The sequence below is a fragment of the Carcharodon carcharias genome, chromosome 2, assembly GCF_017639515.1.
Source record: "Carcharodon carcharias isolate sCarCar2 chromosome 2, sCarCar2.pri, whole genome shotgun sequence".
In the NCBI taxonomy this organism is placed as follows: domain Eukaryota; kingdom Metazoa; phylum Chordata; class Chondrichthyes; order Lamniformes; family Lamnidae; genus Carcharodon; species Carcharodon carcharias.
The window spans coordinates 164,476,601-164,580,682 of NC_054468.1; the positions used below are offsets into that span (position 1 = coordinate 164,476,601).

Genomic DNA, 104,082 nt, shown 5'->3' on the forward strand with positions numbered 1-104,082 from the left:
CCCCCCTAAACCTCTTGCCCCTCACCTTGAACTTATGTCCTCTCGTGACTCACCCTTCAACTAAGGGGAACAGCTGCTCCCTATCCACCCTGTCCATGCCCCTCATAATCTTGTACACCTCGATCAGGTCACCCCTCAGTCTTCTCTGCTCCACCGAAAACAACCCAAGTCTATCCAACCTCTCTTCATAATTTAAATATTTCATTCCAGGCAACATCTTGATGAATCTCCTCTGCACCCCTTCCAGTGCAATCACATCCTTCCTATAATGTGGCAACCAGAACTGCACACACTACTCCAGCTGTGGCCTCACCAGTGTTCCATATAACTCCAACATGACCTCCCTACTTTTGTGATCTATGCCTCGATTGATAAAGGCAAGTGTCCCATATGCCTTTTTCACCACCCCACTAACATGCCCCTCCGCCTTCAGAGATCTATGGACACACGCGCCAAGGTCCCTTTGTTCCTCAGAACTTCCTAGTGTCATGCCATTCATTGAATACTTCATTATCAAATTACTCCTTCCAAAGTGTATCACCTCTCACTTTTCAGGGTTAAATTCCATCTGCCACTTATCTGCCCATTTGACCATCCCATCTATATCTTTCCATGGCCCAAGACACTCAACCTCACTGTTAACCACCCGGCCAAGCTTTGTGTCATCCGCAAACTTACTAATCCTATCCCCCACATTATCTTCTATGTCATTTCTATAAATGGCGAATAATAGGGGACCCAGCACAGATCCCTGTGGTATGCCAGTGGACATTGGCTTCCAGTCACTAAAGCAGCCTTCTGTCATCACCCTCTGTCTCCTACAACTAAGCCAATTTTGAATCCACCTTATCAAATTACCCTGTATCCCATGTGCACGCCTTCTTTGTAAGTCTCCCATGTGGGACCTTGTCAAAGGCTTTGCTGAAATCCATATAAAGTACATCAACTACACTACCCTCATCTACACACCCGGTCACCTCCTGAAAAAATTCAATCAAGTTTGTTACGCATGACCTCCCTCTGACAAAGCCATGCTGACTATCCCTGATCAAACCACCCAATAGGACACAGGGACAAATCTGAACACACACATCATCCAATAGAACACAGGGACATATCCGAACAGACATATCATCCAATAGGACACAGGGACACATCTGAACAGACACATCATCCAATAGGACACAGGGACACATCCGAACAGACACATCATCCAATAGGACACAAGGACACATGAGAACAGACACATCATCTAATTGGTAAAGAAATGACCAGGAACACTAACCAATGGAATATAGAGATAGATCTGAACACAGCAACACTAACCAATGGGATATAGAGATAGATCTGAACACCGAGACACTAACCAATGGGATATAGAGATAGATCTGAACACAGCGATACTAATCAATGGGATATAGAGATAGATCTGAACACAGCGACACTAACTTGCAGAAAGTAAGATCCGAGTCGTTTCACGTGTGTGAGCAATCACTTCCGGATCTAAGCGGTAGTTGAGGAAATGTGAGTTCTGTGATGGGTCGATATTTTAAAATTTTACTTGTTTTGAGGATAAAGTAAATTGGACCGAATACCGTCTCATTTAGAAATATATTATAGTTTTCTTTAAGTGTTTACCTTACGTAAGTAAACTTCCAGTGCTATAGTAGAATCATTACAAAATATGTGTGCTTATGTCAGTATGTAGAAAAATCCGACTTCAGTTATGTGCAAGAGGACATAATCTTGTTGTTGGTGTAATCCAATAGTTTAATATTTTAATATTCTTTGTAGTTGAAATAGACATTCTGAATACGTTACATGATAAACCAAAGTGCGTTTCGTTGTTCTTTTACTGTAGAAAATAGTATACCTTGTGTTAAGTTTTCTTTATATTGGCATACATGTTTTTCTGTTTGTCCAGCCTGCCAATCGTAAGGAACTTGAGTCACCCTTGAGATCAGAACATTATTAAATAGGCTCTTGGAGAATATCACAATTTACATTGATTACCTGAAATTCTATTTGTAATTGAGGCACTTCAAAAACACCAGTTATAATGATGAGGTAACAGGATCTTGAGGCACCAACTTACTATGGTCAGTGGCAAGGGGAGGTGACAGTGAGTGTCCTTAGCATCAAGTGTGACATCAAGAAGCCCCAGCAAAACCGAAGTCAGTGGGAGTCAGGGGGGGAAATGCACCAGTGGTTAGAGCCGTACATAGCACAAAGGAAAGTGTTTGTGGCTGTTGGAGGCCAATCATATCAGTTCCTGGACACCACTGCAGGAGTTCCTCAAGGTAGAGTCCTAGGTGCCATCAGCTGCTTCATCAAGGAACTTACTTCTATCGTAAAGATAGAAGTGGGAATGTTCACTGATGATTGCACAAAGTTCAGTACCAGTCACAACTCCTCAGATAGTGAAGCAATCCATCACCTTATGCAGCAAGATCTGGATAACATTCACGCTTGGACTGATAAATGGCAAGCAACATTTGAGCCATGCAAGTGCCAGCTATTATGACACAGCCGATGGTAAAGGCTAAGCTGCTCAAATCCCAGAGGGAAACTTGAAACAACTGTCATAATCTATTTTTGCAATTTGTATGTTTCGAGATGCAGGCTTTGAATTCAGTAGTGTAGGCGGGATTCAACCTCCTTGTCCGAGACCCTGGGTTGATCTGGCTTTCGCGTGGGGCAGCTGCCCTCTTAACTACAGCTCAGACCAGGACTCAGGTCAGGACAAACAACTCAGGATGTCTGTTGTTTGGATTCTCGAACAAGACGGTTTATTCAAGCCTGTTACCGGCATATGCAGGGAGAGCCCTCTGAGTCCGTCCAGAGGAACTCTGCCGTAATTACAAAGTCTTGTTACTTATATACTTTTTCTTATCACAATACATTTGAGTACATTTGAATATATCCACTGGTAACCGACACACAGGTATCATGTTAAAACTATCCTATTGAGTACATAAACATGCGATTCTGCTAACCAATTATTCTAAAGGGTGTATACATAATTATATTATCCAATCAAAATTAAAACACATACGCAAAGACGTTGGTTCTCACAACTCAAGACTGCTTGTGTTTCATTAGAGCCCCCTATGTCATTGTATGTCCTCCCATATCTAAGCTAATCCATCTGCCCCATCCCTATCTGAGAGGAGTACACCTAATCTAATTTGTGTCTTCCAGTCTGACTCTCAAGGCTATGCAATGTTCATCTGGTAATCTTCAACTCTTAATATGTTTAGCAACCATGTCTGCCTGGAGATTTTAGCGTTTTTCAGTAAATTCTTAGTGTTCTCTTTTAGCATTTTTAATTTTCCCCTAACAGTAGTAATAAGACCACTGAGTCTCAAGGGGTATTTTATAAAACTAAATTAACGCTTATTAATGCAAGAAAAATTGTAAGCACATAAATACATCTACAATATTACTACGATGATAACTATAAAAATCCCCTAATGAATCTGACTCTCAGTTACACCCCCCGTTAAGGCAACAGTAAGACTTATAGATTTAAAAAGACCCCTTGCAAAGCGCATTTGACCATACAATTTCAAAATGAGGTTCCTTGCAATTTGGTTCCTTTACAGACACAGTTGTAGGCTTACAGGCTGGTTAGTTATTAAATGTCTCTGCCTTACACACACACACCTTTCTGTTTATAGCTAGCTTTTTCTTTGAATGTAAATTTCCCATTATTATGTGGTTTTTAACGTCACATCTAACAATAACATTTTCATCCCACTAATTTTATTAGTAATATAAACATATTGCTTGGCGCCTCCCAGCTGGGTGCAAGATTTTACTCCCACTCATGAATGCTTTATTCAACAAATGCAAATGTACCCCCTTGACCCCTATGTTTCTAAACTTCCCCGTGTTTATCTAATTACCATTTCAAAGCTACTTCTTTCTATACATCAGAGCACCCAGACTAGCTGCTTTAATCCAATTAGGATGCACAAACATAGACCCCACTAAACTCTACTTTAAAAAATAATTTCCAATAATATAGACATTAATCTCTTCATGACATCTCCCTCATCAAAAAGTGAACCAACATAATTCTAAAAGACAGCTTTTTTTTTATTAACCCACCTAGCACTATCTCCTGTACTTATTACATTATCAGATACATGCATTAACATAATATATATACAAATCCTTGGTATTGACAGAAATCATTCCAGTTCAGTGTCCAGGTTTTAAAATGTCCAATTTTCTCTTTAAGCTTCAAACTCTTGATAACGCATCTGCAAACAGATTCTCTCGTCCAGCAGCATGTATTATCTGTAAATTAAATAGTTGGAGTAATAAACTTCATCTAAATAGCCTTGCACTTCTGACTTGAAATTTGTCCAGAAACTTCAAAGGATTGTGATCTGTGTAAACAATTGTTTTTGCTGAATTGTTTGCCTCATAGATGTCAAAATGCTGCAACGCTAACACCAAACCCAACAATTCCTTTTCAATCATTGAATATCTTCTCTGTTGTGCATTCAACTTCTGTGAAAAATATCCTATTGGTTTTTCAATTCCAGTGTCATCCTCTTGCAACAGTACGGCCCCAATGCCTGTACCGCTTGCATCAATGGCCAACTTAAATTGCTTGGCATAATTGGGTACTGCCAAAACTGGTGTCGTAGTTAATACAATTTTCAAATTGTCAAATGCTTTCTGACACTCCTATGTCCATTGAAACTTTTTGTTTATTTTTTTGGTAGTTCAGTCAGTGGAGCAACCACGCTGCTAGAATTTGGTACAAATTTTCTGTAAAACCCACTCACGCCCGGAGATCTCAAAACTTCTCGTTTTGTTGTAGGCACTGGGAGATCCACAATGGCCTTGACTTTCACATCTCTTGGAGCACCCTTACCATGTTCAATGGTATGGCCTAGATACGTAACTTGTGCTTTTGCAAATTTACTTTTAGTCAAGCTCATTACCAAATTACCTTCCTGTAATCGAGCAAATAATCTTTCCAAATGCTGAAAATGCTCCTCCCAGGTCTGACTAAAAAACTAATAAGTCATCAATAGAAACAGCGCAATTGCTTAGACCTGCAATTACTTTGTATGTAGGTCTTTGAAATGTCGCAGGTGCATTCTTCATACCAAATAGCATGACTTTAAACTGATATAGTCCATTTGGCGTCACAAAAGCTGATATCTCCTTTGCTCTCTCCGCTAACAGTACTTGCCAATATCCTCTTAGCAAGTCAATTTGTGTGATAAACTTTGATTGTCCCACTTTCTCAATACAATCCTCCAACCGTGGTATAGGATATGAACCTGCTTTTGTCACCGCATTCGCCTTTCAATAGTCCACGTACAGTCTTTATGTTCCATCCGGTTTTGGTACGAGTACAACAGATGAACTCCAGTTACTGCAACTAGACTCAATGATATCTTTCTGCACTTGTGATAACTTTGTGGGATTTAAACTATAAGGATGTTGCCTTATCGAAGATGAAACTGTTAAAACATATCATGTATAGTTAAACCTGTCCTTCCCAACTTATTCCCACAAATAGGTTTATGTGACAGCAATAGCTTTCCCAAATCCCTTTGATACTTGTCTGGAAGGTAACTCAATATTACATTTAAGTTTTCAAGTACCCCTCATTATCCAATTTGATTAGAGGAAAATCAATTTCAGAGTCCTGCCCTTCTACCTCTTTCTCATCATTCACCATCACTAATACCTCTTTTTGTTCCTCTTTCCTGTCAAAGTACCTTTTTAGCAAATTTACATGACACACCCTCTGCTTCTTTCTTCTATTTGGAGCATTTATGAAATAATTTTCTTCACTCAATTTCTTTTCAATCCTGGAAGGTCCACTAAACCATGCCTTTAATGGGTAATTCAGTACTGGCTACAGAACTAGAACTTTCTCTCCAGCAATAAAACTGCCAGCTTTAGCTTTCTTATCTGCCTTCATTTTCATCACTTGCTGTGATATCTTTAAATGTTTGCTAGCCAACTCACATGCTCTGTTCAATCTCTTGCTGAAATTTGATTCATGATCCAGGAGAGTAGTTTCTGAATTTTGACCCACTAATTTCTCAAAAAGCAATTTCAGTGATCCCTTTACCTCATGATCATAAACTAGTTCAAAAGGGCTAAAACCAGTCGAAGCATTAGGAGCGTCTCTAATAGCAAATAACAAGAATGGAATTCCTCTATCCCAATCCTGTGGATAACCCTGACAGTATGCTGTCATCATAGTTTTTAAAGTTTGGTGCCATCTTTTTAAAGCTTCTTGTGACTCTGGATGATTAGCTGTTGACTTAAATTGTTTTATCCCCAACCTGTTCCTTACTTCCTTAAACAGCTGTGACATAAAATTTGACCCCTGATCTGATTTGTATTTCTTTAGGTAAACCATATCTTGTAAAAAAGTTAGTTAACCTTTCTAGAATCTTCTTAGTTGTAATATTTCTTAAAGGTATTGCTTCAGGAAAGACACATCCATTATTGTCATTAAGTACTGATTTCCACTTTTAGTCTTGGGGAAGAGTCCTACATAATCATGGCCCTGGTAAAAGGTTCTTCAAATGCTGGTATTGGGATTAAAGATGCTGGCTTAATCACTGCTTGTGGTTTCCCTGTCAGCTGACATGTGTAACATGGTCTACAGAATTTGACTACATCCCTGTGCAAACCTGGCCAATAAAAATGTTTCTGTACTTTTGCCTGTGTCTTTCTAATTCCTAAATGTCACCCCACCCGCCACCCATAGAATTTCATGAGCAATCCCCAAAATCTCATTTCTATACTCTAATGGGATAACAATCTGATGTAGCTCCCTCCAGCTTTCGTTTACTGAGACACGGTCCGGCCTCCATTTTATCATTAAAATATCACCCTTGAGGTAATAACATTCTGGTATATATTTTGCTTCTGTTTCCGAGTAAGCTTTCCGATATAACTGTTTTAATTGCAAATCCTTTTTCTGCAATTCAATTAACTGCAGTGAGTTAAACACTTCAGCTGAATGGTCCTCCCCTAGGCTCTCTTACTGAACAATGTTATCAAACACAGTACCAGCTAATTGGATTTTAGTACCTTCCTCCTACTTTTGAACTGCCTGTCCTTCTTTACAAAAACAAAAACAAAAATACCTGGAAAAACTCAGCAGGTCTGGCAGCATCTGCGGAGAGGAGCACAGTTAACATTTCGAATCTGAATGACCCTTCAACAGAACTAAGTAAAAATAGAAGAGAGGTGAAATATAAGCTGGTTTAAGGTGGGGTGGGACAAGTAGAGCTGGAAAGAGGGCCAATGATAGGTGGAGATAACCAAAAGATATCACAGACACCTTCTTTTCCTTGTTTCAACGTGTGTACCTGTGATCGCATTATCACACAACCTGGAAACAATCCAGGATGCACCTCTTGTAACACCTCTGTTAAAAACACTTCAACAGGATGCTCAACTACCATAGACATCACCCACATTTGTGATCCAGCTATATCATTACCCAGAATAAATTGAACCACCGCAATAGGCAATTTTTCCACTACTCCAACAATAACTTCACCTTTACTGTCTTTAAATTTATCATCCATAAGGAATAGGTTTAGCGTCTTCATGAACCTCACTTATTATGACCTGTTCCGGCAATATTCGCTCTGAACAACAAATATCACTATCCCACAACATTAAGGATTGACTAGCCCCTGTGTATCCTAAACTTTTAATATGTTTAACTATTCCATCCTGTACACATGGAAAGACTTTCCCTTCACACACAAAATCATTAAACATTTCTGCAACCTGCTCCTCAGAATTCTCTTGGATAAACTGTGAACACATTCCCACTTCTTTACCTATCACTGATTCTTCCTGTTTTACCTGTACACAAACCACTGGTTTCTCATGTGCCTGAAACTCAGAACATACTGTACTTTTACTTCCAGAACTTTTCTGCACCCCAATAATTCCAACAGATTTTCCCTGCAATTTCCAACACACTGACCTAATACAATAAAAACACCTCAACTTTTGAATGTCACTTCTACCCTTTAGTTTTATTCTGAGAAAAAACTTCCTGGGAATCTCCAGCTATTCCCTTCCTTGACTATCTACCTTTTGGATTTGAAAAGGTGATGAAAAAAAGTTTAGTTCTATGCACTAACTCATAATCATCAGCTCTCTCTGCTGCTTGCCTTACAATTTGAACCCTCTGTTCCTCCGCATGAGCTCTCACTACCGAAGGAATTGAATCTTTAAATTCTTCCCAAAGAATGACTTCCCTAAGAGCTGCATATGTTGCTGTATTTTTAATGCCCATTTCCACTGTTCAAAATTACTTTGTTTTACTCTCTCAAACTCAATGTAAGTTTGCACAGGCTGTTTTCTCATTTTTCTAAATTTCTGTCTATATGCTTCAGGAACCAATGCATATGCACTCAGAATAGCCTTTTTCACCATATAATTCGTCGATACTTCAGATAGTGAAGCAGAAATCTCATGCACTCTATCCACCAACTTAGACTGTAACAATAATGTCCAGTTTTCCTGTGGCCATTTTATTTGTTTCGTTATCTTCTCAAATGAAATAAAGAATGCTTCAATATCTTTTTCCTCAAACTTTGGAAGAGCTTCTACAAATTTAAACAGCTCCCCAGTGAGTTCTACTCTGGAGATAAGTCCTTCTTCACCTGGCATCTTTTTCTCTTGCCTCCTTCTCTGTCATCACAATTTCTAACTCCTTTTCCTGTTTTCTTTCTTTTTCCTGTCTTTCTGCCTATTCCCTTTTGAATGCCCTGTCTCTTTCCTTTTTTTTCAGTTCAATCGTTTTAATTTGCAACTGAATTTGAGCTCATTCCAATGCACCACCCCTTGGAGAACTCTGTCTCTCAGGTATTCCTACAATTTCAAATGCTGTGCTATCACTTCAATCGTGCCTGGTTTCCTAGCCCCCGTCGGTAACTCCAATTGTAATTTATCCGCCAACTCTGTTAACTTACTCTTGGATACATTTTGTAACCCAGAGTTAAAACTTCTAATTCCAAAAATGATTTAGCCATGGATACAGCCATTTTTGTACTCTCACTGCAAAAATACCTCACACCTGCTCCTGAACTCAAAGTGCTTCTCATATTATTAGCCTTAAGATTCCCTAATTCCAAAAAAATGAAGGAATTACAAATATATCCTGCCAAAAGCCCCCAATGGTTAAGGCTGAGCTGCTCAAATCCCAGAAAGAAACTTGAAAGAACTGTCATAATCCATTTTTGCAATTTGTATATTTCAAGATGCAGGCTTTGAATTCAGTTAGTAACAAGACCACCGAGTCTCAAGGTAAAACTAAATTAACATTTATTAATACAAGAAAAATTTTAAGCACATACATATGTCTACAAAATTACCACTATAATAACTGCAAAAATCCCCTAATTAGTCCGACACTCAGTTACACCCCCGTTAAGGCAACAGTAAAACTCATAGATTTAAAAAGACCCCAGGCAAAGCACATTTGACCTTATGAATTCAAAATGAGGTTCCTTGCAATTTGGTTCCTTTGCTGACACAGTGTAGGCTTACAGGCTGTTTAGATCTTAAATGCATCTGCCTTACACACACAAACTCCTTTCTGCTTATACCTAGCTTTTCCTTTGAATGTAAATTTCCCATTGTATTACTAGGTATTTAACGTCACATCTTCTAACAATAACATTTTCACCCCACTAATTTTATTAGTAATATAAACACATTGTTTGGTGTCTCCCAGCTGGGTGCAAGAGTTCCACTCTTGGCAGAATTTCCTGGATGGTTGGGGGGGTGGGGGCATGTGGGCGGGCATGGAATAGATCACTGCTCGCAATTGTCTGCGCCGCCATTTTACAAGGGCAGGCCAATTAAGACCCGCCCAACGTGCTTCACGACTCCCATGCATAGTGAGAGTGGGCTGGCAGCAACGGGCACACTCAGCCCACTGGGTCCAATGGCGATCCGGCAGCCTGTGTAAAGGAAGGCTGGCAGCCTTGGAAAGGCTGCTCGCAATGACTGGACGAAGGGTTCTGCAGAGGGGCAATGGAGGTTATTTAAATCTGGAGGGTAGGCCAACGGGCCAGGCCAGTCCGGAGGGTAGGCCATTGGGGCAGGCCAGGCCGGAGGGTAGGGCGGGGGGCCAGTGTGCCCCTCGTTTTTCCGATGACTGCCTTGCTGCCCTCCTTGAGAAGATGGAGGAGGCCCCCCCACATGACGAGATGTGCCTGGGAGGAGATGGCAGAGGTGGTGAGCTCCCGCGACGTGGTGCGGCACACCTGGACCCAATGTTGCAAGCATTTCAATGACTTGTTGCGCTCTGGAAGGGTGAGGACAATGTTGGCATTGGTCACTTAACCCAGCAGGTCGGCTTTCCCCCCTGCTGCCCCCCACCCCCACAAGTTTGAGCGTAGTGACTGCACTGAATCATTGATGGCATGTATCCTTCGCTGGGTGGGCCAGCAGATATTGCCCATGCCGAGGTCAGCCTGAGAGGGTGGTGAAGAGCTGGGTTCTGTGCCTGCAGCATGTGGTACGCTGAGAGTCACATGACTGGTTTGGGGGTAACCTGGAGGAGCTGCACCTCGGCGCTGTGCTGGAACTGCAGGACGTGTCCAAGTCAGGGCAATGACATGCTGGGAGGGGAGCTTCAAGTGGCGTGGCAACGAACCATCTGCTGCCCTCTGCGCTCCAAGTGCTTGCGCCTCCTTGTTATGAAAGGATATATAGTGTGGTGCCTAACGTGATGTAGGTAGCATGTGGTCAAGTTGGGGGGCTGGGGAACAGATTGCAAAAGTAAAACAGGAAAGGTGGCCAAAGCATGGCTTACAAGGGAAATTAGAGATAGTATTAGATACAAGGAAGAGGCAAACAAATTGGCCAGAAAAAACAACAGACCTGAGGATTGGGAGCAGTTTAGAATTCAGCAAAGAAGGACCAAGAGATTGATTAAGAAGGGGAAAATAGAGTATGAGAGTAAGCTTGCGGGTAACATAAAAACTGACTGTAAAAGTTTCTATAGGTATGTGAAGAGAAAATAATTGGTGAAGACAAATGTATGTCCCCTACAGTCAGGAACAGGGGAATTTATAATGGGGAACGAAGAAATGGCTGACCAACTAAATACATACTTTGGTTCTGTCTTCACAAAGGAGGACACTAAAAACATACCAGAAATGTTGGGGAACACAGGGTTTAGTGAGAAGGAGGAACTGAAAGAAATCAGTATTTGTAGGGAAATGGTGTTGGGGAAATTGATGGGATTGAAGGCCGATAAATCCCCAGGGCCTGATAATCTGCATTCCAGAGTACTTAAGGAAGTGACCCTAGAAATAGTGGATGCCTTGGTGGTCATCTTCCAAGATTCTATAGACTCTGGAACAGTTCCTACAGATTGGAGGGTAGCTATTGTAACCCCATTATTTAAAAAGGGAGGCAGAGAGAAAACAGGGAATTATAGACCAGTCAGTTTGACGTCGATAGTGGGGAAAATTCTAGAGTCCATTATAAAACATTTAATAGCTGAGCACGGAAAACAGTGGCAGAATTGGACAGAGTCAGCATGGATTTATGAAAGGGAAATCATGCTTGACAAATCTACTGGAATTTTTCGAGGATGTAACTAGTAGAGTTGATGAGGGGGAGCCAGAGGATGTGGTTTATTTGGACTTTCAGAAGGCTTTCAACAAAGTCAAACAGAAGAGATTGGTGTGTAAAATTAAAGTGCATGGGGTTGGGGGTAATGTATTGAGATGGATAGAAAACTGGTTGGCAGACAGGAAACAAAGAGTAGGAATAAACCGGTCTCTTTCCGAATGGAAGGCAGTAACTAGTGGGGATCGGTGCTGGGACCCCAGTTATTCACAATATATATTAATGATTTAGATGAGGGAATTAAATGTAATATCTCCAAATTTGCAGATGAGACAAAGCTGGGTGGGAGGGTGAGCTGTGAGGAGGATGCAGAGATGCTTCAGTGTGATTTGGACAAGCTGATTAAGTGGGCAAATGCATGGCAGATGCAGTATAATGTGGATAAATGTGAGGTTATCCATTTTGGTAGCAAAAACAGGAAGGCAGATTATTATCTGAATGGCAATAAATTGAGAGAGGGCAATGTGCAACAAGACCTGGTGTGCTTGTACACCAGTCACTGAAGGTAAGCATGCAGGTGCAGCAGGTGGTAAAGAAGGCAAGTGGTATGTTGGCCTAGATAGCCAGAGGATTCGAGTACAGGAACAGGGATAACTTGCTGTAATTGTACAGGGCCTTGGTGAGACCACACCTGGAATATTGTGTGCAGTTTTGGTCTCCTTATCTGAGGAAGGATGTACTTGCTATAGAGGGAGTGCAGTGAAGGTTTACCCTGGGATGGCAGGACTGACATATGAGGAGAGATTGAGTCAGTTAAGATTTTATTCGCTGGAGTTCAGAAGAATGAGGGGGGAATCTCATAGAAACCTATAAAATTCTAACAGGACTATACAGGGTAGATGCAGGAAGGATGTTTCCAATAGTGGGGGAGTCCAGAACCAGGGGTCACAGTCTGAGGATATGGGGTAGACCATTTAGGACTGAGATGAGGAGGAATTTCTTCACCCAGAGGGTGGTGAGCCTGTAGAATTCGTTACCACAGAAAGTAGTTGCGACCAAAACATTTTACGTTTTCAAGAAGGAGTTAGATATAGCTCTTGGGGTGAAAGGGATCAAAGCGTATGGGGAGAAAGCAGGAGCAGGCTATTGAGTTGGATGATCAGCCATTATCATAATGAATGGCAGAGCAGGCTTGAAGGTTTGAACGGCCTACTCCTGTTCCTAGTTTCTATGTTTCTATGTTAGGCCTAGCACCTTTGTGTGAGTGTTTGGCAGTAGTTGGGTGAGGAGGCACTGGTGCTCTGATATGTTCCATTCTGGTTGGGGTGGGCAGCGCGTGAAGAGAGTCCATGTACAAATCAATGCTCTTCTCTCATTTTCAGGAGAAGAATGCTTATAACGCTGCAGAGCATGTGAGGAATGGTGGCGGCCAGGTGCAGTTAGCCATTCTCAGCCTGTTTGTGCAGGAGGCCCTGGATTTGGAGAGGTGCCATGCGCCCAGGTCCACTGGTGCCAGTGAGGCTGGGGTGCCGCAGGCAGGTATATTTGCCCAGCAGTGAGGTCACCATTGTTCTCCCAACAGCCATGGCAGTGCTGAATGTTCAGTGATTGAAATTTGCAACATGACTTGACCGTCTCTTATGGAAGGATGAGCGCATAATGATCCGGGGGCCAGGGATGCACATTGACGTTTTCTCCACTTTAACTGATCCAATGTCCTTGTTCTTCCTTTCAGCATCAGCGGAGCAGGGCTGGAGGAGGAGCAGCAAAGGCTCCCTCTCACACCTGAGGGCCCTGAAGTCTCACCAGCGTCACACCATCCCTGTCAGGCAGGCACCAGCGCAGATACTAGCACCTCAGTGGGAGTTAGAACATTGGCTATTGTCCTGGGGCACAGGGGTGAGGGCACTTCACAGTCACTGGAGCAGCTGGCAGAGACAGAGAGTGCCCATGGCACCAGCAGTCAGAGGACTGCAGGGCACCAGGAACATGCTCAGTCAGTGCCTAATGATCTGCCTCTGGAGTCGTCCGCAACGCAGCAGGGGCATGAAATGTGGCCAGGTGTGCCGGAGCATCTAGGGGAGATACATGAGGCTATGCTTGGCTTGGTCTCCGTGGTGGAGGAGTCTATGCGGACGATCGCCGAAGCAATGAGCCCCATGTCCGAGTGCCATGCATCCTCCATGGAGAGAGTGGCGACTCTTGTGGAGTGGATCCTCCAGGAGACCCGTCAGGGCTTCCTTGGGATGCGCTCTGATCAGCAAGCCCTCACATCAGCATTGACCTCAGCTGGTCAGTGCTAGTGTGGAAAATGGTCTGGGCACCAAGTTTCCCAGCTCGGTGCCCATCCATCCACGGTGAGCAAGGAGGTCCGAAGTGACCTCACGTCGATGCAGCAGCTGCCTGTCGTCTCTGCGGGCACCTGTCAGGGTGCTCTGGACGAGGGCGGCAGCTCCTCCGCCCCTCTCCCAGTGACCGTAGCATCCGGTGAGGCTGCGACAAGTGAGGAGGTGCCAGCTGTGGAACTGGCAGCTCCCTCCCAGGTGGGGCCAGCACAGGCTCCACGAGCCAGAGGACGACTGCCAAGGTCATCGAGGCCAACAGGACAGCAGAGTGAGCAGGCTGTCTCAGATGTCACTCCCAGTGATGGGGCAGCATCAAAATGTAGCACCTGGAAACGTAAACATAAAGCACTTTAGGCACACCATGGGTTTATCACTGGTGCTTTTGTGTTGGCCCGAGATGAGGTCTTTATGATTTTCTTTGAATTGAAACAGTTGTCATTTTGTTTCCTATAGTTTCTTTGCCTTTGGTATTTAATTCAGACATGTGACCGTGGCTGAGGGTGCCTCTTTTCTTCTGCATGTGTATGGTTTCCAAAAATGTTAGGAGTGCTTTGTCGGACATTCAGCTTTATTAACAAGGCCCTTAGTGACTGTTCCTAACCTGGCAGATTGTATACTTAGGTGTCGAATATCGAGCCTACAGCCCAGGCTTTTCCTGGAGGTCCATCTGTGGTGTGCTAGCTGAAGGTTAGTTGGATTAAAGCCTCCTGGGTGTCCCTGCCTCCCTGGAGTATGCCCGGGTCAGAGACTACCCCCTCAGCATTTCCCTGTGCGTGCTCATCCTCGGACTCACTGCTGGACTCATCATGTGCAGCCGCAGCCACTGCGTTGACATCTTCATCGTCCACTGTGTTCCCCCTTCCCAGTGCAAGATTGTGCAGAGCGCAGCATGCAACCACTATCACTGAGACACGATCTGGGGGGTACTGGAGTGCGCCCCCTGAGCAGTCCAGGCATCGGAAGCGCATCTTGAGAAGACCAATGGTTCTCTCCACCACAGCCCTTGTAGAGGCATGGTTCCTATTGTAACGCTGCTCAGCTTCTGTTCTTCGGTGGTGGAGAGGCATCATGAGCCACCTTCTGAGGGGATAGCTCTTGTCACCCAGCAGCCATCCATCCAGCTGGGCTGGAGCACTGAAGAGCCCCAACACCTGGGAGTGTCTGAGGATGTAGGCATCGTGGGAGCTGCCTGGGTACCTTGCACAGACTTTTCGAATCTGCATCCTGTGATCACACACTATCTGTATGTTCATGGAGTGGAAGCCCTTCCTGTTGACAAAGGCACTGGGCTCACCTGCTGGCACCTTGATGGCCACATGTGTACAGTCTATTGCACCCTGGACACGGGGGAAGCCGGCAATGGCCGTGAAGCCTCTGATTCACTGTGTCTGGCTTGCCTGGTCCCAACAGAAGTGGATGAATGTCAGTGGACGCCTAAGCAGAGCATCTGTAACCAGCTTGACACAAGTGTGGACAGCTGATTGGGAGACACTGCAAAGATCACCCACCGACCCCGGAAGGAGCCAGAGGCATAGACGTTGAGGGCAGCTGTGACCTTCAGAGCCACTGGCATGGGGTGTCCACCTACACAGTTCGCAGAGATCTCAGGCCAAATCATCTGACAGATGTAGTTGACCGTCTCCCTTGAGAGACGGAGCCTCCTTCAACACTGCACCTCAGACATATTGAGGTAGCTGCTTCGCTGCCTGTATACATTGGCAGCAGGAAAGTGGTGTCTTCTGCTACCCCTTCAGCCTTGGACTACCTCTTGGCCCTGCACCCCTTTTGCCTGCGCCTGTCCTCCCAAAGGTGGTTCCCCTGTAGGCTGAATGTGCACTCCTGGTCTCCTCCCCCTTCTAGCTCTCCCTCCTCAGAGAAAGTGCCTCCAGTGGACAGTTCAGCTCCCATTCTCTGGCTCAGGGAGGCTTCCAGAAACCTGCAGGCCCTAAAAAGATTCCTAACTACAGAGTGCTGACCTGAGGGTTAAGAGTCCAGACAAAGCTGTTGGTATGCACTTTGAAGTATTGCAGATCACACAGGCAAGTTTCAAAAACTTTGAAAAATCAATATTTGAGAGAGTACACTCGCCACCCCAGTGACCCTCTTATCCCGCCCATGAATGAGTTTTATACAAATAATGTCCTGCCTACCTGTCTGCCGACCCCAAGATTGCATAGGCACCGAAAAATCTGCGTCAATTGGTGAGTCAAGGGCCTTAAGTGGCCAGTTAATTAATGGCGGGCGCGCAGCAGATATCATCACGCGCCCACCCAACAAAATATCGCAATGGCACGCGGTGATGTCAGGACGCTCACCCGATTTCACTGCATATCATTTTATGCGTGGACATGCGGAGTCCGCCCCCGCATGCCAATGGGAAAATTCTGCCTTTGAATGCTTTATTCAACAAATGGAAATGTACCCCCTTGACACCATATTTCTAAACTTCCCCATGTTTATCTAATTATCATTTCAAACCTACTCCTTTCGATACATCAAAGCACCCAGACTAGCTGGCTTTAATCCAATTAAGATACACACACACACACACAGACACAGACAGCACTAAACTCTATTTTAAAAAATAATTTCCAATTATATTATGGACATTAATCTCTTCATGACACCAGGCAATGACCACTTCCAACAAGAGAGATCTAACCATCTCTCCTTGACATTCTGAGGCGAGTAACTTGGCTCCTGACTCCCCAAAGTCTGTCCACTATTTACAAGGCACAAGTCAGGAGTGTGATGGAATATTCTCCACTGCTTGGCAGCAGTGTGTACAATATACAAGATGCACTTCAGCAACCCATCAAAGCTCCTTCGACAGCACCTTCCAAACCTGCAACCTCTACCACCTAGATTAACATGGGGAACAGTGACATGGGAACACCTCGACCTGCGAGTTCCCCTCCAAGCTACACGCTATCTTAACTTGGAACTATATCACCGTTCCTTCACTGTTGTGTCAAAATCTTGGAACTCCCTCCCCAGCAGCGCTGTGGGTGTACCTACACCTGATTGCAGTAGTTCAGTAGAAAGCAGCTCACCACCACCTTCCCAAGGGCAGTTTGGGATGGGAAACAAACCTGGCCTTGCCAGTGACCCTACATCCAATGAAAGAATAAAAAATAGATATGGGTCTTTACCTATCAATATAGCAACTTTCTGAAATGAATGGAAAGAATGTATAGAAGTTAGCTACTTGTCAACAGCGTGTGAGGAACCTTAAACTGGTTCTAGGGCAAGGGTATAGGTTGGTACAGTAGAATGGTCCCTGGGTTCAAATTCAGGCCAGACTCTCAAGATCAAAATAATCTTCATTCTCCTTGGACTTCACGCAGTGGGTTATTTGGATATGTAATATGCCACCACAAACAGGGATGGAAGCAGAATCCATCATAGCTTTTAAACGTGAAAGGGGAAAAACTTAGAGGGTGCATAGGAAAAGGTTGGGAGAATTGGAATGAAATGAACAGTCCTTTGAGTTAGAATAAATGCAAAGTGCTAAATTATCTTCCTTTTATGATTTAGAAAATTCAAATGATTCTATGCTTGCTGGAAGTGACAAACATTCATACGCAGGGACCAATTCCTTGCAAACAAAGGCAATATGTTTAAGCCTTGCACCTTTTTTGAATTACCCACGCACTTGGGGAGTCTATAGTTTCCCGTTGCTTTCTCCATGGTGATGTTTCGACCAGTCGGAGTCAACTTGCAAACCAATTATCACCCTTTTCTTCTGTAGTATAAATTATTGTGATCATTTGAAATTTGCCATTCTTGCATTTGCCCTGCAAAACAAAAAGCTTCGGCAACATGTCTCTCTTTTCAGCAGGATTCTGAGTGTCATGTGATATAACTTTGGGCAATTTCATTATAGTTTCTTGTAGGCATGTGAACTCACAGCAAGATTTGAATAATTTGACACAGATTGCCATAATTCAGTAGAACAGGTGGTGTAGGAAAGGAAAACAAACATCCCATTCCCCAACGTTATAGCACAAAAAAAGTAACTGAAAAAACAGGTGGTTAAGTCAAACAAAAACTTATAAACTGTTTCATGTTTATTTTAATGTTTTTGATGGAACATTATTGTTTTTGAAGAACATTCAAAAATAATTTAAATGAAAAGCCTTGTGAGCATTAATAAAACTATTGCTTCTGCCTCTTTGTTGAATAGGATCAGAAGTCATGTTTCCATTGAAAGAGAAGGACAGGAGAGTGGTCCAGGTGCTTCTCAGTGCAGGGTGCTGTCCTCGATGTATACTAAGATTCTGCTGTGTTGGGAACCAGGCTACATACAGACTTTCACGCAAGGTTTTTGAAATGTTACACTTTTATTTGCAAGTTCAACAACATGGGTGGTAAAACTCGTCTTTTAAAAAGAATACATAATGTTTGGACACATGGAAAATACTAATTTTATAATCCTTATCCTTGTAATCAAATCTCCCCATAGGTCCAACTCATTCTACCTTTGACCTCTGCAGTCCTTTCTTCCCACCTGTACCCTCTGCATTTCTATCTCTGGTTTACTGTCCATCACTCTGTCCCAGCATTGGCGGCAGCACTTTCATTCATCTTGCCTTAACATTTCTATCTTTCTTCAATTCTGATGAAAGGTCACTCGAACTGAAAGGTCAACTCTGCTTCCCTCCACAGATGCTGCCTGACCTGTTGGGTTTTTCTAGCATTTTTTGTTTATTTATTTCAGATTTCCAGCACCTGCAGTATTTTGCTTTCACATTAACAGCCTGGAAGTCCTTCCCTAAAACTCTTGGGCCAGGATTTTACTTATGGCGGGCGGGAGCTGATCGCCGCCCATGATTGGCTGTGCGCCGCCATTTTACGCGGATGGGCCAATTAAGGCCCGCCCAACATAATGCATGGCCTATAGCATTCGCTACCTGTGCAGGAGTGGGGGAGGAGGGAGAGTCGGGACCTGCACTCTTCGTGCATGCGCACGAAAGAGCACAGCATTCTCTCTGAGACACGGAGCTGCCTTGGGGAGATTGAATAGATTATAAAACATTTTAATAAATTAAGTAAAAATTTATTTAAACATGCTCTGTCTTGTGATAGTGTCACGTGAGTTGGGACATGTCTGTAAAGTTGGGAAAATTTTTAAACTTATTTTATAAAAGCTTCAGGAAACCTCATCCTGCCCGTGGATGAGTTTTCCTGAAATACGCGAAGGCCGGTCGGGCTCTTCGCCTGCCAGCCAGTTTAAGGTTGGATGGGCAGCATTCTAAAGTATTTTAATTAATCCCTTTATGGCCTTAATAGGCCCTTAACATTTCGGCAGATATGCAGCCGACACCGGCCTGCCGAACGAAATATTGTGATGACGTCGGGACGCATGCCCAACGTCATCACGCGCCATTTTAGGCATCAGTGTGCCGGACCCGCCCCCGCATGCCGACTGGAAGACTCAGCCCTTTATCTCTGTACATCCTACCCTACCTCCAAAATCTTCTTGAATAACTTAGCCCTTCAGCTTCAATTTTGGCCTCCATCTCCTCCTCCGACCCTGGTAGACACCCAACTTTGAAGTACAGTGGGATATTTTGCTATGTCAAAGATGGTATTTAAATTCAAATTGCTTTTTCAAACTATTTTAATAATTTTGTGGTAAATCTGTAAACCGTGTTACGAATACTAATCATAAGCCAGCAGATAAATTCTTAACTACTTTCTCTCAATAGCCTATATGTATCAGAATTTTCAGCGTTTTCTGCTTTTATTATAATCTATTTGCTTAAGAACTTTGACAGACTGTTTTCCAAGTTCCAGACACATTATTTAGGAACAACTTCTAATTACAAGAATCCTTTGTTCACTCATCTTGAGCATTGACTGAATTTCCCAGAATTTAAAAAGAAGGATTTTCCAGATGTGCATATTGCTGGCAAAGCCTGTATTTAATGCCCATCCTTGGTTGGCAGGGGAAGATGATGTGCCTGCTTGCTGATTCCAACCTCACGTCAACTCTTAAATGACTTCAGAAATTATTAGAAAGTCAGTTGATTGTATCAACTTCACTAAGGCTCAACACCAATTTTTCCGGTTAGCGAGGATTGAGCAATAAACACTGGCCTTGCTAGCAATGTTTGCATTCTGAGAATGAATAATTGCAAAATGCAATCCACAAACACTAGTGACAACACTAGAATCCCATGTTGTAGAAACAGAATGGGACTTGATGAATCACTAGTAGCCCTGCTCACTGGTTATCCTAATTACATTTTAATCATTCTTGCTGATCTTTCCTGCATCTCCACCAATGCTCCTGTAGGTGACATGGCAGCCAAAATTGTACTTAGTAGTTCAAGTGTGGTCTGCACTAAAGTGCCTTGATTATGTGCTGAAGTTAACAGTGGAACATGAGACCACAATCTTCTGACTCGGGAATTAAAGTTCTATCACTGAGCCAAGTTAAAACCTGTTAAAACAATGAGTAATAGTCGGAAGAGAGTGTGTGTGTCCGACTTAGACCCAGTCTCTGGGAGCTCACTGTGAGAGTGGATGAGAGTGCATCCCTCTCCCCTGCACCACACTCTTCCCCCGCGCCCCCATTCTCTCCCCACTCCCCCCTCTTCTCTCCCTGCCCCCCCTTCTCTCCCTGCCCCTCCTTCTCTCCCTGCCCCCCCTTCTCTCCCTGCCCCCCCTTCTCTCCCTGCCCCCCCTTCTCTCCCTGCCCCCCCTTCTCTCCCTGCCCCCCCTTCTCTCCCTGCCCCCCCTTCTCTCCCTGCCCCCCTTCTCTCCCTGCCCTCCCTTCTCTCCCTGCCCTCCCTTCTCTCCCTGCCCCCCCCTTCTCTCCCTGCCCCCCCTTCTCTCCCTGCCCCCCCCTTCTCTCCCTGCCCCCCCCTTCTCTCCCTGCCCCCCCCTTCTCTCCCTGCCCCCCCCTTCTCTCCCTGCCCCCCCCTTCTCTCCCTGCCCCCCCTTCTCTCCCTGCCCCCCCCTTCTCTCCCTGCCCCCCGCTTCTCTCCCTGCCCCCCGCTTCTCTCCCTGCCCCCCGCTTCTCTCCCTGCCGCACGCAAGTTCCCCTCCAAGCCACACACCATCCTAATTGGAAATATATCGCCATTCCTTCAATATTGCTGAGTCAAAATCCTGGAACGCCCTCCCTAACAGCACTGTGGGTGTATCTACACCACATGGACTGCTGAGGTTCAAGAAGGCAGCTCATCACCACCTTCTCAAGGGCAATTAGGGATGAGTAATACATACTGGCCTAGCCAGCAATGCCCACATCCCATGAACGAGTAAGAAAAAATGCAAACTATAGGCTGGATTCAATTTAGGTGATGGGGTCTCACCCACCAGCTGGAGAGTCAGCAGGACTGCTGCATTGTCTCTTTTAATTTTCAATAAATTGCTTATTACATACAGGACAAGTAACCTTTTCATCTTTCGCACAGGAGTAGGCTATTCAACCCCTCAAGCCTGCCCCGCCATTCAATAAGAACATGGCTGATCTGCCCCAGGCCTCAATTCCTTTTATGTGCCAGCTCCTCATAGCCCTCAACTCCCCAATATTTCAAAAATCTATCTACCTCTTCTTTAAATACTTTCAGTGATCCAGTCTCCACAACCAGACATTCACTACCTTCTGAGAGAAGAAATTCCTTCCCATCTCAGTTTTAAATGACTGTCCCCTTATTCTGTAACTATGTCCCCTCATTCGAGATTCCCCACTAGTGGAAACATCTTCTCAACATCTACCCTGTCAAGCCCCCTCAGAATCTTGTACGTTTCAATAAAATCACCCCTCATTCTTCTAAACTCTAATGAATAAAGGTCTAACCTGTTTAGCCATTCTTGATAAGTCAACCCCTCCATCCCAGGAATCAGCCAACTGATTTCTTTTGAACTGCCTCCAATGCCAGTTTATCCTTTCTTAAATACGGGAACCAAAACTGTACACAGTACTTCAGGTGCAGCCTCACCAACACCCTGTACAGTTGTAACAAGCCTTCCCTATTTTTAAACTCTAACCCCCTAGCAATACAGGCCAAAATTCCATTTGCCTTCTTAATTACTTGCTGCACCTGCATGCTAACCTATTGTGTTTCATGCAAAAGAACACCCAGATCTCTCTGTGCTGCACTATTTTGGAGTCTCTCTCCATTTAAATAATAGTCTGCCTTTTGAGTCTTCCTACCAAAGTGCATGACCTCACTTTCTACACTAAATTCCATCTGCCAAGTTTTTGCCCACTCACTAAACCTGTCTATAACCCCTTGCAGATTCCTGATGTTCTCATCACAACATGCCTTCCCACCAATTTTTGTATCATCAGCGTTTGTGGGTACATTACACTCTGCCCCCTCCTCCAAGTCATTACTGTAGGTAGTAAATAATTGAGGTCCTAGGACTGAACTAGTGGCATTCCACTAGTTTAAGTCTTGAAGTCTTAAGTCTAAATTCTAAAACAGCAACTTTCTATATTGGCTTTGAAGAGAATCAGGTTTAAATTAAATAAGCGGCAGAGTTTGTCTGTATAATTAACTGTTTAAACGTTGTGCATTTTGAGAAGCCACTTTGTTGAGGAACCTGTGCCATTTGTGTGTTCACAGAGCCCACTATGAAGTCATGAGCTGCTTCTTTTGCAGTCAGTATTTTCTTTTAAACTGCAGCGTTTCAACCTGAAAATGACCCATTAATCCCAACTCTCTGTCTTTTGTGTGTTAACCAATCCTCAATCCATGCTAATACATTGCCCCCAATACCGTGAGCTTCTATCTTCTGCAATAACTTTTTGTGTGGCACCTTATCGAATGCCTTCTGGAAATCCAAATACACTACATCTACCGGTTCCCCTTTATCAACTCTGCTTGTTATATCCTCAAAGAACTCTTAGCAAATTTGTCAAACATGATTTCCCTTTCGCCCCAAAAACATGTTGACTCTGTTTGATGGCATTAAGCTTTTCTAAATGTCCTGCTATTTCTTTTTGGCCCACATTTTGGCCCATTCACTTAACCTGTCCATATCCATTTGTAAATTTCTTATTTCTTCATTGCAACTTATTTTCCCACCTATTTTGGTGTCATCTGCAATTTAGCTATAGTACCTTCTATCTCTGAATCCAAGTCATTAATATAGATTGTAAATAGTTGGGGCCCAAGGACCGAGCCCTGTAGCACCCCACTAGTTACAGCTTGACATCCAGAAAAAGACCCATTTATCCTGATTCTCTGCTTTCAGTCGGTTAGCCAATCCTCTATCCAAGCTAATATATTACCCCTAACTCCGTGTGATCTTATCTTGTGTATTAATCTTTTGTGCGGCACCTTATCAAAGGCCTTCTGGAAGTCCAGATATACTACATCTACAGGATCCCCATTATCCACTTTCCTTGTCACATCTTCAAAGAACTCTAGCAAATTAGTCAAACACGATTTACTCTTCATAGAACCATGCTGACTCTGATGGATTGCAGTAATTTTCTTCTTGCTGACACTTCAAAACTGGAATCTTCATCTCTGCTTCTTTCACAATTTCATCAAAATATTAGTTTACTCTCTTATTTTCCAATTATTTTCCAAATGTGTTCATCCTTTCATTCAACTCAGCAACTATTCTGGTCTTGGAGGTATCTATCTCAACCAGTCGACCTTCAGTTGTTTTATGGGTTTCATTGACTTGTTTCAGTAGACTATTAAGTTCCTCAACTGCTCTGGTGAGCTCAGTTGCCTTTATTTACATAGGCATTCAGTTCATTTGGGGATCTTTCTTTCGTGGTTGCTGACTGCTCCTTCGACTCTTTCAGTTTACTCATTAAATCTGTAATCTGTTTCTCAAAATTTTCTTTTAAAGTCTAGATCTGCTGTTCCTTGGTGCACATCTCATCCTCTTTGTTCTCCAGATTGCATCAGAGATCGAGAATTTCATTGCTCTTTTCACGACTAAGTTCCAGCAGTTCATTAGTCTTGGGTTTTAATTCTGCTTTCAACCAACTGTCTTGATTCATCAGTAATTCTTTTCCCTGTTCAAGGTGTTTTTCACAATAATTAATAGAGACTTCTGCTACGTGAACTCCATCAAGTCTTAATTGAAGATCTACCTTGTTGAATTTGCTTCTACAAATTTATCATTCAGACATTTCAGGTCCTCATTCAAGTGTTCTACTTCCTGTGACTGATGCTCAAGTGTTCTCATTTTTCATTATCTAATTCAACTTTTGTGCAAGAAAATTGGTTCTGTACATTGATTTTTCCTTTACTGGTACAGTCTTTCCCAAAGACTCATTAGGCTTCCCTATTACTGGCACTGATTTAACTTTCAGCTTCCAACAAATTGCTTTTTACATGCCCTTTCTTTTGGCAATAAAAGCATACTGGTTTCTTTGCACCAGGAGAGAGGGATGCATTTTTATTGACTGGAACCTCTTCTGCCTTTTCCCTAAAGCCAGAATCTTTTCTATTTCTCCATTTTCCCTGTGGGTTTACACATGGAGATCTACTGCCTGCTAGCTCTGTATGTGATATCATATCCATCTACTAGAATTGTCACTTCCCTTGTTTTAGAAATCTTGCTTTCTTCCAAGTGTGGCCTAATCTGTTGAGATGCTGTTTTGAAACTCTTCCATTATTATTATCTCTCTCACATTCTCAAAAGTCTGTTCTAAATACATTGATCGAAAGCATCTGTCGGAATCACCTATCAAACAACATCTCTTTGCCCCTAGCAAATTCTACAAATGTTTCATTTGGTCTACTCTTTAAAGTTCGAAGTTTTAATTGGTACACTTTGGGGACAAGCTCATAAACATTAAGTTTTGCAGTCTTAACTGTCTCATAATTTGAGAATTGTTCCTCTGGAAGACCAGAATAAACATTCATTGCTTTCCCACCAGGACGCTTTGCAACATCTTGAGCTCATGCCTCCTTTGGCTACTCTAGCTTTGTAGCCACTTTTTCAAATGAGATGAAATATCTCTCAACTCCGTCCTCAGGCACCAGGTGAAGATTCTTTGTTAAACGAAAGCTCGCAGTGAGATTCGACTCATCTTCTGAATCATTAGCCCCTTTTTAACTCGTGACTTAAGCTTTTTTCTTTGAAACTTATCTCTTTCCTCCCTTGCTAGCTTCTCTCTCTGAAGTTCAAGTTCAAACCTTTGCATTTCTTTTTCTTTTTAAATTGCATGCTGCTTCATTTACAACTCAATTCTAGCCACTTCAAGCTGCACTCTACCTGTGTCAGATTTTTCTTCTTCCAATCTCAGATGCTGTGCTATTACCTCAAATGCATTTGCTTTTTTAGCTGCTACTTTTAACTCTAACTTCAGCTTTTCTGCTAATGCAATTAACCTAACCTTAGTAAATTGTTGCAAGTCACTCAGATAAGTCTTCCCCCCACCCGCCCTAGAAAAGTCATAGCAATTGACAAAGCCATCATGCTTTTCAATAAGTATAATAAAATTCACCTTGAGATCCTGTTAGCCCTGACTTTAGCAAGTCCAAGCACCAATATCCATCTGTGGATTTGAAACCTTGCAAAGTGCCCCTAATTTTATTTTGATCTGGTTAGGGGTCAGTAACTTTTTCATTATAGTAGAGGAAATTTGAAATCCCAGGTATTTACTAAAAGAACAAAGCCTCAAGATGCCACAGTTTTAAACAAACAAGAGTTTTTATCATAAAGGAGTCAACAAAGCAACAGTCAATACTAACTATCCTATACTGTAACATCTAGAATTAACATGAGTCAAACATGAATTAACAGGCAAATGGTGGTCGAACACAAACTGCACACCAAATGGCAGACACAACCCAGATAGATCCCATGAATTTTCTCAGCAACTAACCACACGTCAGTGATCATTGTGAGTCACAAAAATCCTTCAACCTCTGTCTTCTTAATGAGGGATTTCAGCTGCTCTCCTTCGAGGATTTAGCCTCTGATTTCTTTCCAACAGCCACTCCCACTCAGACTGCCTCAATGACTCCACAGCTCCCAGTTGCTCAATCTCTTTTCCTGAGACTGCTTCTCTCTGAGTTTACAAGGCTTCACCCCAGCATCTAATCACTGGCACGATCCCAACACTCTAGGTGCGCTAAGCAGACACCTCTGCTCACAGACATTTCTTTGCCCCAACTTCTAGCTTCACAAAGCAGACACTTCCTGAGCTTCACTAAGCTGATGACTACTTCTCACGGGCTTCCTCCCATGTTGCAGCTTCCAGCTGCACTGAGCCAACCCTCTTCTTCTGCTCCCAATGAACTGTTCACATGGGTTCAATTTCACTCTCAAAATCACCTGTGTAACTTTCCAGGTTTTGTGGTCACTCTTTTTGCACCTTCTCCAAGCAGCTGTCAAAGGAAGTCTGGAAACAGAGCATGTGCACCCATCACCCTGCCACGCTCTGCACTTGTGCTGGAGCCCCGAAAACATACAGAAAAAACCCAACAATATAGATTCCCTCACACCATCCACAGGCCTTCCCACTATGGACTTGATCAGGGTAGAGGCAGGAAGGCGGCAGCCACCAGCCACCCTCCTGCCTGATTAACTGCCCCTGCTGCCAAATTCACCACAGGAGAGGGTATTAAATTCTGACCAATGCTTCTCCTTTTGCTTGGCCTTGCCCACGTAATATTATTCCATCAGCTCAGTGTCTTGCGCCGTAGTATGAAATTGAATTCAAATATAAAACAGGTCAGTCCTGTGTAAAATTCTACAATATGGTGTTACTGTGAACAATTTAACATTTTTCATGCTCCTACAAATTTTACACACTTTGACTATGTTTATTGGGAATACTTCATCTTCACTATAACATTTTCCAACGATACTAAGCATTCCAGTAATCAAATTTGTAATATTGTCCATTGTGAATCTGAAGAGGAGCAGTGTCTGCTTTTCCAAGCACTACAAACAGAAACTTTGTGTGTTTCAGGAACTGTTCACCGAGCTCCACATGTTCTTGAATGATGATAAAAGTAAACCTGAAGCAGTGGAATATAATCAACCACCTTGTAAGAAAATCCGATTGCAGGATTCTGAGAAGAATGATGATGATACAGGTCACAATGGAGCAGCCAAATTACTGTCGAGTGAATGTGTGCTTCCTGATGGCTGGGTTCAAACTTGCACTGTGTGTCTAGGTATTCTACAAGACCTATGTGAAAGAGATTTTGTCAAAAAGGTAAAATGTTTGATGCTTTACCTACAGCTCTGTTAAATAAATTAAGTCATGACCTGTTATAAATCTTTTCAGATGTAAGATGCTGATAATTACAGTTGAGGTTTTGCATGGTAAGTTAAGTCATAAATTATACTAATTAGCAAGGAATGTTAATATTTCAGAAAGCCAAGATCATGCATTAATTCAGTGTCTTATTTGTTTTTGTCTAATTTTCTGTCATTAGTGGTCTTATTACATTTGATCATTGGATGATAAATGATTTTTGATTATTTTTGTTAAAATATACCAATTAATATTATGCCCTGGTTACTTAGCTAAATACTACTTTAGATTCACAGCATAGGCACTTGTGGGTATGCAGCAGATCTTAGATTTTTTTCAGATTTTAAAGTGATTAATTATTGTTTTTCTTCCTGAATAATTAGAGCTATAAGTAAAAAAAAAATGTCTTAACACTGGCTGAATTAGATTAGATATCAAGGACATTAATTGCACCCTGGAAACTTGTACCAATCATTTATTCAGTGACGTATAGACTATAATGGATAATTCTGTTCACATGTGCCAGTGGCAAGCTCAAATGGTATGTTCATTAACAAATTGTAGGGTGGGCACATTTATTAATGTTGAAAAGGAAAGCCATGTTCTATTTTACATGTCTTGAGCGGAAGAGGATTGGTTGATTGGGTTATTGGAGTGCTATTTAACTCAGCTTTCTCTGCTGCCTATAAGTATTCTAAATCTCTCAGTCTCCAGGATGGAAGTATCTTGATTGATGAAGCTGTGAGGAAGGCTGGTGTGAAAGGTAGAAAATACACACTGGGATTGAGGCAGAGCAGAATGAGCATTATTTCTTATTTAGCTGGACACTGGGTTCCAAAAGTGGAAATGCTCTGTCCTCTTCACTTGATGAGCACAAAATTCACCACCAAACATAATTGTCCAGTTTAAGAAGGTTTGCAATTCTAATCTTAAGCTTGTAGCTGAACTTAACCAAGATACACAGACTATAATGTATTCATTCCATGCTCATTGATACTAGAAGAGTCTTACCAAGGTTAGTACAGATAAGAAAGTACTGGGCACCACAGACCCCAGGTACAGGATTGGGCCCCTGTAGTCTGTAATGATTAGAACCCCTGAAACTTTTCCATGCAATCCAGAAGCTTCCAGGTTGAATTTTTCAAGCCCCTTCGTCAGTCAAATTCAGTCATTGTATCCACCTCGCCGGTACTGCTTTGAAAGAGAGACTAAGTGGGAGAGACTCCTCACTGAAGCTGTTAAGAAATATTCAGCTCCTGAATGGATTTCCATAATATAAATCCAGTTTCCTTTGACAATGTTAATCCACCAACATTTGATCTGATGTTAATTGTTTTCTAGGCTTCAAAAGTCACTTTTGTTGGATTTTTTGAAAGTCATATTGATCGACAATGTACCTTCGGATTAAATTTTAGCAGAAACTTCTTATTTTTCTTTTTCTTCAGCTTCCTTTACCTAAATGCAAGATAGTATTATCATTAGTATTAGTAATGTTTCTCTCTTTTTGAATGTGAGGCCTATTCATTTAAGTGCACAGGAACTTTAAATGTTTTTGTGTGGTTACCCATTTGTGGTAAGTTAAAGGAGCTGACTTGTGCTTGGCCTGAATAGGAACTTACACTTGCTGCATGGCTGAACCACTTAGAGGGAACATTGGTCATGTGTTTATATGTTCCAGTATTTTAAAATCAAATCTACACTTGGTTACAATCAGTATTTAATCAAAATGACAGCCATTGCCACTGCCCAAATCCCTTAAATTCATTGTATTTGTTGTGTATTTCTGATAAAAATATTAATTTTCTCTGATGCAGCAGTGTAGCTTGGCACAGGTATTGTGGCATGCTTAAGACGCACAATTGTGATGTGGTCATCAATCCATTTGGGGAAACATTTTATACCTGACGGCCATTATTGAATGGCGGAGCAGACTCGATGGGCCGAATGACCTAATTTCTGCTCCTATGCCTTATGGTCTTATGGTCTCCTTTGTGTAATTGGCTATCACGTATATTATTTGTGAAACAAAAACTGTCCAGAAACTAGCTATGACATTGGGAATAGCTTGAACTTCAATGATGAAATATTTTTGTTTAAAGGCAACATCATTTTCTCCACCAAGCAAAACAAATTACTGTTAAGTGCCTGACTTATGTGCCAGCCTTCAGGAGATAATCAATCAACCTTGTCTACATCTTGTTAAGGTGTAACCCATCCTTTGTGTACAGGTCTCGCCTGCCCCAGAACCAATCCCAATGCCTCAGAAATCTAAAGCCCTCACTCCTACTACATTTCTCCAGCCATGTGTTGAACTGGTCAGTCTCCTTATTCTTATGCTCACTGGGGAGAATTTTCCTCATGTCGGGTGAGGCGTGCAGGAACGGGCGCAGGCAGTCGTGGACCTGATCGCCGGTGGCAATTCGGACTACACCACAATTCTACGTGGGCTCCCGTGGTTGGAGGTGGATTGGCAATTGCCACCGGGTTGAATGGCGACCTGGCAGCCTGTTTAAAGGCCAAGCTGCAGCCGCTCCAAGGCTGCTGTACATGGCCAGAGGTTGGGGCCAAGGCACATCGAGGCTGGCCATGCAGGAGGGTAGGACGGGTGGTCACTGTGCGCCCAGGTTTTCAGATTAGTGCCTTGCTGCCTTCCTCGAGGCGGTGTCAGCACGGCGGGAGGTGCTTGTCCCCCAGGACGGGAGGAGGCGGCCACCCCACTTGACCAAGCGTGCATGGGAGGAGGTAGTGGAGGTTATGAGCTCCCACGACGTGGTGCGGTGCACACGGACCCAGTACCACAAGCGCTTCAACAACCTGCTGCGCACGGGAAGGGTGAGTAGCATGTTGGCATCATTCACTTCACCCATCATATAAACTTCTCCCCCGCTGCCCCCCCCCAAACGTCTGAGTGGCCTGAATGCATTGAGTCATTGATGGCATGTGTCCTTAGCTGGGTAGGCCAGCAGATATTCCTTATATGTTCGTTAGCCTGAGAGGGAGGTGTTGAGATGGGTTCTGCACCCACAGTATGTGGTGGACTGGCACGCACATGACTGTGGTGGGGGCAACCTGGAGGATCTGCACCCAGGCGCACTGCTCGAACTCCAGGACATGTCGAAGTCAGGGTAATGACATGGTGGGAGTGGATGTTTAAGGTGACGTGGCACAGATGGATGTGCTGCCCTCTGCGCTCCACGTCATTGTGCCTCCTTGCAACGGCAGGTACAACTGTGTGTTCCTAACTGTGATGAAGGCAGCATGTGGCCAAGAGGTGAGGGAGGACACACCTGGTATATTTGTGTGAGTGCTGGCCAGCAGCAGGGGAAGGATGCACTGAACCCCTGCAATGGGCAACTGGGCTTGGGGTGGGCCAGCCACCAGGAGATTCACGGTACAAGTATCACTTATCAATGCTATTTTTTCATTTCCAGGAGAAGAATTCTCATAACAACGCCAAGCGGCTGAAGACTGGCCGTGAGCCAGGCCAGATTTTGCTGCTTAGCCATTTTGAACAGGAGGCCCTCGACCTGGAGAGGTGGCGCACACCCAGATCCACTGGAGCCGGAGAGGTTGGGGTTCCACAGGCAGATATGTATGGCCAGCACTCACACCAGCAGTAGTCTCCCAACATCCATGCCATTGCTGATTGTTCAGTAAGTGGCGATACCAACATGGTTTGCCCAGTGCGTGTGGAATGATGAGTGCTTGATGAACCGGGGGACAGGCATGTACATTGACATTGCCCGCAGGCTAACTGATCGAATGCCCTTACTCTTCCTTTCAGCATCATCAACGCACGGCCAGGAGCAGGAGAAGCAGGGGCCCCCTCTGACACCTGAGGGCCATGAAGTTTCACCATTAGAAGCATCACACCTTTTCTGCCAGGCAGGTACCAACGCAGATACTGGCACCTCAGTGGGCATCATATCTTCAGCTAGTGTTCCGAGTCACAGCGGTGGGGGCACTTCACAGTCACTGGAGCAGCTGGCGGAGACAGAGAATGTCGATGGCGCCTGCAGTCAGAGGACTGAAGGGGCCTAGGCACATGCTCAGTCTGACGCTGATGATGAGCCTCTGGAGTCTTCAACGATACAGCCAACTGATGAGATGTGACTGGGTGTGTGGGACCATCTGGTAGAGATACATGAGGCTGTGCTTGGCTTGGTGTCAGTAGTGGAGGAGTCTACACCCACCGTAGCCGATGCATTGAGCATCATGGCTGAGTGCCGAGCTTCCTCCATGGAGAGAGTGGTGACTCTCATGGAGAGGCAGCTCCAGGGGCAGGATCACGGGTTCCTGGGTTTGAGCTCAGACCTGCAATCCCTCACAAGGCCATTGACCTCATGTGGTCAGTGCCCATGTGGGCGGTGGTTTGGGCACCAGATATCTCACCTCGATGCCCATCCATCTACAGTGAGCAGGGAGGCCGAATGGATCTCACGTCGGCGGAGCAGCTGCCTCTCGTCTCTGCTGGTGCCTCTCAGGATGCTTCAGATGAGGCCAGCAGCTCTTCCGCCCCTCTGCCAGTGACTGCGGCACCCAATGAGGCTGCGACGACTGGAGAAATGCCAGCTGCGAAGCTGGCAGCTCCCTCCCAGGCGGGGCCAGCATAGGCTCGATGGGTCAGAGGACGTCCGCCAAGGTCATCGAGGCTAACAGGACATCTGAGAGAGCAGGCTGTCTCAGGTGCCAGTGCCAGCGAGGGGGTACCACAAAGACATAGCACCAGCAAACGTAAAATGAAGGCACCTTAGGCACACCCTGGGTTCATCACTTGTGGGGTTTTTTGTTGGCCCCCCCTATGAGTTCCTTCTGATTGTGTGTGAAGTGCAACACCATTTTATTTCTGTTATGTCAAGAGTATTTTGTTACAGTATTAAATTTATGTCATCTAGGATGGCTGGGGGTGCCTCTTTTCTTGGGCAGGTGCATGGATTCCTGAGATTTGATGAGTGATTTGTGCGTAATTTACATTTATTGACTGGGCCCATTGTCAATGCTCTTATCCAGACAGATTTTGCACTAAGGTCTCCAGGTTGGAGGCAACAGGCCAGGCTTTTGTTGGAGATCCATATGTGCTGTGCTAGCTAAAGGTTCTTTGGATTAGGATGTCCCAGGTGTCCCTGCCTCCCTGGAGTATGCCCGGGTTAGCATCTACCCCCTCAGTGTTTCCCTCTGCGTGCTCATCCTCGGACTCACAGCTGGACTCATCGTGTGCAGCCGCAGCCACTCCATCGACGACATCTTCGTCCACTGTGTCCCCCTTTGCAGCGCAAGATTGTAGAGAGCGCAGCATGCAACCACTATCTGCGACACTCGATCTGGGGGGTACTGGAATGCGCCCCCAGAACGGTCCAGGCATCTGAAGCACAAGAGTGTTCTCTCCACCACAGCCTTTGTGGAGGCGTGGCTCCTATTGTACTGCTGCTCAGCCTCTGTTCTTGGATAACGGAGAGGCATCATGAGCCACCTTCTGAGGGGATAGCCCTTGTCACCCAGCAGTCATCCATCCAGCCGGGCTGGAGCACTGAAGAGCATCGGCACCTGGGAGTGTCTGAGGGTGTAGGCATCATGGGAGCTGCCTGGGTACCTTGCACAGACTTGTAGAATCAGCATCCTGTGATCACACACTATCTGCACGTTCATGGAGTGGAAGCTCTTCCTCTTGACAAAGGCACCGGGCTCACCTGCTGGTGCCTTGATGGCCACGTGTGCAGTCTGTAGCACACGGGGGAAGCCAGCAAAGGCTGCGAAGCCTTTGGCTTGCAGTGTCAGACTTGCCTGGTCCTAACGGTAGTGGATGAAGGTCAATGCACACCTGAACAGGGCGTCTGTAACCTGCTTGACACAAATGTGGACAGCAGATTGGGAGACACTGCAAAGATCACCCAACAACCCCTGGAAAGAGCTGCAGGTGTAGAAGTTGAGGGCAGCTGTGACCTTTAGAGCCACTGGCATGGGGTGTCCATTCACACAGTTAGCAGGGATCTCTGGACTAAACACCTGACAGATACTGGTGACTGTCTCCCTTGAGAGACGGAGCCTCCTTCGGCACTGCACCTCAGACACATTGACGTAGCTGCTTAGCCGTCTGCATACCCTGGTAGCAGGATAGTGGCGTCTTCTGCGGCCCCTTCCACCTTGGACTACCCCTTGGCCCTGCACTCCTTGTACCTGCACCTGTCCCCCCCCAAAGGTGGCTCCCCTGCAGGCTGAATGTGCACTCCTGGCCTCCTCCCCCTTCTAGCCCTCCCTTCCTCCTCAGGTGAGGCGCCTCCGGTGGAGAAATCACCTCCCACTCCTAGGCTCAAGGAGGCTTCCTGAAACCCACAGGCCCCAAAACAAATGCTCACTGAAAAGTGCTGACCTGAAGATTATGAGTCCACTCCAAGCAGCTGCTATGTGTTTGCAACTTTTCCACCTCACACAGGCAAGTTTCACTGACTTCTGAGCAGTAACCATTAAATGTCTGGATTCGCAAACCCACTGAGCCCTCTCCTCCCGCCCGTGGATGACCTTCATGCAAATTTCTGATACCCACCTGCCCTTGAGATGAGCCGAAGATCCCACGGGCGCCTTAAAATCCAGGTCAGTTGGAGCCTTAAGTGGCCCGTTAATTAATGTCAGTCACGCAACGGATATGGTCACGCGCCCGCCCACTGAAATATCGTGAAGGCGCACAGTGACGTTGGGATGCGCGCCCGATATCACCGCACGTCATTTTACATGTCAGCGTGCGGGTCCCGCCCCCACACACCAACGGAAAGATTTTGCCCACTAGCACATGGCACTGGGAGTAATCCTGAGATAACTGCTCTTGAGATCCTGCTTTTTAATTCCCTTCCTAACTCCCTAAAACCTGCTTTTGTGATCTCATCCCTTTTCCTACCTATATCATTTATCCCAGTATGGACCACAACCTCAGGCTGTTCACCATCCCTCCCTGCCCTGCAGCTGCTCTGTGACATTCTTAGCACCAGGAAGGCAACATACCATCTTGGAGAAACACCTGTCTGCTCCCCTAAATATGGAACCCCCTACCACTATAGCACTTTCACCCTTCCTCCTCCCCTCCTATGCACCTAAGCCATCTGTGGCTCTTGCTACAGTCATCTCAGGAACCATCTTGCTCACCGGTATCCAAAATGGAAAAGAGCAAGCTAGCCCTAGGGATTCCTGCATCACCTGCCTGTTTCTCTTAGATACTCTGGCAGTCATCCACTCCCTCTCTACCTGAGTACTTCTTAGCTGTGGTATGACCACTTCTCTAAACATGCTGTCAATGTAATCCTCACCTTGCTGATGCATCGCAGTAACTCCAGCTGCCACTCGAGCTTTGCAACTCAGAACTCAAGTTTCTGCAGCTGGTTACACTTCCTACAGATGTAGTCATCGAGGATGCATGACTCCCCACATCCTGCAGAATGCATGTTCTACATGGCCGAGCTTCACTGACATACCTTAAGCTTTATATAAAGTGTTTACTACGGTATGGTATAATATCTCACCTGTCACTCACCAGTCCTCTTCTCTGTGCTGAGTCTGGAAAGGCCTATACTTAGCAACTATTCAACTTATGGGATTCCTGTGACGTCACTTTTAGATTTTATCTGTAAACTCCCAGCTCACTCTCCCTACTGCTTTATGCGCGCTCTCTCTCTCTCCAGACCCCTGCTGCTTTATGGGCTCTCTAATGTTGTTTACTTTCTTAATTAATTTAAAATAATTCCTGTGTATACCACACCTCTTTTGCCCATTCACCGAATCCCCACATGAAGCTAATTCGCTACTCACTTGGTCTCCGTCTCACTCAGGTGTAGTCGTCTGTCTTCTCACGTGTCCCTTACTGATCAATCCTTGACCTCACACCATTCTTTACCAATAATACTGCCCTTTGATAGCTCTCTTCGCAAGCCTCCGCTTACTTTTGACATTTGACTGTGCCTCTCCACTAGCTCCCCTGACTGGTCCTACCATGGATAACTTTCTCCACTCAACACTGAGAAGACCAAAGGTATTGTCTTCTGCTCTACCACAAACTCTCCTCCGGTACTACTGATTCCCCCCACCCCCAAACCTAGTTCTTCCTTGCCAAAGCTTTTGGCAGAGGTGGCACCCTTTTGACCTTGAGTTCAGTTTCATACCCGAAATTCTTTCCATCTCAGAAAGTTTACATAGTTCCATTGCTGCAACATTGCCCGCTACTGCCTCACTTTCCCATCACATGGTATCTATGTAATGTGGTGCACAGCTATAAAGAAAAACTTCAGGATACTGAAAATCAAGCCTAAGTATGTATATATGCTTCCAGGATGATTAGCCTTCCCTGTATCTAATTTGTAGAAAACATAATTATTTGTATTTTTTTCTAATCTGGCCTCACAATATCTGATGACTTAATTTGACTTAGTGTTATCTTAACACTATTTTTGTAACTGATTATGTCAACGTTGCTCCTTTTGACTTGGCATCGGCTCCCAGGGACCTCCATCTGCATAACTGATAGCAACAAATAAAATAAATTAACCATGTTTTATGAATCATTACATATGTTGGTTGGGTAGACCATATTGGTAAATTACACTTATAAAAATGTGTATAACAAGTGGTTACCAATGGAGATGATAATTCTGTAGTGAAATTACATTTTGAGTATACATGACCTTAATGAAGTTGGCAAAATAGGTGCAGTCAAACATTGAAGGAATTTATTGATGGAAAAAAAGTCACTGTACTTGACAGTTATTGTTGTTCTAAATATGTATTTTGCTGTGAATGGAAAATTTTTGTTTGTTTTCAGGTGTGTGGTGAAGTGGACTCTGCTGGTTATCATTTTAGCAGTCTTGTATTTTCAGTTTCACTGCCACCACAGCTCTTAGTCAGAGAGGTGAGTTTTCCAAAATTTCTTTTTTAAACATGCTTTTTTGCTGCATAAAATGTATGCTTAAATCGTTTTTGCTTCTCCTTGATAATTGTCTTGACTGGAAATTTGCTTGTCAACCAGCGTTGCCTGATATAAAGGCAGCAGGATGGTATTAGTGATGAACTCTATCCACTGGAAAGTGATGCTCTTTGCACCTCCTGTCAGCTGTTCAGTTCAAATAAGGAGAAAAAGAAACACGGTCTGAATTAGTTCATTCTCTTTCCTTCAACCCATCACACAACTCTCTACAATCCTGGACCAGAACTGATTGAATCTGTTCAGATCCCTGTTCGGATACCTTGGATGCAAACTCTTTTCTGAGTAGAAGTGGAACATTAAGCCACTTGCACTACTGAACGTGTCTGTTTAGTTGTTTGCTAAATGCACGATTAGTTGTTTGGATAATTAACAGAGTATATGGTCTTCAGTGTTTTTGGTCAGTTTGTTTTTCTATGTGATTTGTGAAAGGGCTATTTATGTTAGAAATCACATTGCAGAAAGAAAGCATTTTGCTTTGGAGCTGGTACATGAGCTGTGCCTTCTGTAACCCCATTACCCTTCTCTTTTCCAGGTTTCTTCTTTTAAATGTTCTTTCTTTGAAACACTGACCCAATTCCAATTCATTTTTAAATGAAAAAAAAACCCAGTAACTGCTTGTGGCAAAGCATTCCATATGCTAATAATGCTGCCTGGGAAAAAGCTCTCCTAACTTTCCATCTTCATTCTTCTAGGTTTTGTCTTGTATTTGTGCTCCTTGGTCACTGATTTTTGTCAACAAGGGGAAACCATCTTTTACTGTTTACCCTTTCAAAACCTTTCATAATTTTGAAAACCTCTTGAATTCTCCTAACATTCTCTGTTCCAGTGAAGAACCCTGCAGGTTTTTTTTTGTCTTTACTACATTGCTATTACTGGTGTCATTTTATGAAACTTCATTAAATTCTGTCCAAGGCTGTAATATCTTTTTTCTCACTGGGAGCTTGGAAATGCACTCAAAATTTGAACTATGATTCAAAAGGAAATTGGATGGGCAATTGAAGGAAATAAACCTGCTAGGCTACCAGGATTGAGCAGGAGGTTGGAACTAACTAAATTGTTCTGTGGAAAGCTAGCATATACTTGATGAGCTGAATAGCCCTTTTCTGTGCCATAAATAACTATGGCTCTATGCTCTATCTAATCAATGTCTTGTACAAATTCTACTTTGCTGACCTGCTTTTGTAAACAGGCATCTACCCAACAATGTGGGAAATTCCCCAGGTATGTCCTGCCCACAAAAAGAAGGGCAAATCCAATCCAGCCAGTTACCACCCCATCAGTATACTCTTAATCATAGGATTACATAGAAGTACATGGGATATATGGTACAGAAAGAGGCCATTCAGCCCAACCTGTCTCCTCCCATTGTAACCATTTATTCCCTTCTCCCTCAAATGCTTATCTACTTTCAGTTAAGCAAATTGATGAAGGTATTGTCAGCAGTACTACCAAGAGGCATTTCCTCATCATAGCTTGCTCACTGATGCTCAGATTGAGTTCTGTCAGGATCATGTGGCTCCACACCTCCTTATAGCCTTGGTCCAAACGTGGACAAAGAGCTGAATATCAGAGGTGAGGTGAGAGTTACTGCCCATGACATCAAGGCAGCATTTCACTGAATGTGGCATCAAGGAGCCCTGGTAAAATTGAAGTCAGTGAAATAAGAGGGAAACTCTCCACAGGTTGGAGTCATACCTAGCACAAAGGAAGATAATTGTGGCTGTTAGAGGCCATTCATCTCAGCCTCAGGACATCTGGGCAGTAGTTTCTCATGGTAGGGGCCTAGGCCACACTATCTTCATCTGCTTCACCTGCCTTCCCTCCATGATAAAGTTAGAAGTGGAGATGTTCACTGATGATTACACAGTGTTCAGTTCCATTCACAACTCATCAGATAATGAGGCAATCTGTGCCTGCACGCAGCAAGAACTGGATAACATCCAGCTTGGGCCACTAAGTGGCAAGTACCATTCGTGCCAGGCAATGACCTTCTCCAACAAGAGTGAACCTAATCACCTCCTCTTGACATTCAATGACATTACCATCATTGAAACCCCCACTGTCAACTGTCATCCTGACATTGTCCAGCCACATAAATATTGTGCTGACAGGTATGGATCAGAGGCTGGGAATTCTGCAGCAAATAACACTTGACTCCCCAAAGCTGTCCACCGTCTACAAGGCATAAGTGGGAATGTGTTGAAATACTCTCCACTTGCCCGGATGAGCGTAATTTCCACAACATTCAAGAAACTTGACACCATCTAAGGCAAAGCATCCCACTTGATCGACACACCATCCATCACCTGAAACCTTCATTTTTTCCACCACCGATGGATGCACAGTAGCCGCAGTATGTGCCATCTACAAGATACACTGCAGCAACTCACCAAGGCTCCTTCAACAGCATCTTTCAAACTTGCAAACTCTATTGCCTAGAAGGACAAGAGCAGCAGATACATGGGAACACCACCACTTGCAGTTCCCCTTCAAGTGCCACACCATTCTGACTTGGAAATATATCACTGTTCCTTCACTATCACTTAGTCAAAATCCTGAAACTGCCAGTCTAACAGCACTGTGGGTGTACCTGCACCATGTGGACTGCAGCACATCAAGGTCACTCACTACTACCTTCTCAAGGGCAATTAATGGGCAACAAATGCCGAGCTTATCAACGAGTTCCACCTGAATGAATAAAAAGCAAACTCAATCCCCAGTGTATAAAATCCAGATTTTCAATTTGCATTTCAAGGCTGCTTCTACCTACACTTTTCTCTTTTTTAAAAAAAAATCTATATATCAACATCCTAGAATTCTTGCTTATCCACTGTTATGAAACATGCAGGATATGTTTGTTTGTGCTGTTCTCTTTTGCAAAATCTACAGCTTCATATATATTTACATTGAACTGCATCTGTGATTGCCTGTCCAGTCCACTAGCCTATGTCCTTGACTGTCTGTGATTAGATTATGTCTTTATACGGTTTCACTGATTTTTATCTCTCATTATGTAGAAGTTTACCCAGAGTGCCATATAATTTCTTGGTTTGTCCCCTCCTTAAATATTTGAACAACAGGTGGCGCACTAAACTAGATTTACTAAATGACTTAGCATTTTTCTCACGACTTTCCACTCCCAGCTGTTAATTAATTTTTATTTCTACTAAAATAAGTATAAATAAATCAAAAAGTAGGACAAATTAAAACCATGACTTTGTGAACAATCTGACCTAATTGCTATGTATTCAGGGTTTTGTAAATAGTGTTGATGATAACTGCCAGTTTTGATTTCTGTGAATCTTATTCCCCACCAATCCCCAGAGTGAGGCATGACCACACATGGGACTGTAACACTTTACTACATCAGCATCAAGCAACACTTAGGTCAAATGCCAAGTAAAGACACTTGGGCTATACTTTAGCAATTTGCTTTAACCTCTACCTCAAAAAATTGACCCCTGTACACTGGTGTAAATTTTCTGTTTCTTGTACCAGCCATCCTTGTTATCTAAGTGAGACAATCAGTTTAATGCCAAATAATTAAGGAGAGTTCTGTGCTGTCACCCATATCCATTATGGGGTATGTCATAAGTACTATCAGATAGGCCACAGTTCATTGTTAATTCTATATTTGCATTCCTTCATAAGGACAAAATTCACCCTGATTTTGCAAATCCAAAACCTTAGTAAGGAACAAATGGGTTTAAAGCTCCACGGTGGTTCAGCCAAAATATTCCCTTTTTTTGATCTGGAACTAAGTTATAAAGATTAAGTTGAAGTCCTTTGTATGACTTTCTCTCCATTGATTTAAAACCCTACTTCCTCTCAGGAGAAGCAGCATCGTGGGTTAAAGATTGATCTTTCACCTCCTGATCTGAAGCCAATTTAAATTGCTGGAATAAGTCTCTTTTTTTTTTGTTTTCCTACAATGAATAAATTTATCCCTGTCAATAGAATTCCTGCTATTTGTTTTCCAGTAGCAGGATATGTTAGTATTGGCTAAGATGGAGCCAGAATATGGCCAGACCCCCTAGCTTACAACTGCACCATCAACTTGGGTCTCTACCTGAACCTTTTTTGGTACAACATTGCTGACATGGTATTCAATGAGGGATGGTATGCCTGCTGGAAATGCAGTATCAAATTTACTTTATCTCTTAACACCAGCCCCAAGTAGGATCCTAAGCTGATGTGGCACCTTATCGAATGCCTTCTGGAAATCCAAATACATTACACCTACCGGTTCCCCTTTATCAACTCTGCTTGTTATATCCTCAAAGGACTCTAGCAAATTTATCAAACATGATTTCCCTTTCACAAAACCATGTTGCCTCTGTTTGATTACGTTAAGCTTTCCTGCTATTTCTTCCTTAATAATGGACTTTAGCATTTTCTCAATGACAGATGTTAGATGCATTTTGTCTCCCTCCCTTCTTAAACAGTGGCGTCACACTAGCGGTTTTCCAATCTGCTCGGACCGTGCCAGAATCCAGTGAGTTCTGGAATATTTCAACTAGTGCCTCCGCTATCTCTGCAGCCACTCCCTTTAAAACCCTTGGATGCAAGCCATCTGGTCCTGGCGACTTGTCTGCCTTTAGTACTATTAGTTTGTCAAATACTTTCCCCCTTGTGATAGAGACTGTTGCAAGAGCTTTCCTCTCATTAGCTCCTTCCTTATCTGATAACTTTGGGATATTTATAGTGTCCTCCACTGTGAAGACCAATGCAAAGTATTGGTTTAAATTATCTGCCATTTCCCTGTTCCCCATTATCAATTCTCCAGTCGCATCCTCCAAGGGTCCCATGCTTTTTTTAAAAAGCTCACTTTAGTCACTCTTTTTATATACCTATAGAAGCTCATGCTGTTTGTTTTTATATTTCTTGCCAATTTACTTTCATAATCAATTTTCTCCCTTTTTATTAGCTTTTTAGTCATCCGCTGTGGTTCCTAAAACATTCCCAGTCCTCCAGCCTACCACTAGTATTTTGCCGCTTTGTATGCCTTAGTTTTTGATTGGATACTCTACTTGACCACCTTTGTTAACCACGGGTGGTTCATCCTTCTCATTGAGTCCTTCTTTTCGACTGGGATAAATCTTTGCCGAGCATTATGAAATGAAATATCTACTTGAATGTCTGCCACTGCTCATCCACTGACCTTCCCCTTAGTCTATTTTCTCATCTTGACTGGTTGTCTTTTTTGTTTTTGTCCATTCAAGTTAGATTGAGCTTTTTAAAAACAGGTATCTAAGGTGATTTGGTGGCATGTAGGCCAACACACTTTTTTCAACTCTGGGTTCTGGGTTTGAATGTAGCACAATACTAATGGGATGAAGCTTTGCTCTCTCTACCAAGATCCTAAATGAAATGACATTTAAGTAGTCTCAACCAGTTCCTAAATCCTTAGCACAAAACTGTCTAGAATTTAGGACAGGCTTACTGTCCCACTTAGACCACAAGGGATAGCTGGAGTGGAAAATAGAACCAGTCGTCCTATTGAATCACTGTAGTGAATCTTTTGAGGAGGAAATGGAGAAAGTCAACAATGGTAATGCAGTAGATGTAATTTAGCTGGATTTTTGAACGGCCTTCGATAGGGTGTCCTTAATAGAGTAATGAATAAGGTTAAGTTAGGGGACAAGTGGCATAATGGATTGCTAGCTGGCTTCAAGACAGAAAGCGGACAGTGGGAATAAAGGGTAGTGATTCAGAGTGACAGAAGGTGGAAAGTGATGTTCCACAAGGATCAATACTAGGACCACTACATTCACAATTTACATTCACGATTTGGAGTGTAAAAATACAATTTCTAAATTTGCAGACGACACAATATTGGGGAGGATAGTCAATACTGAGGAGGACTGCAACAAATTAATAACAGTAGGACATTAATAAACCTGCACAATGGGCAAATAATGGACAAATGGGGTTCAACGCAGATAAATGTGAGATAGTACATTTTGGTAGGAAGAATAGGGAAGTCACTTATTACTTGGAAGGTGCAAGCCTAGGTTGGGTAGAGTAACAAAGGATACAAATACATCAATCACTAAAAGTTGTGTCACAGTTTAGCAAGGTCATATTAAAAAAAACAAGAACTAGGCTTTATTTCTAGAGGGATAGAATTGAAAAGTAGGGCATTTATGCTAAACCTGTATTGAACCTTGGTTTAGACCACTCTTAAAGTTCTGAGGACAGTTCTGGTCACCGAAAAGAATATAGAAGCACTGGAGAGAACAGAGAAGCTTTACAAGGATGATACCAGAAATGTGTTGGTATACACATCAGGAAAGGATTGACAGGCTGCATCTCTTTTCTCTTGAAAAAAGAAGGCTGAGGAGTGACCTAATAGAGATCTTTAAGATCATGAAAGGTTTTGATAGAGTAAATACAGAGAGAATGTTTTTTCTTGTGGGGAAGAGCAAAACTAGAGGCCATCAATTTAAGATGGTCAACAAGAATCCAGTAGAGACTTCAGAAGAAACTTCTACCCAAAGAGTGGTAAGAATTTGGAACTGGCTACCACAGGGAGTGGTTGAAGCGAATAGTATAGATGCTATTAAGGGGAGGCTAGACAAGCATTTGAGGGAGAAGGGAATAGATGGTTACGATGGTAGATTTAGATGAGGCAAGATGGGAGGAGGCTCAAGTGGAGCACAAACATCAGCACAGACTGGTTGGGCCTAATGGCCTGTTTCTATGCCGTATATCGATGTAATCCTATGTAAACATATTGCACAAGGGCAGGGGTTCTGAACCAGGGGTCTGTGGAGCCATATTGTTCCGTGAGAGGATTTCAAGGGATCTGCCAAAAGTAACTGGAGAATGGTCTATTGTCATGTCAGTTTTTTCTTTTTACACAATCAGAATCTGGGCCGGAATAAGTGGCGGCCGTGATTTATTGTTGGTCACAAAATGCATCAATTAAGACTGAATCAGACATCGCGGGTCACTTGTGTCTGCATAGGTTTAGGTCGTGCGGGAGAGAAAATACAAAAGAGAAAATAAGCAAGTTAGAGGTTTGGCTGCAACATGTGGAGGGAGATATCAGAGAAAGGGAGGGGTTAGGGCAAGGAGATAAGACACTGAGTCTGAGAATTGGTGCCGGAGACTGTGACTTAAAGATTTGTGTCAACTCAATTGGCAAAGTTCTCTATATGCCCATGTTTTCTTCATGTTTTTCATTTTTCTTTAATTTCACCTTGTGTGTGTGATTTTACTCTCCTTCCTTCACATTCCTCCACCCCCACCACTACATCGCTGTTGAGTTACCATCTGCTGTACCATTAGACATGCAAATGCTTGGTTAAGGTACAAAGAATTTTCAGTTTGGAAGGATAAGTATGAGTGCTTTCTGGTCATTCAGTGTGTGGAGCCTAAGAAGGAGAAAGATTGGAGGATAGCTATCAAGTTATAAGTAAAACATAAGTAATAAATATATATGTTCAATTAGATAACCAGTTTTAATACAGAAAAAGTACAATGAGGTAAACTGTTGGAGTAGAAGAGAAAGAACTTTGCTGTATAGCTGATATTTGATCTGAAGGTTTTGATGCTGACATTAAGTGCTGAAAATGGAAAAGTGTTGCAGATCCCATCACTGATCAAAATTCTTCTCCCAGTCCTATGAAAATTCTGGTTAAAACATTTTCCTCATGTTCGTAAAAATAGATAGCATTAATAAGTAAGGGATTTCAGTGTGAAAAAAATGAGAATTATAGATAGAAATGTAAATATTCCAGAAAATTGAACAATACTGCTGCCGTGAAGAGTGAAAACAGATTCCTAAAGTCCTTGTCAACTGGTTTGGGATGCCTGTTGGCATATATCAAATGTGTGGTGTTCACTTCCTCTCTTATTACATATTTTCTTGAATGGGCTGCACCTTCTGAAGACTGTGACTTGTATCTCTTGTGATGTACGTAGACACTCAATCACAGGTATCAGGAAATGTTACCTCATTTTAATTGTTTACACTTGTTTTCTTCCTTTCATCTTTGGATCTGGCCACCCACCTAATAGCATGCCACGTGGTTGCTGGTAAAGCAGGAAGTAGGGTAAGTAATCATTGCAGGGAATTTTTCTTTGTGCTTGTTTTGCAATAAATAAAGTCAGCATCTGAAACTGCTTTCATTTTCAAAGAAACTATTCTTTGAAATTACATAGCATTTTAAAAATTGACTAAAACTTTTCTGAAATCGAAAATCTTTTCTTATTTAAGAAACTTAATTTTTCATTGTATATTTAACATTTTTGTCAATTTCATCTTTAATATACGATATAATCACTTTCCGCTCCAACCCTGCACCTTCCAATCTCTAGTTCATGTAAACTGTTAAGATTGAAATTTGACAGACAACTAATTTTTCTCATTTCAGATGTTGCTTTTACGTAGTCACATGGAACAGGAAGGCATAACCATTATTTAATCCTTGGTATCTCTGGAGAAAATTAAAACTTTCATAACTGGTCAAAAATGTTAGTTTTTTGGGGCAATATGTTTCGCAAATTCCAAGGTTTATTCATGGTTTGTAATGTGTAGTTAGCCTTTTTGAAGAGTTCAAGCACTCTTGGTGTAAAGTCGATCTTGTTAAAAAGAAAGGACTTGAGAACCATGTTAAGTCAGTGTAAAAATCCAGTGTCGAGATTCTGAATGTTTTAATGGGCCAGGCTCCTTCTCAAATCATAGCTTAACATAAGTAAAGGATGGCTACTGCTCAAAGTACATGAATTGGAACAATTCTGTCGAAGGGTCATGAGGACTCGAAACGTCGACTCTTTTCTTCTCTGCCGATGCTGCCAGACCTGCTGAGTTTTTCCAGGTAATTCTGTTTTTGTTCTTATTTAAAAGTTCAATTCTGTTACAAGTCTTACTGAATCCCTTCGCCTGACTCAGTAGGATGCTTTATGATCCATTGGCACCATTACAGAAGTTTTGCTCCATATTAGTTGATAGAAAGCAGACTTTGTGGGTGAGATTGGTAGCTCCACATGTGCTTTGTTTTGTGTCAATGATCTGCTTGAGAATTGATGGGACTCAATTGATTTTAAGTCCTGGGAATAGACTTTAACTACAAGGTGGCTTAAACAAGTAAATAAGTGGAAAAGCAGGAAACTGAGTCGGTACTCTGAAGAAGGCTTTGGATGTCAAACTGAGAGCACCGTGTGAATCATTCACAGTGTCTGAAAAGAGGTTCATTGATTCATATGTGGAACTCCAGTCAGTTTGCTATATTTTTCAAACTAATGAGGAAAATGGCAATTGTTATTATACAGAAATTTTATCATATAACTTATGTTTTCTTCTTCATTTTGTAAGCAGCTGAACAGTTTGGATGATGCAAGTTATAATATGTGTTTTTTTTTTACTCCATGCAGTTCGTTTGTGATGCATGCTTGAATTGTTGAGTGGCATTGAGCCATGATATATTGAGAGTTACAGTCCCAACTTATTAGTTGCATTTTTTAATTGAACCACTAGGTGTCACTCCATTTGGACTGGTAAAATGAACAGATTCATTAACATTCTTTCTTAAAGAAAGCACTATATAGACAAAAACAAAGGCCTAAACCACACAAAGACCTTTGCTCGTCAGATGGAAATAAATTTTCTGTAATTTCTATCAATCACTCTATGGACAGTTAAGGACCTAACCAAGCAAAGAAATCCTTTACTAGTTTGTTGTGGTTTCTAACTTTAGCTGGGAGATCATAGGAATCTTGGATACCATCTCATCTCTGGCTTCTGCTTTGCAGCTTTTTTTGTTTTGGATTTCCAGCATCCGCAGTTTTTTGTTTTTATCTGTGTGTTTAATTGACTGCCACTGCTCTTCAAGAAATGCCTTCCTTGAAGAAGTTTTGTTCGTCTCTGCGACAAGATTTCCGTATCTCTCTTTTGCCTTGCTCACCTTCATTGCTTTCCATTTCTCTCCTGGGGTTTGACAAGTTGTTTACTAAAACCCGCTTTCACAGCCATATCTCCTTTCTCAGTGACTGTCTCCGTCTCCGACTTACTCCACGTGGATTTCAACTGAAATTCCACCCCTCATGTTTCAAACCCACCCAGGATTACAGGTACCTCCAGGACATAAAACGTTTCTCGGACTGCTGTTCCCGTCACATTCTGAGATCCACACTCAGTGCCATGCGCCGCCATATGAACACACTCGACCTCTCCCTCCAGCAGCACCGCCGTACCCTTTTTCAAAGCTGCGTGTGCCCCCAGTTTCATTTTATTCTTTGTCTCATCCGACGCCTCAAAAAGAAACTTTTTCTCTTTCTCTCAAGTGCTAAGGAATGCAAGCTCCAACAACTCATCGACACCAACACCCACCTAGGACCCTCCACCCCTGCCTGTCCCTCCGTCCCCACCCCATCTTCCAATCCCAGCCCCAGCCGTGTATTCACTATACCCCCTGACCTTCCCCTCTCTGATGCTGAACACTCAGTGCTCAGCAAAGGACTTAGTTTCATACCCTTACGCCCTCACCTCAATGAAATTCGGGCTCGGCATGATGCTGAACTCTTCTTCCGCCGTCTTTGCCTCCGGGCTCACTTCTTTGGGCAGGAGTCCTCTCCCCGTTCAACGGATCCTTTCACCCACCTCCAATATTCTCCCTGCACCTGGACCCCTCCCTCTGGATTCTTACCTTCTCTTGATCTTTTCATTGAGAACTGTCGGCACGACATCAGTCATCTCAATTTCTCTGCTCCTCTCACCCATTCTAACCTGTATCTCTCTGAACTTACTGCACTCCATTCTCTCAGGTCCAACCCTGACATTGTCATCAAACCCGCTGACAAGGGTGGTGCTGTTGTTGTCTGGCGCACTGACCTCTACCTCGCAGAGGCTGAGCGTCAACTCGCAGACACTTCCTCCTACCTCTCCCTGGACCATGACCCCACCACTGAACATCAAGCCATTGTTTCCAGGACTGTTACTGACCTCATCTCCTCTGGGGATCTTCCTTCCACAGCTTCCAACCTGATAGTCGCCCAACCTCGGACGGCCCGCTTCTATCTCCTACCCAAAATCCACAAACAGAACTGTCCCGGTAGACCAATCATGTCAGCTTGCTCCTTCCCCACAGAACTCATTTCTCGTTATCTTGACTCTCTTCTCTCTCCCCTTGTCCAGTCCCTTCCCATCTACATCCGTGATTCCTCTGACACCTTAAATCACATCAACAATTTCCAGTTACCTGGCCCCAACCGCTTCCTCTTCACCCTGGACGTCCAATCCCTCTACACCTCCATCCCCCACCAGGATGGTCTGAGGGCCCTTAGCTTCTTCCTCGAACAGAGGCCCGAACAATCCCCATCCACCACTACTCTCCTCCGTCTGGCTGAACTTGTTCTCACACTGAACAATTTCTCCTTCAACTCCTCTCACTTCCTCCAAATGAAAGGTGTGGCTATGGGTACCCGCATGGGCCCCAGCTATGCCTGTCTCTTTATGGGGTATGTGGAACATTCCTTGTTCCAGTCCTACTCCGGCCCCCTTCCACAACTCTTTCTCCGGTACATCGATGATTACTTCGGTGCTGCTTCATGCTCTCGTCGGGACTTGGAAAAATTTATTAATTTTGCTTCCAATCTCCACCCCTCCATCATTTTCACGTGGTCCATCTCTAACACTTCCCTTCCCTTCCTTGACCTCTCTGTCTCAATCTCTGGTGATAGACTGTCCACCAATATCCATTACAAGCCTACCGACTCCCACAGCTACCTCGACTACAGCTCCTCACACCCTGCTTCCTGTAAGGACTCCATCCCATTCTCTCAGTTCCTTCGCCTCCGTCGCATCTGTTCCGATGATGCTACCTTCAAAAACAGTTCCTCTGACATGTCCTCCTTCTTCCTTAACCGAGGTTTTCCACCCACGGTCGTTGACAGGGCCCTCAACCGTGTCCGGCCCATCTCCCGCGCATCCGCCCTTATGCCTTCTCCTCCCTCCGAGAAACATGATAGGGTCCCCCTTGTCCTCACTTATCACCCCTCCAGCCTCCACATTCAAAGGATCATCCTCTGCCATTTCCGCCAACTCCAGCATGATGCCACCACCAAACACATCTTCCCTTCACCCCCCCTGTTGGCATTCCGTAGGGATCGCACCCTCCGGGACACCCTGGTCCACTCCTCCATCACCCCCTACTCCTCAACCCCCACCTATGGCACCACTCCATGCCCATGCAAAAGATGTAACACCTGCCCCTTCACTTGCTCTCTCCTCACCGTCCAAGGGCCCAAACACTCCTTTCAAGTGAAGCAGCATTTCACTTGCATTTCCCCCAACTTAGTCTACTGCATTCGTTGCTCCCAATGTGGTCTCCTCTACATTGGAGAGACCAAACGTAAACTGGGCGACCGCTTTGCAGAACACTTGCGGTCTGTCCGCAAGAATGACCCAAACCTCCCTGTCGCTTGCCATTTTAACACTCCACCCTGCTCTGTTGCCCACATGTCTGCCCTTGGCTTGCTGCATTGTTCCAGTGAAGCCCAACGCAAACTGGAGGAACAACGTCTCATCTTCCGACTAGGCACTTTACAGCCTTCCGGACTGAATATTGAATTCAACAACTTTAGGTCTTGAGTTCCCTCCTCCGTCCCCACCCCCTTTCTGTTTCTTTCCCCTTCCTTTTGTTTTTTCCAATAAATTATATAGATTTTTCTTTTCCCACCTATTTCCATTATTTTTAGATATATTTTTAAATCTTTTTTGCTCCCCCCACCCCCACTAGAGCTATACCTTGAGTGCCCTACCATCCATTCTTAATTAGCACATTCGCTTAGATAATATCACCAACTTCAACACCTATGTGTTCTTTTGTTTCTGTTGTCTGTGACATCTTTTGATGATCTGCTTCTATCACTGCTTGCTTGTCCCTACAACCACACCACCCCCCTCCACTTCTCTCCCCCAACTACCCCCCGCCCCCACACACACACACACACACCTTAAACCAGCTTATATTTCATCCCTTCCTTGGATTCACCTAGTTCTGTTGAAGCGTCATGAGGACTTGAAACATCAACTCTTTTCTTCTCCGCCGATGCTGCCAGACCTGCTGAGTTTTTCCTGGTAATTCTGTTTCTGTTTTGGATTTCCAGCATCCGCAGTTTTTTTGTTTTTATCTTTGATTTCTCTTAGTAGGTGCGGCTCTGAGTGTTGCCCTGACTTTTGCTCCTCCATCTCAAAATGAACTATTCTGCTGCTGCATGGATGCTAGCATAGATCAGTAATTGTGAAATTATCCAGTGAGGGCAAGTGTGTTATGATATGAATCAGTACTGAGATTCAAATGTAATCTCTAATGGAATGTTCACAGCTTCAATTTTATTACTTTCTTAAGCTGAGTAAATATTATTGGAAAGAAGTAATTTTTTTTGATCCAATGAACTATAGCAAAACATTTCACTGAGCAGTTATGTGGAAGGTTTAAAGAATGTGAGAAAGGCATATTGGAAGAGGAAGGTTGCAGAAGACATTTTAAAAATTCTTTCTCATTTCATTATGTGAGTGCTGCTGATGAGGCCAGTATTTGTGGTCCATCCCTAATTGCCCTTGAGATGGTGGCAGTGAGCTGCCTACTTGAACTGCTGCAGTCCACATGGTGCAGGTGCACCCACAGTGCTGTTATGAAGGGAGTTCTAGGATTTTGACCCAGCGACAGTGAAGGAATGACAATATATTTCCAAGTCAGGATATTGCTGCTTCATGCTCTCGTCGGGACTTGGAAAAATTTATTAATTTTGCTTCCAATCTCCACCCCTCCATCATTTTCACGTGGTCCATCTCTGACACTTCCCTTCCCTTCCTTGACCTCTCTGTCTCAATCTCTGGTGATAGACTGTCCACCAATATCCAGTACAAACCCACCGACTCCCACAGCTACCTCGACTACAGCTCCTCACACCCTGCTTCCTGTAAGGACTCCATCCCATTCTCTCAGTTCCTTCGCCTCCGTCGCATCTGTTCCGATGATGCTACCTTCAAAAACAGTTCCTCTGACATGTCCTCCTTCTTCCTTAACCGAGGTTTTCCACCCACGGTCGTTGACAGGGCCCTCAACCGTGTCCAGCCCATCTCCCGCGCATCCGCCCTCACGCCTTCTCCTCCCTCTGAGAAACATGATAGGGTCCCCCTTGTCCTCACTTATCACCCCACCAGCCTCCGCATTCAAAGGATCATCCTCTGCCATTTCCGCCATCTCCAGCATGATGCTACCACCAAACACATCTTCCCTTCACCCCCCCCCGTTGGCATTCCGTAGGGATTGTTCCCTCCGGGACACCCTGGTCCACTCCTCCATCACCCCCTACTCCTCAACCCCCTCCTGTGGCACCACCCCATGCCCACGCAAAAGATGCAACACCTGCCCCTTCACTTCCTCTCTCCTCACCGTCCAAGGGCCCAAACACTCCATTCAAGTGAAGCAGCATTTCACTTGCATATCCCCCAACTTAGTCTACTGCATTCGTTGCTCCTAATGTGGTCTCCTCTACATTGGAGAGACCAAACGTAAACTGGGCGACCGCTTTGCAGGACACCTGCGGTCTGTCCGCAAGAATGACCCAAACCTCCCTGTCGCTTGCCATTTTAACACTCCACCCTGCTCTGTTGCCCACATGTCTGTCCTTGGCTTGCTGCATTGTTCCAGTGAAGCCCAACACAAACTGGAGGAACAACACCCCATCTTCCGACTAGGCACCTTACAGCCTTCCGGACTGAATATTGAATTCAACAACTTTAGGTCTTGAGTTCCCTCCTCCATCTCCACCCCCTTTCTGTTCCCCCTTCCTTTTGTTTTTTTCCAATAAATTATGTAGATTTTTCTTTTCCCACCTATTTCCATTATTTTTAAATATTTTTACATCTTTTATGCTCCCCCCACCCCCACTAGAGCTATACCTTGAGTGCCCTACCATCCATTCTTAATTAGCACATTCGTTTAGATAATATCACCAACTTTTAACACCTATGTGTTCTTTTGTTCTGTTGTTTGTGAAATCTTTTGATGATCTGCTTCTATCACTGCTTGTTTGTCCCTACAACCACATCAACCCCCTCCACTTCTCTCTCTTCCCCCCACCCCCCCAACCACACACCTTAAACCGGCTTATATTTCACCTCTTTTTTGGACTCACTCAAGTTCTGTCGAAGGGTCATGAGGACTCGAAACGTCAACTCTTTTCTTCTCCACCGATGCTGCCAGACCTGCTGAGTTTTTCCAGGTAATTCTGTTTTTATTTTGGATTTCCAGCATCCGCAGTTTTTTTGTTTTTATTTTTTGTTTTTATCAGGATATTGTGTGCTTGGAGGGGCACTTGCAGGTGGTAGTGTTTCCATGCATCTGCCACCCTTGGTCCTTCGAAGTGGTAGAGGTCACTTGTCTGGAAGGTGCTGTCGAAATAGCCTTGGTGAGTTGCTGCAGTGCATTTTGTAGATGGTATACACTGTGCGTCAGTGGTGGAGGGAGTGAATTTTGCAGGTGGTGGATGGGCTACCAATCAACCGGGCTGCTTTGTCCTAGATGGTGTTGAGCTTCTTGAGTGTTGTTGGAGCTGCACTTATCCAGGCATATAGATGGCGGACAGGCTTTGGGGAGTCAGGAGGTGAATTACTCGCTGCAGGATCCCTAGCTTCTGACCTGCCCTTGTAGCCACAATATTTATATGGCTGGCTCAGTTCAGTTTCTGGTCAGTGGTAACCCCCAGGATGTTGACAGTGGGGGATTGTGGTGGTAATACCATTGAATGTCTAGGGCGGGATGGTTAGATTCTCTCTTGCCGAAGATGGTAATTGCCTGGCAGGTGTGCGGCGTGAATGTTGCTTACCACTTATCAGCCCAATCCTGAATGTTGTCCAGGTCATGCTGCATGCTGACACGGACTGTTTCAGTATCTTGAGGAGTTGCCAAAGAAATATGTTTTGAGGTTGCATGTGCAGGAATGGAAAGGGGTAATAAGATGGAGAGGGAAGGGAAAAGGAGACCGCCCATAGTCTGTGGCCCTGGAGAAGATAAAGTATGTAACAGATGAGCAAAGATTGGAAATCATTTCCCAAATGATGCAACTTTTCTAAATAGTGACCTTGTGAGATGGTATTTGAATATTTTAATTTGAGAGTAACATGACTAGCAGTGTAGTCAGAGCAAAGATTTGCAAATGGATCTGGATTTAATGAGTCATAGTTCAGTATTTCTTTTTATAAGCTTAAAAATGAAGAAGTAAAACTTCAAACTGTCTTTCTGGCTCTAGCTGCTGTTTTCAAACTAATGATTAACATGAAAATGGCTGCTGTCACTGTTAGGACTGATAATGTGAGTAGAAATAGTTTTGATTATTTTTCATTTGCAAAGGCTTAATTTACATAAGGTTTTAATAACATTCAAAATCAGCAGTGTGTGATGCAGAAATTCACAAATAAAATGGGATCCTTTGGACCAGCATACTGAAAAAAAGCCTCATTTGGCATTGTACATAAATGTGGGGAAGGGACAGGTGAGGGAGGTTGAGCAAATAGCCTTGAATAAAATGTTTTGTTATGCAATACAAAAAGCTAAATCTTAATTTGAATTCAGATTTGTTATTTGGGCAACAAAGGGTAATGTTCTGCAGTTCTACACAAAATACACTAGACATTCACTACTTCCACTAAAATGGGGGTTCCTAGATAGCTCCATAACAACTTGGATCTCTCACTAGACTTGTAGGTAAGATTTTATTTTGTGTATTTAATTCCTCAAGCTAATTTTTAGTGATATAATTTCCTCCATTTTATAATTCAGGTTAAGTGCAGATAAATGGCCCGCTCCCTCAAGATACCTGTGTTCCTTCACTTTGTCTCCTTCTCTCTCTCCCTTTCTTCACTCTTGCCCTCTCTCTCTGTCTACTCCCTCTGTCTCTGTCCTACCTCTCCTGGCACTCATCCTTGCCCTCCCCCATTCCTTCGCAATTACCTCACCTTTGCATTATAAACCCTGTTCCTTGTTTAAACCCAGATTAGACAAGATTGGCAGCTTAGCATACAGCCATTGCTCCAGTTACAGTATGGAGTAGCATGATGGATACATCAATATGTTACACTACCTGTACGGTTAGATTTTGTGGAAAATATGACTGATAGTGTAACAAATTTATAAAATTTAACACCTGAAATTCCTAGCTGCAAATACTGACTAGTCTTTCTCTTGTTTACAGCTCTTACACTGATGCTGAAATGAAGTTCAGTGTTTTAGTTAAACAGTTGGAATATCAAGAGTAGCTTTATTAATAGAAAAGCCCATGAAAATGAAGGACATACTAGAAACAAAAATTTAACTAACCCATATTTTTTCTATTTTTCCTTCTCTCTGTATATTTTTTGTTAAAGCATTTATTTCCCTTGTATCTAATTTAACCCTTCCTAAGTACTCTCTCCTTCAAATTATATATGTATTGTTGAAAAAAAGCGACATGTCAAAGTTTTTCGTCTTGCATTCATCAGGACATCTGGCAAGAATACCAATATAAGGGGAAAATAACAATTTATACTGTATGTGAAGAGAGTGCTGATTGGTAGAGGCAATGTCATGAAGAATGCATCAGTGATGGTGACTGACAGTTAACTGCCAAGCATTGTTTGAAACTTAAACAAGGCAGCTTGACTCTGATTGGCCAAAGCATTGCCTTGAAGAATGAGTCAGCGAATGGCTGTCACTTATTTTGTCACTGTCACTGAAATAGGCGCAATGTGTGTACATGGTCTTTCTGTCTGCAAAGAACAGGGTCCTATGTACTAATATATGTAGCTTCCAGTACATGCAAACGTGCCACACTGCCAGCCCGACTGACAATCTTAAATTGGTTGTCAGCGTAATTCTTAACAAACTGAGGATTATTTAGCAAATGTTGCCCAGTTGTGGAATCACATCTGATGTTGGACACTGTGTTTTGAGTTTTGCAAACACGAGCTGGTTGGGTATGGTCAGTATCCTTCCCGTTGTTTGATATGATCCACCAGTCTTTTGGATGTACGGCTACATAGCTAGCATCACACTGGCACTGAAATTCATATACCACAATACTCATTTGTGTGAAAGGCAAAACGCCTTTTCGGCTTGACAACAGCATCCTGTTAGTGGCAAATATCACTTGTATATCACTGCATAGTAGCAGCGTAAAACAGCTAGCTTCACCTGTTCCTCAAATTTATGAGATATCTTGCCCTTCGAGGGTAGTCTGAGGTAGGCTGGGCACTTTTCAGGGCCGAAAGGGACGGCCTTAGGCCTGTTCGTGAGTTTGTTAAAGTGAGACACATTCCCACGATCGAGCGAGCATTTATGTGAGATGAGATTGAACAGATTGGTAATAGGGTTACTAACTTATGCCGTGCCCTACACTGTGCTCGATCTGAGGTGCGCAAATTTCTTTCGTTTTTTTGATTTGATCTGCTTATGCCGCTATGTTGCTTCGATAGCTGATCGCTTCATAAATTGTACCCGTTTGAAACATATCTGCATCATAAACTCACTTAAGCAGAAGCGGTTTGGCAATGCAGTTAATGATGCCACTAAACATGTAACAAATCTCCCTGACCATGCACTGTCAGAAAGCGAGGAGTTTCTTCTTGCACATGGTTTCAATTTTGGTGTGCCTTCATCCCAAATCAAACGTGAAGAGGTATTTGCTGAGTTCAAACTTCTCTGCTCCCAACTATCCCACCACAAACCAACGTCCACTGAAGACGCTGAATCCTTGAAGGTGCGCCTAGCTTATATCTTGCATATTGCAATATTCTGAACGAACGTTTGACTTTCACATTCAACACAAATCTCTTACAATGTTGCGAGGCCTTAAGACCAACCCGGACATACACATTAGTAAACCTGTCAAAGGGTCGGAATAGTCATCCTTAACAAGTGTGACTATATCAACAAAATGCACGCCATTCTTAATGACGGGTCCAAATTCGTATCCATTGGACCTGCTGCTCAACATGGCCGGACAGCCTTGCTCGAAAGTAAGCTTTAAAAAAAAGCTTGCTGGACTTGTGTAAGATTGAGGAGCTACCATATGATATATATATGACAGGGTTCGTCCTCACGGGTTGCTACGTCTGCCTATGTATAGGCTGCCCAAGACAGTACAAAAGTGATGTATCTTTATGCCCTATCTTATCTATGATTGGTTCTGCACACCATGAATTAGCAAAATGGTTGGGTGAATTGTTACAACCAGTTTCGACCATGCTTTCCACATACACGGTGAAGGTAGTCTTCACATTTGCGAAGACCATACAGGACTTCCGTATTGGTAGCAACGCTGTGTCCATGTGCCCATTTGACATTGCTAGCCCACTCATCAATTTTCCACTTAAGGAAGTCATAGATATTTGCGTTGCAGCACTATATCATGATGATCTAGACCCACCACCATTGCGTGAATCAGTATCCATTGAACTTATGAGCTCAGCAACTCATGCAGTTGAGTTCAGTTTCAATGACATGGTGTATGCCCAAGTAGATGGCGTTGCCATGGATCCCCTCAAGGCCCAGCCCTCGCAAACATCTTTACTGGGTTCCATGAGAAACATGTCTTTGATGGAATGACACCTAACCTCCTACTCCTTGCATATTTCTGATGTGTGGATGATACATCTGCTATATTTAAATCTGCAGCTGCATGTAATAATTTCCTTACACGACTTAATGGGCCCCATCCTGTATTCAAATTCACCAATGAAATGGAGCAGTCAAATGAACTCCCCTTCCTTGATGTGCTAGTTGGGAAATTTGACCGGGGATTCTCTACCACGATCTACCACAAGCCAACCTTCAATGGTCAATATACGCATTGGGATTCTTACAGTTGCACATGCTATTAGATTGGTCTTATTGGCAACCTTGTAAATAGGACCCAAGCCATTTGCTCACCATGCAAGCTTGACGCTAAAATAGGGCGCATCAAAGACATCCTGCGGGATAATGGCTACCCTGATCAGATCATTTCACACTGTATTACATGCATTATTACCCTGGAAGGGTAAGGTATCTCAAAAATCTGAAGAACAGGTGAAGCTAGCTGTTTCACGCTGCTACTATGCAGTAGAGACCTAAATGGTATTTGCCAATAACAGGATGCTGCTGTCAAGCCAAAAGGACATTTTGCCTATCGCACAAATAAGTAATGTGGTTTATGAATCTTAGTGCCAGTGTGTTGCTAGTTATGTAGGCCTTACGTTCCAAAGACTGGCAGAGAATCAAAAAGCATGTCTCTTCTGCTGTTCATAACGGGCAAGGTACAGACCGTACCCAACTAGCCTGTGCTTACAAAACTCAAAACACAATGTCCAACATTAGATGTGATTCAGCGATTAGACAATATTTGCAAAATAACCCTCAGTGTGATAACCAATTTAAGATTGTCAGTCAGGCAGTTAACTGTCAGCCACCATCGCTGGCGCATTCTTCAAGGCAACACCTTTACCAATCAGCATCCACTTGCTAACTAATCAGCACTTTCTTCACATACAGTATAAATTGTTGTTTCCCATTATATTGGTATTCTTTCGAAGTGTCCTGATGAATGCAAGACGAAAAGCTTTGACATGTCTTTTTTTTCAACAATACTCAAGTTCTGTACTGCCAAATGACTAAATGATATAAGATTAAAATGCTTTGTGTTGCCTTGTTTATTCCTGATTGCTGCAGTCCATTTGGAGTTGGGAACAAATTTAGCAGAACTGGTTTTTCATTTCAAATGTCTTTTTGATCATTTTAAAACTTACAAATGATAATTTTATGAAACCATGAATGCAACCAAGTCACTTTTTTATTGAATTTAGAAGCGGGTTGCCACAGAAGCCTGGCAGTACCTGGACCATTCTGCTATCGCAAATTGAAGTAATGTGTGACACGTGTAAAATTTCAATACCTTTAAATCTTGTCCTTCTTCTTGAGTAAACATGTACAGTGAATAAATCCAACCCCTTTACCACTATTCCAAGAAAATAAATTTCAGCTATGAGTTGGGACTTTTTGAAGGAAATGGAGAAACAAGCTGACTTAAAAAAAGAAGCAAGGAATTACAAGGCAGTGAATCATCAAGTGAGAAAATGTGGAAGGAGTAAAGTCAATTAGGTTATTAGGCCCATTTGTTTTGGTATTTCTGTACTGGTACTCATCCAGTTTTGATTACATCTTACACCAATTTGTTGTACTTTACTAAATCTGCTCTCTTACCCTACCAGTTGAATTATAGAGCCACAAAAATACTGGATCAATGATCCTGCTGCTAGAGTTAAGGGGCCAGATGTAGTAATGTGAAGAATGCTGGGTTGCCAGAATCTGAACGAAACAGGTGCCAGTGTTAAAATGCAGTTCTACAGTTTATATTCAGTTCTATTGCAAACTGCACCCAAAGCATTTAGACTTTTCAGAAAACCTCTGACAAGGTTTCTCCAAGATTTTCCTTTCAAATCTTGCATCATGTAATAAATGTTCATTACTGGTTATCCTCCTTGCTATGACATTTCAAAAGACACTTTTATCTTTATAATCCTCAATTCTGTTTCTAACCAGATACGCATCTAACTTTGTTTAAAATTAATTAGTTGTCACAGTGTTAACTTCTTTACCGAGGTGTCTGTCACCTATCTTTTTTTTGGAAGATGTAAAGGAGAAGGGAATTTGTACTTGTCTATGTTATCTATTTTCACTCAACATTTTAAAGTATTCCCTCTTCACCTTTTGTCCAATGAAAACAAATATCATAGTAAGAGCAAAGCTTTCCTAGTTTTCTGCCTGAGCTCTGTGATCACAGCCTTTTATTTTCTTTTAGGTATCTATATTTTGTGAACGTTAAATCAAAATGTTAATTTGAGCATTTATGTTGGTTGCATTTCTGGTTTATAGAATGAAACGTGGAAAGAGTTTATGGAAATGATTTTTTTTAAGTAATACTTTGTAGTTTGGAATGCACTTAGAACTCTTTATGTGTTTGACAGTGCTATATTATTTCATATGCATTGCCTTCATTGTGATTCTTGAGATGAGACTATTATAAAACATCATCACTTGCCAAAATGTTTGGATAATTGCGGACTGCTCTTGTGGTTTATATACAGAATTTTGAGTATATTACTTTTGTAACACAATCCCAGCCTTAGGTTTTCTCAGTAATTTGAAATCTTAGGTGTTGATATTTCTGGGATGAAATTATGCATTGGCTTCTCTTTGGTCTTGGGGCGTAATTTTAAAACCAGGCTGACTTTGTACTATGTAACTGGGTGACCCATGGCAATCTAATTGTTGCTTCAGGTTTGATCACAAGTTCCTGTCTTAGAGCATTTGTACAGCTTCCTTTACTGATCGCGTTTAACGTTGCCGTTCTTACTGCAGCTAAAACCAAACTCTCATACTATTCTGGTCATTCCAAGGTTACTGCATAAAATTGAGCACTAATTAAACTTAAGACTTGGATGACATATTCAAGTAACATACTCTGTGTTTGACAGACAACAAGGAAGCTTTTTAACAAAGGATGATGTTTTACAACTTAAAGAGGTCTACAAGTGGATAACCCATCCTCTGCTTTCTGAGGAACTGAGTGTACCTGTGGATGGAAAGGTAGAGTATTTGTCTTCAGAATTTCAAGATGAACTTTGGCAATGTTTATTTTTATTACAATTATGGTTTCAAAGTTGAATATGTTAGAATGTGAAAATGTAGTGCAATGCATTTTGAAGTTAGATTTATAGAATAATTGTACTTTAACTATTGGATGCTAAATTGATTGCTTTTCTAAGGAAAAAATCTCATTCACTCATGAGAACATTTGAGAATTATCCATATTTTGAAGGGAAAAAGGTATAGAAAACCTATGACTATTTTAAATTCTATTCTTTTAAATTAAAAGTAAACTGATTTTGTTTTATCTTTGAAAGTATGTGGTTTCCAATGTTTAGTTACTTTTCTGAAATGGTCAATCAAAAGCTTTGCCTGGACTATAAAGATATTAATTTTTTACTGGAGGATAAACTGCCTTTGTTTCAATACTAGAGCTTATTTGAAGTAAGTGTGGTCTTCGAGCACCCTGAAACAGTTGAGGATTGCCACTTTCTGTAAGTTGTCCTATTTATCATTTCCCTGCTTGTTGTTGAATGCTAACATATTTTTATAATTTGTTTATATAATGACCCACTTAATGCCAGTGGCAAATTATCACTTGAAAAATTTATGTGAGAATAAATTATGCTCCCTTGCATTGTGAGTACTGTATCAAGTTTCTGGAGTGCTTGAAAGGACTTTTGACTTTCACTTTTTTGTTGTATCAGGTTTTGTTTATGAAAAATAAAATCTTTTAAGATATACAGTTAAGGATGTGTTTTCAGCCTAACATCTCAGATGAGTTTTTACAGTCTCAACCCAGATGCAAGTAGTCAAATCATTCATGTAAATTACGAACAAGAGTGGTCCCAGCATGACTTATGGAACGCTGCTTTCTGACTTCCTGCAATTTGAACAACTACCTTTTACTCTTTGCTTTCAGATTGTCCCCTGACTCCACAAGCCCTAACCTTTGTCATGAACCTACTGTGTGGTATCTTATCAAAGGCATTTTGAAAACCAAAGTATATGGCTTCTACATTACCCTTGTCTACTCTTTCCGTTATCTCTTTAAAGAGTGCTATTAGAATCCATGCTAATTATTTTTTGTTCTAATTTCTGACTTTAGGTGCACGCTTCTTTTTGTATACATTCTAGTATTTTCCCTATCACTGATGTTAAGCTGATTAATTCACAATTCCCAGCCTTTGTTCTATCTCACTTTTGTATTTGGAATCAACATTAGCTGTCCATCAGTCCTCTGGCACTATTCCTCTTCTATAGAACCTATGTACATAAAAAATAGTGCCTCTGCTATCTGCTCCCTAGGCCAGGATTTTCTGTGCCTGCCAGCGTCGGGCATGTTCGGTGGCATGAGCAGACAATATGGTGAGAAGGCCAAAAATCAGTTTCACGATGCCGTGAAACCAGATTGCGATCATCCGCTCCACCTACTGATGGCGGGCTGCGTTCCTCACCATCGGACATCAGGAATCTCATTGTAATCCATCAACATATCACTATAAAGCCAGTCCGCCGGAATCATCGCCCCAGCTGGATCACCTAACCACGTTGGCGGGAAAACATGCCGACATGTTTCACAACAGCATACATAATGTGTGCACTTCGTGGGCTGCACTAAGCTTGGGACTTCAAGGTTCATTTGCCTTCCTTGCTTCGATCAGCACTCGCAGTCATCAGTGCCAGGCTTCATAGACAGCACCACATCACTTTTTAGGGGGGCTCATGGATAGGTCTCTACCTACCAGACCAGCCATATGTGGGTGGCTTTTCAACGGCTGCAGGGCTAAGACTTGAAGGGAAGGGGGAGAAGTGGCCTCAGGAAAGGGAACAGGCTGCAGGACGAGGGCTGTACTGGGGAAGGAGGGTATCCCAGGGTGTGTGTGGGGTCACATGTTGATCTGTGAAAGTAGCCTCAAGATGGTGAGGGCTGAGGAGACAGTCTCCAGAGGAGATGAGGCCAGATGGACATGTGAAGGTATGTGTGTGAGAATGGGTGGTGATGTCCCTTGAGGTGGCAGTGAGTGAGATGCCAGTGAATGTGTGATGGGCTTGAGTGTGAGAGTTTAAAGTAATGAGATGGTTGCCATACCCTGGCTGAATGGATAAGATCATTCATTCTCTATGTGCATTGGATGGCCAACCACTTCTGTGCATCATTGGCACTGATCACCACTGCCATTGCCTACCAAGCCTACCGAGTGCTAATGTTGCTGCCACTCCTACAGCCAGAGCGGGGATAGAGGACATCACAGCAGGCCTTCCCCGCATCCAAAAGGCACTGGAGGGCTGCAGTATTCTTGCCTTTCGGTGCTACGTCTTCTTTGCTGCAGTCCTGGGCTGGAAGCACTAAGCACAGCTGCACTTTAAATGTGGTCCCTAGCGTGATGAAGAGGCGAAGTGACGGCATGGGAGGCAAATCGGAACCTGCCCGCCATCAAAATGGTGTTTTCTGGGAAAGCATAATTAACGTGGCGGGTTTGGAACAATATGGTGTGAAAACCCACCATAGCGGCCAACACCCACCCGCTACTACACTCAGTGCAAATCTGGGACATTTCCGCCCCTGGTCGTCTTGTGCATGTATAAGTGCATACAATTTGGACATGGGGTTTTATGCTCTTTTAGTTTTGCTATTTTATCAATTATCTTTCTCCTTTTCTAACCCAGTGGGATTAATATTCTAAGTTCATCCTATAGTGAAACATTTTTTTAAATCTTCTTTAGTTAAAAAAATCTTGGTGATTTAGTGGGCGGAATCTTGTGCTGGCAATAGAGGTCTTGGAGACTCCAGCTTCATATCTTTCCAGGAACGCCAACCAATAACATCTGTCCATCGGGTAGTTGACAGGCCATGGGTGGGCCATTCCATGGGATCAGGATCAGGACTTTAATTTTCTTTTTCATATTTATGTGTCTATGCAATATTTTATTATTTTATTTAATACTCCTTGATAATTTGATTTTATAATTTCTCTTTGCCTGCATGATGGTGCCCCTTTTAACTTCTCCCCTAAGTATTCGTATTTCTTTTTGACCTCCCCTCTCTTAGTTTCAAAATACTTTTTGTACCCTGCATTTCTTTTTATTTTGGTTCTGTTTTCCCTTTAGCTCTTTATTCATTCATGTTTTCACATAATTAGCTTGTGTTTCTTTTGAAGTCTATTGAATGCCGTTTTAAAGATTTCCCACAGTTGTTCGGTCTGTTTATCAAGATTTTCTCCCAGTTCACTTCTTTAGTTCCATAGTCATTCCCTCATAATTTGCTCTTTGCCAATCTATTACCTTATTCTTTGTCCTATTTATGTCACTCTCAATCCTAATCTTAAACCAGAATAACCTTTTAAAATTAGTACTAGGCAGATTGCAGTGGACTTTTAAAATACTGCGCCCTGTGGAGCATAACCAAAGGTAGAGAATCACACTGCTCTGTCCTGTGATCCTGCAAGGGACATTGGAGACATTACTGCTATAAGAACTAACTATCAATTTTCTCCCCATCGGGGAGGTTGTAAAGGCGCACAGCCAATCGGCACCCCAATCGGCTGGGTGCCACCATTTTACGTGGGTGGGCTAATTAAGGCCTGCCCAGCGTGACGTGCACCCAGAAGCGCTGAGTGCTCCCTGTGCGGGCGGGGGGGGGGGAGGGGGGGGGGTTGCCTGAGTCAGGGAGTGCGCTCTTTCACGCATGCGGGTGAAAGACCGCACAAAGGTGCCTCAGGGAGATTACTTTCACTTATAAAACATTGAATACTGTCACATGATCTGGGACATGTCCATTAATTTTATTAAAAATTTGAAAACATTTTAAAAATGTTCATGAAACTTCATCCCGCCCGTGGATAAGGTGCCACGAAAACTGCGAAGGCCACCTGGGCTCTTTGCCTGCTCGTCAACCTTAAGGTTGGACAAGCAGCTCAGCTAACTGCTTTATTGGCTTTTTAAATGCCTTTAATAGGTCTTTGACAGTTCGGCGGGCGCGCAGCCAACTCCGGTGCACGCCCGCTGAACTGAAAATCTAAATGACGTGCGGTGATGTTGGGATGCACGCCCAACATCACTGGATATCATTTTACACCTTGGCAAGTGGGCCCGCTCCCGCTCACAGAGCCGAAGATTCTACCCCATGAGTTTCTTCATGATATAACCAAAGGGGCCGCTTACCTGTTACACCTTTCTTGGGTGCAGTCATATTCCAATGATACTTAGTGTCCAGTTGCAAATGGCATGCCTCTTTAATTCCACTTGCACTTGCATTTCCCCCAACTTAGTCTACTGCATTCGTTGCTCCCAATGTGGTCTCCTCTACATTGGAGAGACCAAACGTAAACTGGGCGACCGCTTTGCAGAACACCTGCGGTCTGTCCGCGAGAATGACCCAAACCTCCCTGTCGCTTGCCATTTTAACACTCCACCCTGCTCTCTTGCCCACATGTCTGTCCTTGGCTTGCTGCATTGTTCCAGTGAAGCCCAACGCAAACTGGAGGAACAATACCTCATCTTCCGACTAGGCACTTTACAGCCATCTGGACTGAATATTAAATTCAACAACTTTAGGTCGTGAGCTCCCTCCCCCACCCCACCCCCTTTCTGTTTCCCCCTTCCTTTTCTTTTTTTTCAATAAATTATATAGATTTTCCTTTTCCCACCTATTTCCATTATAAAAAGAGAAAAAGAAAAAAAAAATATTTATTTATTTATTTATTTTTTTACATCTTTTATGCTCTCCCCACCCCCACTAGAGCTATACCTTGAGTGCCCTACCATCCATTCTTAATTAGCACATTCGTTTAGGTAATATCACCAACTTTAACTTTAACACCTATGTGTTCTTTTGGTTTTTGTTGTTGACATCTTTTGATGATCTGCTTCTATCACTGCTTGTTTGTCCCTACAACCACACCCCCACTCCACCTCTCTCTCTCTCCGCCCCCCACACACGCACCTTAAACCAGCTTATATTTCAACTCTTTCTTGGACTCGAACTCAAGTTCTGTCGAAGGGTCATGAGGACTCGAAACGTCAACCCTTTTCTTCTCCGCCGATGCTGCCAAACCTGCTGAGTTTTTCCAGGTAATTCTGTTTTTGTTTTTGTTTTGGATTTCCAGCATCCGCAGTTTTTTTGTTTTTATGCCTCTTTAATATGTGGAAAACAAGTTAATGAACTTTGTCAGTTGGCGACGTGACTCAGGGCTAATTACCAGCAGCAATTTCTATAATATGCAAAGTCATCCTCTACAAAATGCAAAAATAGGAGCTTGTGTATCTCAGAGATTAATCACACATTGCCGCTTTTACCTTGTGGCTTAAGTTTTGAGGACTGGTTTTGTTTTGTTCACTGCAAATGCCCCTAACTACTCTAACAACAAGTGATCCACGAAGCTTTTTACCTTTCATGTCACACTATGATTTGCTGTTAGATGTGCCAAGCTGATCTTGAGGGAGAGAAATACCCTAAATGAAGCACACTACTTAATATTAGTCATTTTGTTAGTGAATAATTTCTTCTGTCTTTTGAGCTTTGAATGCCTGGTCACACCAGCTTCAGAACCTTGGCACTTTTTGTTAGGTGCAATAATGATGCCTTTGCTGAAGTAAAAGCAAGATGTTTGGGGATCAGTATGGCACTCTTTGTACAATGCTGCAGCTTCTCATGACTATATGTTGTCCACTCTGAACTGAAAGTTATACAGACTAACTTACAGTGGTGGATTGAGCTGCTCTTGCAAGATTGAGAAATGGCCACACAACTCAGATACTGTGATTTTGTTAGATTTCCTTTAATCTTAGTATTTATTACTGACCTAGCTCCTCAATATGTTACCACTTCTTTAGATCAACAAATGCTCCCTATAAGCAGCATGTGTGCGCAACTGGCCAGCAACCCAGATGGTACCGTGCAGACCACTCACGAGTTGTCCCTTTTAAGATACTGCATGTGCATGGCCATGCAAAAAAATTTAAAGATACTGCACATTCAAATGAACAGTCCGTATGTGACTAAAAAATTTAGAGGGGACATTGGCATTGACGAGCTGCAACAATTATTGTTGATAAAAGCAAAAAAACTGCGGATGCTGGAAATCGAAAACAAAAACAAAAATACCTGGAAAAACTCAGCAGGTCTTGCAGCATCTGTGGAAGGGAGCACAGTTAACGTTTCGAGTCTGTGTGACTCGTCAGCAGAACTAAGGAAAAATAGAAAAGGGGTGAAATGTAAGCTGGTTTAAGGGGGGGGTGGTTGGAACAAGAGAGCTGGATAGAGGGCCAGTGATAGGTGGGGATAACCAAATTATTGTGTGTGTAAGCACATATTTGTAACTCTAGATAAAACTCTAAACACTTCCCTAAATATCCTCTATGCTGTAATTAACTCTGTGGGTGAGGAAACAATCCATGGTACTTCTCCAGGCCATATAATGACTTACAACACAGGTTCAAAAATCCCATGCTAACCTGAAACTTGAATCACTCGTGGTAGAGAAAATAAAACTGGAAAATCAATGTATACTATTTTCTATCAATAAGAATTCTGCTGACCTTGATCTTTTGAGATTGTGTGATTAGAAGGTCAGTGTTTTGAGTATATTGCTACCTCATGGATTTTAAAGGAAAAATTATAAACTTAAGCTTTAAAGCTGTGATTTTGTTAGAATTTTCTTAATTGTGGTATTTGTTATTAATCTAGGGCTACTGTATGTCGAGACTGCTTTAGACCAACAAAAAACAAGCAGGTATTGTTTAAAGCCATTTTTGATGGTTGGCCTAAATGAATTCAACATTTTTTTTTCAGTTTTATTTTTATTTAGTTGCATCCTAATGGTTTAAACAGTGAAAATACTGGCCTCAAATACTATTGGTATTTGACGCTGATTCACTGCTTCTGGATGCTGTCTTAAAAAAATTTCATTTGGGAGTAATGTTTCAGTTCTGATAAAGGGGAATACATCTGATAGTCATTCTATCTTCCATTAGTTCATTGGGAAGGCACATTGTAATGATTGTGGAGGTATTTGTGGCCTTGGCTGCCCTGCTTGCTCTTCTGAAGAAAGGAAAACTGCAAATGCAGATAATTTTATGGGTTGCTTGGATGATGGCTGTTAATCAGAAGGATTTGCTATTCAATAAGACAAACTAAAACAGAATCGAGCATTATTCTTGGAATATTTATGCACACCCTACTTTGGAATTCAGAAGTTTTTTCTAAGTGATTGTCATTTTGTTTGGCATATATGAAGCCTGTGTTCCAATGAGCATTTTTACTGTGTTAGTCACGGTAGCAAATCTTGATAATTTGAGAGATAAATAGAAAAGGTATGAATGTGGGATATCTGATATAACACAAAAGAGCTAGAAATGTAAATTAATCCAACCTGCATATGAAAGAAAAAGGAAGAGTTGTTTCAGCTGGGATCCCATCCTTCGAAGTTGCAAGAGGCTATAGGTTAAGAAGATGGCTGAATATGTAAGAGGAAAGTTATCCTGAACTGAATTTGTTTTGATCTGTAGTTGGCTTGAAGCTACTGTATTATTTGAGCTTCTGACCAACTTTAGTCAATTTATTAGCCACGTGCAGCTTGTATTGTCGAAGTTTTCTGGAAATTGCAGTTATCTAGGATGAACAACAACCTAGGCTTTTAGAAGCATCTTAAAGGAGGAGTGCAAAGTGGGTAGGTGAGGAGCTTTAGGAAGGGAACTCCAGAGTTTGGGTCCAGGCAGTTGAAGGCATGGCTGCCATTGTTGGAGTGATTAGAAATGGGGATGCAGAAGATGCCAGAACTGGAGGAGTGCAGAGATCTTGGAGGCTTGTGGGGTTGGAGGAGGTAACAGAGATTCCTTCGACAGCACCTTCCAAACCTGTGACCTCCAGCACCAGGAAGGACAAGGGCAGCAGATGCATGGGAACACCACCACCTGCAAGTTCCCCTTCAAGCTGCACACCTTCCTGACTTGGAAATATATTGCCGTTCTTTCACTGTTGCTGGGTCAAAGTCCTGGAGCTCCCTTCCTAACATGCACTATATGTAGACCTACACCACATGGACTGCAGCAGTTCAAGAAGATGGCTCACCACCACCTTCTCAAGGGCAATTAGGGATGGGCAACAAATGCCGGCCTAGCCAGCGATGCCCATATACCATGAAAGAATTTGAAAAAAAAGATAGGGAGGGCAAGGTCATGGAAGAGTTTGCAAAAAAGGATAGGAATCTTAAAATCAAGATGTTGCCAAATAGGGAGCCAATTTCGGTCAGCAAGCACAGGGGATGGGTGAACGGGATTTGTTGCAAGTTAGGATATGGGCAGCAGAGTTTGAACGAGCTCAAGTTTATGGAAGGTGGAAAATGGGAGGCCAGTCAGGGGAGCATTGGAATAGTCAAATCTAGAAGTAACAAAGGCATGGATGAGGGTTTCAGCAGCAGATGAGCTGTGACAGGGAAGGAGCTGGGTGACGTTATGGAGGTGGAAATAGGCAGTTTTGATGATATAGAAGTATGAGAAACTACTCCAGGAAGATTCATTTTAGATTGGAGTAGCAGCTGAGAAACAGAAGGGGACATTCTGCATTCTATGGGTGCAGGAAGGGTTGCCAGATTGCACATTATAACTAGTGATCATCCATAACTAGAGATCATTTGGGAGGTGAGAGACCATCTTGGGGCTCAAGAAATGGCAATGTAGGAAATTTCTGTGGTTATAAATTTTTTAAGAGGTTGAGAGAGAAGAGGAAAGGAGAGCGAGTTGAAAAGACAAGGAAGGGAAGGAGGGTGGATATTAAAATGTACCTAACCCCATCTTAGCCTATTGAGCTTTCCCCTCTATATTTGTGAATTGTACACTGTTAAATAGAAAATTAGTTGGTGTTATAGTACACACGTGCTTACTGTATAGGAACTGTACTGCCTGTGGGAACACTGTCTCCCTGGAAGCTGTGGTGAAATCTCCTGTGATGCAGCCTGTCAGAACTGCCGCAGTGATTCTCTGAAAATTCCAACAAAGTATTTCTCTGGATTACAGAGACCAAATGTGAATTCAACTTGATTGTTAAGTTGTTGGCAATGTTGTGCTTTAAAGTGAATGTGTGATGTAATTCACCTCGCCACATCCTGTATATATACCTACAGTTCTGAGAACCAATTATAACGGATGTTTCTCTTTTCAGTCAGTATTCACTAGAATGGCAGTGGTGAAAGCTTTGGAGAAGATAAAAGATGATGACTTCCTTCAGTGAGCGCACAGTAGTATTTTTCCCTCAAATTTATTTTACATATTTCTTAGTAAATGGACAGTTTCTATGCAGAATTGAGATAGAGGTAAATTTGTGATGTGCATTGGTAATAAACGAATATTTTGAGGAAAACCCCAGAGACAAGGAAAAGCACATATACAAATGCAAAAGAATTGAATGATGTAGAACTGTAATTGATGAAAAAAAATTGGAATATAAGATCAATGGAGTAGGTATGGGGCTTGAATATAATGAAGGACCAGATGTCAAAATAAAGTGAACATGAAATCTAAAATCATCAGAATTTCAAAATGGACTTCTATAGGGTTGCGATCCACCTTCTATTCTACACCTAATGGACTGTTGGTAATGGTTGTCAAATTGTTTATCTGACTGATTTGTCTGACGTCTAGTCTTGGATGAATGGAAGTTCCCTCCAGAGAAACATTAGTACTGTCAAAGCCATTGGGCTGGATTTTCTGGCCCCCTCCCACTGCTGGGATCATCCGGTCCCGCTGAAAGTCAATAGAGTTTTGGCTGGGCTGCTGCATGTACCGGGGGGGAGGTGCTGCCACAATGGGGCCGGAAAACCCAGCCATTGTCTTTGGAACATAGTAAAATCTCAGTTTCCTTATCCTTGATTAATTGTATTACTCTCCTTGGCAGCTGAACAAGTCTGTTTGAAATCTCAGCACCCTATTCAATCTTGAGCTGAGTTTCTGACACCACTTTTTTATCCATCATAAAGACCACCTACTTCCACCCCATCACATCAGCTACCCTCACCCCTGCCTTAGGTGTCTGCTGCTGAAATCATTATTTCTCGAGATCTGAATATTCCAGTGCTTTCCCATCCTCCATGCTCCAAAAATGTCAACGTCTAAAATACTGCTGCCCATATTCTATCACATACCATGGCCCCCTAACACATCACCCCTTTGATTGCTGTCCCACATTGGTCCTTGGATCCCCAGTGCCTCAAATTTTAAATTCTCATCCTTGTCTTTAAACCCCTTTATGGCTTCACTTCTTATATCTCTGTAACCTCCTTCAGCCCTTCAAACCCCACACCACTCAAACTCTCTGTTCCCTGATTCTGTGTTCCTGTATAACCTCCTGTACACCCCACCCTCTTTCATCCCAACATTAGTGGCAGTGTCTTTAACTACCTAAACCCAGCACTCAAATTCCCTCCCTAAACCCTTCTGTCTGTCCAACTTCCTCTCCTTTTAATGGCCTCCTTAAAACACACCTCTTCACTCAATCTTTTGGGTCACACTTGCTAACACCTCCTTAGTGTGTCAGCCATGACTCAATTGGTAGTACTCTCACCTCTGAGTCATGGGGGAGAATTTTCTCCCTGTCGGGCGGGCCGGGCACGGAGCCAGTCGCTGCCTGCTATTGGCTGCGCACCGCCATTTTACTTGGGCAGACCAGTTAAGGCCCGCCCAGCATGACGTGTGCCCGGTAGCGCTCAGCATTACCTGTGTGGGTGGTGGAGGAGGGAGAATGGGGACCTGTGCTCTTTTGTGCACGCACGCGTAAGAGCGCAGAAATCTCCAAGGCACTTGCAAAAGCGTTGCTGATGGAACTTCTCCAGTGCTTACAGGTGCCTGCTGTAGGTTGTCCAAGTCTCCAAAGCACATAGGAGCATGGGGATCACTGCTGCCCGGTAAACCATGACTTTAGTATAGAGTTTGAGATCTTGGTCCTCAAATATTCTTTTCCTCAGTCAGCCGAAGGTTGAGCTGGCACATTGGAGGCAATGGCAAAGATTACAGAGGAGAATATGGAGATAGGCAGGGGCAAGGCTATGGAGGTATTTGAAAACAAAGATGAGAATTTTAATATCAAGACGTTTGACTGGGAACCAGTGTAGGTCATTGGGCCCCCACAGGGGTGATAGAGGAACAGGACTTGGTGCAAGCCAATACACGGAGACAGAGTTTTAAATGAGCCTCAAGTTTGTGGAGCTTAAAAACGAAGGTTGACACTCCGCTGCAATGTGGAGGGAGTGCTGCACCATTGGAAATGCCATATTTCGGATGAGATGTTAAACCAAGGCCCCATCTGCCCTCTGAGGTAAACAATCAAATCCCATGGTATTATTTTAAAGAGGGGCAGAAGTATTGTCCCTGGTGTTCTGCCTAATATTTAACGCTCAATAACCATCACAAAAACAAATTATCTGGTCATTGTCATATTGCTCCTTGTGGGAGTTTGCTGTGTGAAAATTGGCTGTTGTGTTTCCTACATTACAACAGTGAGTACTCTTCCAAAGTACTCGATTGGCTGTAAAGTGCTTTGAGAAGTCCAAGGGTAATGAAAAATGTTATGTATATGCAAGCTTTTTGTTTCTTAGCTTGGTGGATTCCACCGCCCCCACTAACCCAAAGGTCAGCCCTGTTCAGAATGCTGACATCCAAAAGAATGATCAGGTGGACACTCTGCTGACCGACAATTTTAAACTGGTGATTAGTCTCACAACTATATACAGGTATCAAACTGAGACCAGGTAGGGAGGGAGAAAAGAATGAAAATCATATGAAAAAGTCATTAGGGGCAAATCTCCATTGTAGCAACTGGCTATGGAGCAGCGCCAGCTAGATACTACCAGTACTGGCCTCCTGAAACCACCCTCCCCCCACCCCCTCCACAAGTAACTCAAAAATTAAGACTGAATGGGGGAAAGGAGATTTTCTTAAAATAGTGTTTTTAAAGCTCAGAAATCCTGAAGAAGTATCAATGTTGCAATTAAAGCTGTGATCACAGAAATAGAAGCAAATTTAAGCTTGATTTCATGAACTAAACTATCTTATTTTGTAAATTATTCACACAGAACCACTCCTACAGATTTAAATCTGCACAAAAGCTGGGTTAATATGTAACCTGATGTACAAAATCATTTCATGGGATAGGATCTATGTAAAATGATCATTGAAATTGTTTTGAAAAGTAACTTGTAGAAATGAATTGTAATAGAACTATGGGTATAATGAAATATTGACCTAACTCCTATGTCTTTTAACTCTCAGCTTCATTGTGTTTTGATCTTTGACAGGCAGTTTCCTTATCAGCTTGAACCACCTAAAGGTTCCTGTGTTGTTCAGGAAATTCAGTGCACTCACAATTCAGTGTATGTGGCAGGTAAGACATGGCAATAAATGTTTCTTGAATTCTTTCTCAGCTTGCAATTTGTAAGTCAATGTTTTAAACTATTGGGGACATCGCTGATTACAATTCAAAAGTATACTTTAAGATGTCCGGTAGTCATGAAAAGTGCTGTGTATGTTGAGGACATCAAATGCCTGTGTCATGAAAATATAATAATTTTCATAATATTATTGTAATTTATTGTAAAGGTAGGTTAATAGTGGGGTTTGGATTAGTTTCTCTGTGTGTACGTGTGTGTGTGGGTTTTACTTGAATTACAGATAGCTGGTCCGGGTGCTTTGATGTATCAGAAGAGAAAGAAAGCACAGAAATTTTCGCTCAGCTGGCGGGTGCGCGCCCGACCTGCTCGAGCGTGAAATGATGTGACCGAGTGTGCCGATGTCAATGCACAGTCATGCAGTAGTTGGGTCGGCGTGTGCGTGCCAGAGATGGCAGTGCGCCCGCCGACAATTAAAAGGCCTGTTAAGGCCATTATGTTAGCAATTAACGTACATTTTTCGCTGCCCATCCAACGTAACGGTTGGCGAGCAGGTGAAAAGGCCAAGTGGCCTTTGCATTTTTTTGGAAACCTCATCCACAAGTGGGATGAGGTTTCCAAAAGCAAATAAAAATAAAGTAAAAACTTTATTTTTTCATTAAAAACATGTCTCTGCTCATGTGACAGTCACATGAGGGGACATGTTTTATTACATTTTTATGTTCTTTATTTTTTTTTAAATATCTCTTCATCTGTCTGAGGCAGCTCCATGCCTCAGGGAGATTATGCAGCGCTCATTCTCGCACATGCGCGAAGTTCGCGCTCGGCCCACTCACCCTCCTCCCCCCCCACCACACAGGCTGCTCTAAGTGCTCAGCACACATATCATGCTGGGCGGGCCTTAATTGGCCCGCCAGCATGAAATCGCGGTGTGGTGCCAATCGCAGGTGACGATTGGATTCCTGATTGCCCACTCCCGCGATCCCGCATGGCAAGGGCAAAATTCTGCCCTAGGTTTGAAATGCTTATTACATAAACATTGTTGAAGTTTTAGGATGTGAGTTATGAAGAACATTTGCGTTTTTAGATGAATCAAGAGTCACAAATTTCAAAGAGATCGTAAAGCATTGCATCTAGTCAACAGAGGCTAAGCCAAACAGTGCATTTATTTTCCCCAAAGATTACTGATAACATGAGAACTATGAAAGATTTATATTATGGAAAAGTTTCAAAGACATATTGGAACAATGGGATTTACATTAAAAAGGGAGAAACATGAAAGAAAGAGATGAGGTTATGTGTAAGGAAGAAGGCATTCTAAGATCCAGCAAGTGTGAAAAGCCTCCAGCCTCTATTTACCAAGCTGCTAGCTCCAGGAACCGAAGCTAAGAAAATTCACTTTGGACATTACTGCCCAGGGTGCTTTGCGTGGATCTGTCGTAATCTATGTTGTTTACTATTGCCTTAACGAAAGATGTAACTGGGAGCTAGATTAATTAGGGATTTAGGAGATATTATAGTAGTAATTTGTAGACCGATGTATGTGCTTGAAATCATTTATTTTATTAATAAATGTTTCATTTAGTTTTGTAAAAACCTCTAAAACTCGGTAGACTTATTACTACTGAATTCAAGGCATGCATCTCAAAATAAAAATACAAATTGCAAAAACAGTTGTGGCAGCTGTTTAAGTTTCCCTCGGATTTGAGCAGCTCAGTATTACAATTAGCTGTGCCGTAACAGTCTGCTTCTTAGAAAAACGCTCTTAACCATTTTTACCAATAAATTTTAAGTTAGGAACTTGACAAAACATAGGGCAGAATCGTCCCAGATTTGCACTAAGTGTGTTAATGGGCAGGAAAAAAGATGGTTTACCTGCAGGCTGCAATGGTGGGTTTTAGTGCCATATCATCCCAATCCTGCCTCATTAATCATGCATTCCCAAGAAACACACCATTTCGCAGGGGAGCAGCTTCTGATTCACCCACCATGCTGTCACCTCACTGCTTCCTCATGCCAGGCACCATATTTAAAGTGCAGCCGCATGCACACCTCTCAGTGCTTCCAACCCAGGACTGTTGCAAAGAAGACATGGTTCCAAAAGGCAAGAAGATTGCAGCCCCCCAATTTGGTGATACATCCCTGAGACACCTTCTGGACACTGTTGGAGCCCGTTGCAATGTCCTCTACCCCTGCTGTAGCTGCAGGAGGCCCATCAGTGTCACCACTCCAGCTTGGGAGGTGATGGCAGTGGTGGTCAGTGCCAATGCTGCACAGAAGAGATTTGCCATCCAGTGTAGAAAGAAGATGAATTATCTCATCTGTGTAGCCAGAGTATGGCAACCATCTCATCACTCTAATCTCTCACACTCTCACAAGCCCATCACACAATTCACTGGCATCTCACTCACTGCCAGCTCAAGGGACATCACCATTCACTCTCTCCCACACACTCTCCCATCTCTATCTGGACTCATCTCATCTGGAGACTGCCTCCTCAGCCCTCACCCACTTGAGGCCACCTGCACAAATCAACATGTGACCCCACACACCCTGGGATACCCTCCTTCCCGAGTACAACCCTCGCCCTGCAACCTCTTCCCTTGCCTGAGGCCACTTTTATCCCTTTCCCAAGCAAGCCCTGGTCCTGCAGCCGTTGAAAAGGCACCCCCCGCCTTACAGCTGGTCTCGTCAGTAGAGACCTGGCTCTGCAACCCCCCCCCCCCCCCCCCCCCCAACCGCCCAAAAGTGATGCGGTGCTGCCTGTGAACTCTGGCGCTGTGCTATAGTGAGTGCTGCCCGAAGCAATGTCAGCAAACAAGCCTCAAAGTCCCGAGTGAAGTGCAGCTCGTCAGGTGCATGTTGTTTATGTTCAGTTGTGAAACCCAGATGATCCAGTGAGGGGAGGGTATAAGCCAGTGAGCAGGGCTTATAATGATATACAGATGTATTAAAATGAAGTTCCTGACATCCGGCAGCAGGAAAGGCGGCCTGCCGTTGACGGGCAGAGCAGACGATCACAAACTGGTTTCATGATGCCGTGAAACTGATCTTTTGGCTTTCCAGCCATATTGTCCACTCATGCCCCCATGACGCCCGACACCAACAGACGGAAAATTCCATCCATAGTCTTTTAATCGGTGTTGATGCATTCCTCAGACCAGACATTTTATCTGCAAGAAAGCCTTTGAAACAAAAAAAAACAGACCAGACAGTCTCAGCAAACCCTTATGTGAAACATGGCTATTTGTAACCAATTTTAGACCTTTTTATTTTGCTCCCTTACAATTTTGTCATCGCAGCGAGAAATGCACTTGTTTTAAACATACAGGTATAACCTTTATCTGCGCTACATTATGTAAAACTGTTTTATAGCTTGAGGGCCCTGTACTTTCACAAAGGATCTGAAATCTAGGTAATATTGGCTCCAATTCATCCAGAAACAACTTAAATCCAACTTACTTTTGATGAAATTCTGAGCATTCAGCCAATGGCAGCTCAGTTAGCTGAATTTTGTCTGCTCAAAAATATAAAACAATACTAATTGTAAGGTTACTGGAGGGGTAACATGTCCTTTTATCTTGCTTCATTTGAACTTTGTACTTTGATAACTTAACATGTTGTATCATTGTTAACAATTGTGACATGAATGCGCCAAATAACTCACAAGAGGAGAATTTTTTTGAAGGTTAAAAAGTGGATACCTGTGCTTCTATCAGGCAGATATAATAAGTTCTCCAGGACCCTGCCACAGACTCCTTGGGTAATAGATGGAGAAAGAAAATTGGAATCTTCAGTGGAGGAACTTATAGGGGAGCCACTGAAGAAGATGTTTAAAGTAGATCGTAAGTTACCTGAATAAAAGAAAATGCTTAAATGCTTTCCCCAATGCTGTGTGTCTCATATAATGATAACTGACTTTCCACAATCCAAGCTTGTGATGTGGAATTCAGTCCTAATATACATAACCCAAAGCTATCCTTTTCTCTATTTACAGTAAATTGCTCAGAGGTGCACTGTCAACCTGGAAAACAACAAATACTAGACAACTGAATACATGCTAAAATTAAGAAATTTTATGCACATTTTGTAGGTTTACAAAAGCAGACAGGCCAGGCAATACTATAGCAGATGGCAATATGATGCCCCAGTGAAGCATCAATCTGGAAAAACTGATTTTTTTCCCTTTCCAGTCTGTTAAGCTCAACTGCTGCAATATTCAAGGAATCTCAACAAGTAATGACTAATTTTGTTGCTATGACCATGTTTACATGTGTTATATATGAGCATGCAGAAAAGACCAGCTGGTTCATTCAGCCTGCCTCACACTCATGACACCTGGGCCACCATAACTAAATACTTTCTAATCCTCTGTAGGTATGTAATCTGGGAGAGATGAAAAACCCAATGGGTGGTAGTGGGGGGGAATCTAGATAATTCCTCTCCAACCTACACAGATGATTGAAACCAGTCCAGATCATCACATTGACCATGTGTGTGCTAACTGTAAATCCACTTAACTTTTAGATGATGCAATCTCTGTCCCAGCCTAGAACTGGCCTAGCTCCCTCTTAAAGACTTGCAAAGAATTAGCACACACTACATATGCTGGCAACACATTACTCGCAATGTTGAGTGAGTATGCTTGTGTGAGAGACCACTGAGGCAGCAGCCAAGCTATTCCTAGTGCAGCAGATATATGAAAGGAAATCCTTTTGTTCTGATAAGGCAGGCAGCCCTGCTGTCATTATATATTTATCAATCTCTGCTTTATTTGCAAAATAACTTTGCCATGAGGTACTGAGGGAAAGAAAAACAAAACGTGAAATCTGTTCCCTCAAGTTCCAGTTACTTCAGATATTTTTGAATCAGATTATTCTCTAAATAACTGTGTGGGAAAGTTATGAGTCAATAATTAATTTGATCTCCCAGTGTAAGTGACATTGTAAAAGCAATCTTTTGAATTCATTTGTGACACCCAGGGTGTATAGTGACTGGAGCAGTTCCTCGTTTCTTCTCCCAAACCTCATCTAATTCATATCAGTTTATCCTTGTAATGAAGTATATATTAATGTCATTCTTGTAGTCTGATTGGATAGCATTTTTGTAAGGAATTAGTAATTTAGTTCCTTCACTGTCGCACTGGTATACCTACACCACATGGACTGCAGCGGTTCAAGAAGGCAGCTCACCACCACTTTCTCAAGGGCAATTAGGGATGGGCTATAAAAATGCTGGCCTAGCCAGAAACGTTACATCCTGTGAAAGAATGTTTTTTAAAAAATTGTGTAAGTTATAGTTTGGATTATAAAACTCCACAATTTGATATTCTGAAAATCTTCTATACCTACAGATTTAAACTTTTCATCTTCAGGAAGAGAAGATGTTGATGTCAGAACCTTGGGAAATGGTAACTATGTTTTTGCTTCATGTGATGTGTCTTACTTTACATGAAACACAGTATTTAATTGAACTGCAGTCTTTTAAGGTTAAAAAAGTTCCCAGTTACTCCTGAGGTGAGGTGAAAGTGACTGTCCTTGACATCAGCGCAGCATTTGACCGAATGTGGCATCAAAGAGCCCTAGCAAAACTGGAGTCAATGGAAATTAGGGGGAAAACTCTCCGCTGGTTGGAGTCATACCTAGCACAAAGGAAGATGGTTGTGGTGGTTGGAGGTCAATCATCTCAGTTCCAGGACATCACTGCAGGAGATCCTCAGGGTAGTGTCCTAGGCCCAACCATCTTCAGCTGCTTCATCAATGACCTTTCTTCCATCATAAGGTCAGAAGTAGGGATGTTTGCTGATGATCGCACAATGTTCAGCACCATTCACGACTCTTCAGATACTGAAGCAGTCCATGTCCAAATGCAGCAAGACCTGGACAATATCCAAGCTTGGGCTGACAGGTGATAAGTAACATTCGTGCCACACAGGTGCCAGGTAATGAGCACCTCCAATAAGAGAGAATCTAACCATCACCCCTTGACATTCAATGGCATTGCCATCGCTGAATCCCCCACTATCAACATCCTGGGTGTTATCGTTGTTGACCAGAAACTGAACTGGACTAGCCATATAAATACTGTGGCTACAAGAGCAGGTCAGAGGTTAGAAATCCTGTGGCAAATAACTCACCTCCTGACTCCCCAAAGCTTGTCCACCATCTACAAGGAACAAGTCAGGAGTGCGATGGAATACTCTCCACTTGCCGAATGAGTGCAACTCCAACAGTCAAGAACATTGACAACATCCAGGACAAAGCAGCTCACTTGATTGGCACCCCTTCCACAAACATTCACCCTCTCCACCACTGACGCACAGTGGCAGCATTGTGTACTATCTACAAGATGCACTGCAGAAACTCACCAAGGCTCCTTAGGCAGCGCCTTCCAAACCCACGACCACTAGCATCTAGAAGGACAAGGGCAGCAGACAGAAGGGAACACCTCCACCTGGAAGTTCCCCTCTAAGTCACTTACCATCCTGACTTGGAAAAATATCCTTCACTGTCACTGGGTCAAAATCCTGGAACTCCCTCCCTGACAGCACTGTGGGTGTACCTACACCACATGGACTACAGCAGTTCAAGAAGGCAGCTCACCACCACCTCCTCAAGGACAACTAGGGATAGGCAATAAGTGCTGGCCTAGCCAGCAATGCCCACATCCCAGAAGTGAATACATTTTTTTCTTAAATTAATACGCATTATGACAGTGCTTCTGTTACCACACAGGAATATATTGAAACCAAGGGATTTTGGTGTCCTTGTACACATCAGTAAAGGCTGGTGTAATTTTTAAAAAAATCAAAAATGCTAATAGAATATTGACCTTTACCTCAAAGGGCTGAGAATAAAAAGGGGAGGGCATTATGCTCTAGTTGTACAGAGTCTTGTTCAGACCACTTCTGGAGTACTACATGCACCGCCCCTCAGGAAAGATACATTAGCCTTTGAAATAAAAGCGCAAAATGCTGGAAATTCTCAGCAGGTCAGGCAGAATTTGTGGGAAGAGAGACAGATTTAACGTGTTAAGCCAATGACCTTTTGCCAAAACTAGAAGTTAGAGATGTAATTGGTTTTAAATAAATACTGAAGTTGCAAAAATTGAGGTTGGGGGTTATGTTCAGACTGGGGAGGATAATAGTGAAAGTCTGTGGTTGAGTGAAAAGAGGCTGAGATTAAAGGACAAAAGGGATGATGGTACAAAACAAAAGCAAATGGTAACGGGACAAGTAAAGAAGCAAAAGATGTGTCTAGAGGAGATGTAATTGGGAATAACAGAATCCACCAATGACCTTCATCCAACAAAATGAGGGCAAAGGTTATGATCCAAAATTGTTGAACTCCCTGTTGAGTCCAGAAAGTTGCGAAGTGCCTATTGAAAGACAAGGTGCTAGTCCTTGAACTTTAGATGAGTTTCATTAGAACAGCGTAAGAGGCTAAGGACAGAGAGATCAGAATGGGGACAAAGTGGAGAATTAAAATGACAGGTGAGCGGCAGCTCTGGGTCACGCATTCAGACTGACTGGAGGTTTTCTGCAAAGTGGTTGTCCAGTCTGTGGCTGGTCTCCTCAATGTAGAGGAATATGAGCAGCAAATGCAGTATACTAAGTTAAAAGAAGTACGAGTAAATTTCTGTTTTACCTGGGAGGCCCTGTAAGGTGAGATGTGAAGAGGTAAAAGGGCAGATGTTGCATCTCCAGTGTTTGCATGTGACGGGGAGGGGTGTTGGAGGTTATTGGGGAATGGACCAGAGTATCGTGGAGCTAACAGCACCCTTGGAATGCTGGGAGGGGAGGAGAAGATGTGTTTGGTGGTGGCATTATGAGTATTTTACTCTTTGAAAGATACCCTGAGTTAAATTTAGAAAGTTACTTGAGAGTTTTCACTATCCAGTTAATCAACCAGTCAATTGATCAGGATTCGGGTGCAACCAACCAATATAGTGGGATGTTGGGTTTTAATAAGAGTTTGAGGCAGGATATAACATTACTAGTTTGCAGCAAAAACATGGGACCATGTGAAGTAATGATTACCGATCCACATCTGGCAGGACAGCTGGCTTGCACAAACAGTTCCTTCTTTCTACTTCCTCTTCTCAGTGCTCAAGTCTTCTTGACTTCTGGAACCCCCTCAGGAATGTTTGACTGGAGTCTTCTTTCAGGGTCCTTGTCCACTGTCTACTGCAATGGACATTTCCAAAGTCTCTTATTTTATACCCATTTTCAGGGGTGGATGCCTGGATGGATTATTGATGAGCCATTTGGTCCTATGAAGGTTTACTTTATTTCAAAATACCCTATGCAGCATTGGGGTCTTCGTCTAAACCTGGGGTTGCAATTCCGCCTTTGATGTCAGTCTACCTTCCATTAGTCCCTTAGGCCTGTTGTACATATTCTGCTATAATACCTGATCATCCTTTCCGCATCTCTTTATCACCTCTCGAGCCGTATTTCCAAAAGTAGTTCCGTCATTCCATAACATTCCATCTCTGGCACCACATTAAGGTTTCATTCATCTTGCCACCTGTGATTTAGAGTCTTAGGGCGGAATCATCCCAGAATTGCACCAAGTGTAGTCCACTGGCTGCAATGGCAGCTTCTCACTCTGTATCTTCCCAGTAACACCACGTTAATTACGTATTCCCAGGAAACACACCGTTTCAATGGTGGGCGGGCACTGATTTGCCCACCACACCATCACCTTGCTGCTTTGTCATGCCGGGTGCAACATTTAAAGTCCAGCTGCATGCATACCTCTCGGTTCTTCTAGCCCAGGACTGCTGCATGGAAGGCATGGCCCTGAAAGGCAAGAAGACTGCAGCCCCCAGGTTTAATGACGCATCCCTCAAGCATCTTTTGGACGTTGTGGAGGACCACTGTGATGTCCTCTACCGCACTCTGGTTGCAGGAGGGGCAGCAACATTACCACTCTGGCTTGAGAGGCGATGGCAGTGGTGATCAGTGCCAATGCTGCGCTATGTAGATAGCGGATGAATGATCTCATCTGTGCCGCCAGGGTATGGCAACCATCTCATCACTCTAAACTGTCACACTCAGGCCCATCACACATTCACTGGCAACTCACACACTGTCAGCTCAAGGGACATCATCACTCACTCTCACACACACCGTCACATCTCCATCTGGTCTGAGCTGCTCTGGATACTGCCTCCCTCAGCCTTCACCATCTTGAGGCCACTTGGACAGATCAACATGTGCCCCATAAGTGCCTTGGGATATCTCCCTTCCCCTGTACAGCCCTCACCCTGCAGCATCTTCCCTTCCCTGAGGCCACTTGCCTAAGCAAGCCCTAGTCCTGCAGCCGTTGAAAAGTCACCCGTGCCTTCTGGCTGGTCAGGTAGGTAGAGACCTGCCCATGAGCCCCCCTAAAAGTGATGTGCTGTCTGTGAAGCCTGGCGCTGATGACTGTGAGTGTTGCCTGAAGCAAAGCAGGCAATCAAACCTTGAAGTCCCAAGCGAAGTGCAGCCTGCCATGTGCATGCCTTATATATGTTGTGAAGCACGTTGGTGTGCAGTTATGCCGACGTGCTTGGATGATCCACCGGGGTTGGGGGGGTGGGGGGGTGGGGGGGGGGGGGGGGGGGGGGGGCGGAGTTGGCGGGATGATTCCGGCAGGCTGGGCTTATAATAATATGCAGATATATTACAATGAGGCTCCTGACTTCCGACAGCAGGAAACGTGGCCCACCATTGACAGGCAGAGCGGATGATTTCAAACTGGTTTCACGACATTGTGGAAGCAATTTCTGGTTTTCTCGCCATATTGTCCGCTCAAGCCCGACGCCAGCGGGCATCGAAAATTCCACCCTAAGACTTGTTTGTGAGATCTGCTAACTAGCACTTAACAATGGTCATTCAGTGCAACTGTCCTTACCCCTTATCAGGCTGGTCAGCCGGGCTATTGTTCACTGCAATCATGTCTAATATTCCCACATACTACTGGATATATGCACTTCAGCAAGCATCTTATAGCCCTTTTTTCAAACTAGCCAACCATATCTAAGAATAATGATTTCTGTAGCCTGGTTCCCATGAGGGTGAAACCTTAAGCAATTTCCAGTAAAAAAAAATGCAAAATGCTCACCCAATCCTATAGCTTTTGCAAGTTGTTCCTAACAGCATCGTGTTAGAGGTGGCAGAGTGCTAGAAGGTGATCCATTGAATGTGGAGGCTGGTGGGTTGGAAGGTGAGGATGAAGAGAACTCTTGTGGTTTTAGGAGTGAGGGGAAGAGGTGAGAGCAGAGATATGGGAAATAGAACAATAGTGGGGATTGAGGCCGAATGAAGACATATCAAAGCTCTGGTTTGAAAGATGGCATCATCAGAACAGGTGCAACAGTGATGGAGAAATCTCCAGGTGAAACTGTTATCTGCCTAACTTTTTCCAGTACTGACGAGACATTGGTGATCTGAAACGTTAACTCTGTTTCCATCTCCACTTCCATGCTGCCAGACCTGCTAAATATTTCCAGCCTCTTTTTGTTTTTATTTCAGATTTCCAGAACCCACAGTATTTTGCTTTTGTATACGTTGGCCTTTGATTCAAAGTCATTAGAATGCTACCAGGGTTTACTGATTAAATTTTGAGGTCAGGTTGAATAAACTTGTGTTGTATTTCCTTGAATTTTAAAATATGAAGGGTGACCTAATTTAGGTGCTTAAAATGATAAATAGATATGCTAGAGTCAATAGAATCTGGTGAGTAATCTAGAAATTAGAGATAGGTCATTCAGGAATGAAATCAGAGAGCACATTGTCACACAAAAGGTCATAGAAACCTAGAATTCTCTCTCCTAAAAGGATACCGGGTAAATTAAAATTTTAAAGATTGAGACGGGTAGATTTTTGTTTGACAAGGGTACCCAGTGATGTGGATCAAAGGCAGGCGAATGGAGTTGAGTTTAGATCAGTTGGGATGTAGTTGAATAGTGGTTCGTTTCTCTTTCAGAGCTTGAGAAAATCAGAAGGAAGAAGCTCCATAAATCAAATGATTTGCTATTCTCATTGTAGAATGGTGCATGGTATTTTACATGCTTGCTATTTTACACATTACATACATGCTAATGTTTTATATTATATTGCAAAATATGTTATATTAGGCCATATCTTGATGTAACTTAACTGGCTCATAAAGTACAACGGGAAACAAGAAAACGGCTGATAGTTTGAAGAAATATTTTATGTGTGTCTTCATGGTGGAAGACACTAAGTGCATCCCAATAATAATGGAAAATCAGGGGAGAGAAGGCAGTAACTTCATTATCTAGATCATTTAGAGAGAAAGTACTAGGTAAACTAATAGGATTAAAGGTTGACAAGTCCCTGAACCTGATGGCCTGCACCCCAGCACTTTAAAAGAAGTGGCTGGTGTAATAGTGGATGCATTGGTTGTAATCTTTCAAAATTCCCTAGATTTGGAAAATTTGGATAATTGGAAAACTGCAAATGTAACACCTCTATTCAAGAAAGGAGGGAGACAGAAAGCAGGACAACTATAGGCCAATTAGCCTAACATCTGTCGTTGGGTAAATGCAGAAATCTGTTATTAAGGAAGGAGTAGCAGGCCATTTAGAAAAACAAATTACAATCAAGCAGAGTCAAACATGGTTTTGTGAAAGGGATATCATATTTCACTAAGTTATTGGAGTTCTTTAAGGATGTAACAATTAGGGTGGATAAAAGGGAACTAGTAAATGTAGGGTATTTGAAGTTCGAAAAATATTCAATAAGGTGCCACATGAAAGCTTACTGCACAAGATCAGAGCAAATGGGCAATATGTTACCATGGATAAAGGGTTGGCTAACTAGCAGAGAGCAGAGTGGAGATAAATGGGTCATTTTCAGGTTGCCATACTGTAACTAATGTAGTGCCACAGGATCAGTGTTGGGCCTTCAACTATTTACAACCAATATTAAGGACTTGGCTGAAGAGACGACAGACAGATTTGCTGATGATACTAAGGTGATTGGGAAGCCAAGTTGTGAGAACAAAGAGACTGCAAAGAGATATAGATATAAATGAGTGTGCAAAGATTTGACAGATGGAGTATAATATGAGATAATGTGAGGTTATCTACTTTGATAGGAAGAAGAGAAAAGCAAAATATAACTTTAATGAAGAAAGAGACAACGGAATGCTGCGGTACAGAGGGATCTGGGTGTCCTTGTATATGAAACAGTGTTGGCATGCAGGTACATCAAGTAATTAGGATGGCCTTTATTGCAAGAGGGATGGAGTATAAAAGTAGACAAGTCTTGTTACAACTGTACAGGACGTTGGGGAGATGACACCTAAAGTATTGCATCCAGAAACTGAACTGGACTAACCATATAAATACTGTGGCTACAAGAGCAGGTCAGAGGCTAGGAATCCTGTGGCATGTAACTCATCTCCTGACTCCCCAAACCCTGTTCACCATCTACAAGGCACAAGTTAGGAGTGTGATGGAATACTCCCCACTTGCCTGGATGAGTGCAACTCCCACAACACTGAAGAAACTTGACACCGTCCTGGACAAAGCAGCCCCCTTGATTGGTACCACATCCACAAACATTCACTCCCTCCACCACCGACGCACAGTAGCAGCAGTGTGTACCATCTACAAGATGCACTGCAGGAACTCACCAAGGCTCCTTAGTCAGCACCTTCCAAACCCATGACTACTACTAACTAGAAGGACTAAGGCAACAGATAGATGGGGACACCACCACCTGGAAGTTCCCCTCCAAGTCACTCACCATCCAGACTTGGAAATATATCGCTGTTCATTCACTATCGCTGGGTCAAAATCCTGGAACTCCCTCCCTGACAGCACTGCGGGTGTACCTACACCACAGGGATTGCTGCGGTTCGAGAAGGCAGCTCACCACCAACTTCTCAAGGGCAATTAGGAATGGGCAATAAATGTTGGCCCAGCCAGCAAAGCCCACATCCCGTGAATGAATAAAAAGAAAACAAGTTATGGTCTCCTTATTTAAGGAGGGATATAATTGCATTGAAATAATAATAAAGTGTTGGAAATATTCAGCAAGTTTGGCAGCATCTGTGGAGAGAGCAACAGAGTTAATATTTCAAGTCTACGACCTTTGTTCAGAATTGAAGGTAGATAGAAATGTAATAGATTTTAAGCAAGTGAAGTGGGGGGAGTGGGGAGGAAGATCAAAAGGAGAGGCCTGTGATAGGATGGAGGGTAGGAGAGATTAACTGATAAAAGATTTAATGGTACAAAAGGCAAAGGGAGTGGTAATGTTTGTAGTAAAGAAACAATTGATTTGCTCAGAATGGCTGTTGACGGCAGAATAATGGACAGCTTTGTCCAAAAGCAAAAACGTGAGAAACAAGACGGCGGGTCAGAGTTTACAGTCTGAAATTGTTGAACTCGGTATTGAGTCAAGAAGACTATAAAGTGCCTAATCGCAAGGTGAGGTGCTGTTCCTCATGCTTGCGTTGAGCTTCACTGGAACAGTGCAGCAGGCCAAGGACAGAGGTGTTTGCTTGAGAGCAATCCACCAGAAGCTTGGGGTAATGTTTGAGGACTGAGCAAAGGTGTCCCACAAACCGGCCACCCAGTTTGCATTTTGGTCTCTCTAGTATAGGAAAGACCTCATTGTGAGCAGCGAATACAATATGCTAAATTGAAAGAAGTACACCCAGAAGGAGTGTTTGGGATTTTGGATGGTGAAGAGAGAGGAGGTAAAGGTGCAGGTGTGACATCTTCTTCGTTTGCATGGGAGGGAGAAGAGATGTTGGGAGTGGTTGAGGAGATGGAGATTTAGAGATTGGACATCTTTGGTGAAGAGGAGGTGGTTAGGATCAGGAAACTAGGAATTGTTGAAATGACGTAGGCCATCAGAAGAGTCACAGATGTAGGTAGGGAAAGACTGGACAAGGAGAGAAAAAAAGTCGACACAGGAAGAAATAAGTTCAATGGGGCAGGAATAGGTTGAAACAGGAATAGGTTGAAACAATAAGTTGGCCAGGGCCGTCCTGTTTGTGGATTCTGGGAAGGAGGTAGAAGCGGGCTGTTCAGGTTTTGGGGGCTAAAGGTGAGAAGATTGGATCAGCGACAGTCCTAGAAACAATGGTTTTATGTTCAGTGGTGTGATCATGGTCTGGGGGAGGTAGGAGGAAGCATCATGGAGTCGGCGCTCAGCTTCTGCAACGAGAGGTCAGTACACCAGACAACAATAGCACCACCCTTGTCGTAAGGTTTGATAACAATATCATGGTTAGACCCAAGTGAACAGGGTGCTGCAAGTTCAGAGGGAGACAGGTTAGAGTGAGTGAGGGAGCAGAGAAATGAAAAAGGCCAATGTCACCCCAAGACTTCTCAATGTAAAGGACATGAGTGAGTAAGAGGCCAGAGGGAGGGTTCCAGGTCAGGGGAGAACATTGGAGACAGGTGAAAGGGTCTGTTGATCGTGGGAAGGACTCGTGGCCAAAGAAGTGAGAATGTGGGAGAAGGTGACAGACGAAGAGCGCAATGTTGTGCCGAGCTTAAAATTCAAGGAGATGGGGGCATAAGGAGTTAAATCTGAATCCTTTGCTAAGGACAGATTCTGAATACACAGCAAAATGTGAGATTAGAAGAAGAGTAGGAGTCAGAGGCCAGTGAAGGGAAAGAAATATCTGGAGGGGTATTGGTACCCATGAGTTATTGGAGCTTGCATCCTTAACACCTGAAAGGTTGGCACTTATATTGGAGCAGTTTAAAGAAGGTTCATTAGGTTGATTTATAAGATGAAGGGGTTGTCATATATGAAAGTTTGAGTGGATTGGACCTGTACTCATTGGAATTTAGAAGAATGAGAAGTGATCTTATTGAAACATTTAAGATTCTGAGGGTGCTTAACAGGGGAGATGCTAAGAGGCTGTTATCCCTCATGGGGTAATCTAGGATTAGGGGCAAAGTCTCAGACTAAGGCATCGCCAATTTAAAACTGAGATAAGGAGGAATTTCTTTTCTGAGGGTCGTGATCTTTGGAATCCTCCACCCCAAGGAGCTGTATGGAGGTTGTCATTGAATATATGCAAGGCTGAGCTAGTTACCTATATTTGAACCAAGAGGGAGTTGAGGGTTATGGGGAACAGGCAGGAAATTTGAATTGAGGCCAAGATTAGATTAGCCATAATAAAAACAGAAAATGCTGGAAAAACTCAGCACCTCTGGCAGCATCTGGAGAGAGAACCAGAATTAATGTTTCAAGTCCGTATGACTTCTTCAGAGTTCTGAAGAAGTCATATGGATTCAAAACGTTAACTCTGTTTCTCTCTCCACAGATGCTGCCAGGCCTGCTGAGTTTTTCCAGCATTTTCTGTTTTTATTTCCAATTTCCAGCATCTGCAGTATTTTGCTTTTATATCAGATTAGCCATAATCTTATTGAATGTCAGAACAGGCCCAAAGGGCTCTATGGCCCATTGCTCTTATTTTTTATATTCTTATGGATAGTTAGTATATACTGAGGGAGCGATACATGCAATAGGGAACAGAGGCCTGCTGTCAAAGTAGGAAACATCCTTGAGCAAACCAGACAGTCAGAGTGAGAAGATTGAAAGCAGAAGTGCAGCTGATTGTGATTAACTATGAACTATGTGTAGATTTTGTGCTTAAGAGACCGAATGCTCTACTCCTGTTTCTATAATTATATATAATGACTGGTGTTTTCTGAACTGAAGGCTGAAAGAAGATAAATAACAACTGTGACTGTACTTTCAAAATTAATTTCAAAGGGAGTGTGTGAGTCACATAATTAGAAAAGTGTGTTGGGGTGGGGTGTGGCATTTGAGCCCATTTAGCTACTGTAGGAGGAATTCAGTGTGTTTTGAATATAAGGATAGGACTTGCATTTATGTGGCACCCTCCATGCCCTCTGGACGTCTACAAGCCCTTCACAGGCAATGAATTATTTTTGATGTAGAGTCATTGGTATCTTGCAGGCAAACACAGCAGCCAATTTGGACAAAACAGGATTCCACAAATAGTAAATTTTAGTGATGCTGGTTGAGGGTTAGATGTTGTCAAAGACAACAGGAAAATTTCCCAGCTCCATTTCAAATTGTCCATGAGGCCTTTTGCATCCATGTGGATGTGTCCTTGGTTTAGCATCTCATCTGAAAAACCACACTTCTTACAGTGAGCATCCATTCAGTACTGCATTGAAGTGTTAGCCTAGATTATTTGCTCAAGGTGATTGATTGAGGAACGAGAGTGCTGAACTAAGGCTTGACACCATTGATATTTTGAGTTATTGGTTTTTATGGATTATTTGGTGGTCAGAAAATTTATAATTTGAATGTTACAAACATAAATACAAATTAGGAGCAGGAGTAGGCCACTTGGCCCCTTGAGCCTGCTCCGCCATTCAGTAAAATCGTGGCTGATTTGAATGTAACCCCAACCTCACATTCCTGCCTATCCCCGATAACCTTTCATCCCCTTGTTAGTCAAGAATCTACCTAGCTCTGCCTTAAAAATATTGAAAGACTCTGCTTCCACCACCTTTTGAGGAAGAGAGTTCCAAAGACTCAAAACCCTCAGAGGAAAAAAATTCTCCTCATTTCTGTCGTAATTGAGCAACCCCTTATTTTTAAAGTGACCCATAGTTCTAGATTCTCCCACAAGAGGAAACATCCTCTCCACATCCACCCTGTCAAGACCACTCAGGATCTTAAAGGTTTCAATTAAGTAGCCTCTTACTCTTCTAAATTCCAGTGGATACAAGCCTAATCTGTCCAGCCTTTCCTCTTAAGACAACCCACCCATTCCTGGTATTAGTCTAGTAGACCTTCTCTGAACTGCTTCTAACACATTTACATCTTTAAATAAGGAGACTAGTACTATATACAATACTCCAGATATGGTCTCACCAATGCCCTGTACAATTGAAGCATAACCTCCCTACTTTTGTAAACAATTCCCCTCACAATAAATGATAACATTTTATTAGCTTTCCTAATTACCTGCTGTACCTGCATACTAACATTTTGTGATTCATGCACTAGGACACCCAGATCCCTCTGAATCTAAGACCTCTTAATCTCTCACCACTTAGATAATAAGCTTCCATTTTATTCTTCCTGCCAAATAACCAATTTAAAATTTGCCCACATTATACTCCATTTGCCAGATATTTGCCCACTCACTTAACCGATCTATGTCACTTTGTCGCCTCCTTACATCCTCTTCACAATTTACTTTCCTACCTATCGTTGTGTCATCAGCAAATTTAGCAACTATTCTTTTGGTCCCTCTAACCAAGTCATTTACATATATTGTAAAAAGTTGGGGTCCCAGCACTGATCCCTGTGGCACACCACTCGTCACATCCTGCCATCCAGAAAAAGACCCATTTATACCAACTCTTTGATCCCTGTTAGCTAGCCATGCCAATATGTTACTGCCTAAACCATGAGCTTTTATTTTCTGCAGTAACCTTTGATGTGGCACTTTATATGTTATGTTTGATTTTGAATAATTGCCAATTTGCTTGATGATCAGCTATTCCTATATCAAGATTTTTCAATATTCTACCAAATAGGTGAATCTGACTCTTTTCCCCCACCTTTCTCTTTGTTCCAGGCAGACCCTTTGCAATTGAGCTGCTTAACCCACGTAGAATATCCTTTCTTCAGCAAGAGCTAAGAGAACTTCAAGAGGTAATTAAGAGTTTTGCAAAGTTTAATTCCTTGGGGCTTAAATTGCTTTACTTATGTGCTAACGTGCTATGTTCTTTGCAGAAAATTAATAATTCAACTGATAAAATCCGAGTTCGAGATTTACAGATAGTAACCAGGTAAGCATGTCCAGTCAAATCAGTATTTAAGTCAGGCTCTACACTTCAAAATAGTTTATTAACCAAACAAGCAAGTAATTTGTTCCCAATATTTTTGTTTAGGGAGGCAATAGGACGTATGAAGGAAGGAGAAGAAGAGAAGACAAAGTCATACAGTGCCCTAATATGGACAGAGAAAGCTATAGGAAAAAATGATATCAATTTTCTCGAGGAATTAAAGGTACGACAAAAAACATTTTTGCGTTACTTCAGAATCACATGTTGTGTGCAAGGTGCTTCAAAAGAGAAATAAACTCCTGAGATGAGCACCATGAATCTGGTTCATCACTTGTATCTTCATAAATGTTTTTAAACCCAATGAGCTTTGGGGCTTTGACTTGTGCCTCAGTGGGAATTAACTTTTATGGGAGTAACCTGTTCAGTGAGTATTTGCATTTCTTGCAGTTCAGTCTAAAAATAATGACCTTTTAATGTCATTGCCTTGGAACCCAATAAGTGCAGCTCTAACTGAGTGAACCTGATCCCAATGAACTGTAGTAGCATTGACTTGTCCCCTAGTGTTGATGTGTCCTTTGTATGTACTTTTTTTTAGTAAATGCTTATTTTTAAATTCAATTCCATGCAAGCTTTGCTTACAGTTTATTTGGAGCAAGCACTTAAGGTGCTTTGTCACATGGAGGGAAGGAAGTAACGTTGCAGACACGTTTAGCAAATCCTTCCATGGAATTCTATTAGGAACTTAAAATCAATTCTTTGGGCAGGGGAATCACAATTTAGGGAAAGTGAAAGTAAATTTGGGAGTGCGGAAAAGGACATGATTCCAAAATAGGACTGAGAAATAATAAAGAGTGCAACCAGATTCAGGTATTTGGTGACAGTTGATGTTTAATGTATAAAATAATTAGTATGGGAGCAAGAAGCCAATGTTAAGCCGGCCAGCTTTATATAGTGCTGACCAGGATAAAGATTGATTTGTTATGGTAAATAGATCTATGTAACTAATAGCACAGCTGCAGTAAAAAAAAAGTTATAAAAGTACTGTGTTCTATTAGAGAAACAGATTACAAGTTAAAATAAGTTGCTGCATAAATGACATTGGTGAGATCCTATCTGGAGTATGTATGGTTCTGATCAATGCTTAGGAGGGATATTATGGTCCTTGAGGACAAAGGTGGACAATGGAGATGATTCTTAATTTTATGGACACTTCTCAACCTCTGAACCACCAAAGGACACTTGTCTTTTTGTTTTGGTTTAGTTACTATCTTAAATGCATTTTGATATCTAATTTGCATTTCTCTGTACGGTCTATGGACCCAGCACTTAAAATTCAGTTTCTCGTAAGAGACCTATGGTTATATTATTCTGTCTGTATTGGTGCTGTGGACAACACCAAAAGTGCTGAATAAAATGGGCCAGTTCATATTAGTTTACTGCTGTGAAGCCTCTAAGAAGAGGTAGTCTTGCACAGCAGAGGATGAGCATTATCTGTGATACATTGCTCTTAAAGACCCACCTAAGCCAACCACAGTCTTATTGATTTCTGGTCATTCAGGATGATTTCGGTAGGTTGCAAGATATTGGGGATTACTGGCATTTTTACTACTGAAATTTGGATATCTAAGGCCATCTGGAGCACTAGAATGCCATGATAGTAGGAATGTTTAAAATGCTGGGCTTGTTTTCCTTACAGAAGTGGAAACTTCAGGGTGACCCTAATGAAACTTTTAAGATTATTAAGACAACCTCGACTAAATCCAAGCAAATTGTTCACCATGGTGAATGGATCAAATATCAGGGGACTGGGATTAAAATGAACAAGATGGGAGTAAGAGGGGAAGTCAAACTGAATATTTTAAAACCATCTAGAGGATCAAAGGACAGTAAATTGGATTGTATATATAGATTTGATTGTAAGGATTTCTAGAGAGCAAATGGATTGAGGGGTATGGTGCTGGAAAAGGTTCAATAGGTTGATATATCTAAAACAGACTGGTTTGTTGGTCTTGATAATCTTTACCTTTTTAAAATAGATTTTGAAGAAAATATGTTTGTAAATTTTGCCAGCAGACTTCCTAAAGGATAAGCATTTTTTTCTTTCATAGCTTCTTTGATTAGCGTTAAGTCAAGGACAGCTGGTCTGGGGTTTACAGCTGGATAATGAACTTTCTAAATATTGAAACAGTTTTAAAGATGCGAAACTTGCAGCAATTTTTTTGAAAGAAAATGTCTTTATTGCAGATTGCATACATGAAATTTAAGAAAATGGATAATGTTCAAATATGCCTATTTAATGTTTTAACACATCTCTTTAGGACCTAAAGCTTGACCAAAGGACTCCATTGCGAGTTCTTCACCGAAGGCCTCTAGCTGTAAGAACTCGTGTAATACACAGCATGAAAGTGGAGTTTATAGATCAGCATCATTTTCATCTTTATTTGAAGACCCAGGCTGGGACGTATCTTTTTATATTTTTGCAAAAAATAAAGTAAAAGATGGAAAATTTCAAAAACGGTGATCTTTTTAGAGAATGTGTGTAGTTTTTACATTGTGTTCAGCTTTCAGAGCTTAAAACTACATTGTTTTAATCTGACAGATCCAGCATCTATAACACAGTTACCCAATAAAATCCAGGATGCCAGGCCAGAAAATTAGCTTCTTTGAGAAGTTCTTGACAATGCAGAGAGTCTCCCTCATCTCTTTTTTGATTGTTGCATCATTTCTTTGTTGGGGTTGCCATTTCCACTGGATACAACATTATGACCCAGACCTTCCGGCCTCAGATTACTGGAGACCGGGTGTATGACCCAAGATGCATGTCGGGACCCCACAGAAAACCCAACGTGCTGGCCTCTGAGGAAATTTCACGAGAAATTTGAGCTTCCGACAGGCAATTCCCCTCCTTGACGGGATCCTGCGCAAAAATCTTCAACTCTGAGCTAGAGTCGGAGAATTTGAACAGTTCTGTGGTATTTACCCAAATAGTTAGCCATGGAATGTTAGAAAATCCCTAGTCTAACCCCTGGCTAACTAAAACACTGACCTGGCCCCAGTCATTCATTCTGACCTTCAACCCAACTGCCTCTGACCTCCTGACAACCCCCAGCTATCCCCCAACCCAATCCAACTACACCTCCCGACCATGCTAACCCCTGACTCCCCCAACCAGATCTGACTGACCCCGCTATCCAACTTTCCTCCAGCCTGACTAGTCCTCCTGATCCGACCTGACTACCCACCAACCCACCTGGCACCCTGCCATTCCTAGCCACCTGCCACCTCATCCACCCTACCCACTTGCCACCCTACTCACCTGCCACCTCACCTACCCTGCCCACTTACCTCACCCATTTACCCACCCTATCACCCTACCCATTTACTCATTCATCTACTCACCCGTTCACTAACATTCACAGTGGACCTTTAAACTTACCATAACAGCAGTTAGTGCCATAAAAAGTGGACATATCCTGTTTCCCCCCTGATGCTACAGCACTCTGATGGAGTTCTTCAATGAACACTGCAGTCTACATTTCTGGAGAAGCTGGGCTCAGAAGGTGCAGCAAGAAATGCAGAGCAGCGTAGGGGCGTAGAAAAGTTTGAGTGGAGCGGCAATCCGATGATGATTGCTGTTCTGCAGAAGATCCCAGCCTGTGTGTCTTGTTGCATATAGGGAAAACTCTATGGCAGTGTGCTCAGGCATCAGGACCAGGACTGGTCAGTCCTTGCCCATTTCTAGTACTGGTGACCATTCTTGTTGCCTCTGGTTGCTGATACTGAGCGATGCAACACCTTTTCATCTCCATAACACACTCAGAGAAATGGGACTTCCATAATTGATCTAGGGTTATTTACTCCTCATGACCTTAAGTGCTTGTTTGGTCTTTGTCCCCAAATATTCGTCTTTGATACTAAGTTGGTTGCTCTTCCTGCAATCTAAGAGCTCAGGAGTTCGGAGTCTACAGTTTCTCCCTGTCATTCATGATCAGAGCTTTGCTTCAATGCTCTGTTTTATGTTAAAGCTAAATAGGATACCTAATGTGCAAATATCAGTTAAATTTTAGATGAACAATAATTACTTATATAACCGATATATGAAAGCATTTTATATCGGCTGTACGAGAATTGATGACCTTTTAATAGACACAAGATAGAATCAGGTTGTTCTAGAACTTGTTGAAGTTAACTAAACTTTAAACTGAATTAAGTGAATATATCTGTGCTAATGTTTCGTATTTATTATTCTACTGAACAAGTAGAAGTTTTCTGAACTGTCTAATAGCTACGTTAAAGAGTTTGTACATGGCGACTTTGGACGTACGAAACCAAACCTTGGCACTCTAATGAATATGACCACAGATATTCTTGAGCTAGATGTAGAGGTGAGAGCCTTTTCTATTTTTGTTTATATTATTTTATATCAAACATCTACATGTAAGGATTTGTGCAAGGAGTTTTGAATCAGCCTCCTGATCTTGAACAAGGTTCAGTGCTTCACCAATCTGAATTTGAATAATTGAGGACTGGATTTCTGTGAAAAAGTCAAAATACATCATCTGGCTACAAAATAATTTCCTATGATTTACTAATGCTGAATATTGCAAAGATGAGATGAATCACCAGTTGTTCTGTTTTTGATATGGTTGAGGGGGGAATGTTGGCCAGAAGACCCTCCCTGCTGTTGTTCAAATAGTATGCCCTTGGTTTAACATCTCATCTAAAAGAGTATACCTCTCACAATACAGAACATCTTCGGTATTGCACTAAATTGCCTGTCTAGATTAAAAACAAAAACAGAATTACCTGGAAAAACTCAGCAGGTCTGGCAGCATGGGCGGAGAAGAAAAGAGTTGACGTTTCGAGTCCTTATGACCCTTCAACAGAACTAGGTGAATCCAAGGAAGGGGTGAAATATAAGCTGGTTTAAGGTGTGTGTGTGTGTGTGTGTGTGTGTGTGTGTGTGTGTGTGTGTGTGTGTGTGTGTGTGTGTGTGTGGGGCGGGGGGAGGGGTGGTGGAGAGAAGTGGAGGGGGGTGGTGTGGTTGTAGGGACAAACAAGCAGTGATAGAAGCAGATCATCAAAAGATGTCACAGACAACAGAACAAAAGAACATAGGTGTTGAAGTTGGTGATGATATCTAAACGAATGTGCTAATTAAGAATGGATGGTAGGGCACTCAAGCTATAGCTCTAGAGGGGGTGGGGGAAGCATAAAAGATTTAAAAATAATGGAAATAGGTGGGAGAAGAAAAATCTATATAATTTATTGGAAAAAACAAAAGGAAGGGGGAAGAAAGAGAAAGGGAGTGGGGATGGAGGAGGGAGGTCAAGACCTAAAGTTGTTGAATTCAATATTCAGTCCAGAAGGCTGTAAAGTGCCTAGTCGGAAGATGAGGTGTTGTTCCTCCAGTTTGCGTTGGGCTTCACTGGAACAATGCAGCAAGCCAAGGACAGACATGCATGTGTCTGTCCTTGGCTTGCTGCATTGTTCCAGTGAAGCCCAACGCAAACTGGAGGAACAACACCTCATCTTCCGACTAGGCACTTTACAGCCTTCTGGACTGAATATTGAATTCAACAACTTTAGGTCTTGACCTCCCTCCTCCATCCCCACCCCCTTTCTCTTTCTTCCCCCTTCCTTTGGTTTTTTCCAATAAATTATATAGATTATTCTTTTCCCACCTATTTCCATTATTTTTAAATATTTTTAAATCTTTTATGCTCCCCCCACCCCCACTAGAGCTATACCTTGAATGCCCTACCATCCATTCTTAATTAGCAGATTCGGTTAGATAATATCATCAACTTCAACACCTATGTGTTCTGTTGTCTGTGACATCTTTTGATGAGCTGCTTCTATCACTGCTTGTTTGTCCCTACAACCACACCACCCCCCTCCACTTCTCTCTCCCCCCCCTGCCCACACACCTTAAACCAGCTTATATTTCATCCCTTCCTTGGATTCACTTAGTTCTGTTGAAGGGTCATGAGGACTTGAAACGTCAACTCTTTTCTTCTCCGCCGATGCTGCCAGACCTGCTGAGTTTTTCCAGGTAATTCTGTTTTTGTTTTGGATTTCCAGTATCCGCAGTTTTTTTGTTTTTATCTCTGTCTAGATTAAGTTCTCTGGTTTGTAGCAAAGTTTGAACCTAAGAAAAATGAACCAAGGCAGCAACATGTATTAGAGAGTAAAAATACAACTCTCTTCACTTGAAATATTTTGTTTGCAATTAAACTCTTACATGCTATTTTGAACATGGGGTGGAATTTTGTGGGCCCCTGTCGGGATGTTTGAAGGCAGGGGTCACGTAAAATGCAGTGCGTGGCTTACCCACTGCCTACCTGCTCACCCCAACCTGTCTCCCATTTTACGGGGGCTGGTGCCTCATTTTCCCCCAATCCCGCCATTATTTTACCTGTGACAGGGGAAGGCCTACACTAAGCAGGTAGCACACCAACTTTAGTTGCACAGGCTGGTGACAGCAAGGGGTTGGTGCTCCCTTTGGGGGTCCTCTCTGCCCATCAGAGGCATCCTTCTCCATGGTCATACCCTTTTTAACTCACCCCCTGCCCCCCCCCCGCCACCTTGCCCTCTCAAACCCAGCCCCAGCCCTGCAACCCCCTCACTCCCCTCACTGAGCAAGGCCCCGCCAATACCCTGAGTTTACTATCAGTCTGGCCTCCAGAACGTTCTCTTCTTCAGGGACAGGCTGTAGTCCTAGCAGTGGCCACTGCTCAAACCTGGTGCTGTTGGGACTAAAGAGCTTCTGGCCATCCGATTGACTAGGGCTCTCTAAGAAGGGATCTCCTCTCCAGATGGGGGTGGAAATCTCGCCCTTAGTCAACTAATTTAAATTGCTGTAGGGCCATCTGAAAAATCCAGCCTACGATGTCTGTAGTGTTATCTCTCTCTCCTATCCTTACAGGAAAATAGGATCAGAAGTAGGCCCTTGAGCCTATTCCGCCATTCAATGAGATCATGGTTCATCTCTGATCCGTCACCTAACTCTATATATGCACCTTTGCCCCATATCCCTTTAACCTTTGGTTAACAGAAATCTATCAACCTCCAATTTAAATTGACAATTGACCTAGTGTCAAATTGCTGTTTGAGGGGGAAGTTTCAAACTTCTACTATCCTTTCATGTAAAACTGTCTCCTAACTTCAATTCTGAAAGTTCTGACTCTAATTTTTAGACTAAACTGCTTAATCCAAGGCTCCCCAGCCAGCAGCAAGAGTTTCTCTCTATCTAACCCATCAGTTTCCCTCAATATCTTGAAAATTTCAATCAAATCACCCCTTAACCTTCTAAATCCCTAGTTTGCATAATCTTACCCTTGTAATGTAACCTTTGGAGTCTGGGTATCATTCTGTAAATCTCTCTCGACTCCTCCACTGCTAAATTATCATTCTGCTTATCTGACATCCAGTATTGGATGAGCAGAAATTTATGCAATTTAATATGGGAAGACTGCAATCATTGTTTTTGGCCCCTGCTCCAAACTACATTCCGTAGCTTCTGACTCCATCCTTCTCCCCGCAACAGTCTGAGATTAAGCCGGGCTGTTCACAACTTTGGTATCATTTTGACCCTGAGATAAGCTTCCAACCATATTTGCTCCTTCACTAAGAATGCCTGTTTCCACCTCTGTAACATTGTCCAGCTTTGCTGCATCTGCTGCTGAAACTCTCACTCTTGCCTTTGTTATCTCTGGACCCTTCCATTCCAATGCACTCCTGGCTGGTCTCCCACATTTTACCCTCCATAAACTTGCTGCCTGTGTCATAACTCGCAGCAAATCCCATTCCCCCATCAGCCCTGTGCTCGCTGACCAACATTGGCTCCCACTCAAGAAACGTTTTGATTTTAAAATTCTCATCCTTGTTTTTCTATCCCTCCATGGCCTTGCCCCTCCCTATCTCCATCATCTGCAGCCCCATAGCGCTCCAAGATAACTGTGCTCCTCTAATTCTGAACTCTTTAGCACGTCCAATTTTAATTGCTCTACCATTGGTGGCCTTCAGTTGCCTAGGTTCCAAACTCTGGAATACACTCCCTATACCTCCCAGTTTCTCTAGCTCACTTTCCTCCTTTAAGACACTCCTTAAAACCTATCCCTTTATCCAAGCTTTTAGTCCTCTGACCTAATATTCTTCCATGTACCTCGGTGTCATGTTTTAAGAATGCTCATTTGATGCACCTTGGTATGTTTTATTATGTTAAAGACACTATATAAATATAAGTTGTTGCTTTCACTCACTTTTGTTTATCTTTAGTTCATGCTGTAACCTGAATACTTTTTTGTCCATCCTACATACAAATTTACAGCAGTCATACGAGCATACATACATATGAATTAGGAGTAGACCATTCAGCCCCTCAAGCCTAGCTGATCTCACTGTGGCCTCAACTACTTTTCTGTCCACCCAATATAACCTCTAACTCCCTTGTCAATCAAGAACCTATCTAACTCAGCCTTAAAAATATTCAATAACCTTGCCTCCATTGCTCTCTGGGGAAGAGAATTCCACAGATTAGCAACTCTCTGAGAAAAAAATTCTCCTCATTTCCATCTTAGATGGGAGACCTTATTTTTAAAATGTGTCTCCTAGTTCTATTCTCTCCCATAAGGGGAAATATCCTCTCAACATCCTGCTTCAGATACCGTATCATGACTGCTTTAAGTCAGTTGCCAAGTGGCCATAAGTTGAATGTCCTGGTTTTCCTTTGATCAAGCCGCCTCAAATGGATGCAGTGAGAGAACTGAACCTGTATCATGCAATTCTCTCTTTTTAATATAGTATCGACTTTGTACGTACAAAAATACAAAATAGGAGCAGGAGTAGACCATTTAGCCCCTCGAGCCTACTCCGCCATTCAATAAGATCAAGGCTGATCTGTTTGTGTTTCGCATTCCACATTCCCATCCATCCCCGATAATCTTTGATTCCCTTGGCTGACAAGAATTTACCTATCTCTGTCTTAAAAATATTCAGCGACTCCATCACCACTGGCTTCTGAGGGGAGAGAACTCCAAAGTTACAAAACCCTCCGAGATAAAACACATTCTCCTCATCTCTGTTCTAAAAGGGCAACCCCTAATTTTAAAACAGTGCCCCATAATTCTGGACTCACCCTCAAGAGGAAAGATCATTACCATGTCCACCTTGTCAAGAACTTTCAGGATCTTATATACTTCAATCAAGTCACCCCTCACTCTTCTAAACTCCAGTGGAAACAACCCAGTCTGTCCAACCTTTCCTCATAAGACAACCTGCTCATTCCAGGCATCAATCTAGTAAACCTCCTCTGAACCACCTCCAATGCATTTACAACCACCTCCAATGCATTTATATCCTTCCTTAAATAAGGAGACCAAAACTGCTCACAGTATTTGCGAAGTGGTCTCACCAATGCCCTGTGTAACTGAAGCATAACATCATAATTTTTATGTTCAATTCCTCTCATAATAAAGGATAGCATTCCATTAGCCTGGGATTTCTGCTCAGAAGTTCCCCTGGAAGGAACGTCTAGATCTGTTTTGGAAATTTGAGTGCAAAACTGTAGGATAGTATGCTGCATCATTCCAAGTGTTAAAAGTAGCTTTGCAAGTCTTTTGGGGTCACCAGTAATGGTGAACCACAGTCTTTCAGTGTCGGTCAGTGCAGTGGATTTACTGTTACGTTCATAGAATTGAAAACAATACATACATGTTAACCTTTCTTTCCTTTAGTCTGTAGATGTTGACTGGCCGCCCAAATTGGATGAATGAAGTGCTGGAGTTTGTGCAAATGCTGGGTAATTGAGCCCAGTTCTAGCTTACACCAAAAAGACTATCAGATATATCATGGGAACTAATGTATGTTTTAATAGTAAAAGAAAACAGATGTTTGACATTTTTTTAAGTTTAGTATTGTTTTCATTACCTAATGGATCAGTTGCGAAGTAAGCCAACAGGAACGTCTGTGGCTTATGAGCAACAAATTTGAAATAAATTAGCCTGTTTTTAAATACGTGGTTGTTTTGTACAAAGTAGACTAATGTCCTGGTTGCACTACAGCCAGTAATTTGGCATTCTGGTTTACAATAATTGTTCTTCTGAAGTTTTTGAACCTGTGAATATGTTGTTAAACTGCCTCTTACAATTATATGTACCACCAAAAAAGAACTTGCTTTCAAGATAAATTTTTAATTCTGATCCACATCAACTTGGTTTGCAATATTTTAAACGTCTTGTGGTGAGTCAGTTACTTAAATTATATAGTAATCAGGTAAATAGTGTCTTCTAATCTTGTTAGAACAACTCAGAACATATCATGCAGCAAATTATTTGAAATTTAGTATTATGTGGGAAATGCAACAGCCATTTTGTACCAGCAGCATCTCTCACACGAGTGAGATGAATCATCTGTTTTTAGGTGATGCAGGTTGGGAGAGAAATGTTGGCTGGGACACCTGCAGAACATCCATCTCTAAATAGTGGCGTGTCCATCTCAAACAGAGACTATGATTTAAGTTTAGTGTCATTTATTTGGGGAGCAATGCATTACAGACAAAGCAGTTATTTTGTTTCTGTCCTATAATGTCTTGATCTCATTTTGTATATATCTCCTGTCTCTACTGTGTGTCAATGAAGACTTCAGGATTAATATTCTGTGCCGTGAATTAACGACTTCCTGTACAGTGATTTACAGTGGAAGAATTCAGTTCAGCTCAGCAGAAAGTAAGCTAAATCCACAGTGGATTTGTAACCTAGCTATGCTCTGTTACTGAATTAAACTGTTTGATTTTTAAAAAATGTCTCCACAGTATATATTTTCTGGAGAAAAGTTGAGCTTTAAAAGATATTTAGTATTTTTATTTCAAGAATTAAATATTTAATAATTGAATATAATTCATTTATTTTTAGTTAATTAAAATAAACCTGAATTATCCTGCATTTTTAAAATGTGTTCATGGGATGTGAATGTCACTGGCTAGACCATCATTTGTTGCCCATTCCTAATTGCTGTTCAGAAGGTGGTGGTGAACAACTTTCTTGAGTTACTGTAGTCCATCTGTGAAGGTACTCCCATGGTGCTGTTAGATTTTAAGTTTAAGGTTTTAAGTAAGGGAGTGTTAAGATTTTGACCCAGTGATGGTGAAGAAATTACATTATATTTCCAGGTCAGGATGGGTGTGACTTGGAGGTAACTTGTATGTGTTCCCATGTGCCTGTTGCCCTTGTCTTTCGCCAGTAGAAATTGCAGGTTTGGGATGTGCTATTGAAGAAGCTTTGTCAAGTTGCTGTGCTGCACCTTGTAGATAGTACTGCAGTCATGATGAGCCGGTGATGGAGGAAGTAATGGTTTAACATGGTGGACAGGGTGGTGATTAAATGGGTTGCTTTGTTCTGGATGGTCTCGACTTGCTTGAATGGTGTTGGAGCTGCATTTATCCAGATAAGTCGAGACTATTCCATCACACTCCTTATATCTGGTGGACAGGTTTTGTGGAGTCAGAAGGTGAGTTACTTACTGCGGAGTACCCAGCCTGTTTTTGTAGCCACAATATTTATATGACTAGACCAGTTAAGTTTTTGATAAATGGTAAGCTCCCGGAATGTTGTTGATAGGGATAGGGATCGATTGCAATGCCATTGAATATCAAAGGTGGTGGTTAGACTGTCTCTTGTTCAAGTTGGTCATTGCCTGGCACACATGGTGGGAATGTTATTTGCCACTTAATAGCCCAAGCCTGCATATTGTTTAGGTGTTGCTGTACTGTACAGGAGGGCCAGTTGTGATGATGTGGATCTTGTTGGCCACAAGGGTAGTGGAAGCAAAGATGATTATTGACTTCAAAAGGAAATTGGATAAGCACTTGAGGGAAATAAACTTGCAAGGCTATGGGGATATGAGACTATTGGATTGCTCTTTAGCGAGTCAGCATCGACTTGATGGGCCAAATGGCTTCCTTCTATGCATAATGACTCCATGACTCTATGTAGGCACATACTGATTCATTATCTGAGGAGTCACAAATAGTCCTAAACACTATGCAGTTGTCAGCTAACATTCCCACTGTGGACTTTATGTTGGAGGGAAGGTCATTGATGGTTTGACCTAGGACAGTACCCTGACGAACTCCTGCAGTGATATCCTGGGGCTGAAATGATTTGCTTCCAACAACCAAACTATCTTCCTTTGTGCTGGATATGACTCCAGTCATTGGAAAAGTTTTTCCGATACCTGCGTGCTTCAGTATTACAAGAGCTCCTTGATGCCAAGCGCAGTCGCTCCCATCTCACCTCTAAAATTTAGCTCTATCCACGTTTGGCCCAAGGTTGTAATGAGACCTGGAGTCGAGTGATCCTGGCGCACTGCAAACTGAACATCAGTGACCAGGTTATTTTTAAGTGCCGCTTGATGGCACTGTTGACAATACCTTCCAACACTTTGATATAATGATTAAGAGCAGATTGATGGGATAGTAATTATATGTATTGGATTTACCCTGCTTTTTGTGGGCAGGAAATACCTGGGCAATTTATTACTTTGTTGGGTAGATGCCAGTGTTGTAGCTATACAGGAACAGCTTGGCCAGGGGTATGACTAATTCCGGAGCACAATTCTTCATTACTACAATCAGGATGTTGTGATCACTGTACCTAGTGTGCTCAGCTGTTTCTGTATCTCATGGGGAGTGAATCACATTGGCTGAAGATTGGCTTCTGTAATGCTGGGGACCTCAGGAGGAGGCCTGGCTGGATCATCCACATGGCACCTCTAGCTGAAGGTGGCTGTAAACGCTTCAGGCTTCTCTTTTGTACAGATGTGCTGGGCATCCCCATTATTGAGGATGGAAATGTTCATGGAACCTCCTCCTCCGGTTAGTGGTTTAATTGTCCACAACGAGATGTGGCATAACTGCAGAGCTTTGATGCAATCTGTTGGTTATGGGATTGCTTAGCTCTATCTCTAACATTCTTCTTGAGTTTAGCATGTATGGAGTTCTGTGTTGTAGCTTCGCCACGTTAGCATAATGCTGCTCCTGACATTGGTCCCATGGCTTTATGGATATGTTGGGCCTTGCAGTGATAGATTTTGGTGGAATACAGCTATGTTGCTGTTAATTATCCCTAAACTGCCCCTAGGTACCACCTAACACAGATATGTTAAATTTTCTTGTTAATTAGCTAGTTAAATTTGACAGCTGTTGTTTGGATAGTGGGATTGACAATATAATATTAGGTGGTTGTAGTTATGCTATGCATTAACCACTGTGGTGCTGAGCATCGGCACAGGAATTATTAAAGCTTCCCAAAAAGGTGCAGATACAGTCAGCATCGTAACAGTGTTGCAATGCTCAGTGTCCATTTAAAATGGGAACTGAGTGACTTGCTAGGCCAGACCAGGTAATGACGACAGATTTCCTTCCCTAAAAGACATTAGTGAATCGGATGGGTTATTACAACAATTTTGTTTATTTGTTCATGAGCTGTGGGTGTTGCTGGCTAGGCCAGCATTTATTGCCCATCTCAAATTACCCTTGTTCAGAGGGCATTTAAGAGTCCACCACATTGCTGTGGGTCTGGAGTCACATGTAGGCCATACCAGGTAACGACAGCAGAATTTCTATCCTATTAATGAACCAGATGGGTTTTTAACAACAATTGACAATGGTTTCATGGTCATCAGATGACTTTTAATTCCAGATTTTTATTGAATTCAAATTTCACCATCTGCTATGGTGAGATTCAAACCCAGGTCCCCGGAGTTTTACCCTGGGTCTCTGGAATACTAATGTCACCATCTCCCCATATTTTACAATATAAAAGATAAAAGCTGCACTCTGAAACAGAAAACCCTGGTAAATTACAAGGTATGAAAGGCCCTCAATGTGCCAAGCCAATTTACTGAGCAAAGATCCACTGCCCCATCTTTTAAACTGTGAAATGCACTAAGGTGCAATACTCAAAACTGAACAAAGTGTTCTAAATGAAACCTGACCAGTGATCTGTGTGACTAATAGCAATGTTTTGCTGCTTTTATATTTGAAAATACTTTACACAAAATGTAGTATTTGAACAAGGAAACAAGCTTTTATATGCGCCAGCAGAGGGTGGATCAGCCTCTGTGTGGTTGCCACTGATCCTCACTGGAGTTCTTTGTGGGAGGGGAATGCTGGGCTTCTGCCTGGACCATAGTTTAAGCAGCAGAGCGAACATCCAGGGTAACATCCGGTTGCTCCGTGACTTTACAAAGTTGCCATCTTCCTCTTTGAAACACTGCAGTTATGCAACCTTCACTTTTCCAGTTTAGAATCTTGACCTGTGAACCCACTCTCAAGTCTGTCAGTCAAATGTTGGAAATGAATGAGCTGGAATTGTAGAATGTGTGGCTGTTTCTTTTGGAACTCTGTCATAAATTAAAGAAGCATATGCCCTAGCTGGGTGTCACAAATCGTTGTTTGGATTAAAAGGAAAATTGGGTTGATGCAGAGAGGTATTGGTGAATCAGTAGATACTCAACATTAGATACATACTTGTGGGGAGGCAGTTTATGGTGGCACTATCAGATCAAAGCACTGCAGTGCTGCCATATACAATTATGAATGGTGTTGGACAATTAAACAACTGATCAAAGGAGTTTCCACAAACATCCCACATCCTTGATGATGTTGGAAACCAGAATGCCAGTGCAAAAGACAAGGCTAAGCCACTTGCAACCAACCACCTTCACCCAGAAGGGCAAGTGGATGATCCATCTTGGAGTTCTCCTGAGATCCCCAGCATCAGAGATGCCAGTCTTCAGCCAATTTGATTCGTTCCATGTGATATCAGGAAACAGCTAAAACCTCTGGATTCAGCAAATGCAATGGGCCCTGACACCAACCCAGCTGAAGGACTGAAGACTCATGCTTTACAACTAGCCATACTCCTAGCTAAGCTGTTCCAGTACAGCTACAATACTGGCATCTATGTCCAGTCCATAAAAAGCAGGACAAATCCAATTCAGTCAATTATTGACTCATCAGTCTACTCTTAATCATCAGCAAAGTGATGGAAGGTGTCATTGACAGTGGTATGAAGTGGCAATTATTCACCAATAATTAGCTTACCAATGCTTCGGCTCCACCATGACCAGTAAGTTCAGGCTTCATTACAGCTTTGGTCCA

The 104,082-nt window shown here is 42.7% G+C and overlaps 1 protein-coding gene across 2 annotated transcripts; it reads left to right on the forward strand.

The window, feature by feature from the left end:
- Positions 1-1,403: 1,403 nt before the first annotated feature.
- On the forward strand, positions 1,404-99,721 carry pus10 (pseudouridine synthase 10). Of its 2 annotated transcripts, none has more exons than XM_041182726.1 (18): positions 1,404-1,524; positions 18,136-18,272; positions 26,860-27,108; positions 35,951-36,037; positions 44,138-44,172; positions 58,614-58,725; positions 59,158-59,219; positions 65,414-65,459; positions 67,886-67,950; positions 71,013-71,098; positions 74,822-74,947; positions 76,456-76,512; positions 88,709-88,785; positions 88,867-88,922; positions 89,025-89,142; positions 91,238-91,380; positions 93,205-93,304; positions 98,657-99,721. In XM_041182726.1, the coding sequence occupies exons 2-18, from the start codon at positions 18,147-18,149 to the stop codon at positions 98,693-98,695; spliced, it is 1,584 nt and encodes a 527-aa protein (XP_041038660.1). In that variant the 5' UTR covers positions 1,404-1,524; positions 18,136-18,146; the 3' UTR covers positions 98,696-99,721. The 2 variants fall into 2 exon arrangements, with proteins under 2 accessions (XP_041038660.1, XP_041038661.1); XM_041182727.1 differs by having other exon boundaries at positions 1,517-1,643.
- Positions 99,722-104,082: the final 4,361 nt, after the last annotated feature.

Excerpts from the sequence above, each read along its gene's own strand:
- pus10 (XM_041182726.1), top strand. The coding sequence starts at position 18,147 with ATGTTTCCATTGAAAGAGAAGGACAGGAGAGTGGTCCAGGTGCTTCTC. Across the intron at positions 88,923-89,024 it reads GATTTACAGATAGTAACCAG|GGAGGCAATAGGACGTATGA; the intron begins GTAAGCATGTCC and ends ATTTTTGTTTAG. Across the intron at positions 93,305-98,656 it reads TTCTTGAGCTAGATGTAGAG|TCTGTAGATGTTGACTGGCC; the intron begins GTGAGAGCCTTT and ends TCTTTCCTTTAG.